At 47.6% G+C, this 130638-nt stretch overlaps 2 protein-coding genes across 2 annotated transcripts; one reads left to right on the top strand and one right to left on the bottom strand.

The window, feature by feature from the left end:
* Positions 1-27414: 27414 nt before the first annotated feature.
* On the top strand, positions 27415-28389 carry LOC126530356 (uncharacterized). The gene has a single exon (XM_072288315.1). The coding sequence runs from the start codon at positions 27415-27417 to the stop codon at positions 28387-28389; it is 975 nt and encodes a 324-aa protein (XP_072144416.1).
* Positions 28390-44577: 16188 nt separating this feature from the next.
* LOC126530310 (uncharacterized) lies at positions 44578-106334 on the bottom strand. Its single transcript, XM_050177630.3, has 7 exons — positions 106264-106334; positions 92988-93364; positions 82845-83043; positions 67862-67910; positions 67081-67345; positions 57713-57903; positions 44578-44987 (listed from the first exon to the last, which is right to left on the bottom strand). Exons 2-7 carry the CDS (start codon positions 93258-93260, stop codon positions 44612-44614), a joined length of 1353 nt encoding a protein of 450 aa, XP_050033587.2. The 5' UTR covers positions 93261-93364; positions 106264-106334; the 3' UTR covers positions 44578-44611.
* Positions 106335-130638: the final 24304 nt, after the last annotated feature.

Raw genomic sequence — 130638 nt, 5'->3', positions numbered from 1 at the left:
GCTCGGGCGGCTCTAAAGGCGCGTGTATATTCCGACGTTATCGGCGCGCGGGCGAGCGACGCTAGACGCCGGGCGCATCGGAGCGCCTTGGCCGCCTGCGGTTACGTTGACGGCGCCAGTGCGTCGAACCAACGGTCTAACTATAGACGCTGTTCTCGCCAACGTGACGCAACGTGTGCGCTTTCACGCTATGTTTGACTATATTTGGACCTTAACGGCCGGATCGGCGCGCCGACGGCGAGCCCTTTCACGGGCGAGTTCTCGCCACCGCTCTTCGAACGCTGCCAGTTCCTCGGGGGGAACGCAGAACGTGTGGCCGTCCCATCCATTTTCCGAGAATAAAGTGACCGAAAACGAAGCCGGCGCAGAGCGCGCGATACGCTTTCCCACCCTTTATCTCCTCGGAGGAAGCGAAACGGCTCTGATTGGTTACGAAATCCTGGCTAATGACCACGCTCCATCGCCGGCGCAGCTCTCAACTCATCAAACCGCCCTTTCCTGCAGCTGCTCTGCTCTGGGAGCAATTGGGTTTTTGCGTGACCACTACAATGCCACTCGAGAGACAATACAAGCTTCGCTTCCAAAAAAAAAAAGCACTTGAAAGCCGTGCGTTCCATTCACTGATAGTTCGCGGAGAAAAAGGAATGTTTGAAAAGGTTAGTACATTCGAAGTATGACGTTAGACTATGATTGTGACTATAACTGGTCTGTCGAGAAAAAGTGGGAGAAATTTAGTATACCCGGATTGATATTAAACTGCGGAGTGTGGAGCAAGAAAAAAAAACAGAAAGACTTGAGCCTGGCGATAGATATGTGCTGTTCAAATAGCGGGATGTCGTTACTAGCCATCAGTGATGAAGACGAATAAATGTTATGATAGGCGTTATAGTAGGCGAATCGTGCTGCTCTCATTTGAATTATTTCTAGCTTATAAACATCCTTTCTATAATACGGGTCGCAGAATACGCATGCGTACTCTGGACGGTGACAAAAAAATTTTTGTATGCAGGAAGCTTTATCTGGGATGGCGTGCTCTTTAGTTTGTCTAAGAAATTCCAGTTTTCTAAAAGCAGATTAACATACAGGGTCAATATGGCTAGGCCATGATAGTCGATTGGTAGCCGTGATTCCAAAGTATTTAAACTTGTCAATTTCGACCGAGGAATGATTATTTAACATACACCTAAATGTGAATGGTCAACCCTTATTTAATATTTGCATAAAGATTGATTTGCTAATGTTTGATTCCATCGACCAAGCATAATTTTTATTATTATTTATGATTACTGTAAGCCTTGACAGGCTCTTACAGGAGTGGGAACAAAAATAACAAAAAGTACAGATTGCTAACAAAAGAAAAGAAAGAAGAATGATCCAAAAATATGAAATTAAAGAAAATAAAATCCTAAACAGTACAGACTAACAGGAAAGTCGTACACATTAGAGACTGATTTCGGAAGAACAACTGAAAGCGGCATGCACAGTAAAAGCACACACTAAAAACAACAGCGATCAGCATACACATGAAAAATATACACTCCGTTAGCAGGGCTCTTTTTTTCTACAACGGCGCAACTTGCTGATCGAAAAAAGTTTCGATCTTAACAGAAAATGTGATGACAGATTCTGAGGACACCATATCTCGTGGCAGATTATTCCACAATTCTATGATTGACGGAAAGAAGGACTACTTGAATGTATTGCAGCGGGAGATAAATGGCCTGATAGCTCTTGTCGTAGTTTGTTCTGGCTGATCGCTGGTATGGTGGTTTTAGATATTCGTGTTCGCTTTTGTTAATGCTGTCATGATAAAGAATGTATATAATTTTAAGGCAGCAACGCGCGGGTGAATCGCCAAGGTTTGAATGCTTGCCCTGTTGCGTAGTGTGGTTACGATGACGTCACGTGAATACTGCGAATACACAAACGGGAGAGGTTTATTTTGAATTCCCTCCAGTTGATTAAGAAGGTAGATTTGGTGTGGATTCCAGATAATACTGCCGTATTCAAGAATTGGCCTTACAAGGACCCCATAACTTGCTAACCTAACTTTGGAAAGTGCCAGCGCAAGTTTCCTGCGAAGATATACCAGCTGTCTATATGCTTTTGTGCACGTCTGTTTAATGTGAACGTCCCATTTTAATGTGTCTGTAATGGTAACACCAAAGTATTTAACTGTGTTGGCCTCTGTTACATGTAATCCCATTAGGTGATACGCAAATTTTAAGGGTACCTTTGTTCGAGTTATATACATGGATGAAATTTTTGCTACGTCAATTTTCATTCCCCATTCTCAACACCGTCTGGCAATGTTAGTTAAGGAGGAATTAAGTCGCATCTGGTCGTTAATCGTCCGTACTGTGGTGTGGATGACGGCGTCATCTGCAAATAGCCTTTCTGTTACATCAGGTTCAACATGAGAATGAACGTCGTTTTCAAATATTAGAAAAGGAATTGGACCCAGCACAGACCCTTGTGGAACACCGGAGTAGGCATCTAACTCTTCAGATTCAGTGTCATTTATTTTAACGTATTGAATGCGGTTTTAGAGATAGGCGGTTGTCCACTGTACTATGTTAGTGTCGATCCCGATGTTCTTAAGCTTGTCAATTAATTTTGGATGGGGCACCCTGTCAAATGCTTTGGAAAAGTCTGTGAATATTGCGTCAGCTTGAAGTCTCGAGTTAATTACTTTAGCAAAGACATGCGTTATTTCGAGAGTTGAGTTGCGGTAGAAAGACATTTGTGAAATCCGCGTTGTTTGGGGTAAAGTAGATTGTTATCTTCTAAGTAGGTGGTAATTGCTTTGCTAATAATATGCGCCATCATTTTACAACAAGAACTAGTGAGTGAAATCGGCCTGTAAGTGTTTACCAGTAACTTATTACCTCCTTTTTGAATAGGAAAGACCTTGGCATGGAGCCAGTCCATCGGCAGGGTGGCTGTTGGAAGTGAGGCTACGAAAATTGCATGCAGGAAAGGAGTTATCTGTTCTGTGTAACGCCGCCTAAAAAGTTTGACAGGTTGTCCGGACCTGAAGATTTTTAACGTCAATCAGTAGCAATAAATTAAGTATTCCTTCTTGAGTTATGACTGCGTCAGACATTGATAATGGAGGATCCGTCGCAGTTTCACTTTCTGTAAGCGCAGGGGTAAGTGTGAAAATGGACTGAAAGCATCTGTTAAATGTGTTGGCGACAGTGTGTGCTTCATCAGTTATAATTCCATTTACATCGATCTGAGTCACATGGTTCTCGGGCATGCATAGGCAGGGTCAAAACTTTTGTGGATACTGTGTCATAAAATTTATTAGTGTCGTTGAAAAGAAAACATCTCTTGCCTTCCGTAAAGCAGTTTTTAGGTCACCAAAAAGTCGGCGAATATCTTGAGGACACTAATCAGAGAGAGAATTTAGGTTATTCTGCAAACAAACAGTCTTGGTCCTTTCCACTTTTATTTGGCTTTCAAAGAATGCCGTACTGCAAAAAAGTTTTATGTTTATGGCGGAGGTGTCTACTGACTAGACGATGTCATTGATAAAGATAAGAAAGAAGACAAGGCCAAGGAGATTACCCTGGAGTGCTCCCGAACTTACAGGCAGAATTTGAGAGCTGCAACCTTCAACCTGTACAACCTGTTTCCAGTTTGTAAAGTAGGAGCGGATCCAGTTAATTATAATAATGGGGAAATCATTGCTGAAAAGATTCATGAGTAGTTTACCATGACAAACACAGTCGAAGGCTTTTCTGCTAAGCACGAGATCGCGGGATCAAATCTCGGTAGTGGCGGTCGCCTTTCGATGGGAGCAAAATGCAAGAACACCCGCGTCCCGTGCATGCATGGGGACATGTTGAAGATCACCATGTGGTCAAAATTTATCCGGACTCCCCCACTACGGCATGCCTCATAATGAAATCGCGGTTTTGGCACGTAAAACCCCAGAATTCAATTCATATTCATGGCTCTTCTAAAACATAAGAAGATAGTATCCATTTAGTCATGTTATTGGTGACGAGTTGTTTGGCGGTCGATAGGTCTTCCCTAAAACCATGCTAGAAGGGACTCCACATATTGATTTCTTCGAGAGAAGACGGTGTGTATTACGTAATGATACGCTCTAAATGTTAACAGGGACCAGACGTTATCGATATAGGCCGGTAGTTTTCAACATTCAGGCGATCACCTTTCTTAAGGAGAGGAACTACGCACACCCTATGCCAATTGTCAGGAAGAGTTCAATAACAGAATGAAAGGGGGAAAAGATAGGTGAGCGCGCATGCAATTGCTTTAGCGCACCGCTGCAAAAAACACGTTAGGCATACCATCTGGACCGACAGAAGATTTAGTCTTGAGATTTTGTAACAAAATAAAGACACATTCGAAAGATATGAAATCGGCATGTACAATAAGAAGATAATTATTAATCGTGTAAGTATGGTGTTCCCCAGTGAATACTGAGAGGGAACAATGATTGAACTGGTTTGCTATTCTGGTTGCATCAATAACAATATGATCGTCCGCTGATATGTCAGTCGGTTTTTTTGTGCGTTTTGCTCAAGCACCGCCAGAGTCTATCAGGGTTATTTTTCAAGAAGTTAGGGAGTGAGTGGTTGAAGTATCTGGCCTTGACTTCGCTTAGCCCAGCCACAAGCTGGCCCTTCAATGAAATACGTCTAGCGCTGTTTTTTCTTACTGGCCCGCTTTTACCTGCGGTTCAAATTTATTATATCTCTCGTAACCCATAGGTTAGTTCTTGCTCGGCACAAAATTATCCACGCAGTATAGTACGGCAGTTCTCTTTTCATTTCAAACGGTGGACACATTATCAGGGAGATTATCGCACAAAAGCCACAGACGATCCAGAAGTGCCTGCTCTTCAGCCTTCGATTAATCCTTAATAGCAGGTCGTGCTTCCTCTCCGTTCACTTTCCTTTCGTAAATACGGAAACATAAAAACGCTGCTTTGTGATCGCCGATGCCACCTTCAACTGAGACTGCGTAGCTAGATCAATTAGCATTCAAAAAGACTAGGTCGAGTGTAGAACGGGCTGTTTCCAACCTCTCTGGTGCGCTCGGTAGCAATCTGTACAAAATTACACATAAAAGCAATGCTAGCAGGCCTGTTCCTGGGTGCATCAGAGCCAGAATCGGGAGAGCGCCTGACAGGACTGGGTAAATTAAAATCGCCTGCAAGAACCAGTCAATCATCTTTGAACATGTACACACACAAGTACAAGTACAAGTACAAGTGCTAAATCACTGTCGTCATTACCAGTTTTAATTTTAACAGAAATCACTATATTATAACACGAATGTGCCCATTTCGCACTGCGTGATGTTTAGTTTTTCTTTCTGTGCAAGGAAAATAAGAGGTGGTGGCGTAGGGCTCTATGTGAAGAGTGATTGGTATTATTTGTGAAATAGTGTCTTTTGATTATCAAGATGCTGAAGTGGTTACGGTACTAATGACTAAGGCAGAACTGGAATTTACAGAGTGCGCTGTTTATAGGCCACCAAAATCTAACACAAACATGTTTTTAGACCAGTTAGCACGCTTCCTCGAACAGTGTACAGACAGAAGTGGCATTAGTTTGACAGGTGACATTAATATAGACATTTCCGCAACCAACAAGTCCGCTACATCTGATTACATAACACTTTTGGCAAGTTACGGCCTCGAAAACGAAATTCAGAGTTATACATGCGAGGAAAGTCTCGGTGGTCGTTTAACAAGGTCGTGTATAGACCATAGCATCATAAAAATGTGTAAATATAATTAATGTGACGGAAAGAGTATCGGACCACTACTTTGTCGCTATGACAGTTTCAGGAGATGTTCGTGTTTTAACTGAAACTAAACTGAAGAGAAACATGTTTTGAATTCAAATGAAGTAGAGAAACGTTTGACAGCTTTTAACTGGGATAATCTAACAGAGAACAACCACCTAAACGCTTACGAGCTGTTCGCAGAGGCATTTAAAGAGATTTATTAGTACTCCCCCTCCCCCCCCCCCCCCCCCCCCAAGAAAGAAGCTTAAAAGGAGAACTAAAAAAGTGGGCGCATCGATAACGAAATAATGGAGCTCTGCCGTGTTAAAAAATAACATTCTTAAATAATGCCAAAACGAACCTGGGGACCGTCTTGCAAGAGAAGTTAGGCAAATGAGTAACAATCTGAACGCTAAAATAAGACTAGCAAGGAAGCGCTACTACACGTGCAGGTTTTCAGCTTGCGGTCATAATGCTGGCAAAATGTGGAATTTGGTTAACTCTACAACAGACCTACAAAGAAAAGTATAAATGGTATTCTTCCGGGCGCCTTTCCCTAGTCACCCACTGTCCAGATAACGAATGGTATTAACAATCATTTTATTGAGTCGGTAAACAACATCGCAGATGGGTGCACACTTGCAAATCTCCCAGAAATTACATTCTCTAACAGTCATTTTGCTTTTCTGCCTACAGTTGATGAAGCCCAAAGGTGGGATATAATACGATCCATGAGCTTAACAACATCCCCAAGTTTTGATAAAGTTCGGTTGAGAGAGATAGCTGGGAATTTCAATGCGCTAAAACCAGTTTTCCAATACACCTTAAGGGAAACGTTAGGAACCGACCAGATACATGAAAACATGAAAGTTAGCATCGTCAGACCTCTCTATAAGAAAGGATCTCGAAAGATTTACAAGAATTACCGACCAAATTGAATTTTTCGTCATTGGCAGCCAGATTAAAAATATAGTCTATGTTATTATGGCTTCTTTCTGTGAGAAGTTTAGCCTTGTTAACCCAGCACAGTGTGGCTTTCGCTCAGGACAGAGTACTATAGGCTTGTTAGAAAATTTTGATGACCATATCTGCAACAAAATCGGTAAAAATAATGTTGTATTGACTCCCTTCATTGACTTACAAACAGCATTCGACATATTAGATCATGAACGGTTACTCTCAAAATTAAGCAGCTGTGGTTCCAGAGGCCCGCATTACAATTTTTTCAAAAGTTATTTAACAGGCAGAGAGCAACGTGTCCGTGTGCTGGAGTCATATTATTTTTTGTTATGCGTTAAATCAGGCGTGCCGCAAGGGTCCGTTTTGGAACCGCTTTTTTTTAACATTTATATGAACGATCTTGCTTGCTTACCGCTAAAATAAAAAACAAATTATTTATACGCTGATGAAACGGCTTTGGTTATATGGAACAAATCTTTCGACGAAAGCGCTAGAGTACTACAGTATGATGTCTCTTAACTACTTCATTGGTTCGTTGACAACAAAATGTATATAAATAAATCGAAGACTAACATGATAAGTCTTCGCCGTCCCTACAAAGTAGTTGCGGATAGTTCTCCAATTTATCTCCACACCAGTGGCTGCGTTGCATGCTCTTGTCCTCCGGTGACGCTAGTAAAAACACACAAAATACCTAGGTTTACACTTGGTTGACACGCTGTCATGGAATGTTCACAGTGAAGAGCTCGCAACACGTTTACGTGCTGGGTGCGCTCATTCGCATGCTCTGAAATCCTTGTGCGAGGCAAATGTTCGTAAAGTTTTGTACAAGTCAGTTGGTGAATCTGTCATAAAGTACGGAATAACCGTTTACGGCTTTGTCTCTGCTAGTAGATTGAAGATAATTAAGCGCGTCCTAAATAGAATAGCCTATAGCCTCTCTTACGGCACCCTTGGTCATGGGGAGGATGTCTTGTTACGCATGCACCAGTCGGACACGTTGTTTGTCGAGCAGCAAGTATTATTTGGCGCCATGTGTGAGAATCGTTTACAACTAAGTTCAAGAACGCCAATGTGAAATTCCGCAGCTTACGTGAGATAGAAAATATGTTGTAACTCGTGTGTACACCAACTATGGTAAGAGGAGGACTCGTGCTTTCCGCGTGCCGCAAAGCTTAATAATTTGAATGGCAATGAGATCACAGGATCGTTTAAAAATATAAAATAATTTCTGAGCTCGTGGATGATACGTAATACCCACATTTCCTAAACTTTTGCCTCAGACTTTTGTGAGCATGTATGCAATGACGGAGCACATTCGACAGACTGCTTTGTACTATGTACCTTTCTGCATTTTTTGTTATGCGTTAAATCAGGCGTGCTTCAAGGGTCCGATTTGGGACCGCATTTGTTTAACATTTATATGAACGATCTTGCTTGCTTACCGCTAAAATAAAAAAAAAATATTTATACGCTGATGAAGCGGCTTTGGTTATATCAAACAAATCTTTCGACGAAAGCGCTAGAGTACTACAGTATGATGTCTATTCGATCCTGTTTGTACGAAGCTGTTTCCGTAGTTGTGTTTGATGTCAGTGTATTTCCGTTTGCTCTATCTTAGAGGCATAGTATGTGAATGCCTTTTCAATATTATTGTACCTTTCTTTATTAGACTTCTTTCTAATTTGTTGTACACCTACTGGTACTACTTGCCGTACTGCCCAGCCTCGCACACAAGCACTGTTGCTTATGCGGGCTGGATATGTAACTGGGAAGAGAATGGATGCAACAAAGATTATTATTATTATTATTATTATTATTATTATTATTATTATTATTACTCAGACATTCTGGCATTGATGAAGGGGGTCTATAGCTGGCGCACACGGTGAAGGAATGGTCCCGGCAGTTTAAGAAATAAACCTTTGTGGTCGTGAATTTGTTCAAGGAGGCAAGCACTAATGCCATCTTTAAAAGCTATTGCTGCACGACTTCCTCGAGCAGGCCGATCACGTCTGAAGATTTGGCATGTTGGAAGAATTAGAACTGAACCATTTATACCTTCATGCAGCCAGGTTCGTGTAATTACTGTAATGTGAGGGTCGGTGACTACGAGGTAGTCGAGCTTAGGAACTGTATTCGACAAACTTTGTGCGTTAACGTTAAGCACTCTCAATTCTTCGGAAGCAGTTGGCCGAGGGTTGGCGGGTGAAGGCAAACACGTCCATTTTTCGCGTCATCCAAGAAAAAAAAGTTCGCCATTAATTTTTATCTGGTCGTTGATAAGACTGACCCGCTTTTTTTTGCTGTCGCTTTCAGTTATCACCCTTCCCAAAGTAAACGGTGTTGGATCTTATGGAAAATCCCAAATGCTGTCCCCCAGATTTTGGACCTTGCCGTTGGGTGCGGGAGTTGCCGAGGTTGAGGAGGACTTTGAGATGAAAACTGGAGGTTTATTTACATTATTTAAAGTGAGAGTACAAAGAGATTAAGTCATAAAGTCATTACGGGCCGGCAGCAACTCGGACGCTGCGGCCCGTGGCAAGAAGCTCGAAAGAGATGAATGAAGGAACCCTCTCTTGCTGCTCCCGGTCTCTGGCTTTTAACCCCTTCGGTGTCTCGAAGTCACGTCACGTTCGGCCAACCGGCGAACCCGCTCAGGTGGCGTCATTTTTGGCCAACGGCGAGCCCGCTCAGGTGGCGTCATTTACAGCCAATGGTAGGCACCGGTGCTAATGTAAGTCACACCCGGCGCAGAGGGTCGCTCCTTGGGCTCCAATTTGTCCGAGGGATTACTTATCTGCGGTATTGCCTTCCTGGTCTGCAACTGCCGTCACAAAGGCGGACGGGGGGGGGGGGTATTGCTCTCAGGGCTTCACGGTGCATTACGGCCGTCGTCGCCTCGCGGCTTGCAAGCGCCGTCACAATAGGCGGATGGGGGGAGACGGGTTGTCTTCGAGCGACCTTTCAAAGCTGCAAAGCAGGTTGGATCAGGACCCACGTTACCTGGAACCGTGCTGGGCTCCCGCTACACTTTCGGGAAGAGTCAAGCAGTGGGACAATAGCTCCTCATGTGGCGTACGAGGTGGGGGACGCCAACTTGTTTGGACGTGCCGCTCCTCGGGAACGTGGTAGATGTGCTTCTGCGCTCTTTAATTAGGTGTGACGCGATCCGGTGTGGCCTGGTGAAATCGAAGGAGGCTCAGGAAAAGATCCCGTATCCAACAGCGGCGCTTGCGAAGCGTGCGCTTACTGTAATCATCTTGCACGTAATAATGGAGCCCATCCATTTATTATAGAATTACGTAAGACTCCTTCTTTCCCTTGGTAAGCTTGAAAGTACGCAATGACATGCTTGCGGCTACCCTGGATGCAAGGACGGCAAATTCGGGCATAATACAATAAAGCGTAAGGCGTGCAGACACAGAGACGAGAGAAGAGAGTTCAACTTCTCCTCTCTTGTGCCCGTGTCTGCACGCCTTAGCCTTTTTTTGCATTATGAATCCTTACCAATTGGTTCAGATTTCTGTTGTTCCGAGAATTCGGGCTATAGACTTGCAGTGTACAGCAATTTTTTTTCTCGCAAATATGTAAATTACCACAATATTTCGAAGAGAATTCGTGATTTCATTTCTGTTTTCAAGAATACCAAGGACGATAATGTTTACCCGGCGACGAAAGTCTTGAATATCAGTTAACTTGGAGCTCTGCCAAGTCAGCCCAGTCCTAAAGCAAGCTGCCGTAGATTCAAGGGCGGCAATTTCCGGTGGTTTCACGTTGAATTCCTGTAGTTTGTCTTCAATTGTTCGAAACTGTAAGCCCATATGTCGCGAACCACTTGTCCATTCAACATCTTCCATTGTAGTATTTCGGCCTACATATTAGCTTGCCCCCTAAGAACGCTGTACAGCAAATGAGCTTTAGTAGGAGCTGGGTTTGTCTGAATGTCAGCGCAGTGACGTTTGGCAGACGCAATAGCAGTCGTATGCAATACTCAAACAGGTGCCTACAAATCCTGACGACAACGCCAGTAACACTAGCCATCTCCGCATTGCCTTTCGCATGTTAAGAAATGAAAGATTAATTACGGAGTCAAATTGCAGATGTGAATCTGCCGAGTAGTGTCGCTGCGACGTCTTCTCTTTTCCTTCTCGCCCCTGCCAACCTCGTATAGCCCCGGATGCACTTGCAGAGGCGTAACCGGACCACGTTCACGGCGTCGCAGCTAAGCGAGTTGGAGGCGCTATTCCAACGGACCCACTACCCGAGTTTCTACCTGCGGGAGCAGCTATCGCGGAGGATCAGTCTCTCGGAGGCCAGGGTACAGGTAAGAAGGGTAGTCCTTGGAGCGCGGGGTCACATATTCTGACTGCTCTGCACCAACGAAGTCCATGGGTCCTCTCACTTGTATCAGGCGTTTACAAGGGAACAAGCGTGGTGCACAAATAAGGCGGTGCTAAAGCTCCTCCGAGTTATTACGCGAACACAGTTGCGAATGTCCACAAAAGAGCGAGTTTCATAGAGCAATTAGCCGGATCAGCAAGAGAGACGTCGTCGTAGGTATAGCTTCCCACGTCATCACTCTTGCCTATACAAATGAGCAAGCAGCAGCAGTGAGAGCGGGGATATTCCACTGGTGCCGCACAACGTACGCTTGAAGTGAATTACGCTGCAAGGAAGGAAGAGGGCAAAGGACAATGAAGGACACAGAGTAGGAATGTCGCCAGCGAGTGCTGCTAAACGCAGTGGCGGAGTGCCTCTACGGTGTAAAGGTAGTTCACCTATGTAGACGATTACCTCGCAACATTATGCTTGCGTTCATCTCCGGTATCACTAATCCAAATTAGAAGAATTAGTGCGACCCGCCACGGTTGCTTAGAGGCTATGGTGTCGGGTTGCAAGCACGAGGTCGCGGGCTTGGATCCCGGCTATGTCGGCCGCATTTAGATGGTGTCGAAGTACGACAGCACCCGTGTACTTAGATTGAGGTGCACGCTAAAGAAGCGCAGGTGGTTCAAATTATTCCGGAGTGACCCACTACGGCGTGCCTCGTAATCACATCGTGGTTCCGGCAAGTAAAACACCATATTTCGTATATACAAGAATTCGTCCGATGAAATGCTTTCTGGGCTGTTCTATGTGATTTCCGATTAAAATCGATAGCCAGAATTACGCGCGAGGTCTGGTAATGTTTCTAAGCAACGACTCGCTTAAATATGGTTGCAACGCTTAAGTTTATTTTTTTCGAACACAAGACGCACTTACAAAAGAACTGAATGAGCAGCAGATAGTACGAGAATGTTATTGCTGTCTTCAAGCGTTGTGCACTAGGGGAATTTTTTTATCGCTATAACAATTATATGAACACTCCAGGCGAATTTCTGCCGTCGGCGTCGCCGTAAGGTTCCGTTTGAGTGAAAGCTTGAGAGGGTGAGTAGGCGAACGCGGTTCAATCGCGTTCGCGAGCAAGGAACGCGACCCGAATGCGTGTCCTCTCCTGTGGCGCGAGAGGCAAGGCGGGGTCAGGCGCGGGAGGAGGGGCGTTCTTCTCCGGCGGCTCCCAGGGTGTCGCGACGTCCTCCTCGCCCGCCGCTCCGTACAGAGTGGAGACATTGCGGCGTCTACTACGGCGTTGGCCCGGCAATCGCGGACGCCGTAGTAGACGGCTTTGGCGGACGCCGTAGGGACGCGTTGCCGGCGCTCGTGTCTTGAAAGCAATCTGCGACGTGGTCGAAATGCGCACTCGCGCGAGCCTCACCTTCAAAGCGATCTGCGATGTTTGTAGAGTGCCGGTAGCTTGGTATGCACTGAGCTTTCGACGTTTCGTACGCGTTGACAGATGCACGGAGGTCAATTGGCTCGCGGCTGCTGCCGCGATCCCTAACTCCAGCGTTTTCAGAAAGTTTCCGCTGTCAGCGAGCGATGCGTTTTAATGTTTACCTGTGCGCGCGTGACACAGTGCTGGTTAATTTAGTTAAAACACGTTGACGGGCCAGTTGGTTGGAATTGATGGTAGAATGGGTAAGCGCGACTTCACAAGAACGTAGAAAGAAGCAGACACGCAAAGACAGCGCTGTCTCTGTGTGTCTGTTTCCCTCTACGTCCTCGTTGAGTCATGCTTACATATTTTATCATAGTTCATCTAGTTAGTAAGCAAATGTTTATAAGTTTATACGGCCAATAAAACTACTATCCCTACTTAGTACAGCTATCTACTAATTTGTTATGGCAGTCGGTGCTTCGTCTTTCGGGCGGAACTGCGAATTTTTTTTTTCGGTGTTATTGATGGAATGTTGCCCGTCAAACATCTCGTCAAAGATGGTAGTACCTTCAGCCAAGTTATGGTGTGTGGACGCAGTATGCTCGAGTAAAATGGAGACAAATTTTTGTTTCTTAATTTATTTACCCTAAAAGCCCTTTCAGAGCAATACATGTGGGAGGGCTAATATAACTATTCAAATCATACTACGCAATATGAAAGGCTGCACAACACAAACGCAAATGGTAACCTCCCGGTCCCCTGTTTTCAATCAAGAATATCAACTACGCAGTGATACATGTATGTACGCACAGTCACACATACATCAAAGGAAACTCAGACAAGATAATCTGACACATAAAAAAATCTCTCAGAGAGGCCTTGTAATCTGCAAGTTCGAAAATATTCACAATGCATTGGGTACGCCGTAACTAGATCTTATTTGTCCCACGGTCGAATCGATGTCTTACTTTCTTTTCTGTCACCAACGGACAGAAGTGGCAAAGAATAAGTCACGCTCAGAAAACTGTACAGCGCGTGCGAAGGGTATAAATTCAACAGACGCGACGGATCATCGGTCGCAGGTATGGTTCCAGAACCGTCGAGCGAAGTGGCGCAAGCAGCAGCGCGGCCTGCAGCCCCCGCCCCAGTCTCTGCTGCGAAGAGCCGACACCATCTGGGCGCCGTTGCCTTTGAGGCCACCGCCAGGCGTCACCACCAGACTGGTGCCCCCACAGCAGCAGCAGCCCCACCACCACCAGCAAAGGGCGCATTCAAGCATTGCCGACGCCGGTGGCCCACAGAGGCCAGAACGATGCGCCGTTGCGCCGTAGGTATTGATCACGTACGTGCACATACAAACAAGGTAGACGTTCACAGGCAGATGGAGAATATAGGCATAATAGACAGCGGTCGATCAAGCAATGTCTGAAACTCTAGTTTCAGCCATCCATGGTGCGAAACGCTGATCACTTCAAATGTCTGCCGGCTCGGTATTACCTAGGCGAAATCACACAGTGTCGAAGTCGAACTGTTTTGGGTTCTTCCCGTCCTCGTTCTTCCTTGGGTGATTTCACTTTCATCACTCAGCAGCAAGCAACCACATGGGGCTCGATCTGCTGAGGATAACAACCCTGAATTCAGTGTGCTGTGTTCTAGTTCAGTGCACTATTCTTGGTTGCGGGTGAAATTCAGCTGAAAACATGCATAAACTCATGGCCTTGAAAATGAGAGCGATATGTTCGGTCTACCTTTCCTTACCCTACTTTTCCTACCTCCCTATTTTCCCTTACAGATCCTCTCTTCTTTAGCCTTATTATTGTGTAACTCATTAGATTATTTGTCGTTTGTGTAGAGTACCCAAACAGCAGGAATGATAACCGAGTATTCAGATTGTCTTCCGTGCTACAGCGCAACCTAGTCCATAATGCACTTCAATCTGAACTTTGGAAAGTCAATAAGTGCCGATCCAATTATGGTCAAAGGCTATTAAAGTTTTCTTAACGACAAATTGTAGCGCCGATGCACAGTCACAATAGAGAGTTTTAGTTTAGGGGACGCAAGGCGTTGGGGCCCCTAGCGCTTGGGTGCGTTTGCGTTTGGGTACGCAAGCAGAAACACGTTATATGTTAGCGGCCCCAAACGCAAGCCGCACTGAGGTCGCATTAGCTCGCAACGCCATCAGCGTCTTATCGTTGCTGCGTTATCATTCTTTTTAAATATGAAATCAAGCACATGAAGTAAAGTACATTAAACTATTTTGATTAAAGAGTTAATATATATAGAAACAATGTCTGTCGACACAAGGCAAAATATTTATACGATTATCAACGCGCTTAAGTTACGACTGAGGCCGAGCCGAAGCAATCCAAGCATACCTTTGGTAAACTGTAGTAAAGCGTCTTGTGCAGCATAATCCGTTGTGTTCTGTCTTCTGTTTATTTGGAGCCTCCTGCAAGTTTTGACATGCCGCCGTTGCGGCGACAACGTGCCTGTGTGCTCTGCAACCAGCTTCGTCGGCCGCGAAATGCGCACGTGCACACGTCCTCACTGGTTCAGCCATGTTCTCCGTCTGTGGCGGGATAGGCGGCTTCTCGTGAGTTCTCGTACACCGCGAGAGTCACGTGAGTAAAGCGACCTCTTAGGGGCAGGGATGTTTTCTGCCGCCCCAACCAGCCCCAGCAACCCAAGGAAGCAAGTAGACGTAGCAGTATGTGCATGTGCAGTACCGCCGCCCCTTGTTCTTGCGTACGCAAGCCGCTTGCGTCCCCTAAACTAAAGCTCTCTATTGAAGACACGCAAATGCACGTCACAGGCACTACCACCAAATTAAATCGAAAGCTAGCGAGATGCAGTATATATTTGTACATATACTATATATAATATTGACACGTGTACTTATCTTTATCGGGCGACCACGTTTCGCCGCCTAACAAATGTTATCGCACGGCGCGGGACGCGCCTGCATGTATCCGAAGTTTCTGGAAAGTTATCGATGCTTCTACCCGCTGTCTGTTGTCGCCGAACCTTGTGTTATCTGATTTCATCGCTTGACGCGAATGGTGTAGAACTTTGTGGAAGGCACGCGGGTCCCAACGATTAGCCTGGAACATTCGACGACTGCTGTATAAAAGCCGACGCGCTTGACCCGCTGATCAGATTTTTGACGATCGCCGACTGTGTTCGCCGCTATCGTTGTGCTTTAAGTGTAGCCTGTCTTTGTGCGCACACGTTCGCCCAAGAAAAGGTAGTTTTGTCTCACAGTATTGCCTACTGTGTTCTTTAACGTCAATACCACGTGACAATATATACTGTGTATACCGTAAATTGTCACACCCTGAATCAAGAGGGCCTTAAGGGTCACGAAAAAAATCCAGCAACGATTACAATACTCCCATTGCGAAATTTGAGCGCCGCTCTACACGTCTTTCCATTTCGGGATATATTGGCTGGCACGGACAATCTGTCTCGTGCGGCACATTGTAAACGGAGCAAAGTGGGGCGCGTCTGCCTCGCTATTCGAGACATCACTAAATGCAGCAGGTGGGTGAAGCGTGGACGCAATTCACAGAAGCCGCTGCAGACAGACCTACGCTCCTGCAGCGCTTCGTTTCCATATGTGGTATCGGTGACGAGCTTGCCACATGCCATCGGTGAACGGACAACGGCACGCTACTCTGGCGCCATCTCGCAGCGGTCGTCACCGCAAAGCCCGTCTTGCACGCAGTACGCTTTTCTTCTCACCCGATTGTCCGTAGTGCTAAACATTGACAATTGTTTGCAAACTATTCTTACTGAAACAAGGCTCGTTGTTTTAGTGCTTTTCTTCAGTCAAGGCATTGTGCGCGTGTACAAGCGATATCGTGTGCAAAATCCAAGCGTCCTGTTCTGTTGCCGTTAGAACTCGGCAAGAAGTATTTTTGGTGCATTTTCGTTTTCACCACTTTAATGCTGCGCTACAAATGAGGGGGCAAGGTATCGTTTAATCTGTCATTAGAGCTTTATTTGTGGCCTTTCTAGCAACTTATGGTGTAATAAATGTCGTTTAGTACAAATTCTATTCAACAAGCACAGCAGTCAGCTGAGGATGTGTGCAAGATTCTTCCCTTTGCTTGTTTCATGCAGCGTGGCACATTGCGGCACCGCGGGCCCCGGACACACCTCGGCTGTCGCAGCTGTCGTCGCTGACAAGCCGGAGCCGCTGTGCCCGTGTCTCGCTCTGCAGGCTTCGCCTCCTACGTGGGGCCGGCTGCAGGGGCTGGAAGCCATAACGCGTCACAGTCAGCTGCAGCCATACCTGGAGGCGTTCGCGGCACGCCAAGAACACGTTGCCAAACAACGCCTGGCGTCTCCCGTACAGTGATGAGGACGAACCTCTTCACAGTGGTCACCGTGAAGGAGTTGCCTCGAGCTTCGTTTCTGTCAAGCGAGGAAGCAACGCCAATATTTATGGTATTGCTGAACGACCGATTGGACGACCTTGACGAGCCGATACTGCACGTAGTTCACGAAGAAGAGTTCGTTAAAGTAAGCCGGATCAAATTGGGCACCAAGGAGCTCACATTCACGTGAACCTGAATAGCACCACGTGCGCGACTTTAAATTCAGCCCTTACTGGGAATGCGCCTAGCTTTACTTTGAAACGAGCCCGGTTAATCGTGCTATAAACAGAGATCGACACTAACATAGCTAGCCTAGCGGACAGTTTGCTTCCCAGAACGATGGTTACTTACTTTAAAACAATGCAGAGTATAATAATAAGAAAGTGTGTGAAGAAATTCAGATAATTAGTTCATTTTTGCGCAGAATGGCCAAGGCCGCGTAATGATAAGGCTCACATTCTTCGCTGCTCAGCATAGAAATAACCAGATTCCGGGGTGGTAGCCGCGCCTTAGTTGTAGCGGCTACACAGCCTGCTTACTCTACCGGTGGTGCGTAGTGGCTTTTATCTCACAGCCTTGTCATCCCCGAACTCATCTGGTCTCATGCAGTATTTATTTATTTGTTTATTTATTTATTTACCTCAATATGCCCCTGTTGCGGGGTTTTACATAAGGATTGGTTAACCGTACGTAGAAACAAATCAACAACACCAAAAAAAAACGCTAAATACAAGAATGCAGAACTATGAATATCAAATACAAAGAAGTAGTAACTATAACGCATCTAGCAGTAAAATAAATAAATGTAGACATGAGTAATATTTAGTGCATTAAATATGTTAGTTCTCTTGATGTATACATATAAAGGATTCAGTGCAGCGTCTTATAACCTGAAGACAGCAAGAAATGCATAACATTATTTAATAATGTCAGCCAGAACCGCTTTAAATTGATCAGGGTCGGTATTGTTTACAGCAAGTACGGGTAACTTGTTCCAATTTGTTGCCGTTTGTACAAAGAATAAAATCATATGCGCAGTGGTATGGGCATGTGAAGCATGAACGGCTTTTTGATGACTTATGCGAAGTGATAGTCGATGAGCGGGAGTGACGACGGCGGGGTTAATCGACGAGTGATAAAATTTGTGAAAAGTGGAAAGCCTCCAGATTTTGCGGTGGAATTCAAGACTGAGAAGTTGGCCGGAGATTTCAATGCTGTGACCCTAGTTAGATAAGAGTAATCTGTATAAATGAAGCTTGCAGCGCGATTTTGGACTGATTCCAACGTGTTTGAAAGTTGTTTTTTTTATTTATTTAACCATACTGCAGGCCAATTTAATCATACTGCGACCCCCATCAGGTTAATCTGATGGGGGTCGCAAATTGCGCTGGCGTACTCCTGTTTAGGCCGTACCAGCGTTAGCTGAGCAAGCATTTTCACAGAGCACAGTGTGTGATGCAAGTTCCGACGTAAATAAGCGAGGATGCGGGTAGCATCGTTTGTGATGTTAATTACGTTAGACGACCATGTAAGATTAGCAGACAGATAGATGCCAAGATATTTGAGTGTAGGGAAGATATTTGGCAACCGTTAATTGTGTAACCTATTGTGGAATACGACGACCGATGGTGGAAGGGAATGAGTGCAGTTTTCTGTGTGTTCAGGCACATCAACAACGTGTCACGCCATTTTTCGAGGTGATGCAGATAATTTTGGAGCTTGGTAGAGTCAAGTTTGTTGTTGATGCTGCGGTAGATAACACAGTCGTTGGCGAATAATCGAATGTTAGAGCAGATGTTATTGGGAAGATCACTTACGTAAATTAGGAAAAGCAAAGGACCCAGAGCCGTGCTCTGGGGCACGCCCGAGACAACTGGTGCGTTACGAGACGCACGGTTGTTAGCCGACACAAACTGTTGAAGATAGCGAGGAAGTCACACACCCAGTTTAGGACAAGGGAGTTAAGGTTTAAATGGGCGAGTTTAAGTAGAAGGCGTTGGTGAGCAACTTTGTCAAAAGATTTCTCAAAATGTGAAAAAAGGACGCCGCGGGCACGTTCACGTCTAAGCTGAAGCTGATATCTTTGATGAGCAGGGCTATAGTCGGATACAACTTTAGAAAAAAGGGGGCGTTTACTTCTGCGAGGCGGATGCATACGTGCATCCACCAATGGGCCCTAACTCTGGACCGACGTCATGGGCCGGACGGCCGGTGACCCCGCCGTCGGAGAAGAAGGCCGCCCGGGCTTCGAAATGGGCCAAGTCGCGTCAGCTGTGCGCGTCAACTCCTCATCACAGTGAATTCCCAATCTGTTTGTAATTGTCTATCATGCCGGAAATATTACTGGGAGCTTACGATGCCGCATTTATGCCGCGTGCGTTTATTCTAAGCCGCGATCCGGCGAAGAAACATTGCAGCGAGCATCGCTGACACTGCGCTACGCTTTGCCTGAAAACAGGATCCCGCGGCGACCGCTGCAAACACACATCCTGCGTGTTTGCTCCATGTTTTTTTTATTTCGCTCCCGAGTGATGTTACGACGACAAACGTTTACCAAAGTCTGGTGCCTACTGTCAGCGGCGGGTGTGTTCGTGTAAATATTTGCAAAAGAAGCCTCTAACGCAAACATTTGCCGCTGTCAACTTAGCGTGAACGATCGTTGTCAGCAGTGACATAGCCAAGCGTCTAACGGCGGTGTTCGATCGTTGTGTAGCACCGTCGATTTATTGCTTTCCACCAGTGCTCACCGCGCGAGCAAGCTGTAGAATGCGCGCTGTGGCACAGTCACGCATAAGTTGTGTTGCCAGAGCTCGATATCATCATCATCATCATCATCATCCTGGTTACGCCCGCTGCAGGGCAAAGGCCTCTCCCATACTACTCCAACTACCCCGGTCATGTACTAATTGTGGCCATGTTGTCTCCGCAAACTTCTTAATCTCATCCACCCACCTAACTTTCTGCCGCCCTCTGCTACGCTTCCCTTCCCTTGGAATCCATTCTGTAACTCTTAATGACCATCGGTTATCTTCCCTCCTCATTACGTGTCCTGCCCATGCCCATTTCTTTTTCTTGATTTCAACTAAGATATCATTAACTCGCGTTTGTTCCCTCACCGAATCTGCTCTTTTCTTATCCCTTAACATTAAACCTATCATTCTTCTTTCCATAGCTCGTTGCGTCGTCCTCAACTTAAGTAGAACCCTTTTCGTAAGCTCGATATGGTTTCCCACAACACAGCTTTGCGCAGCTTTTCGATCCTCGTGATATGTTGCAAATAATAATTCCCAAGACAGTGTTAAGAGACCTGTAAAAAAAGCATATGAGAAGGTAGGCACAGCAGCTTGTGAACCCGCTCCTATAATACCTCTAACCGCGTCTGTTTGTAAATGTGCGTATGTTTGCTTGCGTTTGTCTAATTTGTTTTATTTCCAACATTTCTTTATATTTCAGATTTTCTTAGTTCTTGCACTTGTGTGTGAATACGTGCCTGCTTCCATGCGTGTTTGCGTTGGCACTATTTCTATCCTTTTATTTTATGTTAGCATTCGTTTTCGCTAGTTTTCTTCCAGGAAAGTGTTTTTACACATTTTCATTAACCAATATCATTCAAAGCAATAAGTCCTGTAGACTGCAGGGATGGCCTCTTCCATCTCATTAAAACCTTTCTCACTGGTCTACCTCGTCTTCTGAATCTGCCTACTCGCTGTGGTTTGTGCCCTCGCTTCTAGTATTGTTGCCGAAGTGTGATTAACCAACTTGATCAAAACAAATTTTGATCGCCTATGAAAACAGAAAGGTTGACAGATACATTTTCTTAAAAGCGTCATGTGGGTTGCACAGTAACATTGCCTCTTACCTCTGTTCATGTTTATGCATCAGTGCATGTGGCAGCTCGCCAGAGGTGCACATGAAAGGCTGCATATTGCGAAACAACACCTTGCTATGCTGGTGCATTTTTCATGCTTTCAGCCTTAGTAAACAGACGGTTTCGCTGCCCATCACATATGATGGTAAAAATTTTTAACATGAATAACATTGTGAAGTGGCATGTCATTTCCTGTCTGACGCTTTCATCGTTGCAAACACTTTTTCAGTTAAGGAGTGCAGCAAAGCAGTGCACTGAGAGCTTTTGCAACTTTCACCATTTATTACTTCACCATTGTCATTGTATGAACCTGGCCGTCGATCGCTATGCCGATGGCTTGTGAATGATATAATTGCCTCAATAAAACACAATCAACTTTACTCACCATTTTTTAGTACAAACAATGCTCACAGAGCTATTCAGGGTGAAAAATTGTGCTTACATTCGTGTTATTTGCCCGGTCAGAAAAATAAATACAACAATGGCTGCGACATGACTGTGATTTGATGTGCAGACTGCAAACGGTGCCTTTCAAGCGTGCCCTCGGCTACTGCGATGAATAGCTACCCGAATGAGTATTTTAGGCCTCACTAAGCTAATGATGCTTGATAATTGTCTTATTCGCCTTACTTGCTTGGGCCAGATAACCAAGATAAACAATACCCCCACATGAATGTGCTTTTTCATGCAAGCTGCCAACAGTGGCTGTCATTTTCGCGTTGATTGCTGCCGTTTCACCAACAGTGGCGACGGCATGACTGCGCTTTGACGTGCAGTGTGCTAATGATGCCGTTCAAGCGTGCCCTTGACTACTGCTATGAATGGCTACCCGAATAAGCATTTTGGGCCTCACTAAGCTAATGATGCTTGACATTTGTTGTCTTATTCGCATTACTTGCCTGGGCCAGATAACCAAAATAAACAATACAAAGCCATGAATGTGCTTTGGCGTGCAGGCTTCTAAGAGTGGCTGTCCATTTCACGTTGACTGCTGCTTTTTCGTGTGAAGCTGGATAGTGGCTGCCCGAACGAGCATTTTGGGCCCCACATATTTATTCAGGGTTAACAATTGTATTTGCATTCAGATTTTCCAGAATTTCAGCACGTTTCCATGCCAATACTTATATATTGAGCCCGATCTGTGCAGGACGCTTGTTTTTCAGAATTGCGCTTCTATTAAAATGAATATGTCACCAAATGAACCGCTTATTTAGTTGAGAGGTCACAGGGGAATGCTTGGCTGCTGCGAACCCACCGGCAAAATTTTGGTAGCCCTAATAAAGGCTGTTCCTTCAGAAGCTGTTAGCTTCATCGAGTGGCTCAATGCCGGAGAGCTCGCAGTCGGAATCGCTTTCTTCACTGTCATCTTCACCCAGTTGGATGACGATGGGTTGGATGTGGTCACTCCCAGACGTATCAAGCCTGAACTTTGCCTCCCGATCCATCACGTGGTGAATGTTCTTCCTCCAGTATTCCGCCGTTACGTGCTTGATTTTTTCCCTCAAGACGTCTTCGACCATGGACAGCTTGAAATCTCTGTTGTCCGCAGCGATGCCATTTTTCACCTTTGCCCACACGAGCTCAATAGAATTAAATTCGTAGTGGTACGGTGGGAGCCTGAGTACAATGCAACCGGCCCTTTCAGCTGCATTTTCTACGATGTAGCTAAGAAAGCGCGGCTTTACAGATGCTACCAACTCAAGCAGCTGCTTTTTAACAATCCTTTCGCTGTAGGTGATGTTTTTGCTTTTGAGCCACTCCTGTAGTTTTTCCTTCTTCCAAGCTGTCGTCGGTAATTTCTCTTCTCGCCGGGAATGGTAAGGTGCATTGTCCAAAACAATGACGCTACCAGCAGGCAACTTCTGCAGAACGTCATTAAACCATCTCTCGAAGGGATTGCCGTTCATGTCTTCATGGTAGTCGTCAGTCTTTTGGCCTCGGAATATATCTAAACCCCCGTCGATGAAGCCATCCTCGCTGCCGATGTGTGTCACAATCAGGCGTTGGCCTTTCCCAGAAGGTTGTTTCAGATCCGTCGACAGGCTATTTGCTCGAGCACATAGGCGTCCGCACTTCTGCACCACGGTGTATGTCCACACGATCGACCGAGTGTGTCCCGCCGGTACCCATGTCTCGTCCAGGAAAAAAAATCTTTCGGCCTTCCACCCGGTAGCGCTCCACGTCACGAAGGTAGTGATTCCGCCATTCAGCGATGTCATCCCGGTCGATAAGCAGCGAATTGCGGCTTCTCTTCTAGTGCTTTAATCCGATCTCGACAAGCAGACCACGCACAGTACACCACTTCAGCGATGGGAGATCCATACGCTTCGAGAACTCGTTAGTTATCTTCTCGATCGTCGGTACCTCGTTGCGGCGAAAGAAATCGTGCACACATGGCCTCAGTGACCTAAGCACGCACATCGTGAAGCTGTCATACTTCGTGCTGCGTCTTTTCTCCACATTTCGTGAGTGCTTTCGCGAGGGCGTTGACAGTTTGCCACCCGAAATATGCGACGCTGTGCCCTCCCTCCTTACTTTGAACACTGTGCTTTCACTGACACCGAGCATCTCGGCGACAAACTTGGTCGTGGCGTCCACGCTGTGCCCAGGCTCCCTGTTACGCCAATACGTTTAGCAGTGGAGGATCATGTTGCGTGAATCGCTGTTCACGATCTGGCCACTCTTGTTTTTGTCGAGGTTCCCTGGTGATGTGGACATCGAGGCGACACAAGGCTCGTTTGGCAACAAAGGATCGCATTCCGATGTCACCTCGTTGGGCTCCATCTTGGAAAACTCGCACGGAATGGCTTGCGCGAACTGGCGAGATTGCAGGCTCGCAAAAAAAAGTGAGAAAGAAAAAATTTGTGAAACCACAAAACCAAAAAATATAAATTTTAAGCTATTTAACACCAAGAGTATATATTGAAAACGATGAATGAAGCAGTTTTGTAGCTTTCCTACCTCGAGTATTCACGCCCCAGGGTCAATAGCAACTGATTCATTTTAAGCTCGGAGAAGGAGTAGTAAATGCGCCGTGTACATGTAAACAAGCGCAAAATCCATGCAGAGCTGCTCTTTCTACTTTTGTCACTTGCAATGAAGCTAAAATGCAGACGATTGGCAGCGTTGTGGAAGGCACGGCATTATTTTTTTGTCGCGATCCGGCATGTGCTGTAGCACATGAGAGCTCTACCAAACTAGTCATCAAAAGACAAAAGTCTTTGTTTATACCGAAAATTGCGCGTTTCAGAAGCACGATTTTTGAGCGGGATTATTTTAGTCGCGGAGGCAATCGGCTGTCACGCTTCGGTCATCTGGGCGGGGCCTCCCCGTTTTTCTAAAGTTGTATCCGACTATAGTTGGGGCGCTGTAACGTAAAACTATTCCAAACTTTTCTATTCCAATTCTGCAATCAGCCCACCACGATTGGTCAAAAACTTTTTTGGACCACAACCACTTCATGGGTCCGTCACCGGACGTCACGAAAACAGTGATAGCTCTCCATCTGATATGACGTGTACACACTTATTATGCATGATTTCACCGGACGAAAGAAAAAGAGGTATTTCTGATTCGACGCCTTTTTGCCATTAGCCCTCAGCTATTGGTCACAAGTTTTCGGGCTGCACCTTCTTCGCCTGCCTGTCACGCGACGTAACAAAACCTCAAAAACCCACCCCGTCAAAGTGAGGTCTACGCGTTAAAGATGCATTAATATGCCGAAAAGAACTGCGTATAATAAAGCTTTCTTGCTTGGCCGTGTAACGTTTTCGAGCACTTTCGGCACGTTTACGACGTCGTTCTGCCAACTCTTCTTTGCTGAAGATCCGTTTCAGCATCATTCTTAAGCTTTCGTTGCATGCCGGCGCGATTTTTGACCAGCCACCACAAGCTAAGTAAGGGAAAGCGGACCAATCACAGACGCCGGCACCACTCTATTGATCCGGTTAGTGATTTTGAGTGCATTGGGTCGGCCCCATCAAATTCCTCTCCACTTGAGCGTGCTCCTCGCCTCTTGTCAGCCAATTACATAAGCAAGCCGCTCAGTGTAGGCAATATTATTCGTTTTTCAAGCAAACAAAAGTGACTTCCTATGAACGAGGAGAGCGGTTCATTGGTCTGTTCAGACAACCTTGGGGGTGACCGCCCGATGCTTGCGTCGGCGGTTACGCAAATTTGACATCAGGAGAATGGAATAAAAACACATTGGAATAGTTTTACGTTATAGGGCCCTTGTTTAGAGCATAAGCTATCTTTTAGAAATCTATGTTGACAGGAATGAAAAGATTTGCAGATGGAAATTTCATAATGCGTGAATAAATTATGTGGCCATTATTTTTTAAGGGGCACTTATAATCGATATGGGGCGATAGCTTTTTCGCGATGTTTTGAGGCCGTTTTTGTGCATAGGAATTATTTTGCCAACCTTCCAGTCATGATGAATGCCGGTCAGGAGGGATTGTTGGAAAACCTGCTCTAAAAGAGCATCGCAATGTTTGTATTTTTCAGGATCTTTGCATTAATGCAATCGATTCCAGCTGACGATGTTAGTTTTAGGCGCTCAAGCAGTCTTATTATTGCGTTAGCTTCAAATGTTATGCCAGGTATCTCATGGTGATCAGAGTAGGGATAATCTGGCAGATCATCTACAGGCTCCTCAGTAAACACTGAAGAGAAGGTAGAGTTTAGTATTTCAGCGACGTCCTCGTTTCGCACGGGAAAGTTGAGGTCATCACTGAGTGATACAGGCGGACAAGGTTTAGGGTTGATAACTTGCCAGAGTTATTTACTATAGTTTTGTAGCATAGCCGGCAATATGTATGATAGCAAGGAATGTTTAGTTTAGGCGTCAAGATAGTCGAGTTCCTTTTCAGTGATGTGATACCTACTCCATGCGGAAAGTCTGTTAGATTGTTTTGCCGAACGAAATAGTCTGTTATTTATTTTTAGGCGCTTTCACGCGTTGTTAAACCACGGTGAAGCTGAATGTTCTGTTACGGTGATGGTGGGAACGTATAAATCAACAAATTCTTTTGTTTAATTTTTGTACAGGGACCAGTTCCACTCGACTCAACGTTGAGAAATGTCACTGATAAAAGCTTTAGAAAACTCGTTTTATTCTTTCTTAAGGGTGCCATAGTCACCTTTATCATATAGTGTGAACGTCTTTGCCTTTTAATGCGTCTTGGGTCACAAGAATGTACCGTGAGGTACTCCCAGTTGAAAAAGACAACAGGAACTGCTGTCGCGACTACAGAAATTTCTGTTGTACGACAGAAGCTCCTGACGTTTCTGTAGTTGCGACAGACATTTCTGACGTTATGACAGAAATTCTGATTTCGCAACAGAAGCTTTCTGTCACTAAGACCGAGAGTTCTGAAGTCGCAACAGAAACGTTCTGTCGCGATAACAAGAGTTTATCAAGTCGCAACAACAACTTTCCATCGCAACAGCGATTCTGACGTCGCAACAGGAACTCTCTGTCGGGACTACACATTTTCATTCGTGGCGTTAGAAATCTGGCACTTTCTGTCGCAGCGACATAAGTTCAGACACCGCCACAGAAGCACTCTCCGTCGCGACGCTTTCAAATTGTATGTCAGTTTCGCATTGGTGGGGTACACTGTACTTTTCTCTTGCGTGGTATTGAATCGTGTTTCTCTGAAGCCGGCAATGCCGATAGCACCGACACCGGCATTAAAGTCGACGTGGCTAATTGTTATAATTGTGCCATGATGACTAGGCACCAGCAATGCCCTATTGGCTTCCTCAATATCGGCCGCTGATCAAAATCATACAATTTGCGAGAATAGCTGCGTATCCGTTTTGTTTTATTTGGTAAGATGTTGCACACAGGCCTGCGGACTTACGTGTGCCGTTACACTGACACATTAGTTAATTTCCCAGAAATATTACACAGGCGTTGGCGAAGCGAAAGAGAAGTTTTTGGTTGTTCCACAAAGTTGCGTGAAAATCTGTCTCGCTCGGATCTCATTATTCTGGTGCAGCGCTGCCGTGAGAAGCCAGTATGCTGTCAGAATGAACACTAATCCACGAGTGTTTATGTGGCTATATTGCATTGAACACACCAATTATATGCGCTCTCAAAAGTGCGAAGAGCGAGAGACAACTGTCAAAATTAGCAGTAACAACCATAACAGTGCCTCCGGTCACCGTTGTCTATTTATGAATTTCGTATTTAATACGGGTATCGTACAGCAAAATAGATGTTCTAGCTCTCCACGATGTAGCTTTCAATGGTAACAACACTTTCGCTCTTCTAGAGATGCGGCAGTTGACGCGGTGGAGTGAAAGCACATCTTGGCTCTTAAAATGCAAATGTAAACATCAACGCAGACAAAGATTCTTACTGTTGACATAGCCAAAATGTACGCATAGGGACATGTTCGAAGAGCCTTGTTCGAACGGCCACGTTTGTGATAAGCTCTGCTGGAAACAGTGCATCGGCCCTCGGCCGAGGATCACACCCACTGTCAACTACTGATTCCGGTAATTATAAAGTCGCTCTCCCTCGTCCAGCGGCTGGCAATACCGTTCTCAATTCAGTTTTCCTGCATGCTGACCTGGCAGGGTGGCCGCATCGGGCCCCCGACTTTCGCGATGCACTCCTTTCAGTGCTAAATGCAACTGATATCCTCGGCAATGGTCAATACCAGATGAGTCATTTGTGGTTAGTCACATGTGTCAACAGCATCACGAAACAGAAACTTGTCGACCTAGGCGAGTTGCTGGTGAAGGGCCTGAAGTGCCTTGTCATAGACCCGGAATGCAAAAATATCAAGATGAAGCTCCTTTGGCTTCCGCCACACGTCGAACAGAGACGGATTGTTGAAGCGCTTGAGCCATATGGTACAGTGCAGTCCATCACGAGAGAAATGTGGCGGTGTGACGGCATGGAGGGCTGGCAAATGACTAATGGAGACGTGGCGTTCACATTGAAAGATGGGGTTTCTGCCAGTAATCTGCCACATCTATTGAGCATATACGGCCACCAGTGCCTTGTCTTGGTTCCTGGCCGACCACCACTTTGCCTCCGGTGCAACGGAGTTGGGCATATCCGGCGACAATGTAGAACACCGCGCTGCAGTAACTGTCACCGCTACGGTCACCCAGCAGATGCATGCGTCGGAACCTGCGCCGACAAGCTTCGTGGAAATCGACCAGCTGAGGATGATACCATTACCGATCATCTAATGGAGGTGAGCGAAGTTGTGGATGCAACTGGTGAAACACTCCCTGAGACTCATCGACAAGATCAGATTAAGCCGTCATCGGCTGAAATTAGCCTCAGCCAGAAGCCTGCGAACGAGGATGAGACTAAGGCGCCTGACGAAGAACCGACTGTGCCATGGGCAGAATCGCCACCAGTTCAAGATCACTCACCGTCAGTAGAATCTGGATTGATGTGCGAGGCCGCTAAGAAGCGTCCAGCGCCATCTGACAATCTGTCGCCCTCGGGAAAGGAGGCTCGCGTTCTCAAAGTGTCAAAGTTTACAAAACCGCTCCGGGGAACACCTACTCCTGCAGATGTCCTTTGTGTTAACGTGCACCAAAAGGTCCATAGTGCATCACCTCATCAAGAAGGGAGTGGTGCACCTCTGGAGCAGCGTTTAAACGCGGCACCCACATAGGTAATCATGGCGGGCGCTCTTCCCTTCCATTTTGGCACTTTAAATGTCCGTGGCTTACGAAGTAAGCGACGACATGTACAGCTTCTTCATTTGTTACGCAATAGAAGATTAGATATTGCTGCTATTCAAGAAACAATGATTGAATCCGACAAAAACACAGAAGTAGCTCTATCTCCATTCCTATCTGACTATAATGTTTATGTAAGCCATGCAGTAGGCGTTTCCACAGGTTGTATGTTATTTGTTAGCAAACATTTGCAATGTGATTTGCTACATTTGTTCACAGATAGGGAAGGGCGCCTCATCGGTTGCGATATTGATATCAGTGGCACGAGTTTGATTTGTGTGTGTTTATGCCGCGAACAAGTTACGTGAACGCGAGTGTTTCTTCTTATCTCTAGAACATCAGCTTTGTACTGATCGTGCATTGGTCCTCTTCGGAGACTTTAATTGCGTATGTAACGCGCAAGATCGTACGTCACTGAAGCTGAGACACGATCCAAGTAGTGATGCTTTGCAACGCCTGATATGTGATTGTCAGCTTGTGGACATTGGGGAAAATGAAAAGGCGGGATGTCGAAATACACACTTCCAGGGTACCTCGCATGCAAGGCTTGACCGAATGTATGTTTCACCTAGCGCGCTGCCTCTTATTTATGGTTACACTGTGCGCCCTATATTCTTTAGTGACCATTGCCTAGTGTCAGCATCGTTTGGCAGCCGTCGTTACCAAAGTCGGCGTATGTACTGGGAGCTGTGGAAGTTAAATAACCAGTTACTTTCTCGTGAGTGTTTCTTAAATCGAGTTGCTGAGCTTATAGCTCATGTGTCATGCCGCAAGGACTTGCCACTCTTTGCTTTGTGGGAATTATTCAAACAGGAAGCTAAAAAGATAGCCATCGAAGAATCATCAATATTAGCCTTTGAAAAAAAGAATAATTACAAAGCATTGTATAGACTTTTGAGTGAATCGCATGAGCTTGAATGCCTACATCCGGGTCAATATATTGATGATATTCATAAGGTCAAGGAACAGTTACTAACTTTGAACGCAGAAAAAAACAAAGGTGCACTAGTGCGTGGGCGAGAGCAGCATTTCCTGGAAGAACAGCCTTGCAGCAGGGCCCTTGGTGATGAGCTGCGACACGCGCTGTCTAAACAAATACTAGATATAGATAGTATGGTGGAATCATTGTTAATGCGCCTGCTTTATTAACTAAAACATTTTTTGAGCATTATCAAAAACTATTTCGAGACCATAAGCCATTGGATACAGATGCTGCCAAAAAAATTGTATCGTTGCTGCCCCAGTTCAATCAGGATGATTACGATTATAGAAATGAAAATATTGATATTAATGAGGTAACTGCATCATCGATTGATTAGCGAAGGGCAAGACGCCCGGCCCGGATGGCCTTACTGCCGAATTTTATCAGTGTTTTCGTTCCCTCTTATCGCCATTATTACTTCAGGTGTACCGAGAGGCCTTCGAAGCAGGGTACCTAACCACCACAATGTACGAAGGACACACCGTGCTTATACCCAAAAGCGATGACGAGACTAAATTGCAAAAAAGTTGACGGATATCGGCCTATCTTCTTATGCAATGTGGATTATAAAATTTTTGCTAAGGTATTAGCTAACCGTTTGCAAGTTGTAATAAGATCTGTGGTCGGTGATCATCAAACATGTGGCATCAGGGGCCAGTCCATTCAGACGAACATTCATGTTGCGAGATCGGTGCTAGAGTGTGTAGCTGAGGGGATTGGACAGGTGGCAATGGTGCAGCTAGATCTGGCTAAGGCGTTCGACAGGGTGAATCACTCATTCCTGTTTACTGTACTAGAGCATATAAATACCGGATCTCTGCTCCTTAGAGGTGTCAGGATATGTTATGCTAATGGATCAACGAGACTGATAGTGAATGGCTCTCTCTCCGATCCGATTAGGCTTTTATCATCAGTACGACAAAGATGCCCTTTGTCACCGCTTCTGTTCTGCTTGTATTTAGAGCAACTTTGTATGAGCATTCTTAAAGAACCGAATTTCCACTGGTTTAAATTACTGACTAATGAGGTTCGGGTTCTTGTGTATGCAGACGACGTGGCCTTTTTTTTTTTGTACCCATAAAAAGAGTGTAAAGGCGGCTCTTGCACTTACAGAACACTTTTGTGCGGCGTCTGGTGCAAGCGTTAACCTTGAAAAAAGTTGAGGTTCTTGGTTTAGATTATGGGCCACACTGCCATCACCTTACGCAGGCATTCAATGGAAAGAGGATCTGCGTTATTTAGGTGTGCCTCTCTCACAGTATAGAAATAGCAACGCTCATTGGTCGGGAGAAGTTGGCAAAATTGAACTTAAGGTGAATTCATGGCGACGGCAGAATTTGTCAATGTTCATTCGTGCTGAAGGGTGCAACGTGTTCTTAGCTTCCCGTCTTATGTATGTGCTGCAAGTACTGCACTGCTCACGACTTCGCCTTCATGCACTGCATCGAGTATTTGCAACATTTATTTGGAGTTAGAGCTGCGAATAGATACGGCGCGACAATCTGTTCCTCCTCCTTGAACGTGGTGGTCTAGGATTAGTACACCTCTTTGTCAGGCAAATTGTTTCTCGCCTGTTTTTCTTTCGAGACAGTGACCATCCGTTTTTGCGTGAAATGATGCAACTCCGTTTAGTTCATTATGTTCCTGATATAGTAGTATCATCAAATGTCAAAGATGTCCCACAGGCTCCTCGGGGCTTTCTCAAGGAAGTTGTTGACATATTTATTTTCTTGAAAGTTAGATTCAGCCTGGAGTACGTGTTCACTGCCAGTCGAAAAGCAATTTCTGCGGCACTGGTTGACTCTATTTTCCCAGGTCCTTTGTCCGTGCACCTTATTTAGGGCGACTTTTTCAGGATGTACTTAAGCGCGTCCGAAAAATGTGTGTACCTCCTGGGGTAAAAAGCATTTTTCTTAAAATTACATTCAGAAACACTCCCTGTTAAAACTTGGTTAAATTCGAAGGGTTGCTTTGTGCCGTGGTCAACAAACTGTCGGCTCTGTCTACGTCCCGGAACCATGGATCACTGCTTCATAGACTGTAGGGATGCTGTAGTTTTTCGGGACATTATCCAACGGACGCTTATTAAATACATTGACATGACTCAATTTTCAATTAGGTTTCTGCCGTTTAAGGTTACGGGTGGTCCTCCCTATGACATGTTCATAGTACTTGGCTTATATAGCCTGTGGAGAAGTAGACTGTGTGATCGCCATGCCATAAGCCCGCGATCTACAAAATCCTTCTTGCGGGAAAGTGCTGCCTATGTAAGAAGTGTGTACGCTGTGCAGGACCCTCCGCCAGACTGGATGCACTTGTTGGATGCATGTGTGTGTTTGACAGAGTTTTAAGTATGTAGTTGTGTCAACGTTGTAATACACTTTCAGTTTTGTTTTCCATGTAATAAAAGAAAAGTTCGGCGTGGTGCAGTGGTAACACGCTGGCCTCGCGATCCTCAGGTCCCTAGTTCCAATCCCTGGTGGGGAAATTTTTTTACTTATTTTTCTTTTTTACTACTAACAAATTTACATAGCCTTAAAGAGGTCTCTGTCAATTTTTAATTAAATATTTATCAAGAACTACATAACTTTCGACTACAGGAAGTCACACTATAGGACGTCACCCTTCAGACAACAGAACGACAGAAACAACATCCGAAAATACGACAGACTGAAATTTCCTGTTGTATTTTTCAAGTGGGCTGCGTGATCACTGAGACCAGGTAAGTGCGTGAGTGGTGGAATGTGATCGGGATGGGTTGTGAGCACGAGGTCTAGTATGCTGGGTGAATGTGCGCTTTCTCTTGTAGTCTTCATGTCAAGCTCAGATAGATTAGAAGTGAGGCAAGTGGTAAGAAAATCGCTATCGATGGAACGTTTTGACGCCGTGAGGGCGAGATCGTTCCACGTTATTGGGGAAAAATTGAAATCGCCAAATAAGAGTAGCGCTGAGCGAAGGTGCAATACAAGCAGAGAACAGCTGTGATTTGACCCACACGAGCGATAACAATTCCGAAGGAAGCGAGGCTTGAACTTGTTTTTTCGCTATATAAGAAATTATTACTACGGTGAGAAATTTTGCGCGTGTAAATCCTATACTACTCCATGAGCACTGTGATCTATGTCTGGACACAATGCACCAGCAATATCGGGAAGTTTTGCAGAAGACCCCAAACATGTCTTCCACGACTGCGTTATCCAGTGCTCCAGCCATGCCATAAAGAAATGGCAATAGCCTATTCCAGTCAGTCCAATATTGGAGAATTTCAATCGCCAACATTGCTTGAACGTGTGCCGTGTCAGAGGAAATGAAGCAAACGAAACAGGATGCAGTGCCTCAACGGCGTCTCGCATCAGTTTGTCCACGTAAAATCTGTAGCAAAACAAAAAAATATTTTTCGTGCGTGAACGAGAAAATGTGCTGTCTCTTGAAGCAATCCTAAAATAATATTTTCGTGATTGCTTGGCCTTCTTAATAAAGAGCTGCTGGCCTACTAATGCTCACATTGAACTTCTATTTCCCCATGGCACAGTAGAAATGTTATGCAGTACGCCAAGTCGCGGCATGAAGTTCATTGTGCGTAGGTTTCATGAAGCCTATGAGGCACAACAGACATGCTAAGCCATCTTCAAGCCACTGCCTGGGCCGCTTCTTTCATTTACAACTCATGCAACCTAGCGACAGAGACAGTGAGAGCAAGATTTGCCGCAAGTGATAATGGTTATGACCCGAACAGTGGAACTCGCCCACTGAGGGGAGTCGGATAAGAACAGCGCATCCATAAATAAAGTAACGTATTACCGCGATGCTAAAAACAAAATACAGTATACTGATGGGCGATTTCAATGCCAGGGTAGGCAAGAAGCAGGCCGGAGACAAGTCAGTGGGGGAATATGGCATAGGCTCTAGCAATAGCAGAGGAGAGTTATTAGTAGAGTTTGCAGAACAGAATAATATGCGGATAATGAATACCGTTTTCCGCAAGCGGGTTAGCCGAAAGTGGACGTGGAGGAGCCCGAACGGTGAGACTAGAAATGAAATCGACTTCATACTCTGCGCGAACCCTGGCATCATACAAGATGTAGACGTGCTCGGCAAGGTGCGCTGCAGTGACCATAGGATGGTAAGAACTCGAAGTAGCCTTGACTTGAGGAGGGAACGGAAAAAACTGGTACATAAGAAGCCAATGAATGAGTTAGCGGTAAGAGGGAAACTAGAGAAATTCCGGATCAAGCTACAGAACAGGTATTCGGCTTTAACCCAGGAAGAGGACCATAGTGTTGAAGCAATGAACGACAATCTTATGGGCATCATTAAGGAGTGCGCAATAGAAGTAGGTGGTAACGCCGTTAAACAGGAAACCAGGAAGCTATCGCAGGAGACGAAAGATCTGATCAAGAAACGCCAATGTATGAAAGCCTCTAACCTTACAGCTAGAATAGAACCGGCAGAACTTTCTAAGTTAATCAACAAGCGTAAGACAGCGGGCATAAGGAACTATAATATGGATAGAATTGAACAGGCTCTCAGGAACGGAGGAAGCCTAAAAACAGTGAAGAAGAAACTAGGAATAGGCAAGAATCAGATGTGTGCGTTAAGAGACAAAGCCGGCAATATCGTTACTAATATGGATGAGATAGTTCAAGTGGCTGAAGAGTTTTATAGAGACTTATACAGTACCAGTAACACCCACGACAATAAGGTGAGAGAGAATAGTCTAGAGGAACTTGAAATCCCACAAGTAACACCGGAAGAGGTAAAGAACGCCTTGGGAGCTATGAAAAGGGGGAAGGCAGCTGGGGAGGATCAGGTAACAGCAGATTTGTTGAAGGATGGTGGGAACACTGTCCTGGAAAGATTGGCCGCCCTATATACACAATGCCTCATGACCTCGAACGTACCGGAATCTTGGAAGAACGTTAACATAATCCTAATCCATAAGAAAGGGGACGCCAAAGACTTGAAAAATTATAGACCGATCAGGTTACTGTCCGTTGTCTACAAAGTACTTACTAAGGTAATCGCAAATAGAATCAGGAATACCTTAGACTTCTGTCAACCAAAGGACCAGGCAGGATTCCGTAAAGGCTACTCAACAATAGACCATAATCACACTATCAATCAGGTGATGGAGAAATGTGCGGAATATAACCAACCCTTATATATAGCCTTCATTGATTACGAAAAAGCATTTGATTCAGTCGAAACCTCAGCAGTCATGAAGGCACTACGGAATCAGGGTGTAGATGAGCCATATGTAAAGATACTGGAAGATATCTATAGCGGTTCCACAGCCACCGTAATCCTCCACAAAGAAAGCAACAAAATCCCAATAAAGAAAGGCGTCAGACAGGGAGATACGATATCTCCAATGCTATTCACAGCATGTTTACAGGAGGTATTCAGAGACCTGGAGTGGGAAGAATTGGGGATAGAAGTTGATGGAGAATACCTTAGCAACTTGCGATTCGCTGATGATATTGCCTTGCTTAGTAACTCAGGAGACCAATTGCACTGCATGCTCACTGACCTGGAGAGGCAAAGCAGAAGGGTGGATCTGAAAATTAATCTACAGAAAACTAAAGTAATGTTTAGCAGTCTCGGAAGAGAGCAGCAGTTTACGATAGGTAGCGAGGCACTGGAAGTGGTAAGGGAATACATCTACTTAGGGCAGGTAGTGACCACGGATCCGGATCATGAGACTGAAATAACCAGAAGAATAAGAATGGGCTGGGGTGCGTTTGGCAGGCATTCTCAGATCATGAACAGCAGGTTGCCATTATCCCTCAAGAGAAAAGTATATAACAGCTGTGTCTTACCAGTACTCACGTACGGGGCAGAAACCTGGAGGCTTACGAAAAGGGTCCTGCTGCAATTGAGGACTACGCAACGAGCTATGGAAAGAAGAATGATAGGTGTAACGTTAAGGGATAAGAAAAGAGCAGATTGGGTGAGGGAACAAACGCGGGTAAATGACATCTTAGTTGAAATCAAGAAAAAGAAATGGACATGGGCCGGACATGTAATGAGGAGGGAAGATAACCGATGGTCATTAAGGGTTACGGACTGGATTCCAAGGGAAGGGAAGCGTAGTAGGGGGCGGCAGAAAGTTAGGTGGGCGGATGACATTAAGACGTTTGCAGGGACAACATGGCCACAATTAGTACATGACCGGGGTAGTTGGAGAAGTATGGGAGAGGCCTTTGCGCTGCAGTGGGCGTAACTAGGCTGATGATGATGATGAATACTTTTTGTCGGGTCACTTAACTCCCCCGTAGCACTATAGAAGCTTGTCATAACTTTCCAGCTCCTATAGATGGTGCGGCAGAAGTTCAAGGTGGAGGGCATACAGATGTCGGTGGGCCCAAGGGAATTACGGCCGCATCGCTAAGCAGGTGGTTTGCGGGCCTTAAGTGTGGCTTAGCGCAGTACTTGATCCTCCTAAGGAAACAAAGAGGTGCCTGATCGAATGCAACGCCACGTTTACCACTGGTCATGTATGTTGCGGAAGTAAAGTGAATGCAAGTGCCTTAATTCGGTTAAAGTTTCCTTACTTGGACGCACGCATGTTGAAGTTTGCAATTCAACCGATGCCGTAAAGGTCGGCACATTTGTTTTCAATATGTATATCTCTTGAATGCGCAAGAGTCGGAACCTCGCTTTTAAAAGAAAGTTAAGCGCTTTACAGTATGGGCGTGTATAAAGTTAGTGCGATATAAAGTAACTCAAATTCAATATGCAATCAAAGGTAAACGCTACTTGTAATAGGCACAACGTAGATCGCTCTCTGCGTCAGTTTAGTCGTGCAATGCTAAGAGCGTCAAAGAAGAAAATATTTACTATTGCTAAACAAGAAAATATCCACAAGGCGATCAGCTGTCCCAGAGGGCACTCTTTCTAAATTTTCGAGATTATAGTGTTTGCGCTTGTTATGGGGGTGAGCTTGCGAAAGCGCAATGCTTTAGCGCTACATTTTTTGTACTGTGGTCCGTGTATGTAGCATATTTTTTGAAGACACAACGTTTATACTTATGTGCCCTAGCAGGATCTCCAACACATCAGCAAAATGAACTCGCAGGAAAGTTTATTAGAAAAACTGGATGCGCTCCAACATGAAATAACACCAAACAATGTGGCTCCAAAAATGCTTCCTCTCTAAAATCATACTTGTTGCACACAGTCCTTTCCTCGCTCACTTTCATTCCGATCCGCTGCTCTGTCGACCACAATTTTTTGCTCATATATTGCATGATTGGTACATTGCGGAACGGAACAAATGTGGGTGCTATTTGCCGGTTCATCATTACTTCTCAATCTGAACTGAAACGCCGGGAGAAGCATATGCGCCTGGCAGTAATCACCATTCAAAGGCTACGGAGAAAATCCGCCAGCTTACTTGTCCAAGCCGAAAGAACAGCCTAGTCCGGTGATCCGGTGTCGTCCACTGACATGATTATAGATGGCAGCTTAACGTCCAATAGTTGTAACATAAAGGAACGGAATATTGGGCTAGTTGGTGCATACTAGAGCACTGCACGGGTCCGGGCCAACATGAAAGCGCGGGAGCTTTCGTCGGCCCGGCGCGGACCCATTCTGTAGCCCTGACAGACCATCTGCCCTACAAATTGAGTGGCCTGACCAGCTCCATCTGTTGCTCTTAATGACAAATAGGCGATCGCTACACCCCCTTTTGGTCTTTATTCTAAAAAACTGTCTTCCTGCCTTTTAACTGTACGCCAAACATTTTTCATCTCTCGTTGCGCTGTCCTTAGCTTTCTCGCAAGCTACCTTGTTAACCTGCAACCTCAATCCTCATATTGTCACGTGGTGGTGACGTTGAATAACACAGTAGCAATACTGTGAACGACAAAACTAACTTTTATTGGGCGAACCTGTGCCCACAAAACAGGCTACACTTATAGCACAACGATAGCGGCGAACACGCTCGGCGATCGTCGAAAATCTGATCAGCGGGTCAAGCGCGTCGGTTTTTATACAGCAGTCGTCGAATGTTCCAGACTAATCGTTCGGACCCGCGTGCCTTCCACAAAGTTCTACATCATTCGCGTCACGCGATGAAATCAGATAACACAAGGTTCGGCGACAACAGACACCCGGGTAGAAGCATCGACAACTTTCCAGAAACTTCGGATACATGCAGGCGCCTCCCGCGCTGTGCGATTACATTTGTTAGGTGGCGAAACGTGGTCGCCCGATAAAGATAAGTACACGTGTCAATACCCCCCTCTTAAAGAGCATCGACCCGATGCTGCAAACAAACGAAAGTAATAAATAAGGAAAGTTCGTTAGCGTCCGTAAAACGGTTTAAAACGCACCACGTGGACCACTTCAGGTCGTGCGCGACGTCGCTGTGAATGCGACATGCCGTCTGCCACGACCTCATAGTCCAGTGCGCCAATACGTCAGATGACCTTGTAGGGTCCGAAATAGCGTCGCAATAGTTTCTCACTCAGTCCTCGTCGGCGTATCGGGGTCCACACCCAAACACGGTCGCCGGGCTGGTACTCGACGAAGCGTCGTCGGAGGTTGTAGTGTCGGCTGTCGGTACGCTGCTGGTTTTTGATCCGTAGGCGGGCGAGCTGTCGGGCTTCTTCGGCGCGCTGGAGATAGGTAGCGACGTCAAGATCCTCTTCGTCAGTTACGTGCGGCAGCATGGCGTCGAGCGTCGTCGTCGGGTTCCTGCCGTAAACCAACTTGAACGGCGTGATCTGTGTTGTTTCTTGCACCGCCGTGTTGTAAGCGAATGTTACGTACGGTAGGACGGCATCGCAGGTCTTGTGTTCGACGTCGACGTACATTGCTAGCATGTCGGCGAGGGTCTTATTCAGCCGCTCCGTAAGACCATTCGTCTGTGGGTGGTAGGCAGTTGTCCTCCTGTGCCTTGTCTGACTGTATTGCAGAATGGCCTGGGTGAGCTCCGCTGTAAAGGCCGTTCCTCTGTCGGTGATGAGGACTTCTGGGGCGCCATGTCGCAGCAGGATGTTTTCGACAAAGAATTTCGCTACTTCGGCGGCGCTACCTTTCGGCAGTGCTTTAGTTTCAGCGAAGCGGGTGAGGTAGTCCGTCGCCACGACGATCCACTTATTTCCGGTTGTTGACGTCGGAAAGGGTCCCAACAAGTCCATCCCGATCTGCTGGAATGGTCGGCAAGGAGGCTTGATTGGCTGTAGTAATCCGGCTGGTCTTGTCGGTGGTGTCTTACGTCGCTGACAGTCTCGGCATGTTCTGACATAGCGGGCGACGTCGGCGGTCAGGCGCGGCCAATAATACCTTTCCTGTACCCTCGACAGCGTCCGGGAGAATCCAAGGTGCCCAGCGGTTGGATCGTCGTGTAGGGCGTGCAATACTTCTGGACGCAGTCCTGACGGGACAACAAGAAGGTAGTTGGCACGCACTGGTGAGAAGTTCTTGTTTACGAGTAGGTTGTTTTGAAGCGAGAACGAAGATAATCCTCGCTTAAATGCCCTAGGGACAACGTCGGTGTGCCCTTCCAAGTACTCGATGAGGTTTTTCAACTCCGGGTCTGCTCGCTGCTGTTCAGCGAAGTCTTCTGCGCTTAAAATGCCGAGGAAGGCGTCGTCATCTTCGTCATCTTGCGGCGGCGAGTCAATGGGGCGCGTGATAGGCAATCGGCATCAGAGTGTTTTCCTCCGGACTTATAGGTTACAGTGATATCATATTCTTGCAGTCTTAGGCTCCACCGCGCCAGCCGTCCTGAAGGATCCTTTAAATTCGCTAGCCAACACAAAGCGTGATGGTCGCTGACGACTTTGAATGGCCTGCCATATAGGTACGGGCGAAATTTCGCTGTAGCCAAAACGATGGCAAGGCATTCCTTTTCGGTTGTAGAATAATTGCCTTCCGCATTTGACAACGACCGGCTAGCGTAAGCTATCACGTGTTCATGACCATCTTTTCTCTGGACTAGCACGGCACCGAGGCCTAGGCTACTGGCGTTAGTGTGGATGTCGGTATCGGCGTGCTCGTCGAAGTGCGCAAGTACGGGCGGCGACTGCATGCGTCGTTTGAGTTCTTGAAATGCGTCGGCTTGCGACGCTTCCCACTTGAACTCGACGCCACATTTAGTTAGCTTTGTCAGCGGCTCAGCGATACGTGAAAGGTCCTTGACAAATCGCCTGCAGTAGGCACACATGCCAAGAAATCTACGCACTGCCTTCTTGTCGATGGGCTGCGGGAACTTTGCAATGGCAGCTGTCTTCTGCGGATCGGGGCGTACTCCAGACTTGCTGATGACGTGGCCTAGGAACAGAAGCTCATCGTAAGCGAAGCAGCACTTTTCTGGCTTCAGAGTGAGCCCTGATGACTTGATGGCCTCTAGTACTGTCGCAAGCCGCCTAAGGTGATCGTCGAAATTTTCGGCGAAGACGACGACGTCGTCCAAGTAAACAAGACAGGTCTGCTACTTCAATCCTGCTAACACCCTGTCCATGACGCGCTGGAATGTTGCAGGCGCCGAGCAGAGTCCGAATGGCATGACCTTGAACTCGTAGAGGCCGTCTGGCGTGATGAAGGCGGTCTTTTCGCGATCTCTCTCGTCGACTTCTATTTGCCAGTAGCCAGACTTGAGATCCATCGACGAGAAGTATTTTGCGTTGCAGAGCCGATCTAATGCGTCGTCTATCCGTGGTAGGGGGTATACATCCTTCTTTGTGATTTTGTTCAGTCGACGATAATCGACGGAGAAACGTAAGGTGCCGTCCTTTTTCTTCACCAAGACAACAGGGGATGCGCACGGGCGTTTCGACAGCTGGATGATATCGTCGCGCAGCATTTCGTCGACTTGGTGTCTTATAGCTTCACGTTCTCGCGGCGAAACACGGTAAGGGCTCTGGCGGAGCGGTCGAGCGCTTTCCTCGGTTATTATTCGATGCTTGGCGACTGGTGTTTGTCGAATCCTCGATGATGTCGAAAAGTAGCCTTTGTATCGTTGGAGCAGACTTCAGAGCTGCTGTTGTTTAATCACTGGGAGACATGGATTAATGTCGTAGTCTGGTTCGGGAACCATGGTCGTCGGGGTAGGTGCGGCGGAATCCGAGAGGACAAATGCATTACTGGTTTCCAGAATTTCCTCGATGTACGCGATCGTCGTGCCCTTGTTGATGTGCTTGAACTCCTGGCTGAAGTTTGTCAGCAACACTTCAGTTTTCCCTCAGTGCAGTCGAGCGATCCCTCTTGCGACGCAAATTTCACGGTCTAGCAGTAGACGTTGGTCACCCTCGAGGACGCCTTCTACGTCGGCAGGCGTTTTGGTGCCTACGGATATGACAATGCTGGAACGAGGCGGGATGCTGACTTGACTTTCGAGCACACTTAAGGCATGGTGACTACTAGAACTCTCCAGCGGTATCGCTCGATCTTCCGACAGCGGTATGGACTTCGACTTCAGGTCAATGATTGCGCCGTCTTGGTTCAGGAAGTCCATGCCGAGAATGACGTCTCACGAACACTGTTGGAGGATAACGAAGTTGGCAGGGTAAGTCCGGTCATGAACGGTCATTCTTGCCGTGCAGATTCCAGCCGGCGTAATGAGGCGTCCTCGAGCGGTTCGAAATTGGGGACCCTCCCATGCAGTCTTAACCTTCTTCAACTGGGCGGCGATGTGTCCACTCATTACGGAGTAATCGGCCCCTGTGTCGACTAAGACAGTGACTGCGTGGCCGTCGAGAAGCACGTCGAGGTCGGTGGTTCTTTGTCTGGCGTTGCAGTTGGGTCTTGGCGTCGGATCACGGATGCATCGTGTTGAACTGAAGCTGGAACGTCGCGTCGTCAAGTCGTCTTTCGTCGGTGTAGTCTTGGCTTCCCGACTTCTTCGGGACGGCGGCGTGTCGTCATTAGGTCGTCGAGATGGTTTCTTCGTCGTTTTCGTCGGCGGCGGAGGATCTTCGTCAGTTCGACGAACAGCAACCGCACCTCCATCGGTTGCTGCTTTTATTTTTCCGGATATGGGCTCGCAGAGCGGCCCCTGGCTGGGCCGGTGTATGGTCGGCGCTGCGGCGACAGGTAGCGGCCTGGGGACGGTGAACGGGACGGTCGTCGAGGGCTCCATTGAGTAGCGGTGAAGTAGTCGGCGATGTCACGTGGGCGCTCTCCAAGCTGTGGACGCGGCGCGTTGACGGCGAACCCTCTCAGTCCCAAGTCGCGGTATGGGCATCCTCGATACACATGGCCGGCTTCTCCGCAGTGATAGCAGAGCGGGCGGTGGTCGGGGGCTCGCCAAATGTCTGTCTTCCTCGGGTAGCTGCGCTGGGCGACCGGTGGGCGCGCAGGCGGCGGCGGCGGTGGTCGACGCAATTGCGGCGTTGCAGGGCCCTGGCGCGGTCGTGGAGGGGGACCTTGACGGCGGGCGACGGCGGCGTAGGTCATCGCTTCTGGCTGGGGCTGCGATGATTGTGGTTGTAACTCGGGAACTCCGAGCGATCGCTGAACTTCTTCTTTGACAATTTCGGTGACTGTGGCCGCTTGAGGTTGTGATGAAGGGAAGATCCTTTGAAGCTCCTCTCGTACGACTGCCCTGATGGTCTCGCGCAGGTCGTCGGTGGCCAGTGACTGAAGTCCGGCGTAGTTTGTCGAGCTCGTGCTACGGCTGAATTGCCGGTTCCGCATTTCGAGTGTCTTCTCAATGCTGGTGGCCTCGTGAAGGAACTCTTCTACGGTCGTCGGTGGGCTTCGTATCATTGCGCCGAAAAGTTCCTCCTTTACACCACGCATCAGCAGGCGGACTTTCTTCTCCTCGGACATTTCCGGTACGGCGTGGCGGAACAGACGGTTCATTTCTTCAGCGAAGATCGCGATCGTTTCATTCGGCAGCTGTGCTCTGGTCTCCAGTAGAGCTTGGGCTCGCTCTTTTCGCACGAAGCTTGCAAACGTTTGCAGAAAGCCGCTTCGGAACAGGTCCCACGTCATCAAGGTGGCTTCTCGATTCTCGAACCACGTCCTGGCGGCGTCCTCCAATGCGAAATAAACATGTCGCAGCTTGTCGCTTGCCCAGGTGTTAAACGTAGCGACTCTCTCAAACGTTTCCAGCCAGCTTTCCGGGTCCTCAAATGTGGAACCGCGAAACGTCGGTGGTTCCCTGGGCTGCTGCAGCACGATGGGGGACGCTGGGGCTGCCATTGGAGTTGCCTTGGACACAATCTTCTTGCTCTCAGGTAGAGGTCCGTGTTCCGGGGGCAGCTGTTGAAGACGGCGGCTTGCTCGATGTTCCGGGACGGCGCTGGTCTTGTCTTTGCGGTCCGGGCTTGAATTACGGCTTGTCGGAGACGTCCGGTACATGAACGTAAAGCACCTCCACCAGATGTCCCGTGGTGGTGACGAATAACACAGTAGCAATACTGTGAACGACAAAACTAACTTTTATTGGGCGAACCTGTGCCCACAAAACAGGCTACACTTATAGCACAACGATAGCGGCGAACACGCTCGGCGATCGTCGAAAATCTGATCAGCAGGTCAAGCGCGTCGGTTTTTATACAGCAGTCGTCGAATGTTCCAGACTAATCGTTCGGACCCGCGTGCCTTCCACAAAGTTCTACACAATTCGCGTCACGCGATGAAATCAGATAACACAAGGTTCGGCGACAACAGACACCCAGGATCGATAACTTTCCAGAAACTTCGGATACATGCAGGCGCGTCCCGCGCTGTGCGATTACATTTGTTAGGCGGCGAAACGTTGTCGCCCGATAAATATAAGTACACGTGTCAATATGTTAGCGTCCGAAGAATGCAAAGAGTGCACACTTTTCTTTCATAAGATAAAGGTAAGCCGGTCGTCGTGATGTTGCTACGCCAGCCGTATGTGCTTCAACCCTTTCTTTCTCATCATGAGGGCACTGGTGAGCAACTGTCTAGATAAACATACTATTGCATAGGTTCTACAAGCATTCAAAGCGTTTTTAGGCGAGCCCGGGTCGGGCCTAGGCTCGAAGCCGTTGGCCCGGGACGGGCTCGGGAATGAGGCCGCCGGCGCAGGCCGGACACAGGCCCGCTCATTAAAGGGTCTATGTCGGGCCTTCGAGCACGTGCGAACGTTATGCATTGCATGGTCCAAGGCATTCTGTGCTAAACTGAAGTGACACGTGCAAGGAGCTGGCTCTTAGCACACCTTAGCAAAATAAAGAAAAATAGACGTTCTCATACTTTTTTTAGAAAAACTAACATTGTTTCCGCGTAAGGAAAAATGAATAACAAAAGAAAGAAACACTCTTCAAACAATTTTCTTGTTACCACTTTTGTGATTGCACTTCACAACTCTCGATACTATTGTTATTTTAGCGTTAACGCAAGGGGTGTGTCTGTCTACTTGTGTGTTTATGTTACGCTGTATGCTCGTGAATACAAAACGGCCGGGTAAATAAACCAAAGATAACCGGTTCAGATGAAAGTAAATATATGATAGAAATTAAAACGAATTCAAATTTATGTGAAAGGTAGTAATGAAGTTGAAAAGCTGAGTTTCGCAGCGAGACAACGCTAAAAACGCGTGTTGACACTTGTAGCAGAAAAAAAATATAATTGAGGCATGGAGAAACCAGGGAATGAATGATGTACTCGAGAAGATGGTATGCGCTGCATTGTTAGCGAAATAGGACGATAATTACATGACTTGCCGCAATCGGCTGATTTGAATACCAAGAGTTCCATAGTGGTTTTCCTAGTCATCTGGTATGGTGCGTTCACAAATAGATGCAGCAGAAAATATAGCATGCATTACGTGGCTGAAAATTACGCTCGTAGATTTTAGCACCTTTGCAAGGACGTTTTCTGAGCCGGCAGCACTTGAAGTGCTGAGTTGAATAATAAAATTTAAGATTTATTCAGCTTTTATAGTGACGGGTGGAATCTGTAGAGTTATACCTGAAAGGAAATGCATATTGGAGGGCTGTCGTGGTAACAAAAAAAGAGCATAGGAATCAGACCATTTCAGCACTTCGCTGGCCATTTGTTTAATTAAAAGAAACGAGTTAAAGAACACGTTGCGTGTCTCCTATACTTACAGGAAATCAAGATAGGAATTCTACGAGCGTAGCGCAATTATCCCAGACAATTCTCAGCAGCGTTAAACGAGCATACAGTAAAAAGAAAAACTCAAGCCGAATCGGTGCGACGGACAATATATTCGCTCAGCCGCGCTATTCGGCGTCCTTGAAGAAGCCGTCGACGTCGCGCCACCGGTGCTCGACCAGCTCCTTCCAGAACTCGGCGGCGCGTTCCTCCGAGCGCTTCTCGAGGTCCGGCAAGCAGTCCAGGATCTCGTAGCGCAGCAGCGAGGCCAGCACCGAGAAGCGGTCGCCGTCAAAGAGCGCCGTGCACGAGCGCCGCAGCTCGTGCTGCAGGTAGCGCGCGCGCCAATCGTTGAAGCAGTCGCAGGCGCCGCGGAAGTCGTCCTGCATCTGAGAGATGAGGTGGCGTCGAGCCTCGGCCATGTCGCGACGCAGCTGCCTGCGCTCGGGCTCGCCCGCCTCGGCCTCCAGGCAGTTCCTGCAGTCTGCCACGAACTGCGTGTACCTGCGTGTGACAGGCGTACGCGGGGCGCCCTCGTTCGCCATGTGGGGAACGCCAACAGACGTTAAAGCTCTTAAGCGATTGCTTCAGTCACCGAGTTCGACGACAAAAACGATTACCGGGCCTCGGGGAGACGCCGTATTGGGAAGGGCGTTGGATTAACGTTAGCCAGGTTGTGGTTCTGTCACCATCGTCATCATTATCATCGCATTTATGTCCACGGCAGTACGAACGCATCTCCTAGGAAACTCCAATTAATCCTATCTTGGGCCAGCTAACTGCGTCTTAAGCCTGCAATATTGGGAATTTCATCGTGCTAACACTTTGGCGCAGTTTTCTATTGCACTTACCTTCTCACGTAACCCATTCTGTAGCCCTGATAGACCATCTGCCCTACAAATTACGTGGCCTGACCAGCTTCATCTGTTCCTCTTAATGACAACTAGGAGATCGGCTACCCCCGTTTGGTCTTTATTCTACAAAACTGTCTTTCTGCCTTTTAACTGTACCCAACATTTTTTTTTCATCTCTCGTTGCACGGTCCTTAACTTTTTCGCAAGCTACCTTGTTAATCTGCAACCTCAATGCTCATATGTCAGAGCCGGTATAATGCAATCAATGCACACTTTTCTTTCATAAGCTAAAGGTAAGCTGGTGGACGTGATTTTGTTACGCCAGCCGTATGTGCTCCAACACTTTCTTTCTCTGTACATTTCTTTCTCATCATAAGGGCACTGGTGAGTAACTGTCCTAGATAAACATACTATTGCTCAGGTTCTACAAGCACACGGCCATTATGAATTCTGGTCGTCTTGGTAAGCTATTCAACATTAGATCTGTATTCTGGACATCAATCTTCAATCCTGTTGCGAAATTTTGTAAGAGTGCAATGTCACCTTATCAAGTCGACTGTTATTCGAGTTTGTCATCTCAATTTTCTTCCATATCTTGCAAAGCCCTTCTTATCTGATCGCTAGTTACACATGAAACTTTTCTTTCCTGTCTGTCACTCTTCCCACTCAAAGGTTCGTGGCTGCTCTAGGAACTGTATAGTTCCAAATGTGATTCTTTTGCCGCCTTCACTGCATTGTCGATATTGTTGATGACATTTCCGTGTCTATCTTGTCACTGCATACATACTGCTTTTTTCTATGTCATGTGTCCACACCAATTTCATGCTGTTCCCTTTTCTTGCAACCTTATCCTTCCGATGTCATAAGTTCGCCAACTACACCCTTTTTTCTTGTTTGACAGGCTCACTGTAAACCTAGTTGGATCTGGATGTCGGGAGCTTATTGATATTGTCGCGATGCAGAACAGGACGTGCAGGCAAGAGACGATGACGAAGAAATTTTCATGCTGGGGCGCTTCGGCCGCCATGTTCTACTGTCAGCTGGTGCCGTCAGCATTCGTCTTGCGTAAACAACATTCGTGCTTGTCTCCACCGCGCGACATTTTGATGGACGTACGGGGTACCAACAGGCAGCTCCGCAGCGGTCGCCGCGTGAGCCCTGACACGATGATCGACAGCCAAAGCGCCACAATGACGGACCACCCAGCTCCCATGCCGCAGACTCTGACCTCCGTCGTGTTGTCCCAGCCGCGAGACCCAGGGTCATTCAATGGCATCGATGGCATGGACGTTGAAGACTGGATTTCCTGATGGGAGCGTCTAAGCAAAAATAATCGCTGGGACCCAACGCTAACGCTAACGAATGTGATATTCTACCCCCCCAGAAACTGCGCTAGCATGGTAGGACACCCACGAACACAACATGAATTGGGAAGTCTGCAAGCAGAATCTTCTAGACCTCCTTGGAAAGGCCTTTGGCCATCAGCTGGCAGCAGAGAAGGAGCTGTCGAGGCGTGCTCAAATGCCAAACGATTCTTGCGTGTCATATATTCAAGATGTCCTCGCGCTCTGTCGTAAAGCTGACAAAGACATGAACGAGACCGACAAGAATTGCCACATCCTCTAGGGCATAGCAGATGACTCGTTGAACCAGCTTATCCGCAAGAACTATGACTCAGTGGGCGCGATCATCAAAGAGTGCGGCCATTTCGAAGTGATGAAGAGTCACCACATTACCAAACAGGCCACCAAATACTGGTTCGACGTCTTCGTCTGAAGAACAGCTACGTGGACCTCCTCAGTCTGGACAAGAAAATTTCACGCGGTTAATTTCAGTGCATTTCATTTCATTTATTTACCTTAAGGGCCCAGAATTGGGCATTAAATAAGGGGGGATAACAAGAACAAGTAACTTCAAATGGGGGTTATAAGCATGAAGAGGACATCACGAAATAAAGAACAGCACTGTTTTCAGCATTAAAGAGATACAGTGCATCTAACATGACGTAATGTTTATACAATGGAATAGCAGAAGATCGAGATACAACACTATTTAGAATAACGCAACAAATACATGACAGTGATCAAAGGTAGCAGGACGCTCAAACAGGATAACAGGGTAGTTTAGAAAAGATCAGCTGGGATGGCAGGTTAGCTCATTTAGGTAGTTTAATCCGATTGTAATGAAAATAATTCCTCAATGTTGACAATGAATAGCGGAAGGGCGTTCCACTCATTTATTGATAATACTAAAGGTGAGTGTAAATATTTTTTAGTCCGTGCGAAGGGTGGGTATACTTCGAGTTCATGGTCAACACGGGTGGAGATGCGGGTTGCTGAATGAATGAATTTGCATGAAAAGCCACTGTCGCGGTAATAAACACTATGAAAAAAGAATAATCGTGAATATTTTCTGCGTATAACCAGATCTAAAATGCCAAGGGTTATTTTTGTGGATGACACACTGTGATAACGAGAATATGAGGATAAGATGAATCTAGCAGCTTTTCTTCGAATTGATTACAGCATGCTATTAAGGTATGTTTGATGTGGATGTCAGATGTTAGAAGTGCATTGTAATGATGGTTTAATTAGCGAATTAAATGCCTGAAGTTTGGTGTGAGGATTAACAATGCGTAAGCGATGTTCTAGAACGCCAAGCTTTCTAAAAGCTTTGCTAGTGATTAGGTCTACATGTGCATCCCATTTTAGATTGCAAGTGAATATAACTCCCAAGTATTTATTCGGAAAAACTGTTTCAACTGCACAATTGTTAATTAGGTACCCGTTAGGCAATCAATTGAGACTGGGACCAAATTTAATGTGATTAGTTTTCTCGATGTTAATTTTCATCTGCCGTTTGCTTTGCCATTGTAATAGAGTCGTTAAGTCGGATTACAGGGTTAAAGTGTCGTTCTGGTTTGCTATGTCTTTATATATTACGCAGTCATAAGTAAAACGACGTATGGAAGACTTTATGTTAGTAGATGTATCGTTTATGTAAATTAAGAATAGCAGTGGTTCCAAAACATAAAAAAAATTAAATTATTGGGTTTTACGTGCCAAAACCACTTTCTGATTATGAGGCACGCCGTAGAGGAGGACTCCTGAAATTTTGACCACCTGGGGTTCTTTAACGTGCACCTCAATCTAAGTACACGGGTGTTTTCGTATTTCGCCCCCATCGAAATGCGGCCGCCGTGGCAGGGATTCGATCCCGCGACCTCGTGCTCAGCAGCCTAATACCATAGCCACTGAGCAACCACGGCGGGTGTTCCAAAACATATCCTTCTGGGATTCTACACTTGACATGCGTGTAGTGAGATACGTAATGATCGTTTTTAATACTGTGAAGTCTGTTGTTTAGAAAGCCCTTAATCGAGATAAATCTTCTGTCATGTAACTGTAGGCTACGTAGTTTTGTTAGTAGACGTTGGTGAGGGACGCGATCGAATGCTTTGGAAAAGTCAATAAAAATTGCATAGATGAAAAATGACCCTTGATGGAGTTGTGGAAATCGATTACTAGCTCCAACAACTGGCTGTTGCAGGATCGGTTTTTCTAAAAGCCATGTTGCTTTTCAAAACGTCCTTGATTAGATTCAATGTGAGATATTATTTGACTGTACATGATATGCTCAAGTAGTTTGCAGCAAATAGATGTAAGAAAAATGGGACGGTAATTGTTAGCGAAGTGTTTGTCTTCAGATTTAAAGCAAGGCATTACATGCGCAATCTTACAGTCATCTGGAGGAAGTCCAGTGTCCAGTGACTGTTGAAAGATTAGTGATAAAAGGTGAGGTGAATTAACTGATGTTAGCTTCAAAAGATTTGCGCTGATACCGTCCGGTCCAGGGCAAGGTTTGCATGGAAGCCTCTCTATTGCGCGCGCTACGCCTGTTTCTGTTATCGATTAGTGGAAACTCGTGCGAAATTGCTTCCACTTGAGGCATCCTAGAATGTAGCGAAAGCTGGTCTGAGAAGGGCGAAGCGAAATGCGGATTTAAATTTTCATGTGGAATTCGTCGCGAAATTTGTCGCGAGCTCGAAGCAATGTCTCCCGCCGTCAGACAGGCGATAGAAAATTTAGGCCTCCCGTCTGTCTGCCCCATTCGTAATGCCGCTGTCAGTCACGACCGGCCCCGACGAACCATTACTTCTCCGTTTTCAGCGGTTTCAATTCGCCGTCGTAACCTGGCTGTATGGAGAACATCAGACAATATCATGACTGTTTTAGGCTTGTAGCGCAGCTCAGGAAGAGCAAAAAAGGAAGGAGGTAGGGGTAATCAAAGGGAACGGAAAACAGAGTGAGCGCTAACTTCCAACTGGTGGTTTATTTCGTGACACAAGACTACTTATACACTCGGCAAACCATATGACATCAAGAGATAACAAAGAAACCAAGCGACAAAACCGATAGTAACCAAGTGGTAACATATTCAGACAGCCTGTGGCTGCAGTCGGAGATACGCCAATTCATTGCTTGATAATGATAATGAAGGTGAGCTTACACATGCATGGCCCAGACCAATGATAGCCTTTGCTTCGATGATTTCTCTTGTGAGCTGATTACGACTGCGACCAAGAGTGACGCATTCCTCTAAGACAGGTTCGCAACCACACGTTTTGCAATGCTGCGCAAGAAACCCCCCAGCTGTAATACAATTCTTGGCATTGTAACCGTGTTCGCGCAGCCTGTCATTCAGGCATCGGCCAGTTTGACCAACGTAAAGTTTTCCGCACTTGAGTGGAAAACAATAAACAACACAATGTGCGCAATTGACAAACTTAGTTTTGTGGTTCTTGTCACAGGAAAGAGGAGCTACCTTATTGGGATTAGTGAGTTTGCAAATCCTCATTAGCTTGTTAGGGGCAGAAAACACTACACGAACATTCGCTCGCTGGGCGATTTTCTTAAGATTGTGTGAGACGGTGTGAATATAAGGGATGACGCTAGTCCTACCCCGAGTAGTTACAGGATTATCTGCGTGCTGGTTGTCTTTTCTACGCTCCCTTGAAATTCGTTCTGCTATTGACACTTGCAGGGACACGGCCTGCGAAAGCCGCGAAAGCCTGCGAAAGCCGTTCGCACTGCGAGGCAAAGCTAGACGAAACACTATGGTGGCACGACTTTTTCAAAGCATTATTAAGGCAAAGGTTAGCAATGCCTCTCTTGATCAACTTGGAATGGGCAGAATGAAACGGAAGAAGTGGTTTGTTAGCACGAGGTTCACTGGGTTACTGGGTTCACGAGGTTCACGAGGTTACTAGGTAGCTCCTCTTTCCTGTGACAAGAACCACAAAACTAAGTTTGTCAATTGCGCACATTGTGTTGTTTATTGTTTTCCACTCAAGTGCGGAAAAAGTTACGTTGGTCAAACTGGCCGATGCCTGAGTGACAGGCTGCGCGAACACGGTTACAATGCCAAGAATTGTATTACAGCTGGGGGGTTTCTTGCGCAGCATTGCAAAACGTGTGGTTGCGAACCTGTCTTAGAGGAATGCGTCACTCTTGGTCGCAGTCGTAATCAGCTCACAAGAGAAATCATCGAAGCAAAGGCTATCATTGGTCTGGGCCATGCATGTGTAAGCTCACCTTCATTATCATTATCAAGCAATGAATTGGCGTATCTCCGACTGCAGCCACAGGCTGTCTGAATATGTTACCACTTGGTTACTATCGGTTTTGTCGCTTGGTTTCTTTGTTATCTCTTGATGTCATATGGTTTGCCGAGTGTATAAGTAGTCTTGTGTCACGAAATAAATCATCAGTTGGAAGTTAGCGCTCACTCTGTTTTCCGTTCCCTTTGATTACCCCTACCTCCTTCCTTTTTTGCTCTTGCTGAGCTGCGCTACAAGCCTAAAACAGTCATGACATACCAACTCGCCCAAACTGCCACGCTTTTGATCAGACAATAGGCCGATTTGGTTCAATTACTCGCTTGTTGGACGTATCGCTCGTCATTGCCTTAGTCGATGGTCATCGATCCCTAGGTGGAGCTTTCTGTCCGACCGTCCAGATCAGGGTGCTCCCCGTTTCTCTGTGTGTCCTTCATCTACGAATGCCGACAACGTACCTACGACCTTCCAAACCAGCCGGCCACCATTGCCGCTAAGTCGTCGTCGGTCTCGTTCGCCGCAGGTTCGCCACTCTTCCACCTCCGGTTTCATGCCACAGGAAAACTAGTCGGTGCAGCTCCAGGAGGTGACGCTGCATCAACGACCCGGCCTGCAAATCCTCTCATCACATTGCCTACCCTTGGAAGTAATTACATGTTGAGATGTAGGGAGCACCAGTGAAGTCCCTCGTGGACACCGGTTCGCAGACCTTTGTAATAAGCGCTGCCCTTCGCAAGAAACTCATAAAGGCCCTCACGCCTGCCGTACTGTGCACAGCACGCGCTGTCGACGGCAGTACGCCACCGGTTGTAGGCATGTGTGCAGCACGAGTAACGATTGCCGGCCATCAAATAACCGTCTTATTGTGTTAGAGCGCTGTCCGCATGACCTGAGATTGGGGCTGGACTTTCTTTCGACCAATTCTGCCCTAATAGACTGCACTACAGGTGTCGTGCAGCTGGACCATTCTTCTTACAGCTACTCTGTTTTTGATGCACATCATCCGTCCCTCTGTGTACCGGTATGTGAGTGCTTGCTACCTGTGCCAACGCCGGACGCCCACTCCCATGGCTTCAGCTGGGCTTTTACAACCGATCGATATTCCCATAGAGCCTTTGTTTCGCGTGGGACTCGTCCTACTTGGCCCTTTCGTCCTACTTGGCCCTTTCTCAACTAAGGGAAACAAACGTATTGTGGTTGTAACCGGTTACGCCATGCGCCTTGCTATTACGGCAGCTCTGCCTAAATGTTGCACCACTGACTTCGCGGAATTTCTCCTACACAACGTCATTCTGCACCACGGTGCTCCACGTCAGCACCTGATAGATCGCGGACGTTACTTCTTGTCAAAGGTTATTCATGATATCCTCCACCTGCGTTTTACTGAGCATCAAATAGCCACTGCTTACCATCCACAGACTTACGGTCTCACAGACCGACTGTACAGAACGCTTACCGACATGCTAGATATGTGCGGTTCTCCAGACTATCAGGACTGGGACGTCGCTCTGCCATATGTCACCTTCGCGTACAATTTGTTCCGCCAGGACATTGCAGGTTACTCATCGTTTTATCTACTCTTTGGCCGTGATACCGCTTTGCCCCTGGACACGGTACATCCACAAGTCACACTGTCGCACACCGCTTGTGCCCGTGATGCGATTTCTATGGCAGCACAGACCCATCAGATGGCCGCGCTCGCCTCACTGTCTTGCAGGCTTCCCAGAAGTCACGTTACGATACGCACTATAGGGACGTGCCATATTTACCTGGCACCCTCGCACTCCTGTGGTCACCATCTCGCCGTGTGGGCCTATTGGAAAAGCTTCTGTCGCGATATTCAGGTCCCTAGCGAATCCTGCGACAGCTTTCGGATGTGACGCACGAGACTGGTCCCGAAGAGCCAGGCGCGTCGTCCTTACAGCGCAGCACCGATGTTGCTCTTGTCTCCCGTTTAAAGCCCTACGTGCGTGCCTTTGCCGGGCCCTAATCGCTTGAGCGGAGTCGGCGCTCCAACGCCGGTGGCGTAGTGTCGCGATGCAGAAAAGGACGTGCAGACAAGACACGATGACGAAGAAGTGTTGTTGATGCTGGGTTGCTACGTCCGCCATGTTCTATCGTCAGCTGGCGCCTTAAGCATTCGCCTTGCATAAACAACATTCGTACCTGTCTGCATCTCCCAACAATATTATTACGGTGCAACGAAGAATGCTGTCAAAGGCAGAGCAAAATCGTTTGACGTCTTGAAATAGGATGGATATCGGCAGCCATCTTGTTTGGTGTACCGTTGCCTCGCTTGTAAATAGTTTGTAAATACACCTTTAGAAAGTGCGCAACGTAACAAAGTGGGGAGAGGTGCTCCGCTGTGGTCTTCACTTTGTACTGGACAGCAAGAGAAACGAAAACAGGACACGAAACTGGGCAGCTCATATCAACGTCTACAACCCCGATGGTCGTCTTGGCTTAGCCACGGGATCCAGGAACGCTTTGTGGCACCAATAACATCGACATTGAATACTAGATGGGCACATTTGTTGCGCACGTATGTCGGGCACGTATGTTGGGCGCGTGTGTGCCCACAGCAAATGGAATCGGGCGATTGTGTTGGATAAGCTCGTGTTCTGCTAACAAGTCACCGGGAAGTATCTGTATGCTTACCACGAAAAAAAAAAAAGCTTAGCTACTGGGTCCCGTGTAAGCAGAAGCAGAGGGACTTTTTATTCTGCCATCGAGTGGATGATTGCCGTTAAGAAAAAAACTACTGAACCGCGTCCAAACGCCCACACAATCATAAGTGTTTTACAGGTTTGCTTGCCCTGTGCGGTAAGGCCTAGAGTGATAGGACTGTGTCCGACTATGTTGGCCTAGTACTGTGAGTATCACTGACTACGCTTTAAACGTGCTCACGCGGAAAAATTGAGCCTGTACAGGATACCATAAAACACTGTCAACGCTTTGAGAAGTCTAAGAGGCGTCGCATGGCAACGCCCTTCGCATGGCCACCGAACACCGCTTTGACATCCTTTTGTGACGACATGCCCAGAATGCAGCGACCATTATTATCAAAAGCCCTGACGTCTGTAGCCCTTTATTCCCGCCCAAGTGAGCCGAACTTGTCTACTGTAACATTTGTGCAGGCAGTAGTCTGCGTAGAACTCGCTAATGTAGGAGCTCTGTGTGTGCTATCGTTGCTTCATAGCTCTCTAGTGCTCCTTCTCCTTCCGCTGATCAGTGGTATACAGCACGCTACCGCAATCCAGCCGAGTGGCGAACCGCAAGTAATCGGCCAATTCGTTTTGCCTGCCAGCGTATCGGTCATATCGCTCGACATTGTAATAGTGGAACTGTCTCGTCACCTCTGCAACTTGCTTTGTGTCAGCTTTGTGGCATGAGCTGTGAGGTCGCGCCTCTGAGTATGGGTGCCCCCACTGACGTTGTGCATGTGTCTCCGATTAAACCTTACTTTGCCGCGAGCTCGCCTCCATTATAGCCAGCAATGACACGGCGCTTTTACAGGTAAAAATTATGCTACGGCGCAACCAAGAATGGCGCCAAGGACAAGCGAAGGCGATTTGATGGTGTAGAGGTGGGATGGGTCTCGGCAGTCAAATGTTTGATGCGTCGTTACCTTTCTTGTGGATAACTTGTATGTTGTCCCTAACTTCCGCAGCGTAACAATGTTTATTTCATTGATCTATTTATTAACAAATAATTGAGAGACTCCTTAAATCCGGATATTACGTCACAGAGTTAGACTGGCACAAAAAGTGATTTCATTATAAAGTTAATATCTATTTGGGAGCATATATTAAGGGTAAGCGTGTTTTACCGAAGGTAATTAAGGAAACATCTCGGCCAGGTCCATGCTAAAGGCATCGGGATCAGTATGCTAGCGAGGGTAATCTCGTAGGTCGTGCAAGGCGGCGCTATTGTATGATTTTGTGCGGCCGAATTGGCGATTGGACTGAAAAGGACGATAGGATTGGATTTGCAAAAAAATATATAACCTTGGATATATTTTTCAGGCGATCGGCTGAACCTTCAAAGCTTCAAATATTTTTTTGGCTTTACTATAGGCTAGTCAAGGTTATCGGAGGGTAATTGATTACAGAATTCTTATCGCTCGATCGCAATATGAGGGTGATTTAGCCAATCTTCTAGTCAACAGGGAGCTTTGTAGTGTTCATGCTTTATTATTTCTTTATTACATCATTTGTTGTCTGGTAGAAATTGCCCATTCGTTGTCCTGGTGCTTTGCTTTTAATCTCAGTTGCGGCCTCTGAGGATATTCTAGTTACGGTTTCATTCATTATCTTTATTTTAGCTTAGTCTTCCGGTTCGAAAGCCACGTAATTGTGAGAGAGCACTAGCATGAATAAATGTGCTTTTCCCGTGTTACTGTTTCTATTGTACTGTTTTTTCTTGACTGATCTTGCTCTTTCACTATTAAAATTCAGAGCAATTATTGACCTCATAGCCTGTGATCAATGTCCTTTACTTTACGCAACACTACGTAGATCCAGCACAACGCTGGGGTTGGAACAAAGTATGAAACCTATTTCTTTTATTGTTTACGTGTTGGACGTTTTTGAGGTCCATGTCCTGTTATTTTGCTTTCGCAAAAAGGGTATTTATTATTCTAAATCATTCCTCCCCGGAAGTTTCATGAACATATATGCTCTACTATTCCTAGAGTCCATACCGTAGAAGCTAGCTGCATTTTCCCCAGCATACGCTTCTCCAACTTTTACATGAAGGTCATCCACGACTATAGTATGCTGAACGTGCACATTTCTCAGTACTAATTGAACGTCCCCATAAAACTGTTCTATTTCTTCATCGTTATGAATAGACAACGTAGCCTAAGTTTCTTATGTATGTAGCCTACATTTCTAATTTTACTTTATTACTGCGACTACTCTTTCATAAGGGCTTTAGATCATCGATCTTACCTACTTTGTCATGCTAAATAATATATCTCACATCATGTTTCCTCTAACCTCAAAGACCTTTGTAGCCAAAAGCATGACCAGTGGTACAGCACTGTATATGACTTACCACTTCTATTGGCCTGACTAAGCCCATTGATATTGAAGGCGATGCCAGATAATTCCTCAAAAATTACTAAGCTAGCTTTACTAAAGAGGGTTTGCACGTTGGACGCTGCCAGGCCGAGGTTTCGGCCTGGCAGCGTTTTAAAAATTATTAGTATGGAAGAGAATTCGAGCTCGGGACTTTGAGTTTAGAAAACACCTACTCCACGCCATGACATCCCACAGTTTTGTTATGCGCGTCTAATGCTCGGAGCACGAGTGCTTTCGCATTCTACCTTCGTAGAAATAGAGCGACCGCAGTTCGGAATCGACCGCACGACATTGTGCTCTACAGTAGGAAGAATGCTGTATCCACGTAGCCACCGCAGCAGTCACACTAAGGCTAAGGCACATGTTAAGAAAATAAGGCTTTTAACGCATCCAAGGGGAGCGCTTTTTCAGGCCGACCATAGGGGCTTGCAGACAATACGCTACATAGCATAGTTTATAGGATGCTGGCCTCGGTTGCGTCATGCCAGGGAACTGTTGAAAAATTGATTTATGATTGTAGCTTGCGGGCGAGCCATGTTTACGAATAAAAAGACCATATAGATCTACGGATGGTTTTGGGTGCGTTATCACCCAAAAGTAGCATAAGAAAGAGCAGTATAGAAAGGGTCTGTAGTAAACGATAACAAAATACGTCGCTCGGCGTAACAAGTCAGTTAAGGCCACATGTTTTACTATTACAGGAAGTTGACACCCATGAAGACCTCGATACAAGAGAATGGACTATAAGTATTCATTTGGCCATTGGGATTGCATGTTATATTTTGTGAGCTCATCTACGACTATATTTCAGACCGTATCCGCGCAAAAATATTATGCAAGAATTGTTCGTAAGATAATATTTCAGTCCATCCTGATAACGGACATACAGAAAAGACGGCTGATCAACGGCATGGAACGCTTTGGAAAAATAGAGAAAAACTGTGAAAGGAGCCCCTGATTTGGTGATTTTTCATGCTGGCCATGAGATTGACTTATCATGGCTCAAGAATTTTGTAATTCAATGTGCCTTTATTCTGTTTACTTACCGGGACATAGTGGTCAGAGAATTCATTTTATGTCACCTTTATTTCTCGAGAGTTCTTATCTTTTTCTAAGTTCTTTTACCAGAACAAAAACTGGCAGCCTTAATAAATTGTTTTATTGAGTCATCAAATTTTTCGTGAAATGCAAGAGCAGTAATAAATTTCGGCGCCATATTTTGCGAGGAGGACATTTCTTGTAATTTCTATGTAATCATACTCAGGTAAAGCTACGTACATTAAGCTCCTCTTAGGGCAGTTAATGCAGGACGATGTGCCTGTTGCGATGACATCACCTTCAGTTAACCGCGTCTGGTATAAGTCATGGGCAGACAGGGTCCCTGTTTTTAATTTGTTGTTCAATTATTGTATCATTTATTGATGTGATTCAACATACTCAAGTTACTCAACAGTTGCGAGATACGTTCGAATGGAACACTCGGGATAAAATTTAACCGCGGCTGCTGGGTGAAATGCGCGTAAACCTCGGTAGTCGGGCCTCTTTGCATTTGGCCTCCACTGGCATGGGACCGGCACGGTCTCAAACGAAAGTGTGACTTTGCAGTCAGCAGCTATGAATTTTCTGCGATCACTGGCGCAGTGCCAGTGGCACGTGCATTCTTCTCGCGCTCACCTGCAGTTCATATCTTGACCGATCTGCTCGCAGATCTCCCCCCAGCGTGCCTCGATGTGCTCGTAGACAGCAAAGAGTTCGTCCCCGATGATGTAATGCCGAGCGTCACCGCGAGGATCCAGACTTTCGTCCTCCAAGTCTTCAAGAGAGTCCAGGATGGGGTCCACAGCCGAACGTAAGTCCCCAGTTAACTGCGTGTGCAATGGTGGCTCATGAAAGGCCACTGACCGGTGTCATTGATAAAACATTACCAGCAGAATTCTACCAGCACTTTATCTGCGGTGCATGAATCTCGAAAGATAAACTCGAAACTTGTCGAGGCAATACGTAGCACACACACACAACTGCAACGATCCCTACTTTTCTTCACCAATCTTCCAATCGCCTCTTACTGAACTTTAGTGCGGACATGTTTGCTTTTCCCCTGCTCTCGCTGAACCCAAGGGCTTCAAGGAGGCCAGTGGTGCCTAAATCGACCGCTGGACAGACATCTTCAAATTCTAATAAAACATGCTCCATCGTTTAGCTAGCTTTACCGCAGCAGGCACATGCTTCTTCTTCCTTGTTATATCTCGCATTATAGGTGCATGTTCTAAGGCATCCTGATCTCACTTCGAAAAGTAATGACCTTCCCTTAGAGCTATCATAAATTGTTTCTTTCCTGATTTCGTTTTTTCCTCTTAAGTAGTTACTCATAGCGGGTTTCTTTTCCATTGCCGCCAGCCAAGAGATTATTTCAGCTTCTATGAGTATCCGCTTGACGTTCTTTGTTGCTGCGTTGCCCATCTTACAGGCCGCATAGTTGCTGGTAACCTTCTTAGTTCTTTTCCTCCACTGTGAATCAATATTTTTCTTGTACAAATACTTCAACACTCTCCAAGCCCATTCACTTTCTTCCATATTCCCCAGTCGTCCTTCATAATCAGTTTTACTTTGAGCTTCCCTAATTTCAAAATTAGTCCAGCCCATATCACCCTGCACAGCTTCATATGTAGTCCTCCCGTGAGCGCCCAATGCGAGGCAACTCACTGACCTTTGGTTACCATCGAGTCCTGATTGTACCCCAGATTTAAAGCAAACAGCCGCATTCCCAAAAGTAAGTCCTGGAACCCTTACACCTTTCCACATACCTCGGAGCACCTCGTACCGATTCTATCCCCATAGCGCTCTATGTTTCATTATGGCTACATTTTTCCTCGGCTTTACTCTCGTTCTTTTTCCTGTGTTTCCATATATCTATTGCCTTGGTTGATCAATATGCCAAAGTATTTGTACTCTCTTGCCCGAGGTACTTCCTAGCCCTGTACTGCCATTGTCTGTTCACCGTTTTCATTGAATACCATATAACAGCTGATTTCTAACACTAAATTTCAAACCTAAATTCATGCCTTCTTGTCCACAGATTGCAAATGAATTTGCTTGTTAGCTAGCAACACAATGTCGTCTGCATCAGATAAGCCGTTAAATAAGATGTTATAAAAATAGGCCGCCACCTGGTGCGACGGGCCAAACTTGTACGAGCCGCGACAACCCATTAGCAATCATGCTGTTGCTACGCGGACGCGTCTCGACAGGCCTACGGCAACTGCAATTACCAAATGATGTCGAAAATTGGACGCGCTATACGCTCATAGCTAGCGTTTAAGGTGAGTTTATACAAAGCGAAATCTCATTTCAACAGCTATGGCGATCAATGCGAGTGAGAGCGTAGCCATCTCGAGAATTCACGCACAAGCGGGAGCCACGGGTGACACCGCATTCGAGTACGCAGTTTTTTTGCAACCGTAAGCATTGCGAAAGTTAAACTCGCCAAATATGTACGTCATCATAGCGCCCGTAAATTACAGAAGCCAACTAACCTTCGCAGCATGCGCAGCGAGAAGCTATTTCTTCACATACGTAATGCGTTTGCACTTGGTTTAAAACGCTATTCTAAATCTGTGTATTAGATTCGGTCAGTCGAGCGTTTTGAATCCGCTACGTTCAGACAGTAAGATGCTAACAATTCCCGCACAACCGCTCAGCGGGAACTCTAGAGCGATTGCGCACACTGCTCATTAAAAATAAAAAAAATTACATTATGGGGTTTTACGTGCCAAAACCACTTTCTGATTATGAGGCACGCCGTAGTGGGGGACTCCGGAAATTTCGACCACCTGGGGCTCCTTAACGTGCACCTAAATCTAAGTACACGGGCGTTTTCGCATTTCGCCCCCATCGAAATGCGGCCGCCATGGCCGGGATTCTATCCCGCGACCTCGTGCTCAGCAGCCCAACACCATAGCCACTGAGCAACCACGGCGGGTCACACTGCTCATGTCGGCAGCGGTACGAAGATTGTTCCCGTCGCTCTGCTTACAAATTCAGTGGAGCGTGAGAGTGCGCACAGTCATTTGTAGTTGAGAATAAGTGAGATAAGCGGAGCGCTGAGGCGAGGAGCAGATAACCAGCGTGCTATAATATTAACAGCATTCGTGTGAGGAGGAGGAAAATAATTAGGAGGTGTAAGGAGATCATGCAATTCGCGTGCACGGGTTATTGTAGTTGAGATCACGATGAAGAAATCGATTTGGGCAGGCTATGTATCGGAATGGCTGCCGAGGAAAAGGGTGTCCATTCAAGGCGTCGGATTTGGGATGGTGTAATTAAATAAGAAAATTGCTGACATTGTATCAGCCTGCGCCAGGCAGGGAAGTTGTAGATGGTTGGGAGAGGCCTTCGCCCTGCAGTGGGTGGGATATAGATGGCAATGATGGCGCAGCGATTGACATAAAGAGAAAAGAACAAAGGTACTTCGGTAACAGAGGATTAAGGGGTAGCATTAGAAAGGTAAAACAATATAGCGATGGCAGGATATTATATAATATTGTCACAGACAAAGCCACAAAAGACTTCGGTCGACGCTAAAGATCTTTTTATATATGTCGCTGTCCTGGCACCCTCGTCGTTCTCTTCTTCTCGGAGCCACCCAACATGCCTAGCATGTGGCACCGAATCGCACCGAGTGGCTGTCAGCTGTGTCGAGGCCGTGGCATTACCCCCCTCCCTAGAAGCATCGTCTCGATGCGGAACATTGAGGCACTGGAGATTGCCACGGGGATGCTGTTAAGAGGGACGTAGATGGTGAGAGAGGCGTGGGACTTTGCGTTCAGCGGGAGTGGTATAACTTCAATCTAGAGACGTGAACGACATCGGACAGGCTTGGGCGTCGGGAACGGCGAGCGGTGCCTCCTCCTTCAGGAATCACTTCGTATGTGACGTCGCTGAGTCGTTGAACGATCCGATAAGGTCCAAAGTAGCGGCGCAAAAGTTTATCCGACCGACCACGCTGGCGAATCGGTGTCCACACCCATACTTTGTCACCGGGTTGATAAGTGACGTCGCGGTGACGAAGATTGTATCGGTCGGCGTCGTTGTGTTGTTGGTAGCGGATACGCATTCGTGCGAGCTGGCGTGCCTCTTCGGCGCATCGAGCGAATTCGGCAGCATCATTGACAACATTAGAACAGTAGGTGGGTAAGAGCATTGCGTCCAACGTTGTGACAGCTTCCCGGCCGTGCACCAAGCGAAAAGGGGTGAAGCCGGTAGTTTCTTGAACGGCAGTATTATATGCAAACGTAACATATGGGAGAACGTCGTCCCAGTTTTTGTGGTCGACGTCAACATACATGGAAATCATATCAGCGATCGTTTTGTTTAGTCTTTCTGTGAGCCCGTTCGTCTGGGGATGGTAAGCAGTGGCTTTGCGGTGAACGGTACCACTGAGAAGCATGATATCTTCTGTGAGCTGCGCTGTAAATGCTGTGCCCCGGTCGGTTATAACCACTCTAGGAGCACCGTGGCGGAGTACGATACCATGTACAAAGAAGGTCGCAATATCATTTGCAGTGCCTCGTGGGAGAGCTCGGGTTTCAATGTAACGTGTTAGGTAGTCTGTGGCAACAGCAATCCAACGGTTACCAGCCCTCGACGTGGGGAATGGTCCAAGCAAATCTATTCCAACCTGCTGAAAAGGGATCCGCGGAGGATCCACGGGATGGAGAAGTCCAGCGGGACGCACGGGTGGTGTCTTGCGTCTCTGGCAGTCGCGGCATGTCTTCACGTATTGCTTGACGTCACGGCGAAGGTTAGGCCAGAAGTACTTTTGGCGTATGCGTGAAAACGTCCGTGCGAATCCCAAGTGGCCCGAAGATGGATCGTCGTGAGATGCCCGCAGGATGTCGTCACGTAGTGAAGAAGGCACTACAAGGAGGCAGGCGGTTGCGGTCGAGTGAAAACCCAATTTGTAGAGAACGCCATCGCGGAGAAAAAACGAGGAGAACTTGCGGATGAACATACGAGGCGGCTCCGGTAGACGGTTCTCAAGGTAGTCGATGAGAGGCCGGAGTTCTGAATCATCGCGCTGTTGCTTGCTGATGTCTGATACTGAGATAATGGACAGAAATGCGTCCTCTTCATCAAACTCGCATGGCGACGGTTGAAGTGGAGCACGTGACAGGCAGTCGGCGTCGGTGTGTTTACGCCCGGACTTGAACACTATTGTCATATCGTATTCTTGCAAGCGAAGACTCCAGCGTGCAAGACGGCCAGATGGATCCTTCAGATTGGCTAGCCAGCACAATGAATGGTGATCTGTCAAAACTCGAAACGATCGGCCGTACAAATATGGTCGGAACTTAGCAATTGCCCACACAACGGCCAAGCATTCCTTCTCCGTAGTGGAATAGTTACTTTCAGCTGGAGACAAAGTGCGGCTTGCGTACGCAATGACGCGTTCGGCTCCATCTTGCCACTGTACGAGGACGGCACCAAGGCCAACGTTGCTGGCATCCGTGTGCAACTCGGTGTCACTGTCTTCGTCAAAGTGTCCTAGAACAGGAGGTGTGCGCAGACGATTCTGGAGTTCACAGAAGGCCTCTTGTTGTTCCTGCTCCCAGACAAACGGAACATTATCTTTAGTCAGCCGCTGCAAAGGTTCGGCTATCCGTGAAAAGTTTGCCACGAAGCGTCGATAATAAGCGCAAAGCCCTAGAAAACGGCGGAGTTCGTGTTTGTTCGAAGGTGTTGGAAACGAAGCAACAGCAATGGTTTTGTCGGGGTCTGGTCGAATGCCCTCGTAGCTGACGACATGGCCTAAAAATTTGAGTTCGTCATACCCGAAATGGCATTTTTCAGGCTTTAAAGACAGGCCAGCAGTACGAATTGCGTCAAGAACTGCTTGTAAGCGCTGGAGGTGCTGCTCAAAAGTTTCCGAAAAGACAACGATATCATCTAAATAGACAAGGCATGACTGCCACTTGAGACCTGATAGAACCGTGTCCATCATGCGCTGAAAAGTGGCAGGCGCAGAGCACAATCCGAAAGGAAGGACCTTGAATTCGTAGAGTCCGTCAGGCGTAATAAATGCCGTTTTCTCACGGTCACGCTCATCAACCTCTATTTGCCAGTAGCCGCTGCGAAGGTCCATCGATGAGAAGTATCGAGCATTTCGAAGGCGGTCCAAAGAGTCGTCGATGCGGGGAAGGGGATAAACGTCCTTCTTCGTAACGTTATTAAGCTTGCGATAGTCAACGCAAAAACGCAGTGTGCCGTCTTTCTTTTTCACCAGAACCACAGGTGACGCCCATGGACTGGTGGAGGGCTGTATGATATCGTCGGTAAGCATTTGTTTGACTTGATTCCGGATGGCGTCTTGCTCTTTACGAGAAACACGGTAGGCACGTTGGCGCACGGGTCTTTCATTGGGATTTGTAATAATTCTGTGTTTCGCAGTAGGCGTTTGGTTGACCTTCGATGTTGAAGCGAAACAGTCCGCAAAAGACTGTAAAAGGCTTCGAATGCTAGCCTGTTGTTCACCTGATAATTTAGAATTCACATCAATATTGCTGTTGGCTGGTACGTCACAGTTAGAATCTCCATCATTTTGCCCTACAGTTAAACAAGCGGGAAAATCACTGACTGGCTCCAAATAGGCGATGGCAGTTCGTGGGGCGAAGTGCTGGTATTCACGACTGAAATTGGTCACTAAAATCTGAGCAGTCCGTGACGACAGCTGCAAGATGCCGCGGGCTACGCAAACCTGTCGAGCCAACAAGACTGACAGATTGCCTTCAGCGATTCCGAGATGGGGAGGATCATCGTCTGTTTCTACGGTGATCAACGCAGTACTCCGGGGTGGTAAAGTAGCACAGTCACCCGAAACGCGTAACACCGTGGACTGTGGGTGGTAGTCGTCCGAATGAGTTGCGTGTTCGCTGGAAAATGTGACAAGCAACTCGCGAAGGTTTATGATTGCGCCGTACTCCCGAAGAAAGTCCATGCCGAGTATGACCTGCCTAGAGCACTCTTCCAGTATAATAAATGAGCCAACAAATGTGACCTCGCGAATTTGTACCCTCGCAGTGCATTTGCCGATCGGCGTGAGAACATGACCGCCGGCTGTACGGAGCTTAGGTCCTGGCCACGGTGTCGTCACCTTGCGAAGTGCCGTAACCAGTGGTCCGCTCATGACAGAATAATCGGCGCCAGTATCGACAAGAGCGGTGACCGGGTGGTTATCTACAGAAACGAGTATGTCGGCTGAAACAGGTTCAGGGTTTTCGAAGAAAGGTGTCGAAGGTGCGCAGTCGTCGTTGTCGTCGTCGTTATCGTCGTCGTCGGGGTGTCGCAGCGGAGGATCTTTCGAAGTGCGTTGGACAGCGGCCCCACCTCCGGAGGTCGCTGTTCTCAGTTTCCCCGACTTGGGCTCGTGGGCCGATTGCCCACGGAAGCGGAGAACGTAGTGTAGCGGCTAGGTGACGCCGATCGTCGAGGAGGTGGTGATCGTGACTGGCGCCTCTGCGGAGACGGAGATCGGGTCGTTGGCAGGGACTGTTCAACCGGTGGGAACTGCGCGTACGGCGACGAAGGTTGACTGGCCAGATATTGCTGGATTTCTCTCGGGCGCTCTCCCTCACGTGGGCGACGAGCGCCGGGGTGATAGCCCTGGAGTCCAATTCTTCGGTAGTAGCAGGCACGGTACACGTGGCCCGCTTCGCCACAGTGAAAGCAGAGTGGCTGGTAGTCAGGTGTGCGCCACACGTCTGACTTTCGCGTATTGATTCGGGGGCTCGTGGACCCGTACATATTTGTACGTGAACCTTGGCCCTGGAAGTGACACAGCGGTTCTTCAGAAGAAGGCGGGTTACGATGGTTCCCGGGTTGCGCAGGTAGCCTCACTGCTTGCGCATAAGTCAGTACGGGGGCGGCTTCAGGTCTGGTTTGCACGAATGGCTGTGCTGCCTGGCGAACTTCTTCGCGGACGATATCTGTGAGGGATGTTACGGTCGGTTGAAATCGCACTCCCTGTAGCCGGTCGAGCTCCTCACGCACGACACTACGCACAAGCTCTCGAAGCGCATCGGTGTCATAGGGTAACGAGACAGAAGATGCTGATCCCAGGTTGATTTGGCGATCGTAGACCGAGGAGCGTTGTTGAAGGGCTCGCTCCATTGTTGTCGCCTCACTGACGAACTCAGCTACTGTAGCTGGAGGCCTTCGCATCAGTCCAGCAAACAGCTGCTCTTTAACTGCACGCATCAGTAGGCGTACTTTCTTCGCTTCTGTCATGCCAGGGTCAGCACGCTTGAAAAGCCGCGTCATGTCTTCTACGAACATGGCTACGCTTTCGTTCGGCCTTTGAACCCTATTCTGAAGGTCTTGCTCTGCTCGCTCTTTTCTTGCGGGGCTGCTGTACGTGTCGCGTATCTGCCTTTGAAATTCTTGCCAGGTGGTGATGGATGGCTCGTGGTTAGCGAACCATGTTCGGGCAGAGTCCTCTAGGGCGAAGTACACGTTCCTTAACTTTTTCTGCTCGTCCCAATAATTGACGTCAGCCACACGATCGAATTCGTCGAGCCAGTCTTCCACGTCCTCAAAAGGCTCACCATGGAACGGCCGCGGCCAGCGTGAGGTGTGGAGAACCAGCGACGCAGGAGGCTGTCCCGTACCGTACGTCTCCTGTGTCTGGCTTGCAGTTGTGGTGGACATCCTCGGCAGATCTTGGAGGCCGTATTCCGGAGGCAGTCTTTGAAGCCGTCGGCTTTTGCGTAGGTTGTCCGCGCTCTGTTCCTGGGGGTCAGAGTACATAGACGTGTACCCAGCAGCTCCACCAGTTTGGCACAGACAAAGCCACAAAAGACTTCGGTCGACGCTAAAGATCTTTTTATATATGTCGCTGTCCTGGCACCCTCGTCGTTCTCTTCTTCTCGGAGCCACCCAACATGCCTAGCATGTGGCACCGAATCGCACCGAGTGGCTGTCAGCTGTGTCGAGGCCGTGGCAATATTAGTATCATATCAGAGATTGATGTCTGTGGCCAACAGTCAGTTTTTGTTTTTGCCGTGTCGTTTTCTTCGCTTGCTTCGATTTATGCAAATACGGTTCTGTTATGAAGGCCGTTGTGCGCTGTAGAGCTGCCGAAAACAGAGGGCACAGCAGGCCTTCTGCTGAAAGTTGGATGGATTTACTCATCAAGCCACATCTCTCTTAAATTTTGTTTGCGCCATTGTTTGTTTGAGCCTTCAAACGATGGAATTCCAGTTAATGTTATGAACTACAACTTCCTGTCATTAAGACAGCGGCGGCCATGGAGCAGCAGCTGCAATAAGGTACGGGCCTCTATTTACAAAACATTGTCGGTCTAATGTTCAGTGAAATGTATATGTTACTGTTTTAAACAAGTTCAATGCAAATGGCGCTTATAAATATTGCGGGGTTCCTTTAAACAATCGAGGCAGCAAACAATTGATCCAGGAAACTCAAGATGACTAGAGGCTCCAATTCGGCTACAAATTGTTTTCCATACATGTTGGTTTGTTGCAGACATTCAAATGTCGCTATCTTGCGGCGTTCAAAGATTACCGCTAAACAAGATTTGTAAGTTCAAAATTCCCGCTATAACAGAAGCCGTGACGTAGTTCACCAGATAGGACTGACCGGTGAACTAATATGGAAGCAATATATGCGCGTTCCCGTTCTGCCAGGAATATATTGTTTTGTGGTACTCACTGAATAGTAACTCCAGCTTTAAATACATATTCTGGGGTTTTGCTTGCCAAAACCAAGGTACGATTATGATGCGCATCGAAGTGAGGTGCTCTGGGATAATTTAGGCTACCTTGGGCCCTTTACAATGCAACCCACTCACGGTACTCAGGCGTTAATGCACCAGCGAAACACCAAAAATCACTACGCTGTCACGGCGGGCAACTCAAGCTTCGCGTGGTATGTCATTTCGCCTCCATTCCTGGCCTAGCATCCTAGCATGCGTCCTAGCATCCCGTTCTAGCATCCAACGTCCTAGGATGCCGGCTCAGGCGGGCGCCTACCTGGAAATGCAGGTAAGTTGAGTGCGGGTCAGAGGATGGCGGTAAGTGAGAGGACTTTCCCGGCAACTCTTCGTCAAAGACAATGCCGCTCAAGGACGAGGTCGGCGCCAGCTGTTGCGCCTCGTCCAGAATTTCGTGCAGGAGTGCGTGCAGGATTTCCCGCGCCTCGTTCAGCGATTCCTCCACACTGCGCTTGCGTTCTGCTGCCGACCGGTGTGGGCATTCCTCGAAGTCACCGTGGAAGGACTGCGAACTGGTTAAGCCCCTGCGTAACGTTAAAACGTGCCTGTTGACTATTTCAGAACACCGTGGTCCCCGGCAACCCTGACGTCACACAATTTTCACATTCCAACAGTAAGGGAGATCACGCCAGCCTTCCTATCACCATGGCTGGGCCGAGTACTTGATAGGCCAGCCAACTGAAATCGCCCATGAACACAACAAACGGAACATTAAGGTCATAGTCGACTATACTAGCCATGCTCAAAAAGACATTTTAACGTCTCTGTGCATCTTTAAGTATACCTTGAATAGGCGCCATAACACACCGCGAAACATAAACTCGCATTGGAAAAAACAATTTATTATTGTCAATATTGAAAGCTAAAGCGGAATATTAGAATTTCTTCCTGAGAAAGAAAAGGCAGCCCGTCAAATTGCCAACAGCGGCTGACAACAAGTGCATTAAGGAAAAAAATGAGTGCCCTGAAGACCACGTCAGAGTTTTTTTTTTCGCGAACATTTCGAAGAAAACTGCTTTTCAGTGAGGCTGAAAACTTACCATCTACGTTCTCTCGAATGTCGCCCTTCCCCTTCAGAATTCGCCTTCACTGCACAAGAAAATGCCAAAAGTCATTGCATTAGTCAATTCTGTAACTTAATACTCTGTTGTCGATGTAATGCTGATGTCCGCTACTTTGGAAGATACGAAACACATTTACTCAAAATGATGATCCACCAATCCAGGGTCTTCAATTATTTTCTCAAGATTCCTTTACCATGACATGGACATCAATATCGCAGGACCAATACCCTGAACAAATAAAATTGATGCTCGAAAAATTGATCGGAGATAACGTTGTATGAATTCGCGTTTTTTTTTAAATTTCACAAGACGCGTATACATAATTAATGGGCGGTATTTTTTTTATCATATGAAATTTTCAAAAATATGCTGTGGCAGATAGCACATAATTCTAGACATTGATCAAGATTACGCAAACAGACAGACACTGCTTACACAAGGTAGCGAAATTCATAAATACATAAAAGAAAACTTCTTGATTAACTTCTTATTTATTACTCTACCGCACATATCGCAATTTACTAATTTACTACAAGTTTTATAACAAGGTTTTCGCGACACCAGTATATAAGAATGACACCAGTTTAGAGATATTAATTGCCAAAGTGTGCTGCGGATGCATGGGCGTTCCAATTACATTCGTGCTTGAATAGTTAAAACGGCGGTTGGTCAAAAAAGTAAGCGAATCAATACTGCACTTTTACAGCAAATTTCACTGCGCATGTTTTGAAACCCGTGTGATCCTTGGAAGTCATTCCCAGTGGGCATGCTTTGCAAGCTCACCAACTACAATTCCTAAATTGAAATATGTACCATAATGTAATTTGGTAAAAACGGTAATCATTTAATTTTTGTAGATTAGTTTATTAGTTATTTCCATTTCCCGCTCGCGTAATGTCCGCCACTTCCTGTAACTGGAATAGTAAGACTAGTGTGCGAAACTCGCATGACTTTAGATTTTTTAGCATTTGAGTCCACGGCTCATGTATTACACCAGCTATTTTGGTGTGAATAACTCAGTCGAGATGGAAAAAGAAGAAGTCGCCAGTGGGAGCGGAAGCTTCTCAGCTCTATCGATTTATGAGTTTTTCCGCAGTTTTTTTAGCCGTACACCCGAAAGCGGCATATCATCTGAAAGATCAAGTCATCGCGAACCCAGGGATACCAACGTTTCGGGTGAGCGTGAACTTTGCGAGTTTTTTACGGCACGAAAATCGCACGAGTCCCGTGTGAGCGCGGCCAGTCTTAACGACGGCAGGGCCTGGCGCATTTTTTTTTGGACTCGGGGATTGAACGAAATACTACCGAGATGGAGATAGACGAGGCAGGAACTGGGGAGACCTCAGGGCAACGGACCCAACGACGCAAAACGCGTTTCCGTGGGAGAAGACGCTGAAGGCGTTGGGGACGGTTGGATTGAAGCTACACACAGAAGAAGGCACCGCACGATCGCTACCCAGATGACGGGAAAGGACGACACCCACTCGCGAAGCCCGATGCCCCGAGGTGGCCGAAGCATAGTGAACAAAGTTCTACGAGCAAGTAGGGTGCCCAGACTACCCAGGGATGATATCAAGATAATTGTTCGACCGAAATACGGGCTAAATATAAGGAACACGTGCGGAACGAGTCTCGACGAGGCGATACGCAAGGAAGCGGTAGTGGACGACGACGAGATGATCACGATCTGTCCCAATCCCATGCAAAACATCCTTGTGATAAGCACACCGGACGAGACAACTGCGACGAAAATCGCTAAGATGAAGGTTTTGACGATCAACGGAAACAGGCACGAGACCAACGCCTATGTTTCGGGGCCCGAGCAAATGGCAAAAGGGATTATCCGCAACATTCCCCTGAAGTATACGCAAGACCAGCTCATGCATGCTCTGGTGAACTCGAGAAACCCCTCTTTAACATACGCCAAGCGGCTCGGCAGTACGATCACCATGATATTGCTGTATGAGGGAAGCAGAGTCCCCACATGGGCTTACTTCAATAGCATCATGATAAGAGTATCATTGTATCGGAAACATATTGACTTTTGCAAAGAGTGCGGCAGGCTCGGCCACCGACCCGACGTATGCCCAAGAGCGGAGATCAAACTATGCCCGGCCTGCGGATCGAAGAACCCGAGCATCGAACACGAGTGCACGCCCAAGTGCCGGATCTGCGGCGAGGCGCACCCCGTGGCCGACCGGATGTGCAAGGCAAAATATAAGTTGCCACACATAGTGAAGGAGAGAAGGTGGCGGGCGAGAAGCAGAGAAGAAAGGGAACACACATTCGAAGAAGGAAAGACAGTATGGCGCAGGGAAAAGGCCAAAGTCGCTCGAGATCCGGATCCCTCTCGCCGATAAGAAGACGTAGCCGAAGTCGTAACAGACCTAAGAACAGAAGCCCCAACCGAAACCGAAACCACCCCTTGCCAGATGGCGTGCGGGCCACACATGACGAGATACAGACAAGGCAGCGCAAGGTCACCTGATCCGACATAGACGCGAGAAGAAATGGAAACTCTGTAGAGAGTTTCCCCCTTTCTGGCAGCACGAGTGAAGCCCCCAACTCCCTCCTGGCGGCGAGGATGGAGAAAAAGGAGCGACAGAATAAGGAACTTCGATAAGAGCTGGGCAGGGCCAGAAAGCAGAACGAAGAATCAGCGAAGAAAATCGACGAGCTACAACAGACACTCAACGAAATCTTGAAGGGCATGAGAGAATTCCCTCATGAGAGGATCTCCTCCATCACCTCCTGCGAGGCCGCCGAGTGAGACGATGCGACCGCGACAGGAGGCGAAATAGGGCAGATGGACATGTGTTGCGGCGAAGAAGATGCGCCGGCGACGGCGGGCTCCAAGCGCAAGGGCACAAGCGATGCGCCACCTACGGAAGACGCTTTGGACCACGCACAAGCACTGAAGAGACCCAGGTCAGGAGCCAGAAAGATAGACGCGATTGAAGAGATGGTGAACAAACTGACTGAAAAGACGGAGCGAATTTTTGACGTACTCCTTACAAGGCTGAACGAATCCGACGCGGGACGGAACCCGCAGTACGCAGCGGTTAACACCCAACTCGCGGCCAGGAATAAGGGAATCGAAGATCTAGAGCGCGGGACGACGCAGCTGAAGCAACGGCAACATCACCACCACCTGCCTGGAAGGGCCGGGGTACCATCGTCACAAGCGGTAAACGCACCGGCCATACTCGCCAGCGACAACAACGCCAACACCACGATGCACGGACAGTTGTGTCCCCCCAACACCTCTGCATAATAATCATGGCTGTGTACCGCAAGTCCGACAACAGACGCATAGTCTGGCAGTGGAATTGCAGGGGCTTCAAAAACAAGAAAGCAACGATGGTGCAATACATGAAAACGCTTGCCAATAACAAACTTCCTGTCGTGATTGCCTCGCGAGAACCTTTCGACCGGGCGTAGCTCCCGGGCTATGTGACGTGCGGTCCCCCATACGAATGCATAGGGAGGGACGTCAGGGTGTGCCCCCTGGTTAAGCGCGGGACGGCCTTCATCGAACACGAACTCGTGCTCCGCGAAGAGTAGGACATAGACCACGTACTGATCGAAGTCGTGCCGAGAATTGGAAGTAGGAAAACCGGCCTTTTCGTGCTCAACGTATATAGCTCCCCGTTGCAAAGATACCGCACTCACACTTTCGACGCCCTCTTTCGCGAGCAATGACCAAGGCCGCCTGCAGTCCCTTGCTTATATGTGGAGACTTCAATGAGCCGCACATGCAATGGGGATACGGAGCCGACTCGCTGAAAGGAAAGAGGCTAGCCGGACTGATGGATGAGCTCGGCCTGACTGTACTCAACGAACCGGCTTCGCACGCCAGGATCGGACAGGGGGTGGGCCGCGACACATCCCCCGACCTCTCTGTCTGATCAGGCGCGGGCGTGGTCACTTGGTCGAACTCTTTCGAGGACCTGGGGAGTGTGCACAGGATCCTGTGCGTGACCGTGGGAGAGGATGAAAGCGAGGAGGACGTCTGCCGAAAGGCCAGAATCGTAGACTGGGACAGATTCCGGAAAAATAGAGAACAGGACCAGAAGGAGGGCCCGATCGAAGACATCAGCGAATGGTGCAGAGTACTACTCGCGGACGTAGAGAAAGCCACCGATGAGATCGAATGGACGGACTGGCGACAAGAACCAACCAAACAGAGGCAGACAGATCCCGCGGAGCCGTGGACGACGGCGCTCCCCAACCGTCCAGAGTGGACAGCCGGCTGGCACATCTCGTTGCGGCCAAGAAATCAAAACTCAACAAAAACTCAACAGGAATATACGCAAGAATATCGCCGAAATCAACCAGAAAATCGAGACGCATTGCGCCCGCCTGTGCGAGCAAGAATGGCAGGAGCTGTGCGTCCCGATGAAGGGGAACGAACGTGAGCGCTGGACGCACCTGGAAGATTCTCAGGCACCTGCTCGACCCGGCAAGCACCAGAACGGCCACCGGCACAGAGATGGCCAAGCTGCGGCACAAGAACAAGGACGACCCTAAGGCCTTCGCGGAAGAGATCGTGCAGACGCACCTCGCACGCCCGGAAGGACAGAGTCACCCAGAGTACCGCGGGGCTCCCAACGAGGAGCTGGAAGCGGACTTTTTCGTGCAGGAAATTAGGATGGTCCTCCAGCTACTGAAGACCAACTCGGTGCCAGGTCCTGACAGGATAACCAACAAAATCCTGAGGAACCTGAACGACGACGCCATCGAGAAGCTGTGCGAGTACATCAACGCGTGCTGGAAGGAGGGCCGAATTCCGCAAGAGTGGAAAACCGCGGACGTTATACTGATACCAAAGCCGGGCAAACCGCTCGAGGTACGAAACATGAGCCCGATCTCCCTCACGTCCTGCGTCGAGAAAGTGATGGAGCATGTCTGCCTTAACACGGTGACGACGCTGCTCGAAAGGCAGGACGCCTTCGGTTCCCACATCATCGGTTTCCGGAAGGGACTTTCCATGCAGGACGCCATGCTGCAGATCACGGAACAGGTCGTGAACGCTCCGAGCACGCACGTGCGCGCCCTGCTCGGGCTAGACCTCAAGATCGCGTTCGACACTGTGAAGCACATGGCCATACTGGACAAGACCAGCCGACCCGATCTCGGGGTGAGGTTCCACCGATATGTCAGCAGCTTCCTTAATGGGCGCGAGGCGACAGTCAAGATCGACGGGGCCCCGCCACGAACGGTTCGAATGGGTGGTGCGGAAACGCTGCAGGGCTCCGCACTCTCCCCCATGCTTTTCAACCTCGTCATGATCGGCCTGCCGAAGCGTCTTGCCGCGATAGAGGGCATCAATCATACGATATACGCAGATGACGTGACGGTGAGGACCACGGAGAGCACGAGCGTCGGCGAAATGCAAGACCGACTGCAGCGGGCAATCCGGGAGGTGGAGCGGCACCTCGAAGACACGGGACTCGTCTGCTCACCCGACAAGTCGGAGATTCTGCTCCACAGGGCGTGCTTCCCTTCCGCAGGGCGTGCTAGGCGCCCGTCGTTTGGGCGTCCGCGTCACGACGAGGGAGGGGACCCGAATACCGACGGTGACCAAGTTGCGAATGCTCGGCCTGTGGCTGGAAGAGAACGGTGCCAACCGCGAGCTGGTTGCCCGACTGCAGAAGACAGTGGCCGCCGCCACACACCTCGTGCGGCGGGTCGTGAACAGGAGGAAAGGAATGAAGGAACACTACGTTACGAGGCTGATACAGGATATGCGCTGAGCCAGATAGCGTACGTCGCCGCGTACGCCGACTGGAATAGGAGGGAAACCGACAAGCTGAACGTGGCGATCTGCAGGGCCTTCAAGACCGCCCTGGGAGTACCCCAGTACACGCCAACCCACAGGCTCCTCGAGTTGGGCGTACACAACACGCTCGAGGAGATCGCTGAGGCGCAGAGAATCGCGCAACTGGAGAGGCTGTCGAGCACCGTAACGGGAAGACGAATCCTAGACTTGCTCGGGATTCGATATTATGAGGCGCGTGAACTGAAGGAATCGCTGCTACCAGAAGTCAGGGACGCCATAGAGACAGAAAACATGCCGAAGAATATGCGCCCGGTGCATGACGTGCAAAGACGTATACGCAGGGCGGTAGCAATCCTCGAGAAGCATGGCAGACGAGAAGGCGTCCTCTTCATCGATGCAGCCATGACTCTGATGGAGACGAGGGACGTCGACCACCACCGCCGCTACAAGGGAATGTGCGAGACGAACCGCAGTTACCAGCACCACCATCACTACTACTATTACGACAAAAACGGCAGCAGCAACAGCGGCAACATCGACACGGCCGGCCGATGGCGGCGGCGCCCGCCTTCTCCATGGCATTCGTAGATACAAAGAAGACGATCCGAGTCACGGCATCAGCGAGGCTGCCGTCTGCCGAAGCAGTGGAAGAGATGGCCATAGCCCTCGCGGTACTCTACGGAGGTGCGGTGGATAACCTGATCATCAGCGACTCCAAATCAGCGATTGGGAATTACATTAAAGGTTGGGTGTCCGCGGATGTGGCGCGCATGCTCAACGCCCGGGCCGGGGACTTCGGATGCGGCACGATTACAAACAAGTCCCTCAAGTGGTTCCCCGCGCACGTCGGGGAGCTTGGAAATAACAACAGCTGCGACAATAATGACAACAACAATGCTAATGGCCGAAGATGCACCGACACTCCACCCAACGACAACGAGCGTGCCCACCTCGTCGCGAGGCAGCTTACCCGCCGCGACGCGGTCCCGCAGAGGTCAGCCGCTGCCGTTGTTGTGCGGGTCCCCAGCGGAGAAGTGACGGCGACGGCGGCGGCCACCCCGTATGGCGCAGCCGCTGTCGTTACCAACACAACACAAACGCGGCGGGCGGAGCTGGGGATCCCGCGGACGCCGACTGCGATGTCAAGGAGTTTCCGGCAACGTACAGAGAGGTGCTTGGCCACTATAGAAAATAACGAAGAAAACATCCACAACCCCACGGGCACCTAGACAGGTCCCAGGTGGTCGACCTGAGACGGTTGCAGACGGGCACTTTCACCAACCCCTACCACCTGCACCGCCTGTGGCCCGCGCTGCACCCGTCGCCCGGCTGCCCGTGGTGCGAGAACGAACGGGCCGATATGGCCCATGTGCTTTGGGAATGCCAACGCCATGGAGAAGAAGGACAAGGAGGAAGGGGGAAGACAACAGCAGAACCCTCTGAAGCGGGGCGCCTCCAGTGAGAGATGGCAAGCCGCCCTCCTGAGCGAGGCACCCGAAGACCAGGAGTGGGCCGTCCAGCGGGCCAGGGCCGTTGCCGAGGATCTCAAAAGATTTTCCTCGCGCGATAGACCACTGGCAGCTTAGCCCCGGGCACCAACATCAATAACCATTGGACAAATAAACTTTATTCCTATCCTATCCTAACTTTGTCGACGGCGAATAAGTGGATATGGGAAGTCACGAAGTTGGGGACTTCATTAATAGAAACTAAGAGAAGAGGGTCTGAAACGAATCCCTGTGGTACACCTGACGGGAGAGATATTAACAATGAAATCTGATAATAAACACGTAATGCTACCGTCTCTTAAGAAAAGAATTCTGTCAATTCTATGAAAAATTTTGTAAGTGACCATAGAATGAGTAATACGCAGTGAGTGTCGGAAGAGTACGGCTTCGTAAAACCTTGTTGTGCCGAATTAAAAAGGAAAACGACTTCGTATCAAGAAAACTAAGGAAGTAGATGACATGTTCAAGAATTTTGCAAGTCCTGGTGGTAAGGCAAATGGGGCGATAATTCAAGGGTGATCGCTTATTATCTGATTTATTAGGTGGAATCACCGTCACCTGCTTCCGATGCCAGGAGGAATAGCAGTATTTATTGATTCTTGAAATATTTTCGTCAGAAATATACAGGAACATATCTTTGTTTCTTTGAGGAATTTTGCATATATACAGTCAACACTAGAGGAACTTGAAGTTTCAGTGTGTTAATGAGCTTTAGGATTGCAGCCACATCTATTACTATTGGCTGCATAGTGTCGAAGCAGGAGAACGGATATAATGCTAATGAAGTATTGCTTGTAGATGACCCGCCGTGGTTGCTCAGTGGCTATGATGTTAGGCTGCTGAGCACGAGGTCGCGGGATCGAATCCCGGCCACGACGGCCGCATTTCGATGGGGGCGAAATGCGAAAACACCCGTGTACTTAGATTTAGGTGCACGTTAAAGAACCCCAGGAGGTCGAAATTTCCGGAGTCCTCCACTACGGCGTGCCTCATAATCAGAAAGTGGTTTTGGCACGTAAAACCCCATAATTTAATTTTGCTTGTAGATGACAAATTGAGAATAGAGATATCGTTAAATGTGGGTGCGCGCACTCTGCGAGGCATAGGTAAGCCATTCTGGTCAACTAAATATCTGATTGTTGTTGCGGTCATTAGTTACGATGTTCCGAAATTTCCAAGGGTTGCTGATGAGCGTAGAAGGGTGTGTTTTTCAGCAAATAATCGGTTGTCGTTTGGAATCTTATCAGCACCGACGATATTCCAGAGAGCGATCGAGCCAATATGGCACGGAATATTGGGGGTACAACCATATCTAGATGACGTTTTGATAGCAGAGTCTGTTGATAAGCCGAACGTAAACCTGCGAGCGGTGTTGCAGGTATTTATAGAACACCGCGTTGAACCAAGGTATCAGTATACGCATGGTAACGAAGCTCCCATAGAAGACCATGCGTCCTGCAATGGCGCCTTGTGGAGACATGGCAACGCCATCTACATTTTGCGGGGCCAAGTTCTCGGTGAAAAAGAAATCAGTGTTTCCCGTTCAAGGCTTGTTGCTCCAAGTCGTCAGCTGCGCCAGCTCATATCACATGGCGCACAATGAGCAAACAACAGTACAAATGAAGTGGAAATGAGAACATTCGCTACAACATCGCCCCAAGATCGATTACGAATGCACCCATCTGTATTTAGAGCCCTCATTCTATAACAGCAGGCATTACACCAGTGAGTCTTGAGAGTTTTGCGTGAATTCAGAGCAATGGGCTCGCACAGATTTTCGACTAAGTACCACATGCATGTGTTCTTCGTGCCAGCACGCATCTGCTGTTTCGGCGTTAAGATAAATTTAACATCACATTAAAATAATTCACAAAAACCACACTTTAACCTTCACTAACACAGCGCACGTGCCGCCTGTAGTTTTCTCTGGTACTTAAGGCATAGCTAAAACATATTCTTTAGTGAAAAGGCAGTTGAAAATAAAAGTACCGTAAAATGCTGTATGGTTAGTAATATATATTGCAATTATTTTTTATGGCTACGCATAAGAGTGTTGAGGACATTACAGTGTTAAATACGGTAATACAGTCTCGGCATATCTCAGCATGCGTTGCCACGAGCAAAATTGAGAAGCCTGTACAGTTTCGTACTCATTCGTAGTTGGAAGCATTCAGTTTGTGACTTCCCATTTTCCTATTTCAATGACACTGTCTGCACTTTTTGAAATTATTGTGTTGCTGATTTATTGGATGGATATTTTTATCAGCTACTGTTTTGCCTTGCGAGATGTAGTCGTGCTTCAATCGCACGGAACCGCATCTCAACCTCGCCTTCGCGACCATGTGAATTAACTTTCGTTAAACTGCGCCTGACAAATGCTGGACAAACGAGGCCGCGATGACGTATATAGGCCCCCAAATTTATGCAGCAGGATTGCACACAACGGAAAAGAAGGCCGAGGCAATCAGGCTGGCTCCAGCCACTCAGAATGTTTCCGAGTTACGATCATTTCTGGATAAGTGGATATTTTACAAGGAATTCTTACCGAATCTCTCGCGGCTGCTCGCGACTTGGTATCGACTTCTGGAAAAAGCAACCAGATGGTCGTGGGGTGCAATACAGGAAGATGCGTTCCAGAAGGCTCAAGCTTTTTGTGCCGCGCCAGTACTGACCCACTTCAATCTAATGAAAGGGCTATTCTTGGAATTCGATGCTTTACCCTATAATGTAGGAGCCGCTCTTGGCCATCGAATTGATGGGTAGTATCGACCAGTAGTATTTCGGTTGCGAACGCTGACTGCTGCGGAGAAAAAGTGTTCTCAGGTTAAGCGAGAGGCGTTGGCTGTGGTTAAACGCGTCACGCTACTTGGCAGAGGGTTCACTGTAATTACAGACCTTCAGCTTTTGCTGGGCCTTCAAAGGACAGACCGGCAAACACCTACCATGGCAACAGCTGGTATGCAGAGATGCGCTATCATCCTGGGCGCGTACAAACACCGGCTGCAGCATAGACGAGGTAAACTGTTGGGCAACGGTGATGCATTATGCGGCTTGCCTATACCCGCGCAGCAGGGAGCGTAGCCGGAGGACATCACGCCCATCTCTCTGGCCTTGAACCAACAGGACCTTGCCGCACTGGCTACGACAGTGTTGCAAGCAATCACGGCGACGGATAACATCACCTCTCATGTATGCACGTGCACGCGCAATGGTTGACTACGTAGTATTAAAGGGGACAGTCAGCTCGCGGAATATTACCAGAAACAGTCCGAGCAACCAGTGGGAAACGCTTTATTGTACTGGGGCCATCGCGTGGTCATGCCTACGGCAGCCCGCAAGGAGTTGCGCATGTTACTAGATGACTCCCATCAGGTAGTGTCGTCAACAAAGGCGAGAACAAGGTCGATATTTATCTGGCTCGGTTTGGTACAGGACATCCAGCGCGTCGCAGCCACCTGTAACAACTGTGTTCAAGTCCTACCCATGCAACCATCACAAGATGCTGCATACTGGCCGGAGACTGGCGAAAGGTGGTCGTTGCTATATATAGAATATGTGGGGCCACTGCACGGCAAGATGGTTTTAATTGTGGCCGATTCCTACACTAAATGGACCGAGGCTATTCCTGTAGCGCATACTAATTACCGCAACACCGTCGAAGTTCTGGGAACAACGTTTTACCAGTTCGGTACACTACGCACAGTGGTGCCGGATAATGGAATGCGTTTCACAAGCTGGGAATCGCATCAGTTCACGCAAAGGAAGGACATCGTGCTTATTAAAACAGGCCCCCATAACCCACAGAGCAATGGACTGGCTTAGCGCGCTGGGCGGACGGTCAAGGACGGGTTAAAGAAGAGTGGAAGCGCCGAGCTAGCGACTTCTCTGGCTCGCGTCTTGTCCAACCATAAAATCACTCTGCAACAGTCCGGACATTCCGCTTCCGAAAGGCTTGTGGGTGACCAGTTAAGCGCGAGGCTGGATTTCTCTTTTCCAGCCAGGAAACCGCACACCGTCTTGCGCGAGTCTTCCGAAGACGCCAGCTGGAGCTTCGCCCGGGACAGATACGTCTACATGCGGAACTATGGCACCCTGGACAAGTGGACGTCGGGAAGGGTAAGGGCCACGACCGGCGCTAGTTTTTTTGAATTAGAGGCCGAAACTGGACTGGTCCGTCGCCATCTGGACCTAGTGCGGAAATGCACCAAGGAAGTTTTATGGAAGGGCGATGAAACTGGGGGGGACTAGCGTTGCCGGACAAGACAGTGACAACGCAAGGTGCAGGGAACTCGTCGATAGAGGCACCAGTAGTACGACGGTCTACAAGGACACGAAAACCAGTCTACTGTTATGGCTAATAGGACGGAAGAAGTGTTAGAATCCACGCGTTCCCAGTGACAAGAGCAAGCGTGGAGCACACATGCGCACTTCTCTCATTTGCTTTCTGGCCTGCCCTTTCCCTCTTCTCTTTGGCATATACATTCCTTTCTGAAAGTAAACACTTCGTTCTCCATGGTGACACGCACCACTTCTTGTCAGAGGGGGCGTGACCGCTGCCAACAACAGTACTGCATGTTGCAGCCGTTGAGAAGGTTTGTGTAGCTCTCAGGCGCTCCACTTTTGTTTGTTTGTGGGGCCACGCGTCCTTTAAATAGTACGTCCCTTTTGTCTAGGAGTAATTTCGTGCCTTCTTCAGTGCTGGTGTTGGGGAGACCTCGAATAGTGACGTGAAAATTCAAGTTTTATAGCGACCGATACAATGCGAGCATGGTAATGCAACTAGTGGCCGCTCCTGAACATTTGTGTTTCCATGTGCACGCTATCAATATAGCCGGGGCCCAGGTAAAAAAAAAAAAAAAAACATTACTACAAATATAAAGGCGGAGCAAAAGAGCAAGCAGTGAACTCCAAGAACAGAAAGAAAGGCTACAGTAATGTTAACAGCGAAATGACTGTTTTTCGTGGTTGTTTAATTAAATAAGCTTGTTTCAAAGCGTTTTATTAGCTTTCTTTTTTTGAGAAGGCGACTTCAGGATGCTTTTGCAACAGTTTCTAAAAAGACCGCGGGGCTAAATGTTGTGAACACTTCAGTTACTCTGGAGCCTCGGATAAGTTCGGAACTAGAAAGAATATCCGGAAGGTAAGTTTAGTGAAGAAAAAAAAAGCTTGTCATGATAACGAACTGTGCAAAATTTTTTCTACCTTAACTTTTTACTTAGCTTCATAGTTGCGGTTTCAGTCGTGGAAAATAGCCTTGTCTGTTCCTTTGAAATTTTCAAGCTTTACGACGATTAGTTCTGGCAATAGATGTACTAATGAAAAATGAAAAAAAAAATAAGATATGAAAAACTGAAATATAATTCTTTTTAACGTTTTGAGCTATGTAGGCAGCCCAAATACAACTAATACTAGGTTAACCATTGAAAAGCATAACCTCCTTCATGACTTTTCTTACAGCCAATTATAAAAATATGATTTCACAGTCTCGCCCCACCCTAAACTAACAAGTACGAAGCGACGCACGCGCATAGGCAAACATCATAGATCTCACTCGATGACCGCAAACGCTGGCTGTAACAACGCTGGCGTGATGAGCTGCCCACTCGGGCAGCAAACGCTTCGGGATCTCTCTCTCGCTTCACCTTCTACACTTGGGATCACGCAACCTTCGCCACTTTAGTCATGCGGGAGGACAACGCACGTTACACGACTGGCCATATCTGCTTACCCACTTCATGCACCCTTAACTGATTACCTCTAAGATACGGAACTGCAAACATGAATTTACTAGGGGTATTTTGCACGGGTAAATACACATGTGATGTCAGAGCAGTTGACGTTGTGAGTTTATTCCGTACTAGGTTATCGATGCTGACTATCCGAATAGAAGCACATCCTGCGGCACACACCGCGCCGAAATATTCATTTGCGAAGTGCTTCTCCAAGTAATGGTTAGATCAGCACTCAAAGGTGGCTGATAACGCTCGGCTTCGCGGCGACGAGCACTGAGGTCTCTCGTCCTATTCAGTCATCGCTGCCGTGGCGCCATGTTTTTAGCTGTATAAACATATCGAGACTCTTCCACACGCAAACGACGTCGCTCTGCCAACTTTCAGCTGAGAATACGTTTTGACGGCAATTTTTCGCACCCTGGGGTACACGCCCGTCACCGTCGAGGAGCACCTGCGATCTAAACAAGTGTACCAGTTGCAGACTTCTCCCCCACTCTCCTCACCCCGCCTCTGCGACGCCGGCATGACGACGGTGCCACTCGGATCACTTGAAGACGCCAACTCAACCTTCCACCTCCTGTTATTTACTTTCGCTTCACTGGGCTATCGACACCCTCTCCACATTTTCGCGCTCAATACCTCTCATCATCCGGTTAGGTGAGGAAAACCTGTTACCGTAGGCAATTCTATACGCCTCAAAACGCAACAAAATGCAAATCCTTTAAAGCCGCAAAACATATGACTGGGTTGGCCAAAAAAAGAAAAAAAATGTTGGCCTCGGCCCACGCTTGCGCGGGCGGTTACGTAAAAAGAAATTCCGAGGAAAAGCAGAATGCAACGAGTTTACATTATCGCGATCCTGGTTCTGCCATTTCTAAGTGGGCCTAAAAGTGTGTTTACCACTGTTTAACATCATTATGCTAAACCGCAACCAAGGGCAACCGAGGGATATGAAACATTTAGTGCACTTTCTTTAAGTTATTGATGTCTGCTAGCATTTCAGCCACAAGGCAGGTCATACACAGCCTTGCATAGGGGAAATATAGTTCTGTCGACCACCAGTGGTGCAGTCTTTGCAGCTACCAATAATGTCGCATTGCTACTTTCCTCGGCAACATCTAAAATACATTTAGTTGGTCACGTGAAGACGCTTCAGTCCAGCGACAGCTTATATCTCATCACTGCCAGAAAATGTACAGAAAAAAAAGTCATGGTACAGAGAAACTGAGAGTAAGAAAGTCTTCTATAGGCATTATTAAAAATGAGGTGGGCACGTATATTTCCAGAAGATGATTAAGATGCTTGGCGGTGTGAATTGCTATTGCGTCATACTCTCGCATGGGAGGGCGAGCGCATGCTTCTTGCGTCATAGGCCTCTCGTTGTACATGTGGCCACAGTATTTGTCACTTTCTAAGTCGACGCGTATAAAGTTGAACGATAGGTTGACGGCTTTAGTGCCACGTAATACTCGAGTGCGCGTTGATTACGCAGACGAAAATGCGATCTAGATCATCCAAACCAACGGGAAACAAAACGTCGGAGGCGTACTGGGGAAACGATGTAGAGAAATACACAGAAATACACCATAGGAAAAGTACCACGCCTTGAGATTCTTATCGTGTCCTCAAATAATAATCTTCACCCACCTTTCATGCATTCCTTTCCCTTGCGCTGCACGACCGGTAATTCCAGGTCCCGAAAGGCATGCGCGTTATCAGCGTGACATAGCATTTTCGGGAGAAGGTAGCGTAGCGAGCATTAAGTTTCGAAGGGAAAGGACGCGAAAGTAACAAGAGGGATGACGATATAATTTTTTGAACTTGTTCCTACCCAACGGGTGAGAAGATCGTTGATAGTGCAAATTCCCTTTGTTTCCGTGATGCTTCATAAATTTATAAGTTGTCACAGCAATGGGCTGCCCTGCTCAGTTACGCACCATCATTGTCGAATACTTGAGGAGTGCCGGGGGTCTGGTGGTAGTGGTATTTAGGGCTCCCGCTGGTGGTGTGAGCTCCTGTTGAAGCACAAATGCGGGAACCGCCCTTTTCTTTGCTTGACCCGAGTTCTTGCTCCGTTCGTCTGCCTCGTCGGCAAGTGCAATTAGGACGGTGCCTGAACACCGGCGACTTGTCGGTCTGAGGAGAGACAGTGGCAGAAAACGCTTGTCAGTGGCCCGTTTTAGGGAAACATACCCGCTGTCTACTTGATTCTGTCATCTCTGGCCCATTAGAAAGGGAGTCATAATGGCCGATCAGCAAACTACGCAAGAAAAGGAATAAAAAATGCGGAACGAAACAAGACGGTAGCGAAGACAGCGTTGCCTTCCACCTGCTTCAGTTGGAAATTCAGCTGGAAGATAGCGCTGTGTCTTCGTTACCTTCTTGGATTTTGTTGCACTTTGTGCAGCGCACTGATCGCCATCACGACTGAACTTTTCCAACTCGTCCAAATCCCCACTCTGTTATGGAGGAAGGCGGGTAGTTCTTGAGCGGCTGTATTTAGGTATGAATGTAATCTTACTGCTGTGCAATGTTTTCTTTTATGCTAGTTGGACGTTTTCTTTGTTGCCCACAGTACGATACTAATGGAAGAGCACAGCGCTTTTTGGGATGAATTATATAAAAATGCGTGTGAGGTATTTATTCTTACAGGTAATTAGTACATCTACACTGTCTCTCTTCTTTTTTTGAGGGGGGGGGGGGGGGGCGCGTTTATGTCGTGCTAATAAAATTAATAAAATCTTGCTCTCTAAAGTTTGCTGCACCATGCGGATGCAGTTACTGGCTTGACGTTGAAGTCACGATGACGTTATTGTTATCGTGCAAACTTATGAAGGCCTGGCCGAGAATCAGGTCTGCGGCCTAGCAATAGTGAGAAATGTTGCACAATGTTCAATATAAATTACAAATAGGTAGCATTGTGACTGATGGGTACTTAAAATATGTCTTCCGTGCGAATTTTTCTTCTTTCGGATACTCAGTTAGAGGACAACTGTTATATTTATTGTAGCAAACAGCTTCAGTCACTCAGCATATCACGCGACATTTGAGAAACGTAAAGTGAATTTCCATCGTATCCCTTATAAAGTGAATAAGTTAATGTTCGCAACAACAAGCGCGTCAAATCAGGTAATACGCAGAACAAATAAATTTCCAAGGTCCAAATACCTTTCCAAGAAGCAGACCCGCCGTGGTTGATTAGTGAATATAGTGTTGGGCTGCTAAGTACGAGGTCGTGGGATCGCATCCCGGCCACGGCGGCCACATTCTCACGGGGCGAAATGCGAAAACCCCCGTGTACTTAATTTACATGCATGTTAAAAAAACCCAGGTGGTACAAATCATTTCGGAGCCCCCATTACGGCGTGTGCCATAATCAGATCGTGGTTTTGGTACGTAAAACCCCTTAATTTATTAATTTAATCCGAAAACAAGATACAGTTACAGTTTTAACCAGAATACGCGTTTTGACAAATACGGTGATCAGACGGACGCTATTTCGGAAAGAATTCAGCGAAGGTTAAAGGTCCTGGTACAAGAAAGCGACATCGGCTTGTCACGAGGAGGCACCACTTGTGGTGACATTGAGGAATTAGTTTCAAAACTGCGAGTAAAAAATCTAAGTCTCTATCGGACGAGCTTCTGCCAAGAAAAACAAATAACACCGAGTGCATAACGACAGGGTTGACCACACTTGTGAGTCGCAGTTAAGCTTCGCGCACGCAGTCTGAAGAGACAAGATTCTTTAATTTTAGGATCTGCGACAACTATATAGCTAGAAAGTTCCGATACATGCAGGCATGTCTTGGGTACAGCGATAACTTTGTAATAATATTAATAGTGATGTTGCAGAAAGAAAGCTGACCAATAAAAATAAATTGCGGGCCGAATAATTCATATGGTGGCGGATTAGCCAGCGACGCTGCTTCTGCCGTTTGGACGCAGGCTCGAATGACCTAGCTTGACGATGATAAGCGGCCTCCAGTGGCGGATCTTCATCGGTAGCTTGCGCTCGACGCCAATGATGAAACCCTCGCATCTGCTCTCGCTGACGTTCTTCGGAGGGGAAGTCACTGGCCACATTCTCCACTTTCTCACGGCCACGTTGTCGTTGGTTGTAGTCGCGTGTCTGATGTCGATGCCTCTCCTCGTACTCGGCTTGTTCTTCGGCAGTGCGCACAATGCGTGGTCTTCCCACTTTTACCATTTCTGATGCAACTGTTGCAACAACAACAACATGATGCAACAATCCGTTTCTTACACACCGCCGCGGCTTCCACGGCGCACATCCCCGTGTTTTAAGCCCGCCGCAAGTGCCGCGCCGTTGTACTGAGCGCAGACGACAGCAAACGCAGCCGGCAGCAACGGCGGCCACCACGGGTGTGCTCCGCCACTGCGCAGGTGCGGTGAAATCACGTGTCCTGTCTTTCTCCAGCGCCGTACTATCTTTCGCTGTCTTTTTGTTCACTTTACGGACGTTAGCCAATCTAGATATCCCCCTCTACCTGCGAGAGCACGCAGTGCCGCAATCTTTTTTGTTCGCCTTAAGGGTGGTAGCCAGCCCATCTACCCCCCCCCCCCCCTCCTTTGAGACCATGCATACGGCTCACTCATACAGGTCGGTCAGGTAAACAGCTTCGCTGTAATAGGTCCATAACACGAAATGAAGGCAACAAGCGAAAGGAACTGCTGTACTAAAATGATTTTCTTCGCTGTGATACAAGTGGTTTTAGAATACTAGCCGTCCCGCTAGTGAGATGGAAGCGCCATGCGCGACAGCTCAAAGTGTAGCAGCATCAGATTCGTGCTGTCTGGCTTCCTGTCAGGGTCATCTTCGCGCTCCTTGCTTTAGCCAGACTGGTACGGATAATTCTGTGCCGGGGAATCGGACCACCTAGAGCCACAATAATTCACAAGGCATGAGTGTGAAAGTACGAAGCGCAAGAAATGTCACAAAATGTCGTCTTCTAGAAAGAACGCGAGCGCCATTTATGCCAGCAACCACTTCCTTCATTTGTGAACAACACACAACTAAGACTGGGAATCAGCAGAGATCGGACGTGGGAAGCGTTCGTATATAGTAAAAAAGTGCGCTATGAGATAAAGTAGGAATGGCGTGTCGCGTCTCGCAAAGCATGCGGCGCACGTACGCAGTAGGTGTGAGAGGCGTGCTATAGACAGTTTAGACTTGCATGTATCTCTATTACGTCATTCAAGACACTCTGTTTTGAATACTTATGTGGGCATTTCGGCATTTACGTCATACTATTGCAAAATTGTATTTAGTACAGTAACTTACTGCTTTTTGGAGGCATGCGTACTCTTACTTAAGATACCTTTCGAGATACTTCGACGCGATTTCACTGGTGGCTCGTGCAGAAATGCATCGCTTCGCCGAGAAAGTTACTCACAACGTAGACTTGCAATGGACTTCTAAAACTATCGATGTGATGGCCGTGATCATGGCCTAAGATCTTGCATACCGTCGACCGTTACTCTGACTTTCACTGTATCGGTGCGCAGAAAGTATGCACGCCAACGTTTGACAATCCCAAGTTATAGCGAGGGCTACCCGTCATAGAGAAGCGACAAGACAGCGTCTTTCGAAGTGAGGCTTTCTTTGTCTACCCCACCAGCGTTTCGATTGTCGACGTCCCGTGTCCCGCAGAGTGAGGTGTGCATGACTCCGGAGACAACGTCTTAGTAAGCTGGGCTGATCCCGGAGACTACGAAATCAAAGGTTTAAGATCGGTGGAAGTCACATCTGTTTTGCGGCGAAGCTGTATACCTATATACCTACCAACGGACCTGAAGTCTCCGCAGGCCAACAGTCAGCAGGAGCGCGTCGCCTGCGGGTTTCCCCGCAACACCAGCAGGTGGCGTTGGCGAGGCGCGCGCCGCTGCTGTTTGTGATGTACATGATATTAATGATGATTATGCTGGTAAGGGAGCTGAAGTGAAGCTCGAATTTAAAATCTCATACAAACAGGCGGGTGCAATAGTGGAGCAGTGGCTTCCAGGTTTCCTTTATGCAGACGACATCGTGTTACTAGCTAACAAGCAAATTGATCTGCAACGTCTGGCTAATTAATATCTGTGGACAGGAAGGCGAGAACTTAGGTCTGAAATTTAAAGTTCAAAATGAGGTGTTCTAGTATTCAACGAAAACCGCGAAGAGACTGTCATAGAGGGCCAGGCCATACATTGAATAAGAGTATATATAAAAAAGTATATATATATATATATATATATATATATACACACTTTGGTATATGGATGGATTGGCCAAGGCAATAGACACATGGAAAAAAAGAAAAAAAAAACAGCAAACGGCAAGAGCACTGTGGCCATAATGAAACAGAGCGCATTATGGATACACAACAGGTATGATGCGTTCCGGGGTACGTGGAAAGGTGTAGTGGTTCGAGGACTTACATTTGGAAATGCGGTGGTTTGCTTGAAGTCAGGGGTACAACCAGAACTCGATGGCAACCAGAGGGGTCAATGGGACGCTTCGCATTGGGCACTCACGGGAAAACTACGAATGAAGCTGTGCAGGGTGATATGAGTTGGACAAGTTTTGAAATGAGGGAAGGTCACAGTAAAATTGATTAGGAAACACGGCGGAGGAATATGGAAGAAAGTGAATGGGTTGGGGGAGTGTTCAGATATTTGTACAGGAAAAAAATTCATCACAATGCAGGAAAAGAACTAGGCAGCACAAGCATGCGGATGGTCTGGTCAGCAACATAGCAACAAGGAACGCCAAACACAGAATGAGAGATGGTGAAACGATCTCATGGGTGGCGGCAGGGGAAAATAAGCCTGCTATGAGCAACTACTTAAGAGGAATATGCGAAAGCAGGAAGAAGAAATCACCGCCCAAGCACCCCGCAGCGAAGCTGAAACGTGTGGCCCGGTCTTCATCGCTGGGTTGCTGATTGCGCTCGGCTGCACGAGCCTGTTCTTGTGCCAGGGCTGCAGCATCGCCGCGGCGTAGATAGAGCTCGCTCTAGATTCTGCTTGCGGCGTTGCTGATTGAAAGCTGCCTGCTCCTTAGAAGTTCGTATGACGCACAGCCTACCCATTTCGGAGATGGAGAAAAAGAGCTGCGCGCAAGCTCGGCTGTGACGGACAGTAACGACGTCACTACTGACGCAGCCAATCGCACGCCATTCCCTTTTTCTTTCGTGCAGGCGCATGGGGTTGCGTCGGAGGAGTTCTCGACGTACAGGCAACAGACAGACGGACGGTGAATCAATCAGCCATATACAGCTTCGCTGTAAAAATTTATTGTAACACAATGGTAAGTTCTTTACATTTTCAAGCGTGATCATTTATAAAGGAAGATACAACAAGGAATAAGAAGCTTGTGCTTGCTGCGGTAGAGCTAGGGAAACGATGGAACGTGTTTTATTAGAATGTGCAGATATCTGCCCAGCGGTCGATTTATGCCCCTCTGGCCTCCTTGGAGCACTTGGGTTCAGCGACAGCAGGATGAAAGCAAGCATGTCCGCAATAGAAATTGGTAAGAGGCGATAGGATGGTTGGTGCAAACAAAGTAGCGGAACGACAAACAACGGAGGCGTACAAAAACGAAGTTCCCTATATGGGTTCAGAAAGTAGTGATCGGAATTCGTCCTGTCTTCGTTTTCTGTTTGTTTGAATATAGGTAGGACAAGGGCCTGGTGGCGCAATCAAACGGATCGATACCGTCCGTCCGTCCGTCCGTCCGTCCGTCCATTCATCCATCCATCCATCCATCCCCACCCGCCCGCCTGCCTGCCTGCCTGCCTGCCTGCCTGCGCCACTGGGTTCCTTTCAGCAACAGTAGATGGCGCTCGCCTCCGCGAATTAGCTGAAGTGGCAGCGCATGGGAAGGCCAGATATAGTGAGGGCTCCTGAAGAGGAGCGTGTATATGAGGCGCGGCGAATGTGTGTTTAAATGCATTTCCCTTCTGCCTGGTCCACACTTTATAGGTGCAAAAAGTAGCGGCTAAAGCCAAGTCGCAGGTCATTGAAACATATTATGCTAAGTATTAGATAAAGTGCATTATATGCCCCTATGTGAATTATTTCAAGCTACGCCACAATGGGTAACCGTTCTAGTTGTAGTTTCCAGCTTCGCAGTCGGACCACCTACACAGCATCGATTGGAGGCCATTTCTGTAGAGCGCAGCTTTTAATCGCCTGGTCCTTTCCTGCCACGAGGATCAGCGGCGGCCTAAGCGAGCGAGCGAGTACAACAGCGAAAGACGAAAGCGCGAGCGCGGAGCGGCAGGTGAAAGACGCGAGCCATTAATGGCGGAGACTAGTAATAGCGGCACCTTCATTGACATGCGAACGGGAAACTGGTTTCATGCGGACCTGCCCGACCGCTCGATGCGTGCTTTTATCTGGGACGCTATAACGCAAAACTATTCCAAACTTTTCTATTCCAATTCTGTATTTAGCCCTCCGCGATTGGTTAAAAACATTTTTGGACCACCCCAACTTCACCTGTCTGTCACGCGACGTCACGAAAACCGCGACAGCTCCCCATCTGATATGACATGTACACATTGATTATGCGTGATTTGACCGAACAAAAGAAAACTGGTTATTTCTGATTCGACGCCTTTTCGCCGTTAACCATCGGCTATTGTTGAAAAGTTTTCGGGCTGCACACACTTCACCTGCCTCTCACGCGACGTCACAAAACAGCAAAAGCTCACCACGTCAAAGTGACGTGTACGCGTTAAAGATGCAATATTATGCCGAACAAAGCTGAATTTTCTTCTGAATAGCCGAAGGCTGCCCCGTACCAAAGGAATAAAAGATGGCTGCCACCGATCGCACAGGCACTGGCTGCTCGGACATGCCGGAAATCATGGGTTTATTTGCGTATAATAAAGATTTTTGCCTGTCCGTGTAACGTTCTCGAGCATTTTCGGCATGTTTACGACCTCGTTCTGCCAACTCTTCTTTCCTGAGGTTCTGCCAACTCTTCTTTCCTCATTCTTAAGCGTCCGTTGCATGCCACCGCAATTTTCGACCAGCCATCACCAGCAAAGCAAGGGAAACCGGACCAATCGCAGACTCCAGCACCACCTTCTTCATCCGGTTATGGATTTTCAGTGCAGTGACTCGGCCCTATCGAATCCCTCTCCACTTGAGCATGCTCCTCGCGTCTTGTCAGCCAATTATATAAGACAAGCTGTTCAGTGTAGGCAATGTTATTCGTTTTTCAAGCAAACAAAAGTGACCTATGAAGGAGGAGAGCGTTTGATTGGTCTGTTCGGACAACACTGCGGGTGACCGCCTGATGTTTGCGTCGGTGGTTACGCAAGGCTGACGTCAGTAGAATGGAATAAAAACATATTGGAATAGTTTTATGTTATAGGGCCCCTGGTTTCAGCCGGACCACTCGTTTCGTATTACCGTCTGCTCGCGTCAGCTTTCACTGGTGCTTATTTGGTTTGGTTCGTTTGGGTCTCGTTCGCGCTAGTCTCGCTTGTCATGGTTTGTGATAGTTTTCTAATCTGACTGTATGCGCGGTGCGAATTGTTTAGTACTTTCTGGAAGCCAAGCGGCACCAGCGCTTGCGCTGCAAGCTCCCACGAGCCATGTATAAAAGCCGACGAGCTTGAACCGCAGATAAGATTTTCGACGATTGCGACTCTTCTCAAATTCTTTGCCTCAATATATCGCGGAATGAAAAGACGTGTAGAGCTGCGCTCAAATTTCGCATTAGGGAGTATCGCTATCTTCGGTGATTTTTTTCTGCATCAGCTTGTGTTTCGAGGATTGGCGCTTCTGCACGAAGAAAAGTTGAATGCGTGCAGGATGTTGAATGAGCAGATGTGACTTGAGACACGTGCACCGATATGCCCCGTGCAGTGATCTACCGATTGACAATGGATGGTGGAAAGAGGCACAGAGGCGAAAAATAGCCTTTGTGTGAATGAAAGAGATTGAGAGAGCCTGAGAAGTTGCTAGGAATGCGACATATTTGCATCTAGTACTGTCCAGTACTACCGGCCGGCCTTCGAAGACACGAAGTCTGTTTCGAAGGAAAGAAGAAAAGAGGCAAATAGTGACCTCATCGATGCGTTCTATATCATATGACTAGGGCATACGTGTGTCAGTCATCCGTCACTATCACTAACAGACAAAAATTTTCGTACCTTCGAGGCACGTATCCCGCAAAAACTTACTGTTTTCATGTCGTTTTTCAAAGTTCACTTATGAGTAGGTGGTGGATATACGAGGGGCGGCAAGCATACATATTTTGTATGCTTTGTTTCAATAAATTAAGCAGTCTGGGCTATCCTTTTCTAAATTCTTACGCTTGTCCCTTTACCTGCGCAGTTTTTGAGACTGCCATACAATGAATATGACAGTGGGAACCAAAATGTGACATCAGTACTGAAGAGCCCCGGCCTTTTTCCGAAGCTTTACCTGAAGCACAGCCCTGGTGTTCTGTCGACCGGATCCACAGAACGACCTTTAAGTGTCGTCACAGATACCTCGAAAAAGAACAGGGGCAGGTTGCGCAATGTATCTTAAAAAGCAGCTCTTCACGAGGCTTTAGAGGCTTTAAGTAATTAAGCATTTTGAGTTGTTAAACAAATCAATGCGCTTCAGTGATGCAAAAAATTGTTTTGTTTGTGCGATGGTTCGCATCTTGAAAGCGTCTTGAATGGAATGAACTATATTTCTCTGATTAAATTTCTTGCGTAGTATTTCGTATATTGTCTTCAATATGTTTTCAATATGTTTTCAATACCTTGTACTTATATGAGGCAGTTACGGTGCAGACAGTAGGCTTTCATTTTGTCCATCAGTCAATCTATCGTGCTGTCGCCTGGACAGGAGGTTGAAATTATAGAAATGAGCTCGTATTCTTCAAAGCCTGCTGTTAGAAAGGTGGAATGTGATGAGAAATTCACTCATTGTATAGGTTATTTACAGGCTATTTGCAATTACGCAGGCAAAGTCATTGGTGTACAGCAGTCGCAGGCATAAATGTTCTTTCTCGTCCCGACCACCCTGTCGACACAACCAACTCATCCTGTCGATTTGCAACAATACAACGTTTTCAGCCCTAGAATGACAGAAAGCTGAGCTAGTTGGTAAGAATTCATTAAGCAAAAAGAGGTGAGGAGTGCAGACAGGATACAAGAGTAGAGAAGTGGACAACACGAACGCTGTGTTGTCGTTCGTGTTGGCATTCGTGTTGTCCAGTTCTCTAGTCTTGTGTCCTGTCTGCACGCCTCACCTATTCTTTGCATAATGTTTTCAGCCCGCCGTTAACACGGTAACTTGCTGTGCATGATTTAATTTACTGCTCTAGAATAAGGCATAGTGCAATAAGTGTGTTTGTATGATGCGATGCTCAGTCCTATTTGAAATTCAGTAACTGCCAAAAACATGACAGGGTTTTTCATATATCGGCAGGCATTCAGGTGGTGGGCGCAGAGCTTTTCCGAGGGCTATCGCCGTTAAAACAAGACGATAGTGGCGATGACTGGAAACGACCGCTTGCGGCTGTGAACTTTATATAGTTAGTTGGCAAGGGCAATTTCTTTTCAGAGTACGGATCGTAATTCAAAAGCATTCGACCGTGTTTGTGTTGTTTCGGCAACTTGCAAGCACTGCCAGGGGGCTATTTGGACACTGTCAAATTGCGCCATGAGTGCTGCGGGGCAATGGCAGGTGACCAAATTACGAATTGAACAAGTTGGTGCAATTTGTCATGTCCTGAATAGACGATCTGCATGGCAATTTGTAGATGTGGACGTGCTTCATTGGGTCACACTGGGACCCTTCTAGACCGAATAAAGCGCCGGCAGGTGGCGCCGCCAAGCAACTCAGAGCAACCACACTCCAACGCTACTGCCTTCGTTCAGAAGGGATAGGCACTCGGCAGGGAATTTTTCATTCGCTTGCGGGTTGTCTGTGTAAAGACTGAACAACCAAAGAATAAAGTGATAGCTACACAGTATTTTACTTTTCCCGCTTCTCAGCACAATGTGTTTGTGACGTCTCGCCTTAGCCGTGAACCAGGTCGCTCGTGCAAACAAGAGACTGTCTCATACCTGCGTCGAGACCTCGGCAGTCCCGGACTCCGAGCCGGAGGACTTCGACGCATCAACGCCTTCGAGCTCGTGCGAGCCTCCCGGTTCGCAGGTCGCTGCTGACGTCGAAGGCGGCGCTCTCGACTCACCAGCCACCGCGCTGTCGCCCTTCGGCCCTGTCGGTTGGCTCTCGCCAGAATCACCGTGCTTGGACTCGAGAACTACTGGCACAGGCTGCAGCTGGTCATCCACGGCCGGTTTGTCGGAGTCTGCGGGATCTTGATTGCTGCTCATGATGCAACGAGCGATCTGCCAGGAGCTACAGTGCTCTCGCCCCTCGATGACTGCAGCACTGCCTTTGCTATGCCGCAAGCAACGCAAAGACAGGGCCTTCAATCCTGCAGGAATAGTTATTTGGGCAAAAGCTGCCTTTGAAGAAAGACACAGTAAATGCAAAAGTTTAGTTGCAGCGCGGGCACTTCAAGAGAATCCTGTCAGAGTAAAACAGCAACCGTAATAGGCTATGCGCCATCCATACGCTGCGCGGCAACATGTCCTTCTTCGCTTTTATATTGTTTATGTGTCCTGATGTAATCAGAAGGATTATATTAATCACGGTAAGACTAGTATTAATATACAAATGGAAAGTGAATATAGCTGTTTAACGCGAAAATAAAGATAGCTTTCTTACATTCAAAAACCTCGCTTTTCGCAAAGAACTTCGGATTTCGAAAACAAATATGGAATGAGCTGTCGAGAGGTACCATATTCGGATGTTAATAAAATAAATAAAGTGCGTCCCAGTTTCTTCCAGGCCTCACTGCACTGCAGCATAGCAGTCGTTACTGCAAAAGCGAAGACTTGTTGCAGCGATAAATAACTGGCTTGAGAATCTAACTGACATGCTAAGGGGGCTAAAGTGGTGCAACAAACGTTAAGGGTCCAGCGGCCAAAGCCGCGATTCCATCAGCTGTTGAAATATTTATGCGAGAGCATTACTTGGCTCATTCTGCGACCCCACCGTAATGAGAACGCGGTGGGAGAAAAGCCGTGGGAGAAAAACGGCACGCAAATTACGTCATCTTCATCTAACTAAAAAGAAAGTGACCACGCCAAGGATTCCATTCTACGCCCCACCGCCACAGCTGCCGCTCAGTAGCCGAGCGCGTTAACTGCTGCGCCATCGTCGCACAGCGCCACCGCTGCAACAAGGGGCAGTGATGAATATTTTCGACGCTGCGCACGTGGTTGGGCTCTGCCTGGCGGGCGATGCACTAGGTGGCGCATACGTGGCGCCACATCTGTCTTAAACGGACGCGGCAGCGTTAATGTACGGGCATCTGCCTTCGGCTGTGCGCTACTGCGCGTCCATGGTCGTCGTAGGAGACTACAGTCAGGACGCACGTTACACGGGAAAGCTCATCGGTGCGATGCGTGCCAATCTCAGCCTAATGGGACCATCATCAGGCCACATAGCAAGTTTTGGTTATAAGTAGAAGTTATGTGCCCTCTAGGGAGCGTTCTACTGCAAGAATTTTTCAGATCGGTCCTTTAATAGCCGACGTAGAAATATTCCAGTGCCGCGAACTCATGACTTCAGGAGAGAGAAAAGAAAAGGTTCTTTATGAAAAAGGGAAAGCTTGGAACTGTCCTCTGCAGCACTTAGAGGAGCGCGGCTCAAGAGGCGAGCGTCAAGGCCAACACAGACGCTCTCTCCACTTGCCCTCGTCTAGCCTCCCCAAGTGAAATGTCTTCCCTACGTTTTCCTGTATCGGAGCTGGAGGATCGCGTGAAGCATAGGCTACGGGTGCCTTCTTCTTTAATTTTTCCTCAAGCATTTTTGCTGTGGCGCGCACTTCCGACGACGTTGTCGCACGCGAGATATTGCGAGTGTCTCGTTTCGTGCAGCGTACAATTTTGCACACTGAGCACGCGAACACATGTCTAGCCGTATAAGTCAGTGCTACACGAACACTGAGGCAGACGCAAGGGGATCACAGAGCTTGATCGCTCGCTGGAACACGGTAGAAAGTAACATAGCTTCGCTCTCTGCGCGTGTGATTGCACGGTATGCGAACAAGCAGACGAAACGGAATTGCATCTCTTGCTTCGGTGCGAAGTAAAACGAGAACACGCAGACATTCGGTTTGTAGGTTTTAATAATTCTCTAAACTTTAATTCCTGTATTGAAGCAAGAGATCAAAGAAATATTTGATGTCTCGAATAATTGTTGAAGTCATGTGTCAATATATAAGCGACGTCACTGCACTGCCATGTGCGTAGGCGCATTTGCGCGATATACGTCGACTCTCCCCGCTCGGAACGCAGTTCTCGCCTGGAGAGCGAGAAACAGCGTTTGGTCTGAAATTTAAGCTCTTGGTGGGGCGCGTAGGGATGTAATAGCCGAGATATAATGTAATATGTGCTGTAATAAAATGTAATATTAATAAAATGTAATAATAATATGTAATAGCCCAGAATAACGCGCTTCAGGTACCCGTCGGACGGTAACTACGACATCCCCTCGTAGTATGAGGCCGAATTCGCCTACGAACGTGAGGAAGAAATGTGGTGTCAAAATCATGGTGCTTCTCGCAAATGCACTATTCTCGCTCGGCAAAGTGGTGTCATCGAGATAAGGACACTCAACGCAATGTGTTCTAGGACTAATGATAACTGCGCAAATGAAGCTAAGCTGGGAAATCGCAATATGGCCGGTATCGTCTTGCGTTCTTGCGGCATCATAAGCAAAACCATTGCACTCGGAAACATAACGAATAAGCACTAAACTCAGCAACATTTCGCCGCAACGCTAAACTCAGTGACATAACCCAGGAAAAAGCGACAAGTGATATTCAGAAGAAATTGAAAATTTTGGAGGGAAAGGTCGAAAAAAAAGAAGAAAATGAAACGTTGCGAAGTGACGTCAGTGATCTTGAATGGAGGAGCAGAAAGCTGAACCTTGAATTCCATGGAATTCAGTCCACCGAACCTGAAAATCAGCTAGATAAAGTAAACGCTGTGGCTGACACGATAGGAGTTTCAAGGCTTTCGAGAGCAGATGTCGATGCAATTCACAGGCTACCAGCAAAGCACTAGGATCCCAGGAATAATAGTTAGATACACCAGGCAAGCTGTCAGAGATAAGTGGCTCGAGAAAAGGAATAAACTGAGGGACGAAAAAAGCAACATTGCCATTATGGAAAATATGACTAGTCATAACCGACATCTGTTGCGACTGACGAAGGACTGGGCTAAACAAAATGCTTATCAGTATGTCTGCCATAGGAATGGAAAGATCTTCATGCGCAAAACAGATGGCCAGTCGGCAATCGTAGTGCGCAATATGCGTGACCTTCCGTCATAGCATATTTCGATGTGTCCAACAAATGGGTGTGAAATGTGTTGTCGGAGTTTGAAATCGCTAATGACAATCACCTTCTTCCAAAGGATGTAAACGCAGTTGCAACGAACCAGCACAAAAATTCACTAAAATGCCTTCATTTAATCGTTCACTCACTTTAAAACAAGGAAGCAGAACTGGATTGTTTTCTCTAGTTTTTCTTTTTTGTTCGACACTGTCATGCTAACTGAAACTTGGTGTAAAGACGACCAGGATAACTTTCGGTTTTCATGTTATCAATCCTGCTTAAATCAGAAAAATTGTCGTGGTGGTGGAGTCATGCTATTGATGAAGCCGAATGTAAAGTGTGAACTGCGTCCTTCTTTTTCTGTGCTATGTGATGATCTTGAAATATTGTCAGTTCGTGTAAATAAGCATGTGTTTTCTGTTTGTTACCGGCTCCCACATGGAAATGTGTCAAGCTTATTTTTCATTTTACGGGCAGTTTTTCGATTTTGTTTCTGCAAATGGTTGCTCTGTCACGTCAGCCGACGACTTTAATATAGATATGTTAGCAAACACTGACCAAAAGAGAAACATGAAAATGCTTATTACATCAAATGGTTGCGATACTGGAATCACACTACCGACCCGAATTACGAAAGACAATAAAACACTGCTAGGCCTTTTTGTAACAAATTTTGATAATACGGACATCACAGCAGGAGCTATGTCATGTGGTCTTAGCAACCATCTTCCGATATTTGTTATGGTAAAGAAGCATAATTTAGAAGGATGCAAAAGCCGACCACCCATATTTTTTTTCAATCTATTACTCTGTCAAATTTAGACAGCTTCAGGACTGAACTACTGAAGTGAGATTTTACATGGGCAATGGAAATTAAAAAAAAATGCTGATACCTCAAAGCAATTTAAGGCGTGCCGAAATAAATTAAACAAGGAGGTTAAAAAAAGCAGATCTAGTTACATTTACTCTGAATTCCAGAGTTGCCTAAAGAAAAGTGACCTCGTATGGAAAAAAGTTGAACACTCTTTTTAAACGCACGAAACTTTCTCCTAGAATCGAGAAGTTGTCAATAAATGACTGTGAAGTGTCTGGCTGCGCCCTTGCAGATTCCTTTAATGAGTATTTGCTTCATTATTCGGATCATGGTATACTTGAAGATTTTTACAATTTTATGGCCGTTAGAAATAATTCATATGCTTTCCTAAGCCCTGTAACAGACGATAAAGTTACATCAGTTTTTTCTTCTTTAAGTAATAGTTCAAGTTGCGACGCTGAAGGAATTCAGACATGTCTGGTGAACTATGTGTTGGATGTCTTATGTTCATATTTAACCCATATTTTTAACCTTTGCCTAACAAGTGAATGCTTTCCACAGCGAATGCAAATCAGTAACTATGCTCTTCAAAAAGGGTGATCCTAATGATATGAATAATTACCGACCCATCTCCGTCTTACCCATATTTTCCAAAGGCTTGGAGAAGCTTATCCATTATCAGCTTTGCTCGTTCTTTGATTTACACAAACTTATTTTGGATGCTCAATATGGATTTGGGAAGAACAAATCGACCGAATCAGCTTTGCTGGAACAGAAAGAATTTATTTGGTCGGAATTTGGAAAAAAGAACTGTGTACTAGGTATTTATGTCGACTTTTCTAAAGCATTTGATTTTATTCATCACTTAACTTTGCTGAAGAAACTGGAAATTTATGGAATCCGAGGTAATTTTCTTGAACTTATTAAATCATATCTCAGTTTTTTACAGCAGTTCGTTCAAATCGAAGCGTATCGTTCTGATATAAAATACATAGTTAAGGTGTTCCTCAAGGCAGCATTCTTGGTCCGCTTCTTTTGAACATTTACATCAATGATCTCACTAACCTCTCTACTAAACCTAAATATGTTTCGTATGCCGATGACGCTAGTATATTTCTATCTGCTCCTGATTGCCATATCTTACACAATGGCGCGAATTCTCTCCTTACCAAGCTTAAAACGTGGTCAATAGTAAACCATCTAAACATAAATGTTAATAAGACGAAAGCTGTAATAGTTGGACCTAAATCGAGGCAGCTAAATTCTCATGTAAGCTTAAGTAATGGTGGCGCACCAATAGAAATGACAAATAATATTAAAATTCTGTGTGTTACATTTTCTCAGAGCATGCTATGGGATAGTCACATTGATGCTGTTCTAAGTTAGCTCGAGCAGTCGGCATTATTTCCCATTACAGATCATATCTCCCGTATAAAATAAAGATCCTGCTTTATAATTCCCTGTTTTACTTTCATCTTAATTACTGTTTCTTGGTCTGGTGCACAACCACCTACAGACATTTGCAAAAGATCTTTATACTTCAAAAAAAGCTTATCAGAGTACTTTTTAATCTACTATACAACAGTCACTCGCAAGGTCTTTTCTCCAAGGCATACATAATACCAGTATTTATTCTTTATAATTTTAAGCTAGCACTTGCATTCCAGCGCGAACTAAAATATCGTCTTGAATCTCTGCATGCGTTGTCATTACTGAAAAAGAGCACTGTCTTCTACCCTACCCTTCATAAAGAGGAGTGGATTGTACCAACTCCTAGAACCAATTACACAATGGAAAAATTATCACTCACACTTCCAACTTTATTAAACCACTGTAAAAAATCCGGGACTGACCTATTTAAAATATCTAAACGTGAATTACGACAGCTTCACTGCACACATTCTTAGTAAGTCCACCTGTATTCCTATAATGTGTATACTTAATCCTGTGTTTATTGTACAGCTTTATACCCTCTGTACTTATTGTATTGATTGTTGTTCTATTTTCTTTGTTTCTATTTTTATTTCATTTATGAGATGATGCTGTTATTTTTGGCTCTGCTAAATTGCGAAGAGATTATATGTATACTTGTGTGTGTCTTTCCCTACTTTGCTGTTGTTGCCCTGTAGAAGGGGGCTGTGAGCCTTTGTCAAGCTGACGTTTACGAGCAGCTTTTACCCACAACCTCCTCCATCATCCCGAAGGAAATAAAGATAATTATTACAAGTAATGCCCTTGCGTTTACACATCGTAGGAATTGCTTAGATGCCGCCACAGATTTTATGACGTCGCGACCAGTTGGTCGAATAAATGTGAGTGCTATGACTAGCACGACAGAGGCTGTTTTTCGCCTGTGTTTTGTGCAGCCGACGTAGGGCGCCTTTAGGTCGTTCCACGAATGCACTCGACTGCACTTGTACTTAGGCTACCTCGTTAAAATATTTCCATGATAGTACGATGGCAAACGTGCACTTGTGCATGCGGTACACATTGGTGTAGTGTTGAAAAAAAATGCATTTTCAGTGTGCTGAGTATTGCGTGAAACTTTCACCTGTAGGCTTCCCATGCTATTCAATATTTAAGAGCGTTCGAAGTGAGTCGGCCGCAATGCTACGGGTCCTTATTCATTGTCGCATAGTCGAAGTGGGTGGTGCCAGCGTAGTCGCCAAACATAGTGCCGCCAACTTGTTCTAACTAATAATGTTCCGCCTTCTGATAAACCCTCTGACAATTGCTTCTAAACGCGATGACTGTTGTTTCTTGTGTGCAACGCAACAAAGACAACAATACCAATAACAACAGCCCTAGAATTTCACACTAATACTATATTAGACAGACAAATAACGCTCGCATCGACGCACGCCACCCGTACAACGCTTCTCCGAGCTTTGGAATGATGGTTAACAAATCAATTACTCTACATCTTGTTGCTTTAGCTTGGGACAGCCTTCTTGATTCTCCTTTTAAGCTACCACTGTCATTTAAAATTTGCTGTGTGGCACAAACACCTTCAACTACCCTTTAACATTACAAAAACCAACATTACAAAAAGTGGGGAAGTAGTAAAAATATGGTATGTATATGACCTCTTTGAGTGGCTGCACTTTCTGCATTTGCTGAGGGAGTGCAGAACTTTTGGTATTCAGTTTGATGGTGCAGCCATCAAACTAAATACCAAAAGCACAGTCTACTTTCGTTTTTTTCTAGCATACACCCCGCGTTCTCGACCAGTTCGCGGCTATAGTACGCTACCAAGCGGCTGTGCTCGCTTGGTAGTAGGCAGAGCCGATTTACAGGAGCATGTCTCTGCGGCAGCCCCGATTCAGGTAGACAACTGCTGACGGCAACTTGCGGCTTTGCGTCAACGGCGGTCTGTGAGATTATTTCGTTAATGCAAGAGCGTGAAATAGCTCATTGAGCGAAAAATGGCTGAGGCTTAGCTTGGTTAAGCGTAGTCAGATGTGAAGCATATTGGTGGCTAAAGTTGGTAAGGCATGGCTGTTCTCGGTTATACTTGGTCTTTGTCGGCTAATCTCGGTAAGGCATGGCTGTTCTCGGTTATACTTGGTCTTTCTCGGCTAATCTCGGTAAGGCACGTTGCTTGGCCAGACGTTCTTCCCGCTCTTCATCTGTCTGTAGCACGCCGCAACCTTCGCTTCTCATTCCAACGAGCAGCTCTGTCCCCAGGAGGCATCTCACCTCGTGAGTGTCTAGCAGAGGCAAGCGCAGCTGCTTATATACCGCCGCGACGCCGCGAGCGACGGCGCGAGTTGGAGCCCCGTTTCTCCTCTGTCGTGACGTCACGGTGTCACGTGGTCAGCCTTGAAGGCGACGCCGCGAGCGACGGCGCGAGTTGGAGCCCCGTTTCTCCTCTGTCGTGACGTCACGGTGTCACGTGGTATGGCATGGGGTCAAAGGTCATTGAAGGCGACACCGCCGCGCCTGAGGAGCTGGGTTGAGTTCTAGTAATATGCTTCGCATAAAAGCCGGCGGCAGCTGTAGCAGCGAAACTTCCCATTGGCTGCGACGCCACGTAACGAGTGCGTTCCCATTGGCAGCGACGCCGCGTCAATAGCGCGCCTCGCGCGCTCGTGACGCTGGCTCGGGCCTCGACACAGTAGAGCGGGTGAAAGGAAACACCTGCGGCCGCGGTATTGTGTGAAAGCAGATGTAATCGCCGCGCTGTCACGTCACCCTCGCCCTCGCAAGACTGTGTTATTCGCTCATTCCTTGTCCGCGCAAGCTTTCACTTGCATTCTAACTGCCCCTCAGTAAATAAAAACTCGCGAAGCGTCTCAACGCGCTCGCTTACCCGCAAGTTCATAACGCGAAGGGCCGCTCAGCGGCTTTGAAATGGGCATTAATGCTTTGGCATCCACAACTCATAAGAAGTGTTTAGATGTCCTCAGAATTCTAAAGCGATTGCGTTAAGGGCCCCGTGTCGAATAAAACCCGGTGTCGGCATCTTGGGCCGGACGTCGTTCAAAGGACCCCTCGCCAGGTCTAGCCATCTTGCGCTGACAAGCGCAGAGCATACAATGCGCGCTAACTATCGTGTTTGCGAAGAATTACATCGCTGCGCGCTGCCGTAAGGCCTGAAATTTCAATCCGAACGCAATCTTCCCTTTTCCTCGCGGCGACCGCGCTCCAAGCCGGACGTTGACGTAGTCGTGTTCCTGCGCTTACGTTGTCGTGTCCACAGTGTGACGTCGCTCGTGGTGACGCGTGACTTCGAGAATTATTCAAGGCAAGATTTGTTATTTGAGTGATCTGTTGCTTGAATTGACGAATTGTAGTTTAGAGAAATAATAAAACACACAACGAGAATGCCTGCGTTTTTTTCTTACTTCGCATCAAAGCGAGAGAGGTGTACTTCCGCTTCGTCTGCTTGTTCCCACGGTCGTGCAGTCACGTGTGCGGGTACCGAAACTATGCCATTTTCTACCGTGTTCCAGCGCGTGATCATGCTCTGCAATCCGCTTGTTCTTACTCAGTATTCGTGTAGCACTGAATTGTACCGCTAGTCATGTGTCCTTGCGCACAGCGCGCAAGATCGTGCGCTGCGCGAAACGAGACACCACAACAGCTCGCGCGTAATGCCGTCAGCGGAAGTGCGCAGCGCCGAAAACAGAGCAAGGAGAAAAAAAAACGAAGGTGGGGCCCGTGACGCAGGCATCATGCGATCCTCAAGGTCCGGTATGGGAGAACGCAGGGAAGAAATTTCGCTTGCGGAGGCTAGACGGGGCGAGTGTCTCGCTATGCAGTGGAGCTAGCCTTCTGAAGTTTGCGGCACTGAAATATTTCTATCTCGGCTATCAATGAGCCGATCTGAAAAATACTGGCCGCAGAACGCTCCCTAGATGACACGTAAGAACTTCCAGCGTATAACCAAAATTTGCTATGGTGCTTGGGAAGGGGCCTTTTAACGAAAAAATTCCGAACCACAACTACGCAGGACCTCCGCGTGGCGCAGAGGTGTTACAGAACAAATTGAATTCCTCAAAGTAGGATGCGTCAGGAAAAATCATTAAGTGCAACCTAAAGACAACCTACAGACATGGTAGCGTCGGATTGTAATTCGAATATACCCTAACACATAATTCTGTTAAGCGGGAACTCAAACGTAATCCCCTTTTCCTGTGTTTCTAACATTCACAGAGCGGCGCGCTGCGCTCGAGATGGTGCTCGCCTCCATGCATTCGGAGCCCACGCAAGAGGCCACGTTTCTACCAAAAAGCTCGCCCACTCGCCCTCGTGCATAGCGTTCGCTGTTAGAGTTTCCCGGTAAACTACGATTACATAAGCTGTAGTTCACGGAAAGCGTGAGAAGCAGTCAGGGATCTTCGAATGCTATGGCGTTCCACTCTGAGAGGCGAAGCTTAAGCGTCCACAATTTTTTTTTAAAGCAGGGAATGCTTTTAGCTCTCGCTGTTGGCGACCTGCAAATGACCTTGAGCCAAAAGGCAGAGTCATTATCCGGACACTCAGACGAGAACATCCGGGCATTGTTGCGAGAACAAACCGAGATCATCCGGTCTACCAGTCAAAACTTAAGAAAATGCGGTCTCCAGCCCCCAACAAGTACAGAGGACCGCATAAAATAACCTAGTTACTGCCCTAACAAGTTGCCAGAAATGTTGTTTCCGAGTTCTTCCTAATGTTTGTTCACAATACCATTGAAGCTGTAACTTTCAGTACGCTGAAGTTTAATTTCTCATTTCTAAAGGCAGATACAGGGCACCATATACACTTGATTGGCATCTCTTAGCGCTGAGACAGGATTGCCTGTTTAACGCCAGTGGTCCGTGATTTCCGCGGCACGGGTTTTGCGCCGGCTCGAGAGATGGCGCCATGCTGCTTGACCAAGCCGGTAGCGTCCGGTGCGCCGCGGATGGCTGTTTGACCGAGACGACATTTGCAATGAGGTTCAGTTCAAAACAGGTTCGTGTGCTGTCGTGTAGTGTGGTGGAGTGTGCCATTGCGAACATGCGCTATTGGCGGCGAGGAGTTACGGAGTCGCCATCTATCGGAAGCGCCTCGCTGGCGTAGTATGAGGGATCACGGGGCGCGCTCCTTATAGGTTTTGCTGTCAGCGCTTACTGAAAACACCACGCACGAGCTCTTCCGGAGATTTCTGTACGTACTTTCGAAACGAGAGACGTTTTTTGCTGTCTAAATAATAATCTTGGGCAAACTGAAAGCACAGAATCGTTTACAGACGCTATCTCTTTACCGAATACGTACAGTGAACGCCACTGTGCGCGGTCGCCGCGATAGAGTCTCCCGAACCTCCACCTTGCGTGAAAGGTAGGTAAACGCTGAGAGTAAACTATGTGAAATACGTTCTTATAGTGTTTGTATAATTAAATGGAGCGTAATAGAATGAAACCTCAATGCAGCGGTCGCACAGATTCGCAGCGACCGACTGCGCGTCTGCATGCTTGTCCGAGCACTGTTTCGCTTTGGCCGCGTGCGCGTTTTGGAACCGTGCCATGAGCTTTAGGCCGCAGAATATGAGCATTTGACAGTATACAAGCAACCATTCTTGCGTTGGCGCTATCAGAGCTGTTCAGAAATAATTTCATTGTAGAGACTTCGACGCCTACGGGGACTGTGATGTGTCGTCGCGACGATTTTTTCTTCTAAATTCTACGACGTTTCAATATTATTTCTCGAGTTGCGTCGCACTCTATGTTTATCGGTGTTCTCAGCGTGCGATTTCGCGCTGCTGCTTTTTTGTAATCCAGTGCATTAGTTCGTAACACAAACATGACCATATGCCATGCTTCTTTTTTAATGTGCTTCTTACCGCTCCTTTCCACTCCAGTGAACTTGCCAGTATCTATAGCATGGACAAGTTCGTAGACCAAACCGTCTGGACATTAGTCGGGCAGCGGACTCGAGCGAGCGTCTCAATGCGCGTTTTCCGAACATCGCAGACCCGGCGCCGTAGCAGAAATCTTCCTCGCGTCTGTGCTTGCTGCATACCCGAGTTGCAGCCGACGACTGTTTGTCAGTTTTATGTTTCCCGAGCCAAGCTTCACGCAGCTTGTCCTGCGGCTACGTGTGAATAAGGCTGACACCGGGCTCCGTTGCGTACATCCGGCACTGCAGCACCGAGCAGTAGTCTACCATGTTGCGGGCCTTCAAAGGCAGCCACTAGCTATTGTAGTGCTTTCAAGCGTTGTAAAGGAGACACTCGAAGCGGGAAAATCTCGCCACTAAATGAGGACCGCAGCGTACGAGGGAATTTAAACTCTCATTTTTAGCTCGCTTCGGCGCTCCTAAAGCAGCCGACGCGGCCGCTATGTCCCCGTGATCCCTAATAGGACGTCCCGCCGACGGTGGCGCCAGCTTTTCCAGTGGTGGAGCTCGAGGCCAATACCCATTTTACGATTGTGCATAGCATTGTCTCCAACCAATCTGCTTTGCCAGTAGCCATTTCATGCTTACATCTACGCTCGATTACGGGATAACCATATTTTTTCCCTACGCGATATCGACGGCTCGTTTTGAATACAACTAAACGGCTTGTTTTTGAAGTGCAAGGCATACGCGAAATTAGTTTCGCACCTGAAAATATTTATGTCACGAGTTCCTATGAGTGAGGCAAAATATCACTGACAATCGGTGTAGGTATTGATTCAGAGTAATCAGTCATTATGTGATTTATGGCAGTGCTACAGAACGCGAGACAAGAATAAATGTCCGTTGTTTCCTTCCCTGTCCTCATCCTGCCTGGCGCTACCAACCTCACAGTGAGCTCTCACGAGACCTATTCCTACAAAAAAAAAAAAACAAACAAACAAAGACGTCATTTTTTTTTGCTGTCTGGTGACATTGAAGCTAAAAACCATTTCCCTTCAAGGGGCGGCAACTAGCAGCAGACTAATACGCAAACGTGGCCGCATTACAAAAAAGAAAGAAACAGCGGCCTCCCCATTACCCGAGCTTCTGTATGCGGAGTTCAATACGGTTCTAGTAGCTTTTGGCACCACATGCTTCAAAGGAAAGAAATGATCGTACGAGAAGCATCAACTGACGAAAAGCCTGGAGAACCTTGCGACTAGTTTCGTCAATACGAGAAAAGACACCGCCTGCATAGTCGCTGGTGCAAATAGACGACGAGGATAACAGTGTTTACACTACTAGTACGCCTGCATCTACAATAATGAGTCTACTATGTGCGTGACGCTTCGGTCAACACGAGAGCGACGCTACATCTGCGAGGGACTCCTCGTGCAACAAGCACTTGAACGCGCCGTGCGTTCCGTCGCCAGCTACAACTATGACACCACAGGATTAAGTCAACACTTATCCTACAAAAGCATGCTTCCCTACAGAAGAAGAGAACAGGGGGAAATATGGCAAGAGGCATTTTCGTCAGGTGGAAACAGTTGCCGTTAACACACGTCTAGACTATCGTTTCAGGACTCCTTTATTTATTCCACGCTTGCACTCTGCCGCACTTTGAAGGTATGCACTTCACCTTCATCAAATACCAGTTACTACGATTGTCACATGCAGGAAGTGGCGAGGCTGCGTTGAAAACAATGTCGTATTTGTGCCTTCAGCGAATAGAACATAAGGAGACAGGAAAAATTTGTCTTACCTGAATGAGTTTTCCTACGGGCACCGGTGAACAAACGGACGCCAGGCGCTGAGCACGCACGAGGGGCGCGATCTCGCAGCTTCGCGATGACGATAATGATAATGCTGCCACAGCCATAGATGCCACAGCTTCTTCAAGCAGGAGACCAAACTGCGACGTAGCCTAGCTTTTGATGCTCTTGCCGCTTGCATCGCAAGAGTCGCAGAGATTCTTAGACTGGCGTCGTATTCCGACGGATATACACAACCCAACCTTGACCACCTGCACAGAATACACCCGACCCAGTTCATCGACGAGTGCCCGTGGTGGGCAGCATATAGTTTCTTACAATAATTATGGTACACAGACATACCCATACTAACAGTCAATTGCAGTGACCGATTCGGAGCTCTTCCGGAGCAGAATTTTCTGCTCTTTTTGTAGCAACACTGTTCCAACTGCAGATCGAGAGAACAGAATGAGTGTTCCAACAGAAGATTGAGAGTACTCACGGAGGCGATATCAGTACTCGGAGCAGCCGAAACTGCTGTGCCAAAATCGGGGGAGCTGACTGCAACTTTCAGCTCACGCATTTCATGTTTCTTCCCACTATGCATCTAATCGTGCCTAAGGCGCAGAGAAACATACCTGTATATGCCTCTATGCCTGAAGCCCTCCTTATTGCCGGGACGCTGGTATCGACAGACGCAATGAACGCCGCTATATCGCGTAGCGTGTTTTCAAGCGAAGCTTGTATTGGCTCACAAGTTTCGGTGGCGGACTGCTCACGCAAACTGCAGAGCCAGCTTGACGCATTTATTTGTGAGGCATCTGCACCGTTTTGCCGGTTCCAAGAGCTAATCGACAGCTGGGGAAGACGCTCCGGGACGTCAGAAGTTCCCATCCTTAAAAACGACAATAATGATGAAGCCAGCCCGTAGTCTAGTTATCTGGCAGTGGAACTGCAGGGGGTTCCGCAACAAGCGCGCATGTCTAACGCTATTTCTACAGAGTCTTAACGACCACCCTGACATTATAGCCTTGCAGAAAACACACGGGAAAGTCACGCTACCTGGATTCAACACATTTCAAGATCCTCACATAGACAAGCCCAACACTGCCATACTTACAAGATGACATCTTTCTGTTAAATGGGATACATTCAGCAGTACTGAAATCCCCCACGATTTCATCAAAATTCTACCTCAAAGCCACAAACAACCCAGCCTATGCGTGTTGAATGTTTATAGCCCTCCCAATGCTAGACAACACCGCTTTGAGCACATGCTTGCTGAGGCCAAAGCTAACGCCAATAAACAGCCACTAGTCGTAACGGGCGACTTCAATGCCCCCCATCAAATGTGGGGCCACTCCGAATCCACTCCTTAGGGAAGAGCTCTATGGCAGCACATACAAAATCAAGGTCTCATCATCTACAATGACTTTACTCTACATCCTCGAACTCCGTGTAGATTTTAAGCACACACCGCTAGCCACGAAACCACTAAGGCTTACCAATTGGACAGAATTAAGAAAATCTCGCTGCAACACTAACGAAGAAACCATTACCGACATTGAGCAATGGGCGAACGCCTTGCAGGCAGACGCAGAGGCCCATACCACCACTTTCCCGCTAGACACACCCTTGGCCACAATTGATTCCAAGCTACTACACATGTGGGAAGCGAAGCAAGCTTTACTTATGAAATGGCTAACAGCACGTTACAATCACAAACTCTGAATCAGAATCGCCAAATTAGACTCTCAGATCCAACAATACGCTATAAAATTGGCGGCGCAGCAATGGACTCAGGTTTGCGAAGGAGCGCATGGTAATCTCAGCACTAAAATGACCTGGCAATTGCTACCGCACCTGCTCGACCCCACCAAGTCTAGGACGCACAATAACCACCAGATGAATAAACTGCTGCATGAACATGCAGCCGACCTGCTAACCATGTTCGGCAACCTGGCCTCCAAACATATGCCCCCTCCTACGCAAATACCCATGCCCGACTATGCTGGTGAACCCAATGAGGAGCTTTGCAGTCCCATCACAGAAGCGGAGGTTCGACATGCCCTCAACCAAGTGCGAACCACCACGGCACCAGGCCCAGACTCTGTGACCAATAAAACGCTTTGCAACCTCGATGAGCAATCCATACGCAAACTCACCGAGTATTACAACCACTGTCTCGAAGAGGGGAAGATACCCGAACAATGGAAAGCAGCCAAAGTGATCTTCATTCCAAAGCCGAATAAGCCAATGCACATTGATAACTTCCGTCCAATTTCTCTCACTTCATGCATAGGGAAGATCTTGGAGCACGTAATCCACCTACGCCTCTCCAAATATACCGAACATAATCACTTGTTCCCTTCGGAAATAACTGGCTTTCGCAAATCTCTTTCTTGTCAGGATGTCATGCTAAGGCTCAAAGAAGACATTATCGAACCGGGCGACGCACGTGACACACAAGCGTTGCTCGGCCTCGACCTCAAGGGTGCCTTCAACAACGTGTTCCACTTGGCCATACTACGCGAACTTAGCAGTATGAACGTCGGGGAACGAATCTATCACTATATACGCAGCTTCCTCACGAAGCGCACTGTGACGCTACAATTAGGTAGCGAACAATCTGGCCAAATAAGTTTCGGAAGCACTGGCACGCCCCAAGGGGCAGTACTTTCCCCCCTCCTCTTCAATTTGGCTATGCGACCTTTAGCTTTCACTCTCAAGAAGATTCCTGACCTCCGATTCACACTGTACGTGGATGATATTACGCTGTGGATGACCGGAGGTTTTCACGGGCACATCCAAGACACCCTCCAAACAGCAATTGATCAGGTCGAATAAGTAGGTCACGAGTTGAATCTCAGGTGCTCCCCCACCAAATCACAGCTTCTCCTTCTGTGCCCCGCGAGATGCTACAGGACTTCACCCCCGAATATCCAACTCAAGATTGAAGGGCACCCAATACCCCAAGTAGAAGGATAAGGGTCCTAGGATTGCACTTCCAATATAACCGAACAAACCAGCATACCTTGCAAGCACTACAAAAAACGGTAGATAATAAGCTCCGCCTAATAGGGAGGATTTCCAACAAACACGAAGGGCTTCCAGAGAAGGAGCTAATTCAGCTAATCAAGGCTTTTGTCTTAAGCAAAATAATCTTCGCACTACCGTATGTCTCATTCTCTAGGCAGGAAGAGGATACTGTGAATTGCTTGATCCGCAAAATACATAAAGTCGCTCTTGGTGTTCCAATTGGAGCATCCACACAAAGGGTGATGACCACGGCCACACTAAATACCCTTCAAGAATTAACTCAATCCCATCTATCATCGCAATACCACAGACTCCACAACTGAGGCTGGGCGTGAGATCCTGAGACAACTTCATCATGCTCCACCATTCAACGAGAGCAAGCGACATCAACTTCCTCCGAACATGCACGGCCAATACCACATCCAGCCCCTACCCAGAAACATGCACCCCGAATTTTACGTCAAACGCCGCAAGCTTCGAGCCAAGGCCCTACAACGCAGCTATTGACAGGCTGAATGAGTCTACTATGTGGACGCTGCAGCCTACACCCCTAAACATCGTTATGCTCCAGCGGTCGTAGACAACCAAGGCAACACTGTTTGTTCAGCATCAGCCAAGACCACCTCGGCGGGTGACGCGGAAGAGGCCGCCATTGCACTCGCATCGGGGCTATCCGATTGCGACGTCATCATTTGTGACTCTAAGACTGCTATCCGGAACTTCAGTAACGGCTACATTAACAACCTCGCGCACTCTCTACTTGCAGCTCACCCACCAGAAAACGACATCGCTCTCGTATGGACTCCAGCACATCAAGGACCCCACGGCGACGAAATGGCTCATGCCGCTGCTCGAGGATTCACGGACCGAGTGGCCGCAAATATGGGCCTAACTCAAGAACCCCATGACTCCCAACAACACACCAATAAAGACACACTCGTCACATTCTATGAAATTTGCCCACATTACCGACACCAACGCCTTATGTATCCACCTCTCTCTGTGCCTAGAACGCACCAGAGAGAAATACTGTGGCGACAACTACAAACTCGCACTTTTCTTACCCCGCGCACTTTGCACTTATTCTTTCCCGCCACATACCCGACACCCAAGTGTCGCTTTTCCCTGTCCCGATAGCAGATCTCTCCCATATCAAAACTCCCCCCCGCGCGCTCAAATCATTAATTAGTAGCGAGGAGCTGTGGGAGACTGCCCTGCGAAGCTTCGATTCCACCCTACAGGACCGAGTCCTGAGGTGGGCTGAGGAGGTAGCGGAGGCCTACCACGACGGCTAGACGTACTTCTAGCCACATAATGCGGTGACGGACGCCTGCTGGGACTGGAGTACTTAGACCTCCTTCTCTCCCCCCGGCCCCTCCTCTCTCTTAAAAGGGGAATAAAATTCATTCATTCATTCACTCACGCAAAAACACAGTTGCTCCAAAAGCAGACATCTGCGGGAAAGGGCGTTTTGTTGAACCATGTGGAAGAACTGACAGCGGCGCCGGCGCATGAGCGTGAGTCATTAGCGAGCATTGCGCAAGCAATCAGAGCCGTTTTGTTTCCACCGGAGAGGGAAATGGCAGGTAATGGTCTCGCGCGCGCTGAGCCGGCTTGGTTTTCGTTCACTTCATTCTCGGAAAACGGATGGGACGGCCACGCGTCGTGCGTTCTCCCGAGGAACTGGCAGCGTTCGACGAGCGGTGGCAATAGCTCGTCGGTGAAAGGGCTCGCCGACGGCACGCTGATCCAGCCGTTGAGGCCTACACATAGTCCGACGTAGCATGAACGTACGCACACGTTACGTTACGTTGGCGAGAACAACAGCCTCTATATATCGACCCATGGTTCGACGCACTGGCGTCCCCAACGTAACAGAACGTGGCCAACGCGCACCAACACACTCGGCATCTAAAGTTGGAACCGCATGGCGCGATTCTTGGCTCGAATGACGCGCGGCGGAAACGCTATGCAGGCGTCGTTTCCAGAAACGCGCCCACAAAAATCGCGTAGCCGCGGGATGCTGTTGGGAGTTGAAAAGAACACGTCGCGCGCGTTGCCGCCCTCGCGTGCACTAATAATAGTGCAGCACTGGGGGGAAACTCCCCGGTTTCGGTGGCAGAGGTAATTGGCGCAATCTCTGTATTGGGCGAACCTGAGAATCCGTTTCCCTTGTATGGCCTCGTAGATCGTCGCGCGCACGCGTGCCGATCCAGGTGGCCGAGCCCTTTCCCCCCAATTGTTCTACAATCGCCCTCCCTCGCAACTCCCTCACCTTCGACTATCTCCGCGCGCACACCGTGCGGCCCCGCCGGCCCGGCGCCGGCTCAGCCCGCTGCATGGCATTTCTTGTTTCGTTATCTGCTCTTATCGCGAAGCGTGCGCTGCTGTGCGTTGACCGGCGTGGGTAGTTTCGTCAGTTTCGTGGTCCTTAGTAGCTGTGTGCTTGTGCTCCGCGATGTTTCACCCGATGTTGCATCGCGATGTTGCATCGCGCAGTGGTACACAAATACCTCAAAAACAAGCCCTGCAAGGTTGCTCCGGGTGCCTAAAGACAACAGGTGAGCGCTCAGACCCAAGGACATCAGAAGGCGCATCTACACGAACACAGCCCTGTCCATGTGTGGGCTCCATGAGGCTCCGGACGTCGTTCCGCCTTGATTGTACTACACCTGCCTTTTCCCCGTAGAGAAAGCTGACAAATAGATGTTCCTCCTCATTGTCACCTGGTCTACGACTTGTGTTTTTCTGTGCCAAGTCTCATTCTGGAACTTCCGTAACTTGCCCAGCTTGTACAGCTAAATATTACTGTTCGTGTTTGTGTACTATCTCAGTAACCGCCGATGGGAAAACCGCGCGAAAAACCTTCATGGGTAGGCATGATACGCTTTTTTTCCTTCTGGAAAGCATGAGCATTGCAAGTGTCCTACATGCAGATTTTTGCAGTTCGTGTTTATTATACAAAGGAGTGCCCAGTAGGTACGACTTAGTGCCTTAAGTGACGTAATTTTATTATTAAGCATTGCATTCGGGTCGAAAGAAAAGTCGTGTTGTTGGCTTATTTTACCTGGTCTTTGATTGAGGAATAAGCCTTGCTGTGAATGTTGTCTATGTGCAGCTGCAAAAGCAGACTACCTTCTGTTCCCCTTCCCACCGTTACTCAAGTTGTGGTCAAGCGCAAAATAATGTGATAATGTGTATTCCAGTTTTTAGTACAATGTTATTTTTGTTCTGCCATGTCTGGCTGCGTATTGATATCATGATGTGCGATAAAATAAAAAGAAAAATACTTTTAGGCTTCCTTCTGAAACAAGTGACAGAAAGAAGGATGTGCAGCGATATCTGTAGAGCTAAGTATCCTAAATAGCCCGGAGGGCGAAGAAAGCGCTGCGTATATTCTCGCCTATTTGCTAACGTTACTGCTTTCCTATGGTAACACAGCGGCGGTTCGGCTTCGCTTTTGAGATGACATCTTCACTCCGGCAATTTTCTTCAAACTGTCCAAGGCTTCGTTAAAGGGCCCTGTCCTTACTGTCGTCTCATTATTGCCTTATTGCTGCGAAAGCAGCCAATAACCCATGGAACAAAAAAGACGGCGTCTGTTGTCTGAAGTAGTGTAAGTGCGCCACCTAATTTCCCAGTGGCTGCGACGCTATACGTCATGAGCACGCCTCAACGGAGCAGAGCAAGCGAGCGAGCGAAAGGGAACACATGCTTCTGCGATAACGCACCAGGTGCAGCGTGAGAGGAGAGGGCATCGCCGCGACGCCAGGGAGCCCTGGCTCTCACTCTCAGGAGCCTATGTTATCCACGCGTTCCCTGTGAGTGCAAGTTCTAGCCAGCGTTCTTAGTGCACCTCGGTAAGGCGAAATCAAAACACGGCAACCGTCTCAACACGCTCGCTTGCCCGCGAATGAATGAATTAAAAAGTTTAGTAAGCTTCTTGAGAGCATGCACCGAATGGAAGTGGTCCCTACTTCACAGGACAACATAAGCTATTCTTGCGCGCAAGGAACTCTAGTGCGCGCATTTGTACAGAAGTGCAGCATACATGCTTATTCCTCTAGCCCTCCGCGAAGCACAAGCGCCTTATTGAACTAATTGGATTTTTCAAAGTAAGTCTCTTCGGAGAATTTGTAAAGTACGACATACACACAAGCGCAGACTTGATAGTTTCGGATTGTAATTCAGATACATGAGAAAACATATTTCTCTTAGGCGAAAACTCAGAGAAAACCCTGTTTCTGCTGCCGTTTGAGGAGTGTCTCAGTGACCGCGGACGACAGGGGAAAGCAGAGTTTTCGGACAGTGTTTTCTACAATGTCTGTAGCAGTCGCAGCAGGCACTTTGCCACCAATGAGACGGACAGAGCGCCCACGCATCAAGGACAGGTATATTGTCTGCCCACGTACGTCATGCCCGCACGCACGTGTGCGGCATCGTCACGTGACCAAATCGCATGCGGACATAATTTGATGACGTTATCACGTCAAGCGTGACGCTACGCGATGAAGTCTTCGCTAAGCAATGATATCTCCTGATGACGTCATGTGATGCCTCTTGGAGGAGCCGCACACTTTGCGCTTCCCTCTTCTTTGCACCGTACCCGCGAGCGGCGAACATGGCGTGAGCACCGCGCATGCGCACATGAAAAATCCCGAGCAACAAAAGGATAACAGCTCCATTGTAAAGAATAAGAAAAATTTGAGGACGCTTCAGCTTCGTCTATACGAGTGGAAAGCGATAGCAATCAAAGACCTCTGGCTTCTTCGTAATGTTTTCCGAAAAACGCTGGCGGCGAAGGATGTGTATGAAGGCGAGCTTTCTGGTAGAAATGCGGCATCCTACGTGGGCCGATCCCTGAGGCTGTGCACAGCTGCGCATATAAATTGCATAATTTTCAGGTTTCTGTTACTGTTTCGCACTTTTAATATTTATGCCTGAGAAGATTTAACCAAAAGACGTGCGCTCTGTGTTTTATTTCATCACATGTGTTCTTGGCGTGTCATCCTCTAAATTCCAAGGAATAACTTTGTCACGAGTGTGCGAATTGGTATGAGCAACTTTAGTGATAGAATGATGCGGCAATGTAACCCGCAGGTACCCCATATTATATACCAAGGCGTGGCATATACATATACCTAAACATATGGGGCAAGTTTCGCTCATTGACAACTCCGCCTGCACCGACACCGATACGGGATTTTTCACGACACTAGTATCTTAAATAAGTACGCAAAGACCTTCGAAAATATTATAAATTAAGAACAACCACTTCAAAGTGACACCTCAACATAAAATTTCATTACAGCAAAGATAAAAATACAGACCATCGAATTACAAAGTTTAGGAAGCAAATTAAACTTTCATTAGAAGAAACAACTGCAATAGAATATTGCGACCAATTCCACTCGAAAATCATTTTCGTAAAGGACTCGCGAAATGATAGTGTTTTACAGGAGTACTCGCGAAATTGAGGCTTGCAGCCAACCCACTGAGAATAGTAGCATGGTTCTCTGAAACGCTTGTCGTTCTGAATGCCAACAGTCGAATAGTAAATGGTGTGAAACAATTTCAGGCGTGCACGACGACAATGGTGTAAGCTGTTTCATTTCAGAGCCTCTCCTTTACGGGTAGCACTCAAGTTTGTGTCATACTTACTTTTCAGGGACGAAGGTAGCTGCTCAATTTTGCACGCTTTCTAATTAAGTGGTGCCTTCAATAGTTGGCAGGTCTCAGACTACTTACGCGTAGTCAAGGGCAGACCTCACGTATGTCTTTTTGGGCTTAAATTTACGCTGCCCCTTTGTATGACTGACGTCGGCTCCCTGCCCGCTAACAAGCTTCCTCGCAAAAACTGTTTTGGTCCGCGCCTCTATTTGCACTTTGTCTATTTAGTTACTTAGATAACTTAGTTATATTTGGTTACCTAGATTAGTAAGTTACTTAGAATTGATTGGTAAGTATAGTTAGTAAGTTAACTATATTTGCTTAGTTACTGTAGCCAGGTAGGTGGTAGGTTATTAGTTTAGTTAGGGAATTATTTAATGAAGAGGCTAGCTTTGTTAGTTTGTTTGTTCTTTAAACCCTACTGTACACCACAGAGTCATTCCAAAACATGTGCACCCATTACATACAGAATCATTAACGAAGCTTGGACCATAATATTTAGAAACTCAGTAGCAGAAACAAGCTGGGCAGATGTTCTTCAACTTTCTGACCCCGTCGCAGCATATGGCGTCTTTATTAAAACAGTTACCGCGCTCTACAATCAAGCCTTCCCTAAAGTAGAATTCAAAAAGTGTAAAAAAGCCAAAAAGCCATGGATAAATGCCAACATTCTGAAAAGAATTAGAGAACGTGACAGACTATTTGCCTCGTTTATCATAACGAAAAATATGGACTGTTCGACTGAATATAAAAATTTTCGTAATAAGTTAAGATCTGATGTTAAAAAAGCCAGGACTAGCTATTACGAATATAAGTTTACTGTTATCTGCAACAACCCTAATTAAGTATGGAGTACACTAAACAAGCTAATCTCTAACAACAAAAGAGACGGCATCTCCGAACTTGTTATAAATGATTACAACGAAGGCGCCAAATAAAACAAAGGACGTAGGAAGGAGACACAAGACAACACGTGGCTGTCTTGTGTCTCCTTCCTACGTCCGTTGTTTTATTTGGCGCCTTCGTTGTAATCATGCATAACCAACTCGCCCACGAGCACGTGCTCAGTCGTTATAAATGGTGTGCCTTACACAGGGGCGTCGTTTGCTGACAAACTTAATGAGCACTTTCTTATATCAGGGGCTTCAAGTAAATCTCAGGCAAGTAACTGTGATTTTACAACGTATATCACGTCCAACATCCAAAGCTCAATGTTCATGTTTCTAACTACAGAATTAGAAATATGCACAGTAATCAAAAACCTAGAAAATAGCAGTGCGTGTGATACTGATGACATTAAAGCTCAACCTATCAAATCCATCAGTGACATGATTAGTCAGCCACTTACGCATATATGCGACCTGATTTTGTGTACCGGGATATTTCCAGATAAATAAAAAATTGCAAAAGTCTCTGTCATACACAAGGGAGGTGATAGAAATGATATAAGTAATTATAGGTAAATTAAGGTCCTACCAATCCTCTCGAAAGTAGTGGAACAAATTATAAACAATAGGTTGCTAAACTTCTGCAAGCGAAACGATATCATCGCCCAGCAGCAATACGGATTCCAGAAAAAGAAATCTACTGAAATGGCGCTAATAAACATTAAGGACAGGATAATAGACAATTTTGAGCAGAAAATATATACAATAGGTGCTTTTCTAGACTTTAAAAAGCCATTCGACTCCATTAAACACCCTATTTTACTGTACAAGTTATATAAATATGGCATTAGAGGAACGACTCTCATATTAATAAAGAATTACCTGTTAAATCATCACCAGTATACAAATATTACGAATGCAAAGTCCAGCTTAGATCAGATACATTATGGAGTTCCACAAGGATCAATCCTTGGGCCGCTGTTATTTCTGCTTTATATAAATGATATAATTAACATGCCCTCTACACCAGAAATAATACTGTACGCTGATGATACAAATGAATTCATCTGCAGGCAAGATCTATAAGTCCTCCCAGTAGAATCCAATGTATTGGTGGAAAATTTGTCCACGTGGGTCCACGGTAATGAACTAGAGTTAAACACTAAAAAAACTAAGTACGTTATATTCCGCGCTCGTAACAAGTGTCTAAAACAAGAAATACTTATCCAATTTCGCGATGAGTCTATCGAACGTATAGCAACACATAAATTTCTTGGTGTCATATTTCACGAAGATCTTGACTGGTCACCTCACATTGAAAAATTTCGCACTCGTATCTCTAGGTCCATTGGTATCATGTATAAAATAAAGGAGATTTCGCCGATCTGGCTAAAGAAACAACTATACTACACGCTGGTACATTCGCGTTTCCACTATTGTCTTCTTGTCTGGGGCACAGCACCTAAAACAAGCATAGAAAACATATACTTATTATAAAAGAAATTTTTGCGCCTAATAGATGATGCACCATACCTTAGCCACACTGCCCCATTGTTTAGAAAACACCAACTGCTTACACTGTGGAATGTTATAAACAGAAAGATATCGTAAGCTAGTTAAATAGAAATGCATTCCGATCCTACCGCATTTTTTCATCAGTATCTAACGAAAACACACACCTGCAACACCCGGCACATATCTTATAATAATGAAAAGATACGTACAAACTACGGAACCCAAAAACTTAGCTACATAGTTTCGAGTTTTTTAAACGATCACCATCCTACTGTAAATATCATCCAGGAAAGGAAATCATTCAAAGCTTTCAAAGATAGCATCACTGTGTATCTGTTGTCACTGAAGACATGACCACTCTTCTTTTGTTGTTGTTGTTTCTTACAGTATTTTCTCAATTGTAGATAAATGTACAATATGAAATAACTCCAGTTTCAATGTTAACCAAGCACTCTCTATTTCCATCTCGTTTAGTGCTTATTTTATGTGCTGAATGTCTTGTGCTCTCGAAAGGGAGCAAGAAGGGCGCAGACTCCTTGTCAGGCATCCACTTGCCTTTGGGTCTGCGCCCTAGGCAACTGTACCATACGTTGTCTGAATAAACTCTTTGACTCTTTGACATAGTTAATTTGTTAGCTTCAATATTTATAGTTTCCGTTCGCCAGTTAAGTAGTTCGGTTAGTTTTTAGGTATTTATGTAGTTCATTATCATTATTATACCAGTTTATTAGTTCAATTAGTTTTGCTACTGCAGTTCCTTAAGTTAGTTATTATTCAGTTTAGCTAGCTGTTTCAGTTAGCTAAGTCATTTGTTACGAAATTTGTTTATTACGTAAATTTAGTTTGTAGTGTAATTATCAGAGAAGTTAGAAAATTATATATATTAAATTTTTATTAGCCCAGTTAGGCATTAGATGCATAAGCAATAGTTCATTAGTTCAGCTAGTATGGCTAGTTAGCTAAGTTAGTTATTCTTTAGCTATGTTAGTAAAGTAAGGTAGTAGTGAGTTTAAATAAATTTGAACTTGTATGATTAGCTTAGTTCGCTATCACATATTGCAGCGCTCCTTGGGAGCGTTACAATTATGGTGCGCAACCAGGCGTGTCACGTGGAATTTTGTATTTCGCGGGCATCTGCAGTAAGCGGAAAAACACTAATTTCTAGTAGATCTAAAGTTAGAAACTGATTATTCGACCGTTTTGCAAAGCGCTCTACAACTTTGTAACTTGGATTTTTTTTTGCGTAACTTCGTTGCTTCCGAATTTCGTTAACTATTCTTGACTAATTATGAAATTAAGCAGAATACAAAAGTAGCGTGACCTACTCCTTACCATAATTACAAACATGCATTTCGTCCCGTCCTTCTAGAGTGCATGGGCATATTTTTAAATTCTGGCTAAAGTTAACTGGGGCTCCCTGTATATTGTGTACCCAATTCAATCAAGCTGGCTAGGGGGCTCTGTCACAATCTAGTTTCAAAGGGGATGCCAATAAATCATCATCATTACTCTAATCGTGAAATGCGCGCCGCGTAGCGTAATACACGCACCCTTTGATTGCAGTTGCATTTTATTGCAATAGGTTACACGCCATCTAGCATTTGCACAGATAGCGATACAAGGTAGATAGACAAGTCTTCAGGTAGAAAAAGAAGATTATAGGGATGCGTAAATATTCCTGTGATGAAAAACATTTGTAGTATACTTCATAAACCAAGCGGGATAAGGGACGGTCGCGGCTTTGTTTCAAAGAGGATGCCAATATATCCTCCTCTTCCTCATCATCAGAAGGAATGTCATTCAATCATCACCATTATCATTAGCATCGGCTATTGCAATTTCTTACGCAATGTAACATGCGCGCCGTGCAGCGTCGATACCTGGAAACATTGCATTGCAGTTCCGTTATCTTCCACCAGGTGCCCCGACATGTAGCACTTGCATATAGCAGTTGTATGCTGCATATTGCTTGGCCTGGTTCACTCAAGTAGGCTAGGTGACTATTTCTCACCACCCCGTTTCGACAGGGGGTGCCAATAAACCACCATCATCATCATCTACAGCATCGTATCTTGCCATGGATCAAGGGATGTGATATGTGCGTCACGTAGTCTCTTCGGTAACCGTTATGGCGCCCCCTCGCAAGGCACGAATCGCTGATGAAGAAGCGAATCGTACAGCTACGCGCTCGGCTGCAACCAGGCAATATCGGGGCTCTGCAGGCTGCTGCGCACAAGCTTGCCGCAGGTCCCCGGCAGTGCCGCCCGGACAGTTCAGATCGTTATCGCGAAAAATTTGGTGAACGCTTAAGCTTCGCCTTTAAGAGAGAAACGCAATAGCGTTCAAAGACCTCTTACTGCTTTTCATGGTTCCCGGCAAATGCAACTTATGCCACCGTAACGTTTACCGGGAAACGCTGGCTGCGAACGCTACGCACCACGATCTCCTGTAATTCTTTCGCACGTTTAGAATTTTCAGCCTCAGAAGAGCTAACATAAAGGACATGCGCTGTCGGTGTTATTTCTGAATACATTTGTTTGTGGACTCCTGTTCTAGAAATTCCGAGGAAAAACTTTGTAAAGGATGAAAGACAAGATATGGATATCTTTGGTGGTAGAGAAGTGGTTGGGCATGCGTGGTTCGGAATTTTGTACGAATTTTTTTCTTTTGCCGAGGCGCCGTCCGACGCTTGACGCCGACGCGGGCTCCTTAACGCTATCGCGTCAAAACTACGCGACGAATCTTCGCCCCGGAGATTAGGGGGGGGGGGGGATGAGGCCGTACCAATCATACAACGGTGCCGCGTATAATAAATATACACACGTGAGATCTGCCCATGGCTACGCGTGAGTAGTCTGGGACCAGCCAACCATTGGAGGCACCACTTAATTGGAAAGGGTGCAGCATTTAGCAGCTACCTTTGTCTCTGGACAGTAAGCATGACACAAACTTGATCGCTAGCCATACAAAAGAGACAGGCCACATTTAAAGATTGCTTTCCTAAAAGGCAAAGAAGAAACAAATCTGAAAAAGAAAGAAACAAGAGTCGGAAGCAACGCACAAACAAAAAGCACGAACAGTTTAACAAACTTTTACAAGTTGGTGACTTTCGCGTTGCGGCTCTGTACATATGGCTGACGGTGTCTGTGAAGAAAATGAGACACTTTCAAAGCTAGCATGTGGAGGGACAAATGAAACAACGACATACTAGAAGCCTAATGAAACGCACAATGGGTCGGGGCAAGCTGGCCTGTCCAGAGCAGCAGCGAACGACGTTTTCGACGCAGCCGACGACTTTGGGTCTCATGGCTGGGAGGTGAAACATGAAGGCTACTTTTTTTCTACCTACGCTGGCTGCGCGAGTGTAGCTAGTGTGGGAAGTCGCCTTTTTTTTTCTTGATGTAGAAAAGCGCAGCTCCGTCAACTTACGCGAAGCCTTTTTTATAGCTGTACTGCAGCATGAAAACTACACTACCGGGCATGAACCCACTACCGGTGAAACCGTGATTACTTGCAGCTGTAGTTGGCGTCTGTGCGTGGAGCGCGTAATCAGCCGCACGGCGAACTAGCCCTGGAAAGTAGTTGACACTTTCTACCCTGTGGTTTCCATGAGTGTAGACAGCAGACGGTGAGCAAGTAGGCAACCGCTTGGCGCCATTTTATTTGTAAATGTCGGCGCTGATATAGCTACGATAGTGAATCTTCACTGAAACAAGGGTAGCGAAGTCCTGGCGTGACAATGTGTCACAAAGAAAAAAGAGGTAATACTTCAAAAACATCAAATTATTTTACTCAGGGATGGCGCGGACTGTTTCATGCTCTGCGCTTTATTATACGCGTTGAGATTTGTATTCGTGCACTGCGCATTCGCGATGTATCTCTGAGCAGTTGGCCTAGATTTGTTGATGAAAGAAAACGCGTACCTGGGCGTTCAGATTTAGGCAAGGGCATACACAAAGCCAGCAAGTGCGGAGTTAGGCGGTATTCGGCTGCTGATGCAGATCAAGAGAGAGGAACTTTTATTGACTTAAACGATTTATGTGCAGTGGTCAGAGCCTTAATTTTAAGTCCAAGGCCCCGCAGGCCTCGGCCGCCCGCTTGACCTGTCTTATGAAGGACTGTTGTCCCGCCAGGTCTGAGCTGGTTAGCTGTGCCTCCCATTGCTCCATTGTGTTGTGTGTTTTATCAAACGGGTGTGATTCACAGTCCCAAGTATAATGTGTTGTAGTGTTGGTATGCCGCCGCACCACGGGCAGTCGGGCCTGTAGCGAGTGGCGAACATGGCATTCTGTAATTTAAGGTGGGGGAATACCCCGGTCTGAATTTTGCGCCAGCTGGCGGCTTCCTCTCCGCTGAGTTGTGGGTGAGAGGGAGGGTATTTTTTTCTGGTTGCACGCTGATGAGCGAGAATCTCCTGTGCATTCGTTGGAATGGGGTCATTGCAGTGGCTACCTGGGACCGTCCTAGTCGAGTCGGCCCGGTTAATAATACCTCGGGCTAGCGAATCGGCCAGTTCGTTCCCCTCAAGGCCTGTATGACCTGGACACCATAGATCCGGTTATTATGGGCGAATTTTGTCGGTATTATTGAGCGACATGTTTTGGTCACGTGGCCCCTGAGAAACAGGCGACAGGCTTCTTGTGAGTCTGTTATTACGGTGACGCTCTATTGCGGGCGTTCCGCGTGAGCGAGGGGCATAGCCACGGCGAAAGTTTTGGAAGACTACGCGCTGTCTGGTCTGATTGGCTTCGGCCGAGAGAGCCTAGTGCAGCACATGACGTCATTGCCTCTGCCCGGCACTACTCTCGTCTACACGAGCCTGCACGAAGTGTACGTAAAAAAAAAATAGCCCTATGATTTCGACGGCTTGCTCGTAAGCGTTGGCTTCAGCGTCACTGTCAGATTCAGCGCTATACGCGAATACGAACTTGATGGGTCACATTCAGAGCTGTCGCTCTATTGCAGAGCGAGCAAAATACGCTCAGCGCGATGTAACCGCGTCCATTGTAGCCGCGGATACCGGCATTCCCGTGTGAAGAGGCTTTAGGCATAGAGAAACATACTGTTATGTCATTGTGATGTTATTGAGTGCAGGATCACTCCAAAAAGAGGCAGAAGCAGCACGCCGAAGCACAAACATACATCAAACTTGTATTGACGCACACAACATATTGAAAACGTCACACACACGTGACAGTTCCCCAAAATACCTCATAGACGACATGCAGCTAGATACATGTATCAGTCAATTATAATAGGTCTGCAGTTCAGGCGGTAGCGCGTGTCGCCGCGTCGGAGACCTCGCGGAACCGATGGCAGACGGCCGGGTCGGACAGCCGGGTCGGACCGCCTCGCTGTGCTCAGGTGGCCCTGCACAACCGTCGATATACGGGAGCCTCCGCGTGCCCGGTTTCCCTCCGGCGGGGTCGCGTCCACAACTGGCGGGGTAGCCCTGTGGCCGCTCACCAGAACGCTCGATTGCCCCGGTTGCCCATCGGAAGAGCGGGTCGAGGTAACCTCTCAGTGGGCGACAGGGTTGACTCGGGTGTGGCGTAGTGGCGCGGGCCGCGATAGCTCCTGTGGGCCAGACGCCCAGCGAGGAAGCTGTTTTCCCGTCGAACGCCGAACCTCGCGCACTGCTCACGCCACGGGGCCACGGGCCACATCCTCTCGCGCCACGCCTTTCGAGTCGCCACTGTCGACGCTCCAAATTGGTGTCGATGATGATGATGACTCTCTTGCGGGTATTTGCAAAGAGTCTCTGTCCCCTTCGCCACCGCACGGAGCACTGTCTTCATATGTTTATACTTTCCACTCCCGCCTACCATATATTATCACAATACCCCCCTTCTCGAGAAAGTTGTTCACAACTATTCCAACACAAGGACGCGGGATGAAAAAAAAAATGAAAAAGAAACGAAAATTGCGTACGTTTGTCCGATTGTTCATATAAGCACACGACACACATTGTTCACAGGGAAGTGCGCCCAGTTAAAGAACGAACGCACAAGTCTGTTCGCTTTGAACGAAATACTAAGCACTTCAGTGGTCGCATTCTCAAATCGCATTCGGTATTTCAACATGCCATTATGCGCGACTCTAGTAGTTAGCTCCGAAATTGTCACTTCTTTTTATGTAGTGAACAGTACAATAATACTCCTGCCAAAAGGAGACTCCAACGCAACACTCTGTTGCTGACGTGCTTGGGGTGCTACTCTGTGGGCTTGTTTCCGCTGGCCTAGTCCCCGGCGCTTTCTTGACTTCGGAAGGCCTTGCGCCGGCGCTTCTAAAACTTCAGGACCGAACGAACTTGTATTGTTGCACGCACACACAAGCACACGCTGACGAGGAAGCGGAGCGGCTTGTACTTTCCCTTTAGCGGTTGTCTTTCGGCACTTGTCGCACGACTTCACGAAGCGTTTTACGTCTCTGTGTACACCTGGCCAATAAAATTCTTGTAGGGCACGATCGGTTGTTCTCCTGATACCTTTATGTCCTGCCATGATGTTTTCATATGCCACTTCTAATACGCCTTGTCTAAATGCTTTTGGTATGACCACCTGCCTAAAGGTTCTGCCAGTGGCCAGGTGGTAAAGGCGATACAACAATCCTTTTTCTTCAACGAATTCGTAGCTGTGACCCTTTCCCGAGTTAAACGACTTGCTCTCTTTGGCAAAACTATGTTTCAGCGTGAGGTCTTTCCGCTATTCTTCAATGAGTTGTCCTTTCGTTACGTCACGCAATACAATTGTCGGCACGCACAAGTGACGAATCTTGCCTTGTTTTTGTTCTTCAATTTTGGCTTCAGCCACGCTCGATACATGCTGAGGCTTCCTAGGCGCCTTAGTCAGCGTCATTTCTATCGACGACGACTCCTCGTTGGGAGCAGCGGGGTGCTTCCAGTCAGAGTCGGGATCGTATGGTCCTCTGACGCCTGGAACATTTGCCAGAACAAGCTCGTAGAGGGGCTCGTCCAAACATGCCACTGTTAACTTGCCTGTAAAATACGGTGTGTTCACTTGCACGACAGCTTCAGGCAGGTAGCTTGTTGAGCCGTCCAGAAGAACAACGTTGCTCGTTCTTCTCGTTATATACACCTCTGGAACGAGTTCTCGTCTGACAATTGCGGTATAACAACCGGTGTCTCGTAATACACGAACACTTCTTCCTAGCAGATGGCCTTCAACCACTGGCATCCCGTCAATGAAGAAAGTTACAGAATTCCCAGGTTTCTCGTCGTCGCTGTCACTTGATCGGCGAGTCTTCTTTCCAGAACGTTTTGGTGCTTTTACTGTACGAGGCGACCACGGAATACGCACGAATCCCCTCCGTTTGCGCCGCTGCCGACCGCTAAACCTACATCCGAACTTTTTTGGACCGTATCGATGCCGGAAAGTCTGCTCCTGGCCAGCCGCCGCACTGGGTCTTGCCTCGCTAGAGGCTAGGCCAATCACTGGTAGCGCACCCACCCCCAACAGCCATGGAGGTGCAATCGCAGGGCGAAGACCTCGACCCGACAACGTTCAGACCCAGTGAGTGGACCACGATACTCCGCGCGTACAAGGGAGGCAAACCAAGCCCGGAAACGCTGGTTGTGCCTCCTCATGCAGCCCCTGTTCGAGATAAGCCTGCCGCGCCCGCCGTCGGTGCTCCGGCCCACACTGCCCCTGCGACCTTCAAGCCGACATACCGTGCTCAACAACGACAGCTGCGCGTGACGCACGCAATCGCATTGCGAAGTAAGCAACTTGCTTCACTCCCTCCCGGCACTATAAGGGTAGTCTTCCGACCAAGAGGAGGCCTCGCTTTGAACGGAGCTATGGCGCAGCCACTCATGAAAGCTCTGCGAGTCACCGCCGCTGACCGGGACCTAAGAGAGTTTCACCTCCGAATTCACCCGACGAATAACACCTTCACGGTCGCTACACCTCACGAGTCAACGGCCCTTCACCTCGTCCAAATCAAGGAAGTGATCCTTCAAGAAACCAGTTACCCCGTCGCCGCCTACATCGCACCGCCGCCCGCTGCTGCGCGCGGAGTCATCTCGCAAGCCTACTGGGCGGAAACACTGGAAGAGATGCTACAAGACCTCCAGACTCGCAACCCGGAAGCTGATATCATCGCAGCCCGCAGAATGGGTAGGACCCTTTCCTTATTGATTACATTTGCGCATGGCCCAGTCCCTCACACCATACGCTACACGAGTGTAGTGCATAGATGCACGGCGTACAAGGGAAGTCCAGACGCGTGCACAAACTGTCGTCGACCGGGCCACAGACACGACGTGTGCCCCCACCCCAAGAGTGGTCTCTGCCCGCGGTGCCGGGACAAGCATGAGCCGCAAGATGTTCCTTCCTGCATCCCGATCTGCATTCTCTGTGGGGGGCAGCACCTCACGGGCACCGGCTCGTGCAAGGCAAGAAATACCGCCACCAAACGACTTAGCCCACCGCCCCAGAAGTCAAAGTTCCCTACCAAGAAGGACTTTGCCCCGCTTAGCACGACCCTCCCGTCTACCTCTGCATGGGCTTCCAAGGTTGCCAAGACGAACATCATGACTTCCCAGGACTCGGACGTGAAGGCTCTGCGGGATGAGGTAAGGCAGCTCAAGGCAGCCCTTTCTACCTCCACCCCTGCTCTAACCCCCCCTCCACCATCCCCATCTTCCTCATCCAACCCGTCCGACCAACCTCCTTAGAAAAAGAGGAGGCCTGATGAGAGCCCAGTCCAACCTATAGACCTGGAAGCCAAATTTCAGGACCTCGCCCAAAACCTAGAATCCAAGTTCACAGAGCGCATTACTGCGCAGGTCACTGCACAGTGCCAGACTATGATTGAAGCTACCATTACCGGTATAATAGATAGTGTCATATCTAGCATCATGGCCAAGGTCGAGGAGCGTTTAGCTAACCTTATATCTGGACTCTCAACGGCCTCTGCTCCCGCAGTCCCGCCTTCTGCACTCCTCCTTCGCCCCGCCACCCTTCAACATGGCTCCTCTGAGGCACCATAATTCCTTACAAATTATTCAATGGAACTGCAAGGGCTTTCGGCGAAAGCGCGACCCTCTGCAGCAGATTATCGCCAATTCTTTGTCCCCACCAGACATTATCGCTATCCAGGATGCCAATGTTTGCAGGCAACTGCCAGGATACGCTGTTATACCCGCTGACTCCACTGATCTTCCTCGGGTGGTTACATACGTCTGTAAGAACTTGCATTACGCGGAGCACGACGTTACCTCCCCGATTGCTCACACCTTCATCGAAATTTTACCCCACACCCCTGCACAATCTCCCCTGTTCATGCTTAACTGCTATCTTCTCCCACGACAGCCGATTCACCTACTTGCTCCACTCCTCAAGTCCGTAATCCAAATGGCCGGATCAAACCCCCTACTGGTTGCCGGTGACTTTAACTGCTCTCACGTGGACTGGGGCTATCGACGCACCAACCACAGAGGCACAGTTTTATACAATAATACGCTATTACTTCACCTGACCATCTTTAATGATTTTAGCCTACCTACGCGGGTTGGTAACAGTGTTACTGCCGATACTAGCCCAGGCCTCACGCTTGGTAGAAACTTGGCTCACCTACAGTGGGAAAGAACGCAAGCCACACTAGGCAGCGACCACCACCTGATTCGCATAGCGGTGAACTATAGCCAACCTCACCGCAAATTTACTGCTAGGCACACTAATTGGGATCAGCTCCGTAAATTTAAGCAAGCGCAGCCAGCACAGGGCCCCTTCGACCTAGACACCTGGACTACTCAGTTACAGAAAGACATTCGCCAACATACCCAAACGCTCGATACTACCCCAGACACCCCCGTTATCGACAGTAAGCTCGCCCACCTTCTTGAAGCTCAAGAGAACATAACGCGAAGGTGGAGAACTCAAAAGCACAACAGGAAACTAAAACTCAAACTCACCCAGCTTCAATCCCAAATAGAACAACATAGTGCCACTCTTTGCAAAGCTAACTGGGCTCAGGTTTGTGACGGCCTCCGAGGCAATCTCTCCACAACCCGCTCTTAACACCTGTTACGCCATATGCTCGATCCCATGCAATCTAAAACTCAGACGCGTCTTAGCATTCGCCGCCTCACTCATAATCATCGGCAGGACACCGACGCCTTCCTCACGCAGGTGAAATGCACCTATACCACCCCAGGTCCTGCTTGCAAACATCCCGAGTACACGGGCTCACCCCAACCACAGCTTGACGCTCCTATTACAGAATCTGAATTTCGCGCAGCCCTATTGAAATTGTCAATACCACACCCGGGGAAGATCAAATTACGAATGCTGCCATCCGAAATCTTGATGATGTCTCCATATCTCACCTCGTTACCTACTTTAACGAGTGCTGGGAAGCAGGTACCCTCCCTGCCTCCTGGAAGCATGGAAAAATTATATTTATCCCAAAACCTCACAAGCCCATCACCCTCAAGAATATCCGCCCCATTTCCCTTACTTCTTGCCTCGGCAAGACCTTTGAGCACATAATCTTTGCCCGACTGACAACGTACATGGAAGAAAATCACCTTTTCCCCCACAGTATGGTCGGCTTTCGTGCGCACCTATCTGCACAGGATGCCCTACTTCAAATTACGCACGATGTGCTTGATGATACCATCCCCCATCTTACTAAAGCCATCCTGGCGGTTGACCTCATTAAGGCATTTGACAGAATTCGACACGCTGCCATCTTACGGGAACTGCAGGAACTACAGGTAGGCCCTAAGACCTACAACTACGTTCGCGCCTTCCTCTCTTGCCGCACTGCCTCCTTGCACATTGATCAGCTCAGCACACCCTCTTATACACTCGGTGAATTTGGAACCCCGCAAGGCGCGGTCCTCTCCCCCCTTTTATTTAACATTGCGCTCATCCCCTTAGCCCAGAAGCTCAATCTCATCCCACACCTAAAACATACTCTGTACGCTGATGATATTACCGCATGGACCACTCATGGCTCAGACGGGGAAATTGAGGAAACTCTACAATTAGCAGTCGACACGATCTCCGCTCACGTATCATCTATCGGACTCGAATGTTCCCCCTCTAAGTCCGCGCTCCTCCTAATTTGACAAAAATCTGCCGCTAACTCCCCCATACAAATCACTTTACAAGGATCCCCTATCCCCATCACTCCCACCATGCGCATCCTTGGCCTCTACCTGCAGGATTCCGAACGCAATGACCATACCCTTAAACACTGAAGGCCTCCACGCAATCAGTGTTGCAGCTTCTACGCCGCGTATCTTCGCTACACAAGGGTTTAGACGAAGCAGACAACATGAAAGTTGTACATGCTTTTACGCTTAGCCGCATTCTGTACGCCACTCCATATCTCAAGCTGAACTGCACGGAAACCGAGCGCGTGAACGCCATGATCCGCCTTGCAACTAAGGCAGCCCTCAACCTGGCTCGCAGCACTAGCACAGCGAAACTCCTTGCACCAGGCATGCATAACACGCTTCCTGAACTAGTTGAGGCGCACCTTCAGACGCAGTATTTAAGACTTGCCGCGAGCGCCACTGGCCGCCATATCCTCGCCTCCCTTCGCATCAACATACCCGCTAATCAGTCAACCCTTATAGCCATTCCTCGATACATTCATACACCCCTTGTAGTGAAACCCCTTCCTCGAAACGTCCATCCCCAATATCACATCTCTCGCCGCGTAGCTCGCGTAAATGCCCTCCACAAGTATTACGGACAAGTCTAGAAAGCCATCTGGGTGGACGCCGCATGTACAACGCATGAAGCTGTAGCAGTTGCTTACAACCCAACCTTACCCCGACCCCTAACTCACCATCTTCACTCGAGCTCTACACCTGAGGAAGCAGAGGAGACCGCCATCGCCTTAGCCCTTGCCCTTTCGGATGCTGAATACATCTTTAGCGATTCAAAGACTGCTTTGTCCAACTTCGCCAGAGGCAGAATTCACAACCCTGCCTGGAACTTGTTGAACATCCCCACCCAGAATTTACCACGCAGGGTTGAGCTCCGGTGGGTGCCGGCTCACTCTGGGAACCCCGGAAACGAGGCTGCCGATAAATTGACCCGAGGTTTAATTTGCCGGGCTCAGGACAGCCTCGATCCGGGTTTCTCGAGGGAGCGGGTACACAGCTTTGCGGAGCTCACGCAAATACCCCGTTTGGACCGTCGGACTTACCCTCCTCCTCACCCCTCCCTGACGCACGCCCAACAGATCCTCTGGAGACGCCTCCAGACCTGCTCTCTCCCATCCCCTCAGCTGCTATCCCACTACTGTGGCATCTCCCCTACATGCTCCCTATGCGGAGACCCTCACGCCACACTCTCCCACATCCTTTTTGGCTGCCCTGCCGATCCTCCCCCGCAGGGACAGTCCGCCATCTCAAGCTGGGAGGACTGGGAGGTCCTGCTCTCGTCTACGGACCCGACATCGCAGGTTACTGCGGTGGCTCGGGCTGCCGACGTCATGAACAAAAGGAGCATGAACGTTTCGACGTAGTGCGGGACCGTGCGGTGGTCCAGGGACCCAGAGGAGTCCAAACTCACTTGCTATGAATAAAGTTTTTCTGTCTGTCTGTCTGTGGACGAGGCCTAACTGGTTGAGATTCCGTGAGTGCACACGAAGAACTCGGTTTGTTGTCCCCGTACTAATTTAGGCAATTTACGGCTGTATATCCCGTTCTGTCACACAACTCACACTTTAGCATACGCTTAGGTGGGGTACCGCAGTCAGGAGCCAAATGTCCAAACCGGTGACAGAGGGCGCACATGAGTTGCGGTTTCCTGGAAGCTTCAATGTTTTTCCCACCGGAATCCTTTGTGTTATCAACACCTTTTCCAAGGTTTGTCAAGTTCTGCGCTTCAAGAAAGCGATCCGTCAAGCTAGCGATATCGTCAAGAGATTTGCACTCTCGCTCTCTCAAAAAAATGACTAGCTTTGGTTCACATCAGCGCAGAAACGGTTCAGAGATCATGTGATCTCGTAGACCTTCATATGTTTTAGGCACGTTAGCCATCTCAATCCAATGATCAAAATAGGCTGAAATTCTTACTGCTAACTGTCTTCCAGTTTCGCCCTCTACTGCTCGTGCTTTCCGGAACTTGGGCCCTATAACGTAAAACTATTCCAATATGTTTTTATTCCAATCTCCTGACGTCAAATTTGCGTAACCACCGACGCAAGCACCGGGCGGTCACCAGCAGGGTTGTCTGAACAGACCAATCAAACACTCTCCTTGTTCATAGGAGGTCACTTTTGTTTGTT

Source organism: Dermacentor andersoni, chromosome 5 (assembly GCF_023375885.2).
Source record: "Dermacentor andersoni chromosome 5, qqDerAnde1_hic_scaffold, whole genome shotgun sequence".
Classification (NCBI taxonomy): domain Eukaryota; kingdom Metazoa; phylum Arthropoda; class Arachnida; order Ixodida; family Ixodidae; genus Dermacentor; species Dermacentor andersoni.
The sequence above is the reverse complement of the archived record's forward strand: the minus strand, read 5'-3'. Positions and strand labels throughout refer to the sequence as shown.

Excerpts from the sequence above, each read along its gene's own strand:
- LOC126530310 (XM_050177630.3), bottom strand. The coding sequence starts at position 93,260 with ATGAGCAGCAATCAAGATCCCGCAGACTCCGACAAACCGGCCGTGGAT. Across the intron at positions 67,911-82,844 it reads TCAAGTATTCGACAATGATG|TGAAGGCGAATTCTGAAGGG; the intron begins GTGCGTAACTGA and ends TTTCTTGTGCAG. Across the intron at positions 57,904-67,080 it reads CAACTTACCTGCATTTCCAG|TTAACTGGGGACTTACGTTC; the intron begins GTAGGCGCCCGC and ends TTGCACACGCAG.
- LOC126530356 (XM_072288315.1), top strand. The coding sequence starts at position 27,415 with ATGAGTCATTTGTGGTTAGTCACATGTGTCAACAGCATCACGAAACAG.